A 140,294-nucleotide genomic window follows, 5' to 3' on the forward strand; every position below is an offset into this window, starting at 1 on the left:
TAATTGTGTGCATGTAAAACTGCTTTATATCGCAGTCCCACTAGGCCACAATCGCACTACGATCTATGAAAAAAATGAAAATTTTGATGAAGGTAGTACGATCGTGTAGATCGCAGCAAGGTCGTATCACGGTCGTGGTGAGGTCTTCAAGATCGTGATGAGCGGGGCCAACTTTAAACATGTTCAAAACAATCGTGGTGCGGTCGTGGCGAAATCAGGTTGTAGTAGAAGCGTGGTGAGAGCGAACTAAGATCGTATTAAGATCGCAAAGGTCACTGTACCATTGTAGCGAGAGCGTATCGAAAGCTTAATTCTATTCGAAGAGACTGGGCTACGATCTCACAGCGACGTTATTACGACCATCACGTTCTCATCGCGACCTAACTACGCTTCCACTATGACTATACCAAGTTTTCACCACGCTGTTCAAGACCATAGTACGATTCTAGCACGCCCTTGCCGTCCTCATCACGCTCTTATTACGACCTGACTACGTTAATACTAGGACCATCATTCTCATTGTCATTTTCACATAAAATATATTAAATCTCTCTAGGTTTTGTTTGTCTGTATGTAATAAGACTTCTTGTCAATTATCTCTAATGGCTCAACCATGCCTCTCGTTTTTATATAGATTAAGACTGTTACTTTTCACGTTTGAATGGTTTTACACTAGTAATTTTTGGGATCTTTTATAGCTTGCTGTTCGGTGTGAGCCAAGGCTCCATGTTGGAGGCCGTACTTTGGTCTATAATGGTTTACGTTTATAAATTGTCACTTGGATGGAGAGTTGTCTCATTGGCACTCATATCACATCTTCTATATCTGTGTCATCTCTGCTATGGTTCATTAAAATATTGTCATTTGAGCTTTATGGACCAGCAATAGGTTGTAATCTAGGTTGGATTAGTCGGTCCGACATCTCTGCTTGATCAGGATTCGTTACAATCAGAGCTCCCTCTGCCTCTACATCAATCCCTACCACCACACCCATGTGTTCTAGTAGATTTTGGTGGCATGCCTGTATTGTTTCTACGAAATCTATGTATTAATCAGAAATAGAAGGAATGGAACTGTATTGATATGGAACATGATGTTGACGTTTTTGCTGAGGACGTAGTAAGATCGCGAAATGAACGTAGTATAATCGTGGTAAGAACGTGCTATAATCGCAATAGAAGTGTGGTAAGATTGTGCTGCAATCAGATAACTCGTTGTAGGGTCGTAGTGAGAACGTGATGAGCGTAGAAAGATCTTGGTGAGCGTAGTGAGGTCGCAGAATAAGCGCATAGAGAACGTGGTATAATCATAGCGGGGTCGTTGTAGAAGCATATTGAGGACATAGTAACATCGTGAAAGCAACAGAAATTTATATTTTCATGCTGCTCATACCACGACCTCACCACGATCTGAATTAATTTCAGATCGCGATGAGCGTGGTGCGATCGTGGTCTAGTGGCACTAAGGCTTTAACCACATAACAATTTCCGATATATTCAGACTCGAAGGAGATATTTGCAATAAGACAAAACTTTTCAAGATGTTTGTTCTTTCTGAAAATATGTTAAATGTATCCAAAAGTACACAAATAATAAGAGACTGAGAGACAAGTTTGGAAAACAAAATGTTTCTAAACGCAATTTTTAAAACATGCACTAAAGTTTGAAGGCTTGATGTTGGAAATTGTAGGATGAATTGATTAAGCAAAACTAGTGTTCTCCTTTGAGAATGCTGCTATCAATCAACTGTTTCACCACCAGAAAATATTCATAATTATGCAAATGTGTATCTAAAAAAAGTGCACAATCTGAATTCATATAAAAGTTAATTTACAAAATACTTCAGGCTTTTTCTTATCATATAATAGTGTACTGTATTGTGTCATTGCATGTTTAGGTGCTCAGAAAAACTTGTTCCTGTAATTAGAAAATGATTTTTCTATTGCAAATTTTTTTATTTGATGTGCAAGCAGGTTTGCCTTAGCATATGGGAAACAAAGCATAGTAAATTGAAAACTAACCAGAAAAAAACCCCCACATGATCTATGATTAAGAACATACATCCTTCAGCATCCCACACTTTACTAAATAACTAGGTTCTTTACTGTATTGGTTCATACATGTTCAGGAGCAAAGAAAAACTTGAACTTTACAAATGTTTTTCTTATTGTCTTACAAATGCTCAGTATTTGAACTAAGAATGTGAAAAATATTATGATGATTTTTTTTGGTGGTTAACTGAAATCAAAGTTGAGTTATCTCCCTTATGCCATATATCTGCAGTGAAGTCACACACTAGGAACATTTCTAAATTTCATTTCATTTGCTCATTTATAATTCCAACTTAATTTATAAAAAAATTTAAAAAAAATTGTTTTTGTGATTCTGCCTTCAATGCCAATACTACAATTCTAATCAATAACACAATTTCCTGAATTCTATTTTTAATAAACGGTAAAAGGGGAGTTACTCAATCCATAAATTAATAAAATAATTTACAGATGGGAAATAACTCTTATCATCTTACAGCATATAGGCCTTTCTATTTAGCATTTTTTTATATCTTAAACCTTCACTTTAATAGTTATAGGATTGTGCCTTTATTTCTCACAAGTCATGCTTATTTTCGTCATTATTCATAGTTTGCCTTTTTTTGAGCCTTTCTCTAAACTTATGATGAACACTACCAAAATGAGTTTGGGTAGATTGAGTATAAATCAAAAATAATGGAATTTTCTCATACTTGGCAAAAGAGTAGTTTATATTATTATATTTAACATTATTGGTTATGAAGGTATTTTTCAAGCTTCAGGCACCCCAAAACTGCCAGATTTTGTATAGATTGTTTATGGAAATCACTTTACAGTATATAAAAAGAAACTTAAACAATAATATTTTAGAATGAAAGAAATATTTAAGAACTAAAATTAAAATTCAGGTCAAAGTGATTGTTTTCTTGCTCCATAACAAAAAAGGGTAAATTTACAGAGTATTTCAATCAAATTGAGTTATCTCCCCTTATATGCTAAGTTAAATAGTGGAAATGCTGTAATAGAATTTCCTTCATTTAGAAGAAAGAAAAAATGGAATTGCATTCCTGCTTCTAAATTCCTATATTTAATATAACATCTAGACTGATTGTTCTGGAAGATCTGTCAATCTACTTGGACACTTATTCTGTCTGGGGGGGGGGGGGGGGGGGGGGGGGAAGGCAGTTTTTGTCAGCACCTGTCACCCATGTATTATTAATATAATCTGCCTTCCAACCCCCCCATACATTTTTTTCTGGAGTAGCCCTGACTCCAAACTAACCAGTATTTATTATACTTATAAATGTGGTATGCTTATTGAAGAAGCAGCAAATAGTACATAAATGGAATTAATTTTTTTTCAATACTTAAGGTCATACACAAGCACGAATTTTATATCCCCAAAACAATTATAATTTATATTTTGTTTTCACTGTTGCTTGGTAACACATTTCCAATCAAAAGGCCAACCTCATTTTCCCAAATAACTAAAATTTTATTTGCATACCTATCCTCCTTTACAACACTTATATAAGGTTTAAACTTTTTCCTTGTCAATATATCTTCAAAATTCCATTTTATGACAATTTTATGATATTAATGGTTTTTAAAAACATTAAACATGGGAGTAAAACATGCTAATATTGGAATGTGATCTAAATACCTACATTTATTATATATCTGGAAAGTGTCTGCTACATGCCTGACCTACAAAAAACATGATGGATTAGAACAACATGTCATTACAAACTAACAAGGAAACATCATTGGTATAATGTTGAAAGACACAAAAAATAAGTCGCAATTCGGTTTGAGATGCTATATATGATTTGTTTTATTTATTTATATACCGTAAACACACAAACTACAGTAAAACCATTATCATAGAGTACATCAAATATAGTGTACAAAAACTTTGACAAGGTTCTGTACATAATAAAGGAATATTGCTTGCAAAAATAACTCTTGAGAATCTATTTTCAATATATTCATTAAGTTACAATTCACAGTTTGATCTTATATCTATAATAGACAAGGATTTCTATAAAACATATTGGTCAAGAATTTATTTAATATAAATATAAACTTTTGATGTTTGATTCTACTTAAAAATTAAATTTCAATAAAAAGGGTATTTCCATGAGGTTATATATGGTATTTGCAACAACAGACCATAAAAGTTTAAGATCTTTCTACTGACTAGGTTTTAAATATAGTATTGCAGTTTAATTTTACATTATGTAGTTAAGTTCTTAAATGCCACTCAATGCAGAGGAAAGATTACACACCCAATAAATTAACATGACCAAACTACACCTGCCAATCAAAAGTCTAAATTTGTCCAGTTAACCAAACCAAATGGGTCAGTCCAAAGTCTTAATTTTATCTGTAATTGTTGCCATCTCTATATGTTTTTTTGGTCAACTGACAATTTTGTCAAGTTGTCAAATGTTAGGTTGTCTAGTAACAATTTTTCACACTTTAATAGATTCAAAGCTATTTAGACCTTGGAGTTTGTTCATCTTTTAAGAATATATGTTCATGTCATATTTTAATACAATGTAAGTGGGTTGGCAAATTGCTGCATCATTGCTGTAGATTTCCCTCATTCAGCTTTTTTTTCAGATGAATGCAATAAATTGTATGGTCTAAAACCTGCTAATTCTCTTCTAACAATTTTATATCAAACAGAATGGCATGCTTTTATGTATTATTGAAAATCCATACAACTGATCAATTTATTTGTGTACTAAAAGTGCAGCTTGCAAAATAAATGAAGGCATTGTGTTTTATAGTACGTTATTACATCATACAATTTTGTGCATCAAAGATTTTCCATTTGGAGATTTACAAGTGGTTAGCTGTTTTATCAGAAATTAGTATTAATATTTCATGACCATAAATAGTGGATTGCATGACAGAAGCTGAACATAACCTAATTCAACCTACAATCTGTTCGTCTTTCCTCTTCAACAATTCTGGGCTTCTTCTCTCCCATCAATAACAATGTGCTTCTTTTCTCTTCAACACCTCTGTACTTCTTCTCTCCCCGTCAATAGCAATGTGCTTCATTTCTCTTCAACAACTCTGTGCTTCCTCTCTCTGGTCAATATCATGTGTGTCCTTTTTAAGTCAATATCTGTGATTATTCTTTATATTCTGAAAGTATATAAAACAAAAACTATAAGAACATTTAGAAATTAAAGCTATCTGAAATTGTATTAAAATCGTACCAACATAAGGTTGGTATATAATACCTTAAGAGATTTAACACTTATACTGTACTTTACCCCCAATCTCTTTGTTTCTTCTCTAAGTGCAAATAAAAAATGACTGTTACATTAAAGCAAATGTATCTTGCTGTAAGCATACAAAGTCAAAGGAAATTTATCAATATAACAAAAGGTTATAATACTCTTGAACATGATATATATTATCAACAAAAACCTATTGGACAAAAGAACTAAGTAGAAAAATAAATAGAACCCTGCTCTTACTACTCTGTGATGGTGAAGCAATGGATAAAATAAAAATCATTTTTCATAATACCATTTTCAATATTTATATTCAACCTGTCACATCTTTGCATTAACAGTTAATTGCAATACTTCATAAATTTATTGTTTTTGGATAAAATATCTCAAGCAATTTCATCTACTTGTCAGTGAAATCAGTAGTGCATAATTTTTGAATGTATTAATTGTTTATTTAATATTTTATGTAATAATCATTACAACTGTACTAAAACATATCTTAACAATGGCAGTAAACTTTTTTATGCCTCCCACACCGACAAATATGGAGCATTGATTTTCTTGGTGGAAACATTCAAGTAGAGCTTGTTATATGGGAAATTTAACACAAATCATTATCTTGTTGTAGGAGACTTTTAATGATTGTCATTTTAAGCAATGTGGGCAAAAAACAATTTGCTTTAATAGAGAAGTTTGTATCATATGAGCCATTGTTAAAAACATGTTACATTATGTGGGGGGAATTAACCGCTCTCAATGGCACTTACAGGATAATAAATGTGTATGTAATAATTTGCTTTATTCTTAGACTTTTTAAATTGGTCTATAAGACACTTTAAATCTTTATGTTTTGATAACAATTAAGATCATCTTTACAAAATTTCAGTGAAATCTAAATAACAACTTTTCTTTCTTTATTGCCCTCTATTAGAAAATAGCATTTTATGAATGTCCTGCATCAGTCATTCATAGAATTGACCTTCATTAGGAACATTCAAAGTAATAACTTTCAAGGCCAGAGGTGTACAAATACAGAGAAACAGAAAGGACCTAATACAAATTGTAACATTCATGTGAGGTCAACATTGCCTTCTGGAGTCAAAAACCATAGTTCAATAATATCTTGATTTATCAACTGGAAATATGACATGAATTAGCAAATAATAACTAATTATCAATAAATGCTAACATTGAGTGCACATAGGGTAAAGGTTAATGCATTTGACCTTCACTTGAATGAACTTTTAATTTTCCTGTAGGTTATACTTTAGATAAAGGTTAGACTATAATCCCCTATCTAGATTTTTTTTCCATAACATAGATTCAAAATAAAGGAAGACCTATAATTTTTACAACCTTAAGAATAAATTCACAACTATTCAAAGCAACCTATGCAAAAAATCGTTCCTTAAAGGATTCATTGTAGTTAAATTCTAAACATTAATTCAAACCCATTCTGCCGGTAAATATGGCAGATAGTAGCAAAATGTCAATTACAATTAATTATGTAAATATGTGTTCATTTTTTCATTTACATATAATAATCAAACAGTCAAGATTTTCTTCATGGACCTTTTCTGTCTTCAACAGAGGCATTCCAAGTACAACAGAAGAAGACTTACAATGATAATGCTGTCATGTCAAGTCCAATTGACTATAAGATAAAAAGAGTCAATGGTTAAGTCAAGGAACAAGATTTCAAATTTTACATGTATGTAGGAGCTTTCATTAACCCCAGAATATTTTTTAAACAAACCGCAACAATTTCATTTGATGTTTTTCATATCTTGTGACTGAAAACTAGCAAAAACACTTACACCTTAAGTTCCGAAACAATTCCAAGATTTAAGAGAACTTGGTGTAGGATATGAAATGTGTTAATAGAAACTACAAACGTTGTACAAAGTGCCCTTCAAATGTCTTTTAAAATGTCTCATCATAAATTCCTGCTAGTATAACAATCTAGTAGTATTTATTGTTTTACACCTAATCTATCTATTATTAGACAATGGCATACCAATAAAGCATGCATTGCATTCCTGTGTTTTATCCTATATATCCATGGAAATTGTTAAAATATTCATACCAGACAATTCATTATTGCATAATACCAATGTGTAGTATAACAATACAGAAAGAACAATATGGACTGGTTCCAAGTGTAACTTCATCATCGATCTGGATCCCTGCCAGAGAGGGGGTGGTAACAATTGGGTAAAACCTACCAATCTATTACAGTTTAATCTGTACGATTATAACCATATGACTACTTTTTAGATGTTTATGTGTACAACAACACCTTTATGATTTATACTGTCTGTAAGTTAAAAGGCTATACTAAAACACGGACCAAATTCCACAAACTCTTTTCTGTGGACATGACGTGAATTTTGATCAGCTTTTATATGCAACAATAGTTACGGATTCACTTTCTGGATAATGTCACAATAATTCATTCAGTTTAATATACAAATGTAAAAGTACATGTTAATGTTATAAATTCTTTACGAAACAGCTTGCATTAAGAAGTCTGGGGAAATTAGGGCAAAGAAATTTTTCATTGATATTTTTTTTTCAATATGGCTTGATTTATTTCATAGAATTTTTTTTTTTGTATATATTTTTGTGTTCATAAAAATCATGTTTTCGTCCAAAACCTTTATAAAATTTTCAAACTGAACCCCACTTGTGATTTTATGAATTAGGCCAACTGTAAGTTATATAAATTAATGCTTTCCACAAGTTGGAACTCTTGCAAAATTTCTTCAAAAGTGTTGATACCAGTGTCTATACCGGAGACCAATTGACATATACAATGTATCAACTATATGTCACCTTACACCTTTCAACCAAAAAAAAAATCATACTTCATAGTAAGCTATAAAAGGCCCTGAAATATCAAATGTGAAACAAGTAAAAATAATTACAGTTATCTCCCTTTAATGATTCTTTAAAGTTCAGTTTATTGAAGAAGAATATTTTATTTTTAAGAGCCACAAAGGGCAAAATTTCTATATAAATGTTATATCAGTCACTTTTTTTAATAGCTCAGAAACTGATTATTTTTACCAAAAATCTAATGTTATAAAATGTACAATAGCAAATATTTTCATGCATATTTAGGACCAAAGTACATGTATAATATATTGAAATGAAAGGATCCATTAACAACGTTATATTTGTATATGACAACTTCTACATATTTCATGTAGCACTACAAACCAATATATTTTTATAATATGTCATATGAAACTAACATCCTTTGAGCTGAATAAAAGACAGATGATTTATTGTAACATACACCAGGGAACACATGGTTATATATTATATAGAAATGAAAGTAATATTATAATACTGCCCTAGAAAACAAATGTTCTAATAAGCAAAAGATATCAATAATGTCTCAAAAACTGGGTTATTATTCACAGCCTAAAAATATAAGCTAAAAGAAAGGTAAATTTTTTTCTAACAACAGGGCTATTTAAAAAGTCATAGAAAAAAATATTTTGGAATTAAATTTTCAGCATTTCAGGAAAAGAAATTTGTTGAATAAAGCCTAACAACTAAATGGTTAAAGCAGGAACATATATAGATCTACTGTTCCAAGGCCAAAGGAAAAATTTAAGCTAAAAGTTTTTTATCCCCCAAAAACAGACAAATAGTGATGTTGGAGTTGAAGGGGATAACCATTAGAATTAATACAAAAATGTACTGAATCTTCATTTCCAGATAATCTGGGGTTAATAAACGAGAAAAGGGGGGGGGGGGGGGGAGGTTTGACTGATGTCTGATTTATTTAAAGCATGATGTTATCTGTGAAACAGTTTGATATTATTGGTAAACATACATATTTCTGGTAATAAACTTAAGATAGAAGTTATAAGTACACTGCTGACTCTGAAGTACGAAGGTATCAGCAGGTACATGTATTTCTCACCTGATAATTAACCTTAATTATATAATCAGAGGATGTTTTATATTAAACTTCAACATGAAATAAATCAAATCATCAAACAGTCTACAATACATTGGTTGCCAACTACTTCATCTGTGTTAAAGTCTACACTCAAAATTTATTTCAATAAGTTTTAGCGGATAGGAAATAAATTATAGAATGTTTAAATTAAGTTTTAAAATTTAATACGTACATTTCATACTAAAAGGTCTGTGAATTTTTAAATTGATATAATGCCGAATCATGAAATTTAATTTCACACCATCTAAAATTCCACTTACCTAGGAGCTTCTCAAAGTTAAAATATTTTATAAATACTTGCTCATAAAGATTTGTTTGCAACAATTAAAAGAATCAACATTATTGACACAAAAAATCGATATCAAATTTAGCTAATTTTATTCAATTAGTTATTTTATCAATGGATTTAGTAATAATATTTAGATATGAATACAATATTCATATATTTCCCTTTAGATTTAAATTCTTCCATGAGAATTAATGATTAAAATTGATCTCTAGATTCGTAAAGTAAATATAATTTAACCTGGCCATACCTGACATTTTTCTACCTTTGAGAAACCAAAAGTTAAGTCATGTCAATGACCTTATCATTATTCCCTGTAGGATAAACTTTCATCCATACAAATGTTATCATTACATACATTCTTGTTACATTCTTACATACTTTATTGTAATAGGCGTGAACTTTTTTTCAAACATGTACACATCTCCCTTTTTTTTTGCATTTTTTTTTTTGGACAGAAAAATCGATGAGAATAAGCCATCATTATTACATACATTCACCGATTATTGTTTTCAATCATTGTACATGAATAAATGTCTATTAGCAACAGATGTTTCAATCTAACGTTACCTATGAATAAATCGTGACAAGGTAGGCGTTAAAAAAGTGTCCAATAATACAGTCATATGATAAGTGAGACAAGAAGTCTATGTCCATTTCTAACCATGAGCCAAGCCAAAGAATCAATAGTTTTCAACTGTACACATTTCTGTTTAGTTTAGCTATATCTATATCTAATCATATAGCAGAACCTTATTCACAGGACCAAAAAAATGTGCCAAAATAACTATCAAGTACATCTGTTCCCAAACCAGAGACCAAAAAATTCTAAAATGCATCTATTACCAAACCAGTCCAAATAATTCTAAAGAACACCAGGTATAAAACATGTGCCCAAATAAGTCTCAAATGCATCTTTAACCAAACCATAGCCCAAATAAGTCTCAAATGCATCTTTAACCAAACCATAGCCCAAATAATTCTCAAATGCATCACTACCCAAACCAGAGCCCAAATAATTCTCAAATGCATCACTTCCCAAACCAGAGCCCAAATAATTCTCAAATGCATCAGTTACCAAACAAAAGTCCAAATAATTCTTAAAAATCATTCTAAAAATTGAAACAAAGTGACAATTTAACAGCAGAAAGAAACTTTTTTTCATTCTGTCTCAACTCTTTATTGTAAATTACTGAAATACTTTGAGCATTATTATAACCTTATCAATAACATTAAATACCCATTAGCTTTCAAAGCCCCTAATAATTGACTAAATAAATGTGACAAAACAAGAGAAAACTCTTCCAATAGCTGATATATCAGATTAAATATTACCCAACATCTATTTCATTAAAATAATATTCCGTTTATATATAACTTCCCTACAAGGTTGGAATATTCTTGTAGGTTGAGAACCGTTTTATAATGGTAATTATTCCTAGTCTTTGTCCAGTCCTTACAGTGACACCATTTGAGACTTATACAAAGAACATAAGTCATATAAACAGCATGAAATAGATTTATAAGTTTATATATATGGAAAGTATTTCTCAGTTTAGATTGTCTTAATGGGATGGTATAGATAATTTTATAACTGCTTGAGGCCACTACATATACATTCTGTGGTTTCTCTGTTAATATAAGTAGAATTAAAAATATCTTTCATGTGTCTATACAATGAACAAGCCAAAAAAACATCTAGTAAAGTTGTGAATAAAGTTTTACAGCTAATATATCGAAGATAGGCCATCAAGACCAAAACATTATGATATCAGTAAAGATAACTATTTACATGATTTTGAACAAGGATATAGGTTACCATATGTGAAATCCGGGGAAAAAGTTACAAACAAGTCATGTCAAAAGTAAACAGGTGAAACCATGAAAAAAATTATTCAAAAATGACTGTAAGGCTAGGATGAAATTAAAGGACATACTAGTCTAAGGTTTAGTCAAAATATTCATATTTAAGGTTGATACAGGGTTGGTTAAAGACTTTTTTGTGGACTTCGAAATATTTCAGTTGCAGCAGTTAAAATATTTCAATAATTTAGAGTAGTCATTGTAGGCACACAAAAAAACCAAAGTAGGTAGCCGTAGGAAACTTTTAATAGAGATATTTTGTTCGGTCAAAGAGAAAGAGCTAAGGATAGTTACTATAAAACTCTAGTACCAGTATCCTATAGAATAAGAAGGCCATAGACACAGATAACTAGATTATTGGTCTAATTAAGTGAAATTAAAAAAAGTCATTTTGCCTGAAAAAGAACTGAAAGGTTTATTCTTGATAAATCTACGCCTTCTAATGAAAATATAATGAACACCTACTGTCTAGAAATACAAATAGAATCAGCTATGTGGCTATTAAGATTCTGGTACCGTACCACAAATATTCTTGAGTGTTCTATCGTTGTTCTATAGGTTAATTATACATAAAAATACTTGCAAGTATCTATATTTATTTGTTTTGGTGTAACTATGAATAGGCAGAAGTTTTTTTTAGACATTAGATAGTACAAACATACTTTGAAGGAGTCAAAGTTGAATGAAATCTTCTCTGAAAGGTAACTTTAAGGGGTAAAGATGACCCAGGAATGAAAGCAAAAAGTATACTTTACATCAGGCAAAAAAATGTATACTCAATGCAACCCTCTCGGCAGATAAAAAGAGAATGTAGGTAAATATTCATAACTTAAATATTTTGTAGAGATTATATAGGGAAATGTTTTGGACTTTAATGACACTGAAAAATGTCTTTATTTTAATGTTGCTCAACCGAAAAACATCCATAAGTTCTGTAAGGAAAAGCATAAGAATTGAAGGTTGGTAGGGATGTAGGAAATTCAACTTTACATTTTGTCTGGTCTCCACTATTTTTATCACAAGTCACTATTTAAAATGATACTTTTGAGTACATGTACCAGGTAGAGGCTACAGAGATTTTATATCTTTTATGGTTATAAGACTGATCTTAATTTAACAAATATTTAAAGCCACAACTTAACAATTTTATTAACATTTTCTGTTAGGATGTTGTTGTCAAGTTATTTCAAGCCAATTCCCCTCGTACGATTCCCCTCCTACAATTCCCCTCGTACAATTTCCCTCCTACAATTCCCCTCGTACAATTCCCCTCGTACAATTCCCCTCGTACAATTCCCCTTGTACAATTCCCCTCATACAATTCCCCTCCTACAATTCCCCTCGTACAATTCCCCTCGTACAATTCCCCTCCTACAATTCCCCTCGTACAATTCCCCTCGTACAATTCCCCTCGTACAATTCCCCTCGTACAATTCCCCTCATACAATTCCTCTCATACAATTCCCCTCCTACAATTCCCCTCCTACAATTCCCCTCATACAATTCCCCTCATACAATATACTTGAAAAATACTATAAGTAAATTTTTGCTCAGATAAGAAGAAAGAACTGTATTTCTACAATGAAATAAACATCCATTGTGTCTATCTTAAAATATATTTGTACAAAGCTTACAAACAAGTAAAACCATTAGCCCTACAAAGTGTTTATATCCTGTTTTGTCACTAGTACAAATAAAACTTATTCATTTCATCGTTATTTCCTTTTAACTGCAAAGATAAAACTATTCACAAGAAATATTTGTGGTGAACAAATTAGAATTTTGGACAATAAACAGATGAAATTACACTTCTGTAAAATGGTATCTCTTCTTAATGTCACAAATCAAAATCAAAAAGTGCAAACTATTTGTTTATGTCACAAACAAAGCTATGGTTTAACTGTATGTCTTAATCATATGTACATACATATAGTACAGATGCACAAAAAATAAGATATCAGTACCAATTCTAACAGAATATTGCAGAAATAAGCATACCATAAAAGAATGTACTTGTACAGAACCTTGCATGATAAGCATACTTAACCAACAAACAATTTTGCTGAATGATCAAATAAGGAATTTTGATTACTATATAGATTACAGTTCCCAAGGAAGACATTTTTACGATACTCAATGGACAATTAACCTTTTACAACTGTTTTTACTGACTTAAGCAGACATAAGAGGATTTATTATAGAGCTTATTCTCCCTATTAATAAATATCAATGTATCTCCACATTAAATAAAAGATAACTGGCATTTCAAACATCAATACACAATGTGCATGGTGCACAATAGATCAATACCACACACAGATCAGATAGCAAGATATTGAATAATAGATAGTACTACCATTACTATAAACATTTACAACATATTTAATTGCATTAAATGTAATTAGTTATTTCTTTGCTTTCTCCATTGCTAAGTAGACCTAATCATCTTGTTTGTAAGAGCAATCAGTACTATATTTATCCTACTGGGTGTACTAGTTTTAAATTCATACACAATTGGGTTAATGTTAGATGTAAATGATTTCTACCAAACGTTTGTCTGCATACCGCCTTTTTTCTCAAATAAGCATATATTAATTTCTTTTACTTCTGGACTCATTACAGGACAAGTCAAAAGCACTTTAAGTTTATTAATTAAGAGGGAGTTATATTCTGTAGAAATTTTAGTGACTACAATCTATTAACTTTCTTTTATTGGAAAAGAAAAAATGATAACAAAAGTAAAAGCTCAATCAATCTGCACTTTCCAAAGGTGACCTTAAACGACTTTGATTGTTCTTTTTAGTCTATTTTTGTTTCCTAGTGCTTCCCGATTTACTCAAATTTGATTTGACTGTCTAAATTTTATTGATGATGGTTAAAATTAAATAAGCAATTCACTCAAAAAATACTGCCTTCTTTAAAAAAAAATTGTTAAATAATTTCTTACCATTTCTAAGAATTTTATATATCAATTGTGAAAACAACCAATCGTTGACTTGTTCTGAATACTTATATATTTTGACATATGTTCTCCCTATTTCCTTCTACAATTACTGTTAAGTTACCTCAAGGAGAAAAAATTAATGACAAAATAGCCCATTCCTGACCTACTTTTAACACACCTACATATTTTTTTTATTACCTAGTTTTAACTTTTATAAAACATGCTTAGTTGCAAATTTTAAAAGTAAATGAACTGTTCTTAGATAAAAATTCTTTACAAAGTCATCAATGAAATATATCTACCTATATACTTGTACAGGTGAACCTTCCTTCCATACAGAATTCCAGAACTCTAAATGTAGATATATCTAGACCTAGAAAATAAAACAAATATTGCCATACAAATATTTGACATATTTTTGGACAATTAAACATAGGTATAAAATCAACATTTTAAAAAGTAATATAAACTTTTTATCAAATATATAAAATTTGATAGGTAAAGTATATAAGATTTAAGCTTAGCTTACCTGTCATTTTTTCACCTGTCGTTAGGTGATCCCGGTACAACAGATGACCTGGAATGTATATATCTATCTTGATGTGTAGGTATTCCAAACATTCACCTGATATTAGCCGTAGGCCGTTTATAACCGTTTATAAGCCGTGGAAGACAACTCTTAACAGATCAATACATTTACATCTATTGTACACATTCTTATTTACTGATAAAAAATGTACATGCCTTAATATATAATATTCCACTGTTAATCTCATTGACATGAATGATAACAATTGTCTGTTTGATCTGTTACACAGAGGATGTGATGTAGGAATCCTATTTATATCTTAGGGTTACCAGATTCTTGTAATCGACATTCCTGTAATAACATAAAGGTTAGATTCCAAGACAATACTAACCAGGATACAGGCTAATCAACCTTTTTTCATCTTTATGAGTATTAAATGAAGAATGGAGATTTAAGTAGGGGATATTCTATTTTACTCTCTTTAATTCTAAGCAATATTATCTTCCGATTCCAATTATTTTTTTATTTCTCTCAAGAAACCATGCCAATCTCTTTAATCTAATTAGGTCAGTATGGGGGTGGGGAGAGATCAAGCTGTTTTTATTTCATATATTTATATTTGTTAAGATAAATATTCTTATAATAAATCAGATTATTGCATTATGAAAGAAGATCAATTGAGTTAATTTAATATTCTATATCTAACCTTAATAAATAGATAATAAGATTCAAAACATCATAATTTCATTTCCGCTATTTTAATCTATACACTGACCTATTTTTACTTTGACTGCAGAATTCTTTTGTTTTTAAAAGGAAATAAAATTATCTTACAATAAAATGAAAAAGTTTAGTTTAGTTTAAACATATTTATTTATAGTGGATTGGGAAACAAGTTTTGCAACTTATATTAATCCCTTTCCACTTTGCGAGTGCGAGTGCTGCCTTGTAGGGGCATTAGCCTACTCTTTTTCGAAAATCTACAAAGGTGTCTTTAACATGCAAGAGATATGGCTCTCTCTTAACACGGGTCAGCCATTTATCGTCCCCTTCTGACGGACTATGAAAAAGTATCTTTTATAAACATTTTTTTTATTATAATAATCAAAACCAGATTTAAAAACAAATTCCACTGTTAAATATTTGATGATTTGATATTACTGTAGGGTTTAATTTTTATGGATATTTAATTTCATGAATTCCAAGACCTTGTCTTTTCTGTGTTTTAATTTTCGTGTTATAGTCGTTCCTGATACTGAACTTCCTTATGAGCAAATCTATCACTATTAAATCTCAATCTCAATCATGTATTTAACGAATATAAAACTCTTGTAAAAATTGTACATTTTTTTGTTGTTGATAGCTGTATTAAGAGAGAAAAGGATCCAGTTGGTCATATTCCTATTCATCAAGCAAAATTATATCCTTTGCACATACATGAATATATACTTTTAAAATGCCACAAATTTGTAAAATTTGTCATTTATTATGATAACTGATGATTTTGCAAATGTTGATATATTTTTAGCCATTTTGGCCATGTTGATTGCCAGGCAGGGTCATTGGACACATTTGTTAAACTAGATAACAAATAATGATTGTAGCCAAGTTTGGTTAAACTTTGGCCAGTGGTTTCAGAGAAGAAGGTTTTTGTAAAAGTTAACAGACAAAGACAACAGAGACAACGGACACTAAGTTATAAGAAAAGGTCACTTGACATTACGGGCAAAGTGAGCTAAAATGATTTATTTTAAAGTTGGTAATCAAATTCTCTACACATATTATACTACAAATACAAATTAAGTACAGCGCAAGTATGATTCTGTTAAATAGTATAAGAAGGCCATGAAAAAAAAACATAAATAAAATGCATGAGGCTAACACATGTAAGAGAATGTATAAGAATGTAATTTGTAGAGGTTATGTGTACATTCATTGTTGACAATTCATTACACAATTATCTAGCCTCTATAGCATGAATGGTGATGATTAACAACCAGGTGTTCGGCACTACCAATCATAGTTCTAATCCATTCCAGATACAATATCTGTTTTACATTTTACCTAAGAATTTCAATTATTATCTTTAATATTTCAATTTAAGCATATGTAGGCCAAAAGTTACCTCCCTTTTGAGGTAAAGTCTATCATCCCAGTTATTCTATATACAAATTTATTTGAAACTCCTACTATTGAAACAAAAAATGTTAATTTTAACAAAATATTCTAATCCTTGAAAGAATCACTAGGTATTCAATAACAAGAGTGCACACACTGAAATGTCTCGCCTTCTATACTAATCATTGATATTATGTTGATAGTCCTAAGTATAAAGCTAAACTTTATTACAACTGTCACATAAACTTAACATTAACCAAGATAACTAAACAAAGACCAATGAACCTTGAAAATGAGGTCAAGGTCAGATGAACCATGCCAGGCAGACATGCACAACTAACAATGCTTCTATACAACATATATAGTTGACCTATTACTTATAGTTTAAGAAAATAGACCAAAACACAAAAACTTAACACTGTGCAATAAACCGTGAAAATGAGGTCACGGTCAAATAAAACCTGCGCGACTGACATAAAGATCATAAAATATTTCCATACACCAAATATAGTTGACCTATGGCATATAGTATTAGATAAAAAGACCAAAACTCAAAAACTTAACTTTGACCACTGAACCATGAAAATAAGGTCAAGGTCACATGACATCTGCCCGCTAGACATGTACACCTTACAATCATTCCATACAACAAATATAGTAAACCTATTGCATATAGTATGAGAAAAACAGACCAAAACACAAAAATTTAACTATAACCACTGAACCATGAAAATGAGGTCAAGGTCAGATGACACCTGCCAGTTGGACATGTACACACCTTACAGTCCTTCCATACACCGAATATACTAGCCCTATTGCTTATAGTATCTAAGATATAGACTTGACCACCAAAACTTAACCTTGTTCACTGATCCATGAAATGAAGTCGAGGTCAAGTGAAAACTGTCTGACAGACATGATGACCTTGAAAGGTACGCACATATCAAATATAGTTATCCTATTACTTATAATAAGAGAGAATTCAACATTACAAAAAATCTGAACTTTTTTTTCAAGTGGTCACTGAACCATGAAAATGAGGTCAAGGACATTGGACATGTGACTGATGGAAACTTCGTAACATGAAGCATCTATATACAAAGTATGAAGCATCCAGGTCTTCCACCTTCTAAAATATAAAGCATTTAAGAAGTTAGCTAACGCCGCCGCCGCCGCCGTAGCCGCCGCCGTTGGATCACTATCCCTATGTCGAGCTTTCTGCAACAAAAGTTGCAGGCTCGACAAAATCCGTCCTAAATGGTGTAAACTGAGCATACTTGTATAGTCCGATCTCATGGTTAATGATTGCAACAACACATGTTATTAAATCTCATACAATTTTTATACAAAAACAAAATTTAAAAATTTAAAAAAAAATAGAATGTTCTATATAGACAGTGACTTCAGAAAGTTAAGTTTTGTCAGTGCCTTAAGATAATTTTTTTCATTCTTCTTACATCGTCACTTAATTTTCAGCATTCTTCGGTGCTAATTTCTCTAATTCATTCCAGATATTTTGTTGGATAAAATTGGTGAGTTAGGCGATTATTGGTTTCTAGGTTATGCCTAGTTAACATTATAACTATAGAAGAGGCCTACCATGATTAATTGGTTTAATACTGCAAGTGTCTGATGTTTTCAGAACATCTTTTGGCTATCTTTAGATATTCTCTGCTTCTGACTGCTCATAATATAGACATAAGCTGTTTTTGATAGGTGTGTGTGCACACTGAACTTCCAAGTCTTCAACTCATCCTTCAAAAGAAATAAAGAAAGAACTGAGGATAAAACTGCTTAGATGTTAGCTTACTTGTACTAAACAAAAGATAGCGTTCATTGATTTAAACTTTTCTACTAAGATTATATCCAATACTTTGAGTTCAAAGTAAAACATATAAAACAATTTTGTATCTTTCTTAATCAAGGACTGTTCAACTGGACTTTTGTTCTAGATTTTGTCGGATTTTCATCGAACATTAAGTCAAGTACAAATTCAGCGGCTATTGAACCCTTTGGGACTTAACCAGACTATCAGTAGTCATTTACAATATTTAGTCCAGTGAACTGTCAAGTTGATATTGAACTAAACTACCTTTCACTAGACATTATCAATTTCTAGAGTTCTAAAAAAAACTGTTTTTATAAAAGCTGGTTATTCTTAAGTTTGCAGTGTTTATAATCTGACAAACACTTTTAAAACTTATAAATGGCTTACATATTTATCTAAAATTTCACCATTAACCTGTAATTAACAGGAAAACAAAAAACACTTTTATGTTCAAAGTTGATAGATTGATACAGAATAAGAATAAGAATATTTATTATTCCAATACAGGGCCCTTGATGGGCAGCATAACATGTACACATAAACAATACATCATGATTTGTAACAGAAAAACATTTTTATAAACTAAAATGAAACATTAAAAAAAAGTTCAGACAGATGTTATTATATTCATGCTATAAAAATCATATACCTTTAATTCCAGGCAGGATCAGAACCATAAAATCATTACAATTATCATTGTTATTACATACATTAATTAACATTTCGTCTAACATCTAGACATGTAATAATGTAGCTCCCTAAATATTTAAGTACAGACAAATTTTCATTAGTAAATAACGAAACAAATTTTGCCTCATTTGAAAGATGTATAAAATTAGGACAAATACAGTTTATCTCCTTTAAAAATATCTCCCTATCATTTTTGTATGCTGGACAACTAGTTATAAAATGTTGTTCATCTTCAACCAGATTTAGAGTACATTTCCTACAAAGCAAGATATGGATACAAGAAATGTTCCCAGTCTTTACAGATAATTTTTACTTGTGACATTCTCGTCTTTTACAGATAACTTTTACTTGTGACATTTTATCATTGATTCCTCTGCCTTAAGGATGAAATAAAATGTTAAGCGATCAAATTTCTTTTTAAAACATAAAAGATCAGATTCACTTTCAGTGTATAAAAACATTAACACAATCAATATTTCTTCTCGATTTTTTTTGTGGATAAAATAAGAACAAGATTATGATCATGTTTATCCTCCGATACAAATAACAGACAATATTGATGTTCCGATAAAGTTTTCAAATTCTCCTACATTTTACACTTATACATTATCAAATTAATAATCATATGTTCTCTTGGCATCCTCACAACAAATTTACATATTCTAATCTTCTCTTTTCTAGGAAAGGCAAACATCTCTTTACAAAATCAATGATTTACTGCAGAAAATTGAGTAATATGCAGACGATTGCTTCATAATTCATTTTAAATTATATCACAAAACTTTTGTGTCTGGGCAAAGATGTCCAGAAACAAAATCTTTCAAAATAATTCATCTATGTCTTAAATGTCACATAAAGATGGCCCTCTGCAGTATGTCTTTGTGAATACCACCATAATTCAACTTAAAATGTCATGTTCAACATTAGCTTGAGTAAACATTCTTTGAACATGATTTCTTGCTTTTAGACATTCTAAACTCTAAAATATCCTTAAATTTGTAAGTTTGTCCAGTTGTGGGACAACTTCAACTTTTAAATTAGCATTTATAATTTCAATTTAATTCAATGCTTTTTCAACGCTTTAAATTCACTCAAATAAGAAGATATTGTATGCAATGTAATTGTTACTTGTTATAGCTGCATAATCATTATCATTAACCTGCACTTGTCTTATCAATGCTGTGAATGTTCTCATAGATAAATTTCTGTCACAGCACTATCTAAATCTTGGTCCTCAAAAAAATGTGGAGTGTCAAAAAAGTACTTTTTGTTCAGATATTAAAAAGAACAGATAAACCAACCAGCAGTAAAAATTAACTTTTTTTTTTTAGCTATATCTAAAAAACTTAACCAGTACAATCTCACTCTTCAAGATTCTAGAGCTAAGTTTTGATGGAATGCAGGTCCAAACAAGGTAGAAAAGTTAATGTCGATTTATCAAAGATACATGGTTAGATTAGACAGAAATCAACTCTTGCTTTTGGAGCTTTCAAAATTTATTCAAAATTCAAAACAGTGACTTCTACCACATTTTCATTTAGTAAAAACTGGATAACTGCTTAGACATCTCGGCATAAGTTGGGACATGATGATAAACCACACGTCATACTAAACTAAAGAAATCCCTTCTTTTTTAATTGTTGTTTAAAAGACAAGTAATAACTGGCAATACATAACTTGTACTATGAGCTTAGTTCTCTTATAAATCAAATATTTGAACAACTGAAATATGTATAATTTTCTTTGAACATATATACTGAAATATTGCCAAAAAGCCTTCAAAATATTTTTAAATGATAATTATCAAGATTAAATTTCAAAGTATTCATTTTAAAAGTAATGAAGTAAGAGTGTGTCTACTGTTATAATCTAGTGTGATAACCAAAGAATTGTGTATGCCTTGGCCTCAGATCCAGACACTGCAGTTACCACACACATAGTCTACTGGTGTTAGAGGCTAAGGGTCAAACAATTTACAAGACAATTATCTCCCAGAATGTCCGAAAATATTTTACATAGTTATCTCATTAGAGTTATTCCCAGGTGACAAATATGAAGTATCCCTTTATTCATACAATTTAAATCCTTGTCCAGACCAATTATTGTAATTCCACGAATTGTGAAAAATTTATATAAAAAATTTAGAACAAAAATAATAAATTTTGATGTGATAAAACCATCCCTGATTCCCATATTGATGTTTTCCCACCTAGTAACTTGTAAATGGATCTAAATAGTGTCGATTCTTGATACCGAAAATAAAAAGTACGAGTTTATTGTCTCTTAATGTATAGGGAATTAATCTATTTATAGATCGACAGGGGTGGGTGTCTCTATAACAAACTTAGGTCTAATTAATTCCCAAATGGTTATGGTTTTGAATTAACTTTACCTCATTACTGAATATAATTTCCTTCACTTTTATCACTTTCATTCAAATCAAAATTCAATAACCACTTTTGTTTTGTTCTCCATACGTTCAAATTTTACTAAAATTATTCCATATTCATCTATTTAAGGTTTTGTTCACCCTGTCTGTAATCTGATGATTCTAATTGACCGATTAAATGAACAGGACAACATCAACACTCTCATTTAGGAAGTTTACTCCTGTCCTCCCAAATATAATTGACTTATCTTAGTTCCCTCTTAATAGGCCCTATCAAATCAGACATGTTGTCCCAAAAAATGTCACTGAAAGACCTTTGTCCAAGGGAGGATATAAAGAAATGATTATTTCAGTAACTTGTTACATCAATTTGAACAAGAAAAAGGTCCTCATCTTATCCTTGGTTCACATAAAGGTCAGCTAAAGGCTAATGTTGATAAAAGATGTAAAATACAGTCAATCTCATGTCGAAAATAATAAAAAAAAGAATCATGTCTGGATTTTACTTTTATATGTATATATAAAAGAAGATGTTGGGGTATATGTTAACTTTATGTACGTATTTGAGGTTTAGTGAACTTATTACTAACTGGCTAAGCATTTTAACAGTGTAGGTGTGTCTCATCTTAAGATTATTTATGTCTTAATCTCAAATGATTGAACTGTGATTTCAAAATGCCAATTAGCATAGCAAACATTTTATCTTAGTGGAGATCCTCACTTGTTAATATATACCTAGCACATTTGTTTCTCCCCATTGTACAGAAAATGTCATATGGCAGGATATTGAACTCCTGGCTTCATAACCATTTGATCCTTAAAATACATGCATAAAAAAACATTTTTGAATATATGAAATCAAAGGCTCGATTATCAAATGAACTTTTTTACAAAGATCGGCATACCAAACCCAATGTCCTTATCATTTAATTTAAAGGTTGCTTAGCATAGAAATGATTTGCACTTATGATACAGTCAGTTTCTCCTTAACTCATGGCTTCTAGGAAATTTTGGGACAAATTCAAATTTTCCTACATTTTCATAACTTTTAAATAATAATTCAAATCTTCTTGAAGGACCATTGATTGTGGAAATGTCCCTTTAAGAATGACAAACTTTTCAAGAAATTTTATGACAACATGTACTATTGTAAAGTATGCCAGATTGATAGAAATGGCATCATCAGATAAAAATAAAGCATTCAAGACAAAAAAGAATGAATTTCTCTTTAATTGTAAATTAATACTTGTTCTTTCCATTGACTTCTTGAATTCTTAAAGTTTTGATTTAGATCTGCTGAACTCAACTTAAATTTTATTGTAACAAAATATCTTAAATAAACATGTTTCTAAATTTTCTCATGTGAGCAGTCTGTAAAAATTGAAGTAGAAATGTTTCTAAATTTACACTAATCTGCTAACAATTTTGTACTTTCTATAACCTCTCTTAAATCATAAAATTCTAATAGGTTCCTAGCATCCTGTTTGGAAATCAATTTGTTATCACATGGATTTGCCATCAAAATTATTTTAAGATACTTTCATCAACTTTACTAAATCTACCAATACTGACCCTTATCTTCTGGGATTAAAATAGATAGCAGTATTTCTCTCCATCAAACATCAGCAGGGGTAAATAAATAATTTACTTACGATTTTTATGATTGTCAAGAATCTTCAACATGGCTTCTTCCCAACCAATAACATTCCACATTATCACTTGGATTATCTGTCTGTTTGTAGGTGTTGTCAAATCACCCTTACTGCCATTGTTCAGCTAGGTTTAACTTTTGTATTCCTGGAAGAAGAAAATTTTAATAATCATTTAAATTAAAATAAACTTTTCTTCAATTTATATACATCTATTTTGTGATTTTTTTGTACAGGAAAATACGAACTTGTAAAGTGTAAACCATAGTACACATAAATCATTATTTATCCCACACAAAAAGTTTTTAGACATACGTAATGCATTCACACCCAAACTATTGTACTTTCTCATGAGTAAACTGTATATGAAACATATATGATAAACAAGTTAGCAGCTTTATAAATTTCAATTTTCTCCAAATGACTGATAGTTTGCCAAATCTTAGTACTGCTTACTTTGTTTAAAATACTGGACAACATCTATATGATATTTATTGTGTTATATTACTTCCCCTCCAACATCAAGAACATGTATGATATTTACTTAAATGTTTTAAAAGGGGAGACAACACCAAGGAGCCAATCAAAACCACAAGTCAAAGAAAAAATGGCAACAGCATCGTCAGCATGGCCAAAATACAAACAACAATCACAAACTAAAGAGAAGGAGCAATATAAACTCCTCCATGCATCGTGATGACAACAGGTGCTCCAGGAGAGTGATCAGTTCCTGCTACAATAGTGGCCTCTGTCGTGTTGCTCATGGCAATTTATCATTTGATACAAGTCAAATTTGGTATGCCACAATAACATTTCAAAACATTTTGATAAATATAGTCTATAACACAAAAATTATGCATATAAGGGTTCACTATGAAAATGCTAATTATTGATTTGAAAGTTGTGCAAAATGTCTTATCTAGACAAAAGAGGATAAATAGTTTATCTTACATTTCTTACATAGCACTATATTCAAAAATTACATCTATAAAATCAATCCTGGTTAATGGTAACTAATAATTATTGCTTCTTTTTATTAAATACAAATATTTCTTGCCCAATTTATCCAATGAAATGTTCATATTGGTCAGGTGATAAACGTGTAAAATTACTTATTAAGTACATCCTGAGGAACCTTTTTGCACAGTTCTTATGATTGGATACTTATTCTTTCCGAACAAATCTGATTGGGTAAACAAGATGTATTATGAGCTACTGCTTACTCAAGTTACTCACTGCTATAAGTATTCAGAAAACAGGAAGTTGATGAGCATTTCACTTGAAAACACATCACTCTGTATCAAATTTTCCTATGAAGTTTGATTCCTCATATCAGGAAGCTCATGCATGATATGCATTTCCTGACAAAAAAGTGACTAAAATGCATGCATGACCCATGTGTAAAAATATCTACAGGTAAAAATTCTTTTCAACAGGAAGTTCATCATCAACGGATGTGAAAAAGCATCTTACACTTTAGCATGCTTAGATGAAGCGTGATACCAAATTCAGAAAGGTTGAATTGTAGTTCTTGAGAAAAGCATACTAACATGAAGATCATGCTATAAAATTTAAGGAAGAACTAGTTTGTATATCCTCAGGAAATGTAGAGAAAAATTTCATATATGGACATTTGTAAAAAGGCAAGAGTATTCATTTAACATGAAGTTGACGAGAGATAGATGTGAAAAAGCTTTATATAATATAACATGCTCACAAGAAGCATGATAACATATTTCAAGTAACTGATTTGAAGTTGACAGAGTAAATGTGCAACAAATTTTTGCAAACAGACAGACAGAAGTAGACAACTAGACCTTCGGTGAAAGGGTTAAAAAAAAAAGGCCTGTGCACCTTTTTTTTTTTAGCTAATCAGAACCAGAGTAACAACAATCAGTCAGTATCTCAAAACCAACTTTCATGTCAATCTACCTCTTGAAGTGGAATTATTTCTTTAACAACATCAAATCTACTACAAAAATTGTGATTGCTTATAGTATGAGGAGTAATTCTTATTTAAATTTGGTTTTATAGTGGACCTGTCAACAAAGTCCAAGGATTGGGATACATATCTACTTGTCCCATTCACTTCAGCATATCTGAGAATCAAGGTGCTCATAATGCATGGAACAGCAGCAGATACCAAGAAAAGATAAAGAGCTCATATGAATAGGATGCAAGGAAATCTTCAGACAATACCAAATTCATTATAGTCAAAGCATACATGTACTTTAGAAACTAAGATAACCAACATGAACAATATACAAACAAATAGGACAGCTTAGTAAATTAATTTGGTATAGGGACAAAACTGAAAGACATCTTCCATAGTTATCACCTGATTTTGAATTCTAACATTTACATGTAGAAAGACAATCATTATAAGGTACAATCTAATGGATGACATGACATAGTTTTATCTATTCTTAACATCAGATATCACTATTCAAATTTTGTTAGATGACATATTTAAGTAAAATGATATAATTTCTCCATTATAACTTGTACATATATTTGCTTAGTCATTAAAGGTAGTAGAAAATTATAGATTTATTTTCTATACCTACTATGAATGATGATTTTATTCCAGTAGGCGTCATAATATAATATTTATATGAGTTACCAAACACTTTTTACGCCTTTGTGAACATAAAAAATTTTATTTTTCAAGGGTATTAGTTATCTAATTAATTCAAGAACAAGTCTTAGATTATAAAAACGCAATGAATTACTCAACAGTTTCTTAAGACTCAATTGTAGCCTATATTCTAATTACACCACTTGGAAAACTTATAATTAAGAAATTATTATAAATATTCTTTATACTAATTTAGTCTATAGTACATTTATCAAGATGCAGAACTCTGAATATCAAAGTAGAAAATAAGTATTCTTGGAATAATCTGGTACTTGACTCAAGTAGGGCTATACATGTACTGATCATTTGGCACCTGAAAAGCAGGTCAATGCGCCCCAAAAGATGCTGCATTCATTTCTATATCAATTTTAAAAGTTCATTAGGTTACTTTAGGACAATATTCATTGAATCATAATTACACCCAGATGTGTAACTACTCATTATACAATTATCTAATGTGTAACTACTGACATTAAAGAAGTATACAATAAATGCCAGTTCCATATCTACTAGGCTGCTGACAGTAAAGGAGCAATGTAAATTCAAAAATTATTGCCAGGTATTTAATAGTCAAATAATGAAAAAGTATTGAAATAATAAAAACTTGCATTCTGATTACATCTGATACATATAACTGTATACAGATTTTACTGAAATCGCAATAACTAATCTAGCATTTTAGACCATTCGTCAAAATTCTCAATAATTTCTGCATTTATAGAACACTGTTTTTTCATGAACCTTTTTTAGGTCCTATCATTCCTATGGCTAGTATAAAGCCAAAGATATGATTCTCCTAACAGGTCAATTTTAGCTGCAACCAATTATGCCTCTGCAAAACTTAAAATTTTTATGTATTAGAATAACCATTGAAAATTAACATTTAAAATGATTTAACGCCTTTGACATTCCCATAGATAAACCTTACGACCTATCTAAATAAATGGCAGCCGTTTTCTAAAACTACATACATACTCTATATACCCTAAGGGTGAGAGAGACCAACTTTATAGAAATCTATGTTCTGGTTTCACAGATTTGCAGAATAAGTTTGTATAAAAATCACGATTGAAAGACAGACAGTTGTTATTACAAACATTGGTGGTACAAATAATAAGTGCTGATGACTAAGCTTAATCTTCTAGTCGGTTGACCTTAAATTTATTTTTTGAAAAAAACACTTAATAGTGGGATTTTTTTTTTTTTTCTTATAGAAATATCAAGTAGAATTAATCCAACAATTCCCCGTGCAACAGTTGGTACACATGAAGGCCAGACAGAGCGTATAACTGGTTCAGATTCCTGTTGACATAACCATTATTCTTATATTGTTCTAACCAATCCCTCTTTTAGATGATAAAATTTTATGAAAATTCAGTGACAAATACAGTAGCCAGAAGATACAACTAAACGTGAATGGGTTAACTTATTTTTTGGGCAATTTATTAAAGTCATTTATCAAAAATATTTTTTATATACTATGCTTAGCAATAAAGGATCAAAAATATTCAGTCAGAAATATTTTGTGGTTTTGATACTAAATAAACAGCTGCGCCATGAGCGCATGATACGCCCGACGTCTTGTGTGGAAGTTTTATGCAATAATCATAAATAGTTTCTGAGAAAGTTTTAAGCAATAACCATATATTGTTTTTGAGACACGGTGGGACATGTGAAACCCCCAACCCTGTTTTTTTTTTTACAAAAAACTAAATATTACTAAAATAAAATTTTGAATCAAAACCAAAAAGTATACACATCTTTAGATTTATATAACAAAGAAGTGTGTTAAGTTTTAAGCAATAATCATAAATTATTTTTGAGATACAGCGCGACATGTAAAAAAAACCTCCCCTGTTTAACAAAATACTCAATAACTCCAAAATAAAGTTTTGAATCATCACCAACAAGAGGCTGTCACAACGACAGCAAACCGGATTTATTAACATTTATTTGTGTCCTAGCTATATCACAAGAACCATTACTGATGAATGGTGAAAGTGAAAATCGTCAATATCAAATTTGACCACCATTTTGTCATCAGTATCAACATATTAAAATTTGAAAAGTTTAGATTGAATGGTTCATGAGTAAATGCAACAACCTGAATGGAAACGCCATTTTACGATCTTTCAAGAACCATAACTCCTGAACGGTAAAAGTCAAAATCGTCATTATTGAACATGACCTCTATTTTGTCATCAGTAACAACATATTAAAATTTCAAAAGCTTTGGTTGAATGGTTCATGAGAAAATGCACGGACACGACGGGAAAAACCATTTTTCAATCTTTCAAGAACCATAACTCCTGAACGGTAAAAGTCAAAATCGTCATTATTGAACTTGACCTCCATTTTGTCATCAGTAACAGCATATTAAAATTTCGGAAGCTTTGGTAGAACAGTTCATGCATAAATGCACAGACACGACTGGAAACTCCATTTTTCAATCTTTCAAGAACCATAACTCCTGAACGGTAAAAGTCAAATTCGTCATTATTGAACTTGACCTCCATTCTTTCATTAGTAACAACATATTAAAATTTGGGAAGCTTTGGTAGAACAGTTCATGCGTAAATGCACGGACAACTCCATTTTTCAATCTTTCAAGAACCATAACTCCTGAACGGTAAAAGTCAAAATCGCCATTATTGAACTTGACCTTTGTATAGTTGTCAGTAATAACATATTAAAATTTTAAAAGCTTTGGGTGAACGGTTCATGAGTTAATGCACGGACAACATTTGATTGCTGCCCGCCCGCCCGCCCGCCGTACATCCCCAAATCAATAACCGACATTTTTGTCACAATAATCCGGTTAAAAAGTATACAGATCTTTAGATTAATATAACAAAGAAGTGTGTAAAGTTTTTAGCAATAATCATAAATTGTTTTTGTAAAAAAACCCTCCCCCTTTTTTACAAAATACTCAATAACTCAAAAATGAAATTTTGAATCATCACCAAAAAGTATACAGATCTTTAGATTAATATAACAAAGACATGTGTAAAGTTTTAAGCAATAATCATAAATTATTTTTGAGATATGGTGCGACATGTAAAAAAAAACCTCCCCCTTTTTTACAAAATACTCAATAACTCAAAAACGTAATTTTGAATCATCACCAAAAAGTATACAGATATGAAGATTAATATAACTAAGAAGTGTTTAAAGTTTTAAGCCATAATCAAGAATCGTTTTTGAGATACGATGCGACATGTGAAAAAAACACACCCCTGTTTTAGTTACAAAGTGCCGTAACTCAAAAAGTTTTAATCTTATTTTCACCAAAAAGTATACAGATCATTTGACCATCATAAGAAACAACTATGTTAAGTTTCATGAAATTTGGATAAGTCGTTCTCAAGTTACGGTGCGACATGTTTACGCCGGACAGACAGACGGACGGACACCGGACATTTGTATACCATAATACGTCCCGTCAAAATTTTGACGGGCGTATTAAAACATTACATATCTTTTCCCAAGCAACCATAAAACTGTCCTTTTCGTGGTACCATGTTAACATCAAATTTAGTTATAGTTCAGTTTAAAAGGACAATCTATAATTTTCAGAATAAGCAAAAAAAATCTCTAAAGTGCCAAGTTTAAAATTCTTTAAAAAGAGATTAAAAAAAAAATCTTCATCAACCCTTACATTGTGTAAAAAATTAGCAAATTTAGTAAATCAAACATGACAAATGTGAGATATGCTTGGATGTACAAATTTCCTCTTTCCTTGTCTTTTTCAGCAGCAAATAATTCAAATTGAAAATATAAAATTAAATGTTAAACATTAAAAAATAAAATAACATGTTCTTCTAAAATGTAATACCAACTTGTGTTAATGAATGAAATTTGGTAGTCTCTATCCATTTTATTAAAAATTGTCTAGACTCTTCACCCAGGACGATGCTGAAGCTTAGCATATGCCATGGTAAAATACTTGTGTATTGTTGAAAACCATATGTTACCCTCTAGATGTTTATTCTGATTCTGTTGTGTTGCTGGGTTGCAACCTCCATTTTCATCTCTGTTAATTCATTTCTATTACATGAAAGTTTATGGATTATAAATGTATTAAAGTATGTTTCTTACCTTGTACTGCACATTAACCAATATTAATATATTGAATAGGTAATAGTCAAAATTCCAATATTTAAATTGAATCGCAAATATTTACTTTACAATTATGGTATGATAAAAATATTAAAAGATCAAATATTAAAAGATCGCAAGTTCTCAAATAAAATATTCAAGTTCGGTTTACACAAGATACGTTCATCTTCAGTCACAAACAAATCGATTTTCGGTCTAAAACTTGAATGATTCTTTTATCAATGAAAAAAAGATAAAGTACAAAATACAGCAATTCATTCATAAAAACAGTAGTATTATCTTACTTGTGGGTTAGATCTCCCAGGGTGAGGATTTCCTCTGTAACAGACACAACTCAAGCTGTTCTATTAATAGAAAGGAATTCTCAACATAGTAAATCAATGAACAGGCTCACTATGACAGCTATAGGATGAAATCTAGGTCAAGTACTTTGTGAGGGAGGAAAAATTTTACTTTCAGAAAACGTCTTATATTTTTTTACAGAAAATAAGACTTTTTTTTTTCTTTTTCTTAATTTTTGTAATTTCTAAAAGATCGCCCTCCATCATTTTTTGGCTGTTTGTCAAGTCCATCAACAGATAAAGGCTACTAGGTCAAATTTTATTTTAGCCTTCAGGTCATGCATAGAATTCATGTTCACATTGATTAAATGTTTATACTATCTTTTCATGGGAGAAAATCAAGTTTCTTATTTACAAATAATTCAACTGAAGACATGAGGTGATTACATGTGTATAATGCAAGTTTAATACATGCAAATGACTTTTGCTTGCACTATATAAAATCTACACTCAATGCGTTCACCTTTGGCTGCAGGAAATTACTACTTATAACTATTGTAAGACAAATTTCACTGTCAAATTACAGAGACATCCAGTCTTAATGGCCTTTCTAATGATCAAAAGACCAGTAAAAAAAAAACACACTCTTTGACACACTTTCCTTATGCAACTCTATTTTGGTTGTTTTTTTGTAGGAAATGGTGCATAAACTAAGTGGAGAAAAAAATTATTATTTTGTATAGGAAATAGTTCATACACTATAAGTAGAAAAAAAAAATCGTCACTGTACTCTTACAGACTATTTCATAAGTACAACATTTGAATGGAAATTTACAGCTAAAAATATATGACAGTTTTTATCTTTTTCTCCTTCAGGTTTCTTCTTCTTTTTTTCAAAATGATAATGTTTCATTAAATATAGGTCATTATTATGTTTGGGTTTTTTTATCAATGTAATCAGATACATACAATATGTGTTATCCTTTTGTGAGTTATCTCCCTTCCTGACGATTCCTTGCAACTTAAAATCAAATATATTTACTTGTCTTTAAAATTCTGAAATTTAATTGAGAATACAGTTAATAATTTTAATTCTCATAAACACTTGTTTTTTGAAAGGGTTTTTTTAAATCTAATGATGTTAAATTACTGCACAACTAGTTATTTTCAATTTTTCAATTTTCATTTTACAATTTAATGTTTGCAGTGTTTTATGCTCATGTAAATATGCACCCTCCAGCCATCATTAAATCTTACTTTCACATTCATTTATTTATTTTAATTAATTCCTACAAGATAATATGAATAGTGACCATGCATTTAAATAGTAAGAGAAGTAACTCTCAAGTAGATATCAGTTCTATTGTTCCTGTGATACTGTATTTTATGTTCAACAGTTTACAAGGGGATTTGAACTGTCAAATGTTTAGGAAAGTATGACAACCTAAAGGTTAAAAGACTAATATGAAAAAGTAATAAATCTATAATTAACAAGATAAAATAGACTAAGACTCGTTGACATTCACATACAATGTTAACATGTATGAATAAAGCAAATTATATGAGAAATTTATGGAAGGTCAATTACTGATCATTATAATCGTGAGTAATACATAATTGTAGGAGTTTATAGGAAGGAAATCACTTATCAATGAAATCGGCTATCATTCACAAAAACCCATCCTGTTTATCATATTATAATATACTATATTTAGATGTCCTTAAAACTGTCACTACAATTTAAATACTACTTAAACAATTGCAATTGCAATTGAGAATTGTCACAACCAGATTTTTATGATTTTACGATTTTATTTTTTTTCAAAACAAAAAATTTCATTTATGGCTGCATAATTTGCCTTTTCAGAGATTTCTCAGACAAAGTTGATTTAGGTTTGACAATTGAGTCAAGGTCAATTCAGTCATGTGATTATGAATTTATTTAACCTACAAATTGAGTTTTAGTAAGATTATGAACTTTCTTGGGTCAAACTTTACTTCCATACAAAGACTAAATATAAGAATATGTTAATACAAACACCAATTATAAGCTGCATCAGTCATCAACTACAAAATTTGATCTGTCATATTTCTGATAATTTTTTTTCAATTTATCATTTATTAAAAAAAAGAAAATAGGCAAAATACAATTTAGGCAAACAAGGTTTATGTTTGAAAATCACTCAACACAAAATCTAAATGTCAGATTAATATTGTTAACCAAGACCCAAGAAGGCAAACAAATATAACAACAAAAATTTGCCTAAAAACTCCTCTTAATTCAAAAAGATATTTGACTCAGAACAGTATACATATTTTACATATACATAACAGTGTATATTTTACCTGAGAATAAAAGTCAAGTGAGTCCTGATGATGCTAGAATTATATGTATAACTCTCCCTATTGTTTGGAGGCTTGTCTAACACCTGCCCCCTCCTATCATACATCTGTCTGAGTGAGACATTAACACACAATTGTAGATTAAAATTTTTCCATACCTTGGACAGCCATTCTGTAACACCCCTTCTCAAACACAGGAAACACTTGATTATGGTGGCTGATACCAAGTTAAGTTCATTTTCCTTCACCTTAATTCTTCCTTCAGACCAATCAAGCTTAGAGTCCATTGGTGTCAATCTCTGGTTCCAGTTCACTATAATGAAACAGGGATCAGGTTACACTAAAATATTTGCCTCACACAAAAAATTGTGTCATCAGGGAAAACTCCTCTTTTTTTGGGGTCAATTTTCCATAAAAAGCAGTAAGTCAATACTGATGATAGAATAAAAGGATCATGTATTGATTTGTGATGTAAAAATGATGTTCAATGTTTCTCTATAGTCCTATGATCACTGATAGCTTTCATGACCTATATCTTAACAATGATATGTAAACACTTGACCAATATTTTATTAGATACAGTGGCAAGGGTACTTAAAGGGGGGTTCACTTTCTTAGATACCAAACTTGTTTAATCTAGTTCTAACTCATTTTTATATTTTATAAGGACTCAGAATTCAGTTAAAGTACATCAGTACTGTTTTTATTCAATGCATGTCTTACCAAGTTATTTGGTATCTTAAATTAAGTACTTTAGTCCATACTAAATTAAATATTATTTCATTTTGCTTTTAGATGACAAGAGCGGTCAGCTAGCTAAATTCTATCATCCCCCCCTGAAAACCCTTTGGGAAGAAGCAAATGTTCTTATGTGATATGCGACTCACTACCACCATGTATTATAATTTATCATACAGTTAAGCATGTTAAGTTCTATAGTATTTGTAATTTTATTTATTGCTACATATTTAGTTATTTTTTTCCCATGTAACTATTAAATTTTACATCATGAGTTTTATGCATTCATTGAACAAACCAAGTTTGGTGGGAAACAAATTCTATAAACTAAAATCCTTTATCTACTGTGTTAAAATATTCAATTACAAACTTTTCTCAATGGAATATTAAAACCTAGAAGTACATATAAATGTCAGCATAAATTAGCCAAGATCATTTTATATATGTATGGCAAGTAATTTGTCAAGAATTTATATGACTTTTTCAAATGTATATTTTTGTTTGTATGGATGTTTCCTTTTCAAAGACACAAAGTGATTTGTATAAAATTTTCTATCACAATATCTGTGCATTCTTTAGAAAAGTCAGCTATTTAGTAAGCCAATCAATTTACAATAAAATGGCAATTTCTTAAGAACTATATGTCTTTAATAGAAAAATGTTGCTTTTTCAAAAGCCCTGATATCTTTAAAAACAAAATTTACACAGTTCGTATGAATGACTTCCAATGCTAAAAGTTAAACAGAAAATTTTATAAAGCAGTTTATATGATGAGATCTGCCATAGGAGACAAATGACTTTATATTCATACAACACAATGATGAATAAATTTATTTTTTACTGGAACAGACAGTTTTAATACATATTTATGAATCATGCTTTTAAGTAATATAATTGTCTCAGAGAAGATAATATGTACAGCTTTACATTATATATCATATTTATACAGGAAACAAAATAATTTCCCTTCTAGTCGCCTCACATTTATTTGTCCCCTGGGGACATACAGGAAAAATTAGTGCCAGGCTACAGTAGTATAAACATTCTCCCTCAAATCAATCCAGATTAATTCATTACATGTACTTGCACCTAGTTATTATCATTATACCTAGTGAATCCAGTTTATATTACATTAAGACAAATTAACTGACATGGACAAAGGTCAAAGGAATTATAGAAAAACTTGCTGAAAATTTGAGATGATCTTTTACATTTTTTTTAGTAAGACTCATAATATGTCTAATAATTCATATTGCTTTAAAATTGCACTCATAAATTAATTAACAGTCATGCCTTAACTCACACTATTTTCTGTCAATCTTATTATCCTTAATGTTCAGTCTTTTAGTTTAGGAATATACATGTACCATATAAATATGTTGGAAAAAGGGTCAAAAATTGAAAAAAGTTTATTGTCCTCATTATTTCTTAATTGAATAAGAATCTTTTTCCGCATTTTATATTTCCACTTGTATTAAGCTAGATAAAGTAGTCATTTTTTTCATAAGAAATCAAAATTTCCATGAACAGAATAAAAAGTAACTAATAAGACAAGCAGTTGATTCCATATTGATTTCAATTTTACAAATGCATAAATAACGTGTTCAGTTATCATTGGTTAAAAATATGATTTTTAATTTAATATTTTAGAATTACTGAAACCAATACATTCACTCAGAAAGAAACCACTCAATGCAATTTTTTAATTTGCCTCTATGGAAATTGTATATTTCTTGTATTTTGAAAAGGATGGTAAAACATTCCATTAACCATGAATAACAGCAAGTATTCACTTCACTTGACACTTTCAAGTGATACATGTAAAAAAAAAAAATGAAATAATTACTCTTAACTGCATCATCATTATTACTGGTCATTAATAAATTAGTAGGTGAGTCACGATACAACTATTAATATTCATCAAGTATTTCATTCACACATTATCATGAATGAAATATCACATATAAAAATCAATAGTATTTAATGTAACATAGTGCTTCATTTACAAAAAAGTATAAAACACAATTGAAGTAGTTTATTTAATACATCTAAAACATACTGTTACATAAAATGGGAAACATGCATTTTGAATTGTTGTAGTAAATAAACTTTCAAATGCACTTAATTCTGCATCGAGAGAAATTACTGTTTCTCATTGTTGAAGACTAGTGACCTAAAGTTGCTTAGGCCATTAGGTCTTTGTTGGATGGTTGTCTCTTGCAATCATTTCCCATCTCTGAATTTTTATATTAATCTACAAGAAATCAGTTCAGTAGGCTTATTATCCCCAAATACAGAAATTTACGGCCAAGTAATTCTAATAACATCATTGTACTGCTTATTGAACAGGGGCGGATTTGGTCATATTCAAAACGGGGGTTCCCAACCATTTGTCCTCATTCAAATACAATGATTGCCCAAAAAAGGGGGGAGGTCCAACCCCTGGAACCTCCCTTCTGGATCCCCTACTGAACAAAAAAAGTTTTTGATTCCACAAATTATGAATAATGTGCAACTGACAGCAACCCCCACAATATATCTGACAATGATATATATGACCAATCTGCTTCAATTAAAACAATGCTTCTCCTCACATTGTGTAAACAATTTGGATTTCCTTTGAGCTGAGAATGTATACATTTTGTATATTAATGGAGGTCAATACCCTGAGAAATTATTTATGACTTACAATGATGAAGTACATCTGTACTCTGGTGTAAAAAAAAGGTTTCATCCTGCACTACTAAAGAATGTTTTGTAACCAAATATGATAGGATTAGTTTGGAACTTACATTTTAAATTCTGATCATGATTATTTGTATGCAACATTTCCTGATTTCATTAACTGACTTTACAATTTAATTCTTTAGCAACAATTCCAATATTGAACGCACACAGCAATGTCTGAATTCACAATATATTTTCAAGGCTTTTGCACATAAAGCGTTCATTCCCTTCCCTTTTATCTTTGAAACAACTAACATGGCTATACAAGATATTACATCCACTTAATGATTTTAATACGTCTAGGTAAGGCGATTTGTCTGATCTAAGGACAACTTTTTTATTCAAGCAGCTAAAAGTATCTGTAGCTCATCTATATGGAGACTAAACAAAAGATTTTGCCTTATAGTTGTGGCAGTGGCGGATCCAGAACTTTTCCAAGGGCGCCCGCTGACTGACCTACGGGGGGCCCGCTCCAGTCATGCTTCAATGATTCCCTATATAATCAACCAAATTTTTCCCATGAAAAGAGGCCTGGGCCCCCCAGGGCCCCCTGGATCCGCCTATGTGTGGGCTCGAATTGTGCACAAGTCAAGACACAGTGTGACTGGTTTCAAAATTAATGATTAAGTGATGTTTTTACGATTGCATTAGAATTGAAATAACAGTAATGCATTTAAAGATTTGAGGGCACCATTTTTTTTTATTTGAGGATTGTAACAAAATCTGCAACCATCAGATCACCAATTGAAGCCTGCAAATTCTCCAATGAAAAATTGTCATCTCCTAATTTTCAGGTGAATGTTTCAAAAAACAGATGACACAAAATTAGCCAACTAAGCTGTAAAAAGATAATTAATGATTTAATTTATTATACCTTTTAGCAACTGTATAAATAAGTACTTGAACAACTATCAAATGTACCAACTTGAACAAAGTTATATTTTTGACCCTGATTTTGGACACATCAGTTGAGAGAAACCTATTCTGGCCATCACCCAACTATCAGTATACCATCATAGGGTATCATAAATAATATTGAGTTTATTGACCAACGAAATGGCAAAATTCCAGTATAAATAACTTTTTATCAAAACCTTGTCACACATATTTCAATAAATAGATTAAAAACATTATGATACTAAATGTGACAAATCTTAACTAAAAATTGTGTGGTTGAAATACTGTCATTCAGCGTTTTTTTTTATGTAACATCCGATGAGAACTCTAGCTCAGATGGGCAAAAAACGAAAAATAAATAAGATGACAATAAAATTACACAAAAAAAGCCATACAACTGAGTAAAAGATCTGTTTAATAGAATTAATAGATCAACAGATGTAATGCATATAAATTATAAGATTCTACATGTTGCCATTATTCTGTATCAAAAAAAACTTATTGCTGATAGATTCCAAAGTGTTTGAAATATATCCAAGTTTATAAAGAAAAACTTTACTAATGTACAAAATTCAACAATGTGTAAATATCAGGCTCTGAAAAGTTTCTAAAGACAATAGAAAAAATTATCTTTGAAGATTTTTTTCCTTATAACTAATGAATACCTTTTTGATATCTTTAGCCAACGCCTGTCTGTAAATTCATTGCACAGTGGTTTGTACCTGAAATACATATATCTGTTCTTAAACAAAAATCTGCATTAGTTATTGAACAAAAAATATCTTTTATCAGTAATAGATGTTAGGGTAATGCCTCATTACTGCACAGAAGCCGGAAGTAGGGCTGTCTACGAGCCATTCAATACATGTGGGAACAAAACTCATCAAACACTACAATTATCCTTAATAAAAACTCATGTTGGAAAAAAACATAGCATAATCTGCATTCTTAGCTAAACGCCTCAAATAAATAATAATTATTGTTAGGAACATTAAGTTTATGGGTACAAGTACAGCTTCATTGATCTGGTTAAATTAGATTTCCATCTGAAACCAAAACTATTTTAACAGGTTGTTCTGTGGTAATTTCTCTGCAAAAAAGTGACATAAAGTCTGACCTATATTACTTATATATACATTGTAATTTGTCTATAATGAACTATATCCTGTGTTGTATAAAAATCTTGAACAGAAGTTAAAAGTTCAAACATATTAAATTATAGACTAAGAATGGTTCTAAAACAAGCATTCTTAAACATAACTTTTTGCATCACAGTATTTCCACTGTTTTCTACTTCTGGTAATCATTTTGAATTTAGCTTTTCAGTAAATCAATTAATGATACACTGTTAGTCAAATGCTGCTGGAACATCAGGAGTTGAACCAGAGGCTCCTTGCTTGCTTTTGAAAAACTAAGATCTATAACTTTGAATATCTTCCGCCAGTTATTCTTAAAACCAAAATTTTTGGAAGTAAAATATATAAAATATTTGTGAACATCAATTATCAATCTTACTAAATAAAACAGCCAAAAAAAGAATGAAGGTCACATTGGAAGATGCTACTCTACTATTTCTACACCTTATATTATAGTCTAACAAAATTAAACCATACCAAAACATTGGCTATTGTGTGTATGGTAACCATGGTGACTAATAGTCCACCAGTAGTGTTATAGACTTGTGATAGTTTTATGAATGAATTAATTCAATAATCCAATTCTTGTTCATTCAATGGGGGCCATTTCTTTTGATTTCAGAATGGTAAACATCAAATATATATCTAGATTAAAAGAGACTTTGTGAGCAGTTTACTAGTAACTCTTTATCAAATCTAATACATAACTGGTAAAATTCCATATTTCAGTTCGGGCTTAAATATACAGAAATTTAAAGATTTCAGATTTTGAATAAGATTGTTGTCACATGGTATATTCAGAAAAAAATGTCTTTCTTCTTAAATCAGTCAAGGAGACCAACTAAAGAAATCCACTGGGACTTATATCAGTCAAGGAGACCAACTAAAGAAATCCACTGGGACTTATATCAGTCAAATAAATGGTAGGTATTTATATTAAAATCCTAATTTAGAATTTCCATACCACACACCCATTAATATAATTTCTGAATTTTATATTTGCCTTTCATAAAGATTATTCATATATTCCCAAGGTGTATATTTTTACCTAGAAACCTGAGAAATATGTCCTTTCACATTGAGTTGATAGATGTTGCCTTTTACTTGTCATGTAGGTAATGAATCATTAGATGTTTTATACTCCCAGAATAAACATGTTGGGAACAGGTCAGTTTACACCCACTTGTCACCTACTTTTGATCTTCACATATCAAATCAGACTTTTTCTTTTTCTCACACACACATAGATATATATAGACCTCGTTCAGACCTTAACATATACAGTACTTGGTTTCTAAACAGAATATATATACCTATTGCAATCTCATATTCACATTTTTTACAATTGAATACTGTTGATCTGCATATTATATAATAAAAACATCCAATGCATTATTATTTATAAGTAACACCTCTCTTAAATACATGTCTTTCACACATTATTAATCTTAAATTTTTTTTTCAATTTTTCCTTAATTTAGTGTTACATTAAAATAGAGATAAAAACTATTTTAATTGCAACATTATTTTTTCATAAATTGAAATTTTCAGTGCTATTCATAAATTTTATACTAAAATCAATTATAAAACATAAATATATTTGTCAAGAATGGGTGACTTTAAGATGCAAAATTCAATAACTAAATAATGCAAAAAAGAATTTAGCAACAGCTAAATGCATACAGTATAAATTTCCCATTAGGGGAAATAACTCCTCATATTACAATTCATGCAAAAAATGGGGGGAAACATTCATTTCACACCATGCAAGTACATTTTTTTCATTTTTGATATTTTCAAATTATTCAAAATAAATTCTTAGGAACAATTATTTTTTGGAAAATTTAATATATTTAGAAAAAAAGAAAATAATTTAAATACCTGCATTTGTATTACCTGTACCGTGCTCGCTTTAAGAACCAAGTAACTTTCCCTGGATATTCCCGTCTAAACTCCTACATTTACCTGTTCTCATGTCATGTTCCACTGACACAAATACTTTACATTCCTTTTATACAAAACATCAACTCAATTTTATCAACAAGAGAAGATGAATGAGTTTAGAAAATATATTTAAATTTTAAAACAGCTTAATAGCAGACGAGATTTAAATTTTATTTCATGGCTGGCAAAACTTAAAAAAATACCTTTAGGTGTACAAAAAAAAAAAATGTTATAATAGAATATGATTTAAAATAAGAAAGAAGTTTGTGATATATGTATTATTCTGAATATTAATTACTCTACTTTTTGTTGAAGACAGGAAAAATGTTTTTTGTTTGTTATATGTAAATTTATTACATCTATTTTGTATAAATTAAACCTGAACTACTTTTCTTCTAAAATACAAAGTACTACATATACTTCTTTGTTTTATCTCAAATAAAACTACATTTAAACCGCTAAAAAAAAATATATTGAAAAAAGTTTGAATTGTATTTGAATAATTATAACATATTTGACTAGATTATACAAGCTTTTTGTATTTCCTAACAAAGTTTACTTTCTTTTTTAGGAAAATAAGTCGGCAATTAACTGAATCGATGTCAATAAACTTTAAAACTTATGAATGAAAATTTATGTAAATAAGTTTCATTTCCATTCATAAAATTTGAAAATATATTATATTTTTTCATTCATGTTTCAAAAATTTAATCACATGACAGCGTTTATCTACTTAATAATCCTGAGAGATTGTAGGTAAGATTGTAAGTCAGATTTAACTCGCTTCCTTGCTCATCAATAGGATCCCTCCAAACTCTGCCGACAAAAAACACTTATTGTCAGGTTCTTCTTGTGGTTTACCAAAAAAAATCCATTAAAGGTCAAAGATTAACTTTAAGCTCTAAATATTCTATTCACTGATTTCCGTTTTTCAGTCAACAGAATATAATCAATGAATTTGAGAAAAGTTGAGACTTCAAAAATTAAGTGCAAATAGAGTAATTTTTAACTGTTATAATTTTTTTTTTACTTTGCATAGATATTTTATAAGCTAACATCAGGTAGCAAAAAAAAGGATTTACTATTCAGTTATGAATGAATTGAATAAAGTTTTTAGAAATCATATAAAATAGAACTAAAATTTTACACTGCCAAAGTAAGAACACAAGCATCTTTAATACTATGCATGTACTGTAAATTCTGAAATCTTTTTGTACATTTATGATTGCCATGGCTGAACTATTGACACAATGAACTAAAGTGAGACACTAATTATAATGATTTCTGGAAATGTTGCATACACATGATGCTATCAAAAAATGTTCAACTACACTTTCTATTGCCAGAACCTTTGAGAATTTCTTACATGAAAAGTTCTATCTTAAACTTCATTCAACTTTAAATCTCACAAATCAATATACATTTCACTTTTGCAAATTTTCACATGGAGCTTGGGTATTGAACACATTAGTTAATTCATTTTTGTATTCAATAGGAAGAGACGTCTTTTAAAATAAATGATACTGAAGCAAAAACAGTTGAACCTAAAAGATGCATAAAACTAGCTGAAGTTTTAGTATGGAATTATAAAGCTAAACATTTATTTAGCCATAATTATACCATTATAAATAAAAGCAACAAATATTAATTATATTTCAAAGATTTTGTTGAAATGTAGACAGACACACCCAAAAAGAATTCAGTGAATGAAAATAATTGTTGTTGCAGGGCTACATACTTGACATATCTTTTGCACCTTAGCATACAAAATTGTGCAGCATCATCTCACTGGGTGCATATGTGCAGTAATCAGGTCAGACAAAGTTTAAAGTGCTATTAATATCCATTTCTGATATTCATGTTTGTGTGTAGTTTTTTTTACTGACATTTACTTATTATTCTCCTCACAGAGACTGAAGAAATAAGGGGAAAAGACAGAGGAGCTACAAATGGTCACCAAGAGATCTAACATAATAAAATATGTCTCTGCAATTTTTTAATTAGATTTCAAGAAAATTTTATAAATTCATTTCAAAAGCAAGGGATGGAATGGGTAGATATAAATAAAGATATGTAAATTTGCAGTCGTATAATGTTTTTGATTGACCTCACTGCATTGTTTTTTATTTATTTTCAGGGATAATAAAATATTTAGGTTTTTAACGACTTCTGAAAATGAAATAGTACTCCCTACATATAAAATTCTTAAGAATTTGAAAAGACTTAATGGGATTAGTGTATTTTAACTGTTAGTGATGTCTGTGCTTGTACTGAGTATCACTAACATGATAGGTACATTGCAACTTATAAATTAGGCTAAATTCTATACAAGATTTAAGTTAAAAAATTCCTTAACAAAATTCCTTTAGAATTGGAGAAGTGACACTGTTTGTAATCTTAAAATTGTATGAATGGTACATGTCCTTTGTTGCAACATGTGTATGCCGACACCATTTTAAAGTTGCATTGTATTTTTGAGTAAAGATCATAAATTACAACACATAGATTATATTTCTTCTTCTTAACCTGTTGCTGTTTAGAAAGTAAACTTTTTAATATGATACAAACTAAGATTTCATTTTCAAACAACTTAAAATTTTAAATGTATTTCCAAACAGCCACCTTAATTACTAACTATAGATCGACCCCCCTATAGATATTATTTCCTAAGCATATTTTAGCAAAAGTCCATAAAAAGATTGAAATGAAAAATTGAATTGTATAACAAAAAATAACTGATAAAGAAAATACAGCATTACTAGAAAGTTAAATTATACTTTATGCAAATATAAAATGTTTTTGCTTCCATTATAAAAAGCTTTATAAATATGCAATAAGACTTTTTACTTTCTTTGAAGGAGTTGACATGACCTAAATAAATGACAACAAATCATATGAATATGTCAAGTTTATGACAATCTCACAGTAAAAAAAGTTTTACATGTACTTACACAGGTAGAGTTGGTAAACGGACAACGAACGAAATATCTTTTCCTGTGATTAGCATAGTTTTGAAGGGGTAATCACAGTGACGTCTTATTAAAAGGTTTCTAAATACCACAGAATTTTAAGTATGTTTCATCACCATGAAGACACAACAATGTAAATTAGTGCCTGAATTATAAAAGAATTTTTCAATTGTGTCCTTAAATACCGAGCCTTTACAAAGCCAACGTGTGATGAATTGTTTTAAAGAGCCATAGATAATGGGATGGGATTGATGTGCCCTTTTCCATACCACTGACCTTTTAAACTGGGTCAATTTATAGTTCTAACTATAACCAAAATGTAAATGAAGATATAATGAACTTAAATTCCGTTCTTTGTTCATTGGGCAGGTATTTCAATAAAAATTATGCGGCTATCATTTTTAAAAACCATAAAATATTTGCTTATTAAGCAATATATACAATTATGTAGCTAATACCCTTACCCATTGCTTATAACGGCAAGTCTGATTGTTTGTTACACAAATATTTCGACCAAATCATGTTTGAATAATGGTTTAAGTTCTTTGGTCCTGATCAATTCCCTTTAGGCCTTATCCCTCAAACAAATAGAATTATTTTTGCATAATTTTAAAGAATCTTTGCATTAAGCCATTATTACTGATAAACCAGGACTCTTATAATATTTGTCTACTCAGCAGACTTAATATTGCTGATAAGTAGTTTCTTAGCTATTGTAAACAAATTAAATAAATTTAAAAAACATAATTTTAATTGTCAAATTGAGAAATTCCGTAAGTAATCTCTCTTTACTTTCTTTTGCTAAATTGTCAAGTAGAAAATTCTTTGTTATTAAAAAAAGAACAGTGGAAGAGTGTTAAGGTTTGACAAATTCTTATCCCTATTTTAACTCAATATCAAGGCAAATGAATAACCAATCTTGGGCAAAGGAAACCTTAATTAATCACCATCATAAAAAAATTAAATAGAAGGGATTCTCCAAATTGAAATACTAAACTTTCTAAAAGTTGGGTTATGATTCATTTACTGAGTGACAAATAAGATTTCCAAACCCAACAACTTTGTTTTTGACAAAAACCCAAGGCTAAGTTAGTTAAGAATGTTGTCCAGGAAACTATATGCAAAAGGATCAGTAAGTTGGGGTTATAATAATTAGGACTTTGTATTATCACTTAAATTCATGTAAAAGAAACATACTAAGGCACAAACCATTAAATATATCTTTGACTCTGTATAAAAGAATTTTTAAAATTGAAAATATGAATAAAATACTTGCAGTTTATTTTGTAAATACTCAATTAATGGATTTCTTTTTCTTCTTTTTTTCCAATTATAGATATAGGTATGCATGCTCTGCTTTGAAATTGCACTCCTACCGTAACTAAAAACAAAGTTCTGTTTAAATATTTATAAAATGATTTGCACCTTAGTAACTTATAAGTCTCTAAATACATTTATTACACACCTATATCTCTGTTAAAGTCTGAGTTCTTTTTCTTCATTCATTCCACAAAATCTGTTACTGCTCTAAAAAAGAAAACCATTTTCTGAACAAATTTCTCGAAAAGTCGCATGAAATTACAAGAAACCAATGAAATATCATGTGACACAGGTTATGACCCTTCTTACATGTATGATTTAGTTTATCTTATTGCAGCATAGATCTAATAATAAATTCAAACTTTGCACCAGTTAATAATAAAAGAAAAGAATGCATCCTTTTAAGACATGCGTGTGGTCCACTTTTTAATCTGGATTATCGAAAGTCCAACCCTGCACATTAAAAAGTTGAAATGACCGTGTGCCTCTTTTTAATCCACATTCATTTGTTTACACAACACTTGGCTGAGACTTTTGTTCAAGATTGACCAAAGAATTTGTTTAATATGGTCTAAGCTGATAATCCACTTTAAAGATTTATCATATTAGGTTAAAGAATTTCATCACGAAGACCTACAGGAATTTGTCCTGCAGGCTAAGCAAAATTAGAATTTGTATTCTTTTCATTTTCTAAATTTATTGAAATTAGTTAAGTAATATAAAATTTTGAAAAAGTAAATACATTTTAAGATCTGAAACAATGATTGATAAGCTATTAAATTGCCCTTAAAATTATGCAAATTGCCAAATTATCCAATTGTCTGTGGAATTTTCAATTATATTCCATTTTTTCTCTTGGCCTAGTCTTTTTTCCCCTCTCGTAATAAAAAATCTTGAAGCTTTGCATTAGGGGAACTTATTTCTAAATTTGAGGAATGTAATCATTTTTACGTAAAATTTTTGGATCAAGCTCAAGTATGACTTGGATTTTCTTTGTTTTTACAGTTTGAATATAGAATTAGGGATTTTTCTTTTGACATTCTTCCAATGTTTACCTTAATCAGCTGTTTTTACAGTTGACTAGGTGATTCTACAGTGCAAATTTTAAAAGTAGAATTTCTTAAGAAAAAAATATACTTTAAATCAATCTAGCTTTAAGATCAATTAAAGATTTCACTTGTCAGCATAATTTAATGAAATCACTATCTTTTTAGTTGTAATTTTATGCCAAAATTAACCAGAATTTCAATTTCAATTTCAAAAGTCTGAATGCTGAAAATAAATCTGCATTTCTTAAAATGTTTCCAATTTTTCGTACAAACAATTAAATCAGTTGTAATTTAATTATAGTTCTGGTTTATATATAGTTTGACATCATTTTCCAGTTACACAGACCATATTAACCACACCTTCTATAATCAGAATGTACATTTGAATAAAAAAAGAGATACAATAAGAAAACAACCCAATGGCAAAAAAACCAAGACATTTAGAGGTGAACAAACTTCCTTAAATGATAGGACGTGGTTCTAAGTTCTAACATCCTTCTTTTCATATTTGTGTCAGACTTTTTTTCTATATTTCAAACTTCCAAAAGTTTTACTTTTAGCAGATTTATTAGCATAAAACCTTTAAATTCTATTTTTTTCTTCTAATATCAAATTTATACTGATACAAAATTACTGAGAGGTCACTAAGGTGAGATGTGGTATAATTGCCAATGAGACAACTAGTTCAAATGAAGTGGATGTAAGCAACAATATGCATTGTACGGAAATATTCGGCTATAAAAGTCCCAAAATAACACATATTTCCCTTACTATGCATGTCTTTGGTTTACTTTTGGAATAGTCTATAGAAAACATTCTTGTAGCATAGCGATACACAACCTTTTGATTCAAAGGGTAACTTTAAGTGCTGTCAGGCAAATTACATTGACCTAAAATATTTATTTGCTTATATTTGTTGGGTATGGCTATGGGCCAGTAGAACTAGTTTTTTTCAATTTGTGCAAAATGGATATTTATGGTCAATTCTGACAATTTCAACATGTTCACAGTGACACAAAACTAACAATTTATAAAATCAATATATATATATATATATATATAGAACCACCAAGATTTTTTAAAAGATTAAGGAACTTTCCCTTTTGAAAATTTAGAAGCAATAAAAAATATAGCTCTTATCACACCTCCTTCTTTAATAAATTATACATTTAAAGGAAAACTCAGGCAGGATTAAGGTAGATTGGGTGTCTTCTGCTATATTGGATTGTTATATAGCAAAATACCATTGGTCTATTTAGAAATTCTTGTAATTTTGAGGGTAGATGATTCCTTAAGACCTTTCATCTAAATAAGAAAATGATATGTGTTTTCTTATTTTAAACTGTTTTAGCAAATACAGAATATTTTTTGAATGATTCAGTTTTTTTCAACAATGTCACATAAGGGGAGATAACTCAGATCATGTAACTTTTGTGGAGGTATGTGTTAGATATTTACCTGTATTGTTTTGTAGCATGAACACGAGTTCTGTGAACCCCTTTTTTATCTTATTTTCAGAAATCACATTATAAGAGTGTTTTTTTTTTTTTTTTTTTAATTCTATCGTCTTGTTCTCTTCCTTTGACACAAAATGTTCATGTTTTTGGGTTTTTTTCATGTATGATGTATATAAAGTCGGGCAATTCTGAATAATCAATGGCTTGAAAAAAGCCCTGATACCCAAAATCTTTCTTATGCATGTATTATTAAAGAAAGTATAATTTAAACTACATTTTGGCAAAGGATGAAAAATTAAAACAATTTCAATTTAGACCCCACCATTTACCTTATCTGTAACTTTCTGTGGTTTCCTAAAATGAGAATTTTCAACAAGTTCAGAGATGACAGACACCAAGAAATGTCAATAGTTTATGAATTGTGACAGTGATATAGAAACTGAGCTTTTGGACAGACTAAATACTTAATTGCCTATACCTCAATTATGATTTAAAGATAAAATATATTATTGCAAACCTGTGTTTTCAGAGATGAAACTTTTCTTCCTGTCGAACTTCCAACCTATAAAAATAAAATCACAAAAATGTTACAGAACTAAATCCAACTTCTTGTCTACATTTATCAATTACCAAATAATACTTAATATGTTCATTGGTTATTAAAATGGTTTTAATTAGGTAAATTTTTCACTTATTTGAAGTGCTTGTCAGAGGAAGGAGATCACATGACTTGGTGTAGTGTAAATGACGTAGATTTAATATGTTACGGAAAGTTCTAGTGTTGGAATTTCTATACATGTAGTCCCTATGCATTTCTAAACACTTCTCTAATAATGGAATTTCTATACATGCAATCCCCATGCATTTCTAAATACTTCTCTATCTCATATAAACTGCAAATTATAACATAAATCTGAAATCCCTGTTTTGTTTATTTGAAATTACATAATTTCGCTCCCTTGGTTATAGATAAACAGTACTGTAAATTATAACAAAATAATAATTTATGAAATATTTTCCATCAGTACAGAAAAAGAAACAACACTTAGACCCTGTATACACTGGCAATGAAATTGAATCGATCTGTATTTGAATCGATCTTAAAAAGACCAGTTTGTCACAGTTTACATTGCACAAGCAAGATCAATCGAGATCGATCTTATTTAATCCAGTGCGTTTACATTACAACATAAAAAGAACCGGTCTGACCTTTATTTTCCTATCTAAATATCACAAACACCTGAAAAAATATCTAAGCGTTTACACCAAAAAAAAGATTGATTCAAATAAAATCAATCTTTTTAAAACCACCTCTAGAGGTAGACTTTTTAAGTCTGATTGAAGATCGATCTTACCTGTTTACACTGGACTAAAGATCGATCTTAGTAAAGATCGATCTTTTTTGTCAGTGTAAACAGGTCCATTTTTAAAAGAAGTGTAGAACAGACCTAAATAAAACCCAAAATTAGCCAGAATCAATTTTACTATTAAACTGCTCTTATTATCAAATAGTTATCTGTTTTGGTTAACTCTTTCTATGCAATAATCCAGACATTAGAACAGTAACCTAACTGGATGCAACATTTAACCATTTTGTGTAAACTGCATTTTACCCCTGTGTTCTATTTTTTAAGCTATGTCATCCATGTTGGTTGACAGACAGGGTCATTCCAAACACAATTTTTAAACTAGATTCCCTAATGATGATTTCGGCCAAATTTAGTTTAATTTGTCTCAGTAGTTTCAGAGATGATAACGTTATGTATGCAAAAAGTTAAAAAAAAAAAATACTTTAAAGGGCAATAGCTCCTTAAAGGGTTAATTGACAATTTTGGTAATGTTGACTTATTAGTAGATCTAACTTTGCTGAACATTATTGCTCTTTACACTTTATTTCTATCTATAATAATATTCAAGATAATAACCAAAAACTTAAAATTACTTATTCAGGGGCAGCAACCCCAATGTAGTAAACAACAGGTTGTCTGCTTGGTCTAATAGGCCAGGTCAGGGCAGATAGATATTAACCTGATGAACATTTTAACGCCATGTCAGATTACTCAAAATCCTTGAGTTTTAGAGATATATGCCAAAATCAGTATTATACCCATATACTCTATTTTAAGCCATTGCAGCCATGTTGATCGACAGGAGGGGTCGCCCATTTTTAAAACAAGATACCTCAATGATAATTGAGGCAAAGTTTGGTTAAATTTAGCTCATTAGTTTCAGAGGAGAAGATTATTGTAAATTAACATATGAAGATGGACGACAAGTGATGAGAAAAGCTCACTTGACTCTTTAGCTAAAAAATTAGAGAGCAAAACATGAATTCATTTCTAATTATAATTTTTCAAAAAATTTGATTTAAAAAATGTTTTGTTCTGCAGTCATTATCAATAATATATATTTCCTATGAAAAAACCCAAAGATTTCACTTGAAAAAAAAACATATAGATTTCCAACTTAAGTTAACTGATCCATTTTCTTTTTCAATCTGAATTTTTTATTATTAAAGTTTATTCAGACCTGACCATATAAGGCCTAAATAACCTGAAGAAGTTTATAGTTGTGCCTTTTCTGTCTTAGATAAAATTATCAGGTTAAAAAAAACCTTAAAAACGCAAATGGCATAATATCCTTGAAAATTGTTTCAAATGTATAACCAGGTGCTCCGCAGGGCGCAGCTTTATACGACCGCAGAGGTCGAACCCTGAACAGTTGGGGCAAGTATGGACAAAACATTCAAGCATGATACAGCTCTGAATTTGGATTGTGATCAAATTTTTGACATTACATGGTTTTTTTTTACACAAAACAAATGCCAAGATTTTACAAATCAATTAAAGATTTCTTCTTCAAACTTTTTAAATCTAAAATTAAATAGTTGACACAGCATAGGTTTCTGACACAGAATGAATGTGGTCTAATGAACTTAAAAGGTTTTTTTTGCCTTTGAGCAAATCACTATGCTGTTGAATATTAATCCTCTCAAAAAAATGTTTGAAGAAATTTTCTTTTTATTTATGAAATCTGAAATGAGAAAAATTTAACCCCCCCCCCTTTTTTTCACATCCCCCTTTCCCTTTTTCAAAACTGATATCAATTCAAATTTCTAATGGAGTTTGCAACAATAACTACTCATTTAAATACATCATAAAATATTAAGATGTAAAAAAAACTGCTTGTTATCACTGAATGGTAAAGATTATTTAAATTTATCAGTTGGTAGTAAAAAGTGTATATACATTGTATATTGTATATAATAAAGATTTAAGTTGATTCTGGACAAAGAAAGATAACTCCAATTAAAAAAAATTCTTGCTATTGCACAATATTGTGCAATAGGATATTTCTTGCTTACTATTCTGGACAAAGAAAGATAACTCTAATTAAAAAAAAATTTGCTATTTCACAATATTGTGCAATTAGATATTTCTTGCCATTGCACAATACTGTGCAATTGAAAAGACTTGCTATTGCACAATACTTAATATAATAATTTTAGATCCTGATTTGGACCAACTTGAAAACTGGGCCCATAATCAAAAATCTAAGTACATGTTTAGATTCAGCATATCAAAGAGGCCCAAGAATTCAATTTTTGTTAAAATCAAACTTAGTTTAATTTTGGACCCTTTGGACTTTAATGTAGAATTTGAAATTTGAAAACAGGACCAAAAATGAAGAATCTACATACACAGTTAGATTTGGCATATCAAAGAACCCCAAGGATTCAATTTTTGATGAAATCAAACAAAGTTTAATTTTGGACCCTTTGGACCTTAATGTAGACCAATTTGAAAACTGGACCAAAAAACTTCAATAATCAAGAATCTAAGTACATTTTTAGATTCAACATATCAAAGAACCCAACCGATTCATTTTTTGTCAAAATCAAACTAAGTTTAATTTTGGACCCTTTGGACCTTAATGTAGACCAATTAGAAAACGGGACCAAAAGTTGAGAATCTACATATACAGTTAGATTCAGCATATCAAAGAACCCCAATTATTCAATTTTGATGAAATCAAACAAAGTTTAATTTTGGACCCTTTGGGCCCCTTTTTCCTAAACTGTTGGGACCAAAACTCCCAAAATCAATACCAACCTTCCTTTTATGGTCATAAGCCTTGTGTTTAAATTTTATAGATTTGTATTTACTTATACTAACATTATAGTGCGAAAACCAAGAAAAATGCTTATTTGGGTCCCTTTTTGGCCCCTAATTTCTAAACTGTTGGGTCCTAAACTCCCAAAATCAATACCAACCTTCCTTTTGTGGTCATAAACATTGGGTTTAAATTTCATAGATTTCTATTTACTTAACCTAAGGTTATTGTGCAAAAACCAAGAAAAATGCTTATTTGGGCCCTTTATTGGCCTCTTATTCCTAAACTATTGAAACCAAAACTCCCAAAATCAATCCCAATCTTTCTTTTGTGGTCATAAACCTTGTGTCAAAATTTCATAGATTTCTATTAACTTAAACTAAAGTTATGGTGCGAAAACCAAGAAAATGCTTATTTGGGCCCTTTTTGGCCCCTTATTCCTAAAATGTTGGGACCAAAACTCCCAAAATCAATACCAACCTTCCTTTTATGGTCATAAACCTTGTGTTAAAATTTCATAGATTTCTATTCACTTTTACTAAAGTTAGAGTGCGAAAACTAAAAGTATTCGGACGCCGGACAACGACGACGACGACGACGACGACGCCGACGTGATAGCAATATACGACGAAAATTTTTTCAAAATTTGCGGTCGTATAAAAACCAATTTGAAAGATACATTAATTTTGAATTTACTATTCTAATCTTAATCTTGAACTCTTTTTAGAAACATTTTCATCCAAATTTGTGTGAAGAAAATAATGATGATTCAACTATATATAATACAGAAATAAATTGTTGACACAGATATATGTCTTGCCTCTTCAAAATTTTGACAGTAAAATTCAAATGTTAAAATTAAGGTAAATATCTCATTTAGTTCAATAATGAATGTGGGATGACATTTTTCTTGTTAGTATGTTCATGCTTAGAATATGAAACTTTTTTCAGGAGCAGATTTACTGAAGAAATACCCTATGATAGGGGATTTTAGCTAGATTCACAATAAAAATGCTACTTTTCAATCACCACAAAGATATGTGCACATGAAATACATCACAGAACAATATTTCAAACTTTTAAATCTAATTGGACAAGCAGCTTTCATCAGATACATTGAAGCCATTTCAAGGTTACTGCTAAATACTGATATTCTGGGAACCAATTTTTATATTGAAATCAGTGACTGTCATACTTTCTCAATCATGGAGATTTGTTTGTATTCACAAATGTTAAAGGGGTGGTACTAAAACCAGGAATGTCATTAATCTCTAAACAGGAAGTCACTGACTTCCATATTAACTCCAAATGTTAACTGGAATGTCTACCAACAAAATCAGGATGTGAGAATTTATATAATTGAGGAAGTTTTATTATAGAAACTAATTTACAGAAAACGGAACCTCTAGACAAAACTTTCTTGTCATTATTAGATTTCCACAAAATGAGAGTTGAAATTTATTCAATGAAATGACACTAATTGATAATATCATAGCAAAACGATTTTATTATGAAGTTGGATTATAGAAATACTAAGTCCTGAATTTCAATTGATGGAAATAGAACAATTAGCAATCATAAAAAAGTTTTTTCTTTCCCCATTAAATTTCATAATTACAGTTCATATGAATGAAATTGATGGAATATAATGTTATATCCATTACTTTTCTCTTTATACTTAAAGATATTTTTAAAATGTTGTAAATTAACCAATTTTCAATTAATAAAATCTAATTTCTCGAAATGATGGAAAATTAGACTTCTGTGTAATAGCTTGAAGTTTTTATTTCATTCATTGGAAGCAGACATTTGTAAGTAGTGTAGGAGGACTCCATGTTAACATTGGTACTATCATTGGAAGCAGACATTTGTAAGTAGTGTAGGAGGACTCCATGTTAACATTGGTACTATCGATTATTTTACAGTATTCACTAAATTTGTAAAGTATTTGATTTCTGAATGACAAGCAGATGTCACATAATAAAAGCTCGTAGAAAGTGTAATGATTTAACCAACTTTTGAGAGAGACGATAATCTCCCATTGGATTTAATGCATGCAAGTCAATATTTACTCTACGGGGGAATCTTGACATGGTAATAATACAACATATATCTTTACTCAAATGCTCTTTTTCCCACTATCCTTTTGTATTGAATGGTTTTTACAAATACACATTTAATGATCTTACAGATGAATTTCTAAAAATGTTAAAATCCCATGGTACTATACATTGTATAATACAGAGAATTGAGAGAAATCATTAAGTAAAACTATTTCTCTGAATATAAACTAATTCAGATTAAGTGAAACTCCTTCAATTGGAAAAGAGAATTGTTGAGAAAGCTATTTTCTATTGATGTATGATCTTAAATTGAAATAAAATAATTTGATATAGATTTCTACGTTAGTCCTGGACAAGTATAAGTGTCATGGGAGATTTATCCTCAATAAATACATTATGATTATATATATAATATTTAAGTACTTATATCTGTATATGGATTAACCAGCACTTTTTAATAATGTGAAAAATCTATGGTCATGCACTGTCATAAATATTGTAGCAATTTTATCATAAAATTATCAAAGCACATGATGTTAATTTAGAAATTTTCATCTAGTAAAAGAAATAGAAGTATTCAGCTTGTAAATTGTTCCTAAAAGGTGATTTTAATCTAAATGATTAATATAAAAATAATTGTATTAATGAAATACTAAATATTTAAGGGCCATATCCCTATTTTAGCATGATTTGACTATAAAGTTATCAAGCGTTTTAGTGAAATCAAATGTGGACACAGGTATGTGTTCTGACACTCTAAAATATTGTCAAACTCCAATCTGGAAACAGGGCTTTATGTCAAAAAAATATTGATCTTCATCATCCTCATCGGTGGTGGATCCAAGGATTGGGGAATGTGAGGGTCCCCTTTTTTGGAAGATCTTTGCTTTTGAATGAGAACATATGGTTGGAACCCTCCCTTTAATCCTGTGTTGGAAACCCCCTTTCCAAAAAGGCTTGTTCCTCCTGTGTTCACCAACCCTAAATCCTAATGTCACTGAAATTTTAACCAATTTTACATTATTGTATTTTTTCTTTTAAACAAGTCTGACCAAATATGATAAAAGCAACAGGAAGGAGAATGATTTGTGGGGCAAATTGTCCTAAATCAATGTACAGTCATACCTACTACATGTATAAAGGTCACTGCTACTACATGAAAATCTGTCTTGTCTCACTCTAGTAATACCTACATGTATGCTTTCAAATTCAATTTGAAGGTGGCCTTTCTAATATACATAGCCATTTTTCTCTAGTATGACCTTTGTATACTAGTGTGACTTTATTTCTTATTTCTCAATTTTATAGAAAAAGACCTTATCACCGTTACAGAATCTGTGACACTTGAACCAAGATGCTGCAACACTTAAACTATTGACGTCATACAACTATTACTTGGGATTAATTGTGTCAAGACATTTTGAGTTAGGACATCAACTTTGTATGGGAACTTCTACAATGTCCAGTTTAGGCACGGGGGGGTCTCTTCCTATATAAAGGTATATACATATGTGCCGCTGGAATGGGTCCCTTTTTTGATCCGTCAAATATATCAATGGGGTGCAATTTTACCGAGGAAATATATCAATAGGTAGTAATTGACCGATTGTGATATATCAATGGGTGATAAATATATGAATGGGTTATGATTTCGCTGTGAAATATATGTATAGGTAGGGATTTCACAATTATTCAATATATGAATGGGGGGTGTTTTTAAAATCCCAGCTGCACACCTGTACCCAAAATCCCATGTTGAGACCCCCCCGTGAGTTTAGGCAGACAAATAGCAATAAGGTGTATAGTGTTAAGTACTTGTACTTCAATGAAAATTCAAATATTTTATTAATTTTCTACAGGTTACATAGTTTATACAGCAATATAAATAATACATGTACTGAGAACAACCCTTGCTCAATAAGATCTCTACACAGGAAGTGAATGTTTTTAAATATTATAACTGTCTGACAAAAATATATATTTAGGGTCATGCATGTGCTTCATGTTAATTTTGCAATTCTTTTGTAGAAATTTGTTGATTCTTTTGCTAAATTCTAGAAAATCATTTTAAAATTTCAAATTACTAACATCATAGTCAAATGTACTCATCAAGACACAAGTCATCTTAAAATTATCTGAATCAAATAGTCAAAAAAAAAGAGAAAAAGTTGTATCAAACAATTTTTCAGTATCTAGAAAATGCAGACCCAAATATGCAAACTCAAAAGAATATTCTGCCATTATTTATATCTATATATTTCCAAATGAAATTTTGTGCAGAATATTCACATCTTTGAAAAGTATGCACTGCCACCTAATGTGGCCAAGACATGTAGGTCATTCTGGGATTCTGTCAGTATTTGTTCCACAATTTTTTTTGGTTATGTATGTAGACATTGGTTTGATTTTTGGATTATAAATAGGCATAATATATATTTGCAACATCTGTCTGAACTTTTTTCTTTTTTTAATGTTTCATTTTTTTTTATAACAATGTTTTTCTGTTACAAATCATGATGTATTGTGTTATGTGTACATGTTATGCTGCCCATCAAGGGCCCTTAATTGGAATAATAAAATATTCTTTTTCTTATATAAAGATCAATAATTTTTCTATACTGGATTACCATTTTTTTTTTTTGGCAGCATTATAACCTTTGGATTTACAAGAATTTAACAGCAGGTGTTTCTCTTCTTTTTATTAAATAATTTGTAAATTAAATTTGAATAATCATATTTTTAATAATACCAATAAACTGATTACTCTTATATCAAACAAATTTAAAAGATACAACATTAAAACAGAATTATTTACAATTATCTTATTTTTCAAATCTTAAGTTTAAAACAAAATTTGTATTCAAATTGCTGATCATAGTTATTTTATCATAGATACAAAAACAGAAATAGAATATTATTTTTACCACCACTACCTATTAATTGTTTTAACCCTGAACAACCAAAACATTATATCAATAACTCTTCAAATATATATCAATAAAAAAAATGTAAATTAATACTTACATGAATTTTGAACAATACATTGACCTTTATATCTTGTGATGCTTGGCTAGACTGATGAACTGAACACACAACAGCCTGGAGGATAAAATCAGATCAAGAATGTGTATTCAATTGTAGTCTTCTGTCTTCTAACACATTCCATTTCCCCTTGGTTAAACAACCTCAGAACATACCTATCTATATGTTTACCTAGATAAGCTCTAACCATACATCAATGGGAGGCCCTCACATATAACATTACCTATATAACTTTACTTATTATAATAGGTATGTAACAACCTTTAATGCCCAACGGACCAAAACTGTGAGAAAATTTTAACTCTTACTTTTTCATTGTTTCCACTCATGATTTAATTTATTGATTATTATAATATGAAAAAAAAAATGAAACTGTGTGAATGAAAAAATTATATTAATATATAATTAGTTTCTACAATTTAAACATTTTTTTTTTTGAAAATGACCATCTCAGTGTTATGAGTGTCATCTTATTAATTAAAATAATGATTGTGGCACATTTGTGCGACATTAGTTGCCACCACTTCCAAAAATTAAAAGAATAATAAATGCTGCTTAATTTCTTCATTGAATCACTTATAATTTCTACTACAAGAAATTTCTTCATGTTAAACTTCAGGTCTAATTTGTGTATATTGAAAGTCTTGCATTTGAAGAAAAGGCTAAAAAGCCTATCATTACATTGTAACATATGCAGATCTGAATGCACTTTTAAGGGCTTAAGGCAGAACTTTACTTTTTCTATACCCCCTTTTCTCTTTTTAGGCAAACATTGAATGTGATCAGTGTGCCACTTCTCCTCAATGCAATCCAGGATCATCCAAATTAAACCACACTGATAAGCTACTACATCAGAAAAATACGCTTGGTATAAATTGCCATTTTAAGGGGATTGAATAACTCCTACAAGATTTTAATTGATGATTTGCATTGACTAAATAGTTGCAGAATCAAATTAGATTATCAATTTTGTTGTAAATATTTTCTTTTCCAAAAAAAATTAAACCATTATCACTGCAATATACAAAATACATAAAGATCTGTTAACATGATCTAAGAAAACTTGAGTTATCAACAGCCTTGCTCAAAATTGTTCATTTTGAAGTTCATAAATTGAAAGAAAATTTGAATTATCCGAATATGTGTTCTCTTCAAAATTGAAGAGGATATTGCCATTATGGAATAGTATATTGTGCAAGGTAACATAAAGATCAATTCAATTACACTTGAATTATCATGAGTTTGACTGACAAATGGAAGGACTTGACCAAAGGATAATGATATACCTAAAAAGGGCCATCTTCAAATAGCTTGCGAAAACAATAAGACAAGTCACTAGAGGCATTAACACTTGTTAGAACGAGGTTAGAACCAATATAAATTTAACACCTCAAAATAAAATACACTTACAATGTTTCTGTATGTCATGACTTTTCAGGTGACTTGCTATTCATTTCTGAAAAAAAATTATGTATAACTACAAAAAAAGTTCTGCACCACTTATTTATAAAAGGCTTCAACCAAGACTCCAAAAACGCTCTAATCAGCTCTAAGACTATTTACAAACACATACATATAAACAAGAGTGTGTCCATAGTACACAGATGCTCCACTCGCACTATCATTTTTCATGTTCAGATTGTGGACCGTGAAATTGGGGTAAAAACTTTAATTTGGAATTAAAATTAGAAAGATCATATCAAAGGGAACATGTGTACGAAGTTTCAAGTTGATGTGACTTTAACTTTCATCAAAAACTACCTGGACCAAAAACTTTTACCAATACTTTAACCTGAACTTTGCACTATCATTTTCTATGTTAAGTTGACTGTGAAATTTGGGTCAAAATGTTAGAAAGATCATATCATGGGGAACATGTGTACTAAGTTTCAAGTTGATTGGACTTCAACTTCATCAAAATCTACTTTGACCAAAACTTTAACCTAAAGCGGGACGAACAAACGGACGGACAAACGAACGAACAGACCCAGAGACCAGAAAACATAATGCCCCTCTACTATCATAGGTGGGCATAAGGTCGGGCATAAAAATCAAAGTTGATATACTCATGCAATCACCTTCACATGAAATGTAAATTACCAGAAAGTCTAGTGATCTATACACCTAAAATGTGAATCACCAAATAGTCTAGTGATCTATACACCTAAAATGTGAATCACCAGATAGTCTTTTGATCTGTTCATCTTAAATGTTACTCACCAGATTAGCCTAGTGATCATGATCAGCTACACCTCAAATGTGAATCACCAAATAGTCTAGTGATCTATACACCTAAAATGTGAATCACCAGATAGTCTTGTGATCTGTTCATCTTAAATGTTACTCACCAGATTAGCCTAGTGATCATGATCAGCTACACCTCAAATGTGAATCACCAGAAAGTCTAGTGATCTATACACCTAAAATGTGAATCACAAGATAGTCCAGTGATCTATACACCTAAAATGTGAATCACCAGATTAGCCTAGTGATCATAATGAGCTACACTTCAAATGTGAATCACCAGACAGTCTAGTGATATATACATCTCAAATGTAAATCACCAGTAATCTAGTGATCTATACACCTAAATGTGAATCACCAGATAGTCATGTGATCTGTACACCTAAAATGTAAATCACCAGACAATTTAGCGATCTATACACCTAAAATATGAATCACCAGATAGTCACATGATCTGTACACCTAAAATGTGAATCACCAGATAATCTAGTGATCTATACACCTAAAATGTGAATCACCAGATAGTCCAGTGATCTGTACACCTAAAATGTAAATCACCAGATAGTCCAGTGATCTTAAACCTAAAAGTATATCGTCAGAATGTCTAGTAATCTGTAAACCTCAAATGTAAATCACTAGATTGTCTAGTGATTTGTACACCTAAAGTCTTACTGTAAATCACCAAATAGTTGAGTATGATTACACCTAAAATGTAAACCACAAAGGTGAAAGGTCAGAGGATCTATGAAGATCCAAATCAAAACTTTTTCCAGTTCTTTTTAGCTATATATGGATGATTCCTGGGTAACTAAAGAAAACTATTTTTACTATATGTATGAAGAAATTTAAACCATTCACATGCTTTTAAATCACATCAAATAACTGCAAATTTAAATGTTTGTAACCACAGGAAAATAGTATTGTCCGCCATACCCTGGTGATCCCTAGATATGTTTCAGATCTATTCAAACAAGAAACTATGTTTATTACATCCTTTTATTGTCCACTGGATAAGCTATGTTTTTTAATCAAGTTATTCAGAATTAAAGTATGCCCAACCTACAATGGAGAAATTGTCAATGGGTACTATAAAGCATCTAAAGTTTGTAGAGAAATAACCAACATATTCAATTATTCAAAATCAGAAATGTTACTTTAGTTTCATAAAGGCATTTGTGAAAAAATATGTTTATAATAAATTTCAATGATTAAAAATACGAAGTTAAGGAAATTCCCTCATGAAAACCTCACAACGTAATGATGTGATACTTCAGAATTACCATCTTTAGGACAGGCCTAAACTGACTTGTGGAAAATTTAAATAATTTATCAGTTCTCATAAAATATTGATAAATATCTGTGGGAACAACTCAGGATAGATATAATTATGGGTATTTTCATTCATTGCTTTTCCATAAAATTGTCTGAGAATATTACTTTACTTTTTTTCTATCAACAAGTTTAAGCCAAAATGAACATGTCAGCGATTGCTTTTATTCAGATGTTTAACATGTTTAATGTATATATAAATTTATACCGTTACATTATTTCAATGCATAAATTTTCCAATTTTGTTTACTTAAAGGGACATAATTCGTGAACTTCAAAGAAAATCTAAGGTGATTTTTTTTATTCATCAATTTGATAAATAAAGAAGAATGTGTCCATAGTACACGAATGCCCCACTCGCACTTTCATTTTCTATCTTGACTGGAATGTGAAATTGGGGTAAAAACTCTAATTTGGCATGTAAATTTGAAAGATCATATCATAGGGGACATGTATATTAAGTTTCAAGTTGATTGGACATCAACTTCATCAAAAACTATCTTGCGGTATGGGCTTTGCTCATTGTTGAAGGCCGTACGGTGACCTATAGTTGTTAATGTCTGTGTCATTTTTGTCTTTTGTGGATAGTTGTCTAATTGGCAATCATACCACATCTTCTTTTTTATATCAACCAAAAACTTAAATTTAATCTAAAACTTGCATTATCATTTTCTATGTTCAGTGGACCATGAAATTGGGGTCAAAACTCTAATTTAGCATTAAAATTAGAAATATCCTAGGGCACATGTGTACTACATGATGACCAAAAACTTTAACTTGAAGCAGGACGGATGAACGAAGGAACGAACAGACGGACGCACAGACAAGAAAACATAATGCCCCTGTACTATCGTAGGTTGGGCATAAAAATATTTTAAACTAATAAGTCTTTTTCCTTGGCTTTAATACTTTCACAGCATTTACAAGATGGATGACTCGGATTTTAGTTTAATGGTTTTAAAAGGTTTCCATAGGTGCTTTAAAGTGAATCTACTAGCATTGGCCAATTGCATATAAAACAAGATATCGTACATAAATCAAATAAATAAATATCTCAAAACAATATATTAGACAATTATGTAAATTTAGAATTTCTAACCACAATTTACACATTGAAAAAGGCAGATATTCTAATACGCCTTTGGATCAAAGAATATGTAAACATTGTATTGATAACAAAATTGAAGATGAGTTTCATTTTATATGTGAATGTAACCTCTATCAAGACGAGAGGGAAACGTTTTATGATGACATTGTTAATATTATACCATGTTTTTGTAATTTAGATAATTTTGAAAAATTTAAATATTTAATAAACTGTTCAAAGACTGATGTCCTCACCAGATTTCTTATATATATAGACAAATGTATTTTGATTAGACATTCATCAGTGGGAATAAGTGCATAATATCGAAGTGTGAGTTTTGTCTCTTGCTTGTTATTAATGTAAAAATTGTTGGTTGTTATGTTTTATTGCTGTTTCGTTTTGTATATGTTTTATATGTGTTCATGTGTTTCAGCAATGATCCTTTTGTACTGGATTTTATACTGAATAAAATTAGTTAGTTAGTTAGTTTTACATAAATCATACCTTGAATGTATCAACAAGTTATGGCTTGTAATTGCTAAGTAAAATGTTAAAAAAAAAAATATACCAGTAAGAGCATGCCATTTTAATGGTAAACATTTTCAGCATAAGGAATAATATCAAAAGTGGCAGAATATGAAATTTGCATGGTATATATATATATATATAACCAAATGAAGCTTGATGCAATATATCAAGAAGATGAAGACTATTCTAAATGTTTGCAAGACATTTTAAAGTTATGATTTTCCAGGAAACAGAAAGGAAGAAGAATATCCAACAACATCAAACATGTGAAAAGATACAGCATAACCAGATGAGGCTCATGATTTTATAACAGCATAACCAGATGAGGCTCATGTTTTTATATATCAAGAAGTTGTGACCTATTTTTGCTTTAACAAATGTTAACTGCCGGAACAACAGCATTAGTCAAAGAGATGAAAGGCCCTTACCCTACTTCTTTGAAGCAGAGATATAATTTCAAAACTATAGGGTCTAAAGAGCTTAGGTATTTGTGCATATTCAACAAAGTTACAATGGAGACTCTTTAAACACTGGAATATCAATCATGACTGAAAAATATTTTTTGGTGATCTTGTATTGCTGATAAATGTTTCTTTTTACATTTTCTTTCAATCTTCTCCATATCTTGCCCAAAACACAAAAAAATGGGTAGATAAATCTAATAGATTGAAAGAAAATTTATTTTTAGCAAATTATCTAGTTTTCAAGATATTAGACATAAAAAATAAACATAAACCTAAACTTAACATTATCAATGTTCTATGAACATGAGATCAGTCAAATGAACCATGCCAAACAGAAGATTGTAACCCCTATGTCTTTCATACTGCTACGAAAGTCGCAAGACAAGACAACAACTCTAGTGCTACCAGTGAGGTAGGTAAGGGTTTCCATTAAGTGGTCAATATTAAACCAAAGACTTAAAAATGGGTTAATGTGAGTTTGTGGTCTAGTGCATGGTTAAGACCGATGGCTACAGAGTTCGATTCTCACTTGGGATGCTTAAAATATCAGTACATCAGAAAGGTGATTTTCACCCTCTCACACACATCTCTGGTATCCAGACCCGAATTTAAATTAGAATGGGTACTTTGGGGCCTCTGTTGGTCAAAGTTGCTCTGACCTGGAGATCAGTCTGCTGATATCTCTCCGGTTTGTCTGTTTCCATCGAACAGACAGGTGTTTCTCTTCAGAGTACTTTGGCTTCCTCCACCATAATAACAGATTCTGCCTGGTGTCCTAACACGGTGAGGATTGTACTTGTAAATATTGAACATTGTAAATACATAAGGGACACATCTCCATTAATCCCGTTAGGGAGTGTACATGGATTCTACTGTACCCTCACAGCTCTCAAGGGGTTCTTTGGATATCGGAGGAATTTAACATACTTACCTACAGGTGGTATCTAGAAAATGAAATACAATGACGGTTTTTAGTGACTTGACTTATAAAGGTAGCAAGACGAGTTGACATGTCTGTTTAAGGACTATTAACTATTACAATCAAGTAAGTTAAAAATCCAAGCAGAACATGTCTTTCTTGTATATAATGCAGCTTAAATATTAATTTAAAATTTACATGTTCTTGTCCTGAATATTGTTCTGACCATCAATCAATCAAGTCCATATATATATAACAAAAACCTAACCCTGAAATAAAAGATAAGAGATCCCACAATCTTCTCTATATAACTTTACTTATGAAACTCAAATTTTCAAGATATATATATATGTATACATACCTTATAACCCAGACTGTTTTCTATCATTAAGTGCATGCCATATGGGACTGAATTTCTTCACTGTAAAGAGATGATATAGGTTGGGATATTGTTTTGCTATTCATTAAGTAGTTTTATGAATATTGATTTTAGCCTACCATCATACTACTATTTTCTTTAAATGTATAATCATTACATATCAGTAAGTACAGTAACTAAGGGTTAAAACTGACAATTAAAATTCTTCACAGTCTTGACCTAGATAAATATTGTCTGATTTGACCCAGATTACAAATGTTAAATTTGGTTTCATTCATGTAGAAAAGCTATAGTAACATTCTTTTCCCAGAGGAAAAATGCATCTTTGCAAAAACCACTTCCTGTGTAAAAGATATAGCCTGAATAGTTCTGACAGTTGGTATGTGTTACATTGAAAATATATAACACATTTCTCACTACATATTTGTGTTACATTTAACCTGTTTAACCACAAAAATTAAAATAACAAAATTAGGTGATTATCTTAAAATTTACAGAAGCTTAATGATTATTCTAGCATTATCAGTGACATGTTGAATAAAACAATTTCCAAAGGTTGTTAAAATGAGCACTCCCTTGTTTTTCTGCTGATGAACAATATATTTGTGTTATCTGCAAATGGGGACCACTAACAACCACTGTTGGATCATGAGTTTGGGAAAAACTTACTTGAGCAGAACATCCAAGGTTGTCAAAATTTGCACTCACCTATTTTTCTGAGCATAAAAGTATATGAGTATGGCTGAACCAACATGCAATAGATCCAGGGGTAGATTCAGGGGGGAGGGTACTGAGGATTGAAACCCCCCTTTTTTGGGGATGATCAATGCATTTGAATAGGGACATAATATTGGAACCCCCCTATTTTCTCATTGGTTATGAACCCCCCCCTTTAGAAATGGATGAATCTGCACCCAAGATCTTTCTGCTCAGAAAGTTAGGATAAAACATTCTATTCTTACCCTTTTACATGACCTATTGTGAACCTGATCTTCAGAATATATGTAATATCCCATAGTAATCTGTAAAATGTTGAAAAAAAGAAAGTTAAATGCATCCTAGCAAAAGTTTTTTTACTGTTAAACATGTACAAATTTACTGAAGTTTTTTTTTTAAAGTCATTAAATGGCTATACATCAAATAGCTAGTATGACATATCTGCCGTTTTGACTGATTTGTAGATCTTTTTGTGCTAATAAAACAGACTCGTTGTTTGCTGTTCCTCACTATATATTACAGTTTGATAAAAAACTTTCAAGGGAAATAACTTCTAAAAGTATTCAGATGACGATTTGGTTCATGCTAACTTATTTGAATATCTTTTTGTGCTTAACACCTTTGCTGTGTATAATTTCAATAAATTTGATGTTTTTTTAAAACTTTAAAATTTAAAAAAATCAGTACAATTAGTCTTTCAAGGGCAATATCTCCTATAAGAGGTCAATGAACATATAGTCCATGTCAACATATTCAAAGTGCTTACTTTTTTGGTCATTCTTACTGTTTAAAATGTCTGTTATAATTTTCAATATAACAACCACTAGAGGATATAAAGAGCCTGTGTCACTTTCTAGGTCTATGGATCTTCAACAATACAGATCCATCATACAGTTAAGTCTGCCTCATATCTTGTATTACATCTAGAAATATACAATGAGGGTCCATTGAAAACTAAACTTCAAAATTATTTCAGCTTCCCAATTGTGAACTTTCCATTTGTATGTAGCAAAATTCAAGTAACGCCTGCATACAGTTGATACAACATTCACATTGTGACCTACTGAATTAGACCAGGTTCTAAATAACATTACCACACAACTTAGCAGGATCTGCGTACCCTTCAGGAGCACCTGAGATCACACTACACAGTGTTTTTTGTGTGCTATTGTTTGTCTGTTTGCTTGTTGGTCTTTTTTGTTTTTTAGCCATGATGTTTTTTGTAAAGGAGCATAATTCTAGGACAGTAAAAAGGGAACCACCAAAATTCGAATCTGTGTTTTGTGGTAATGAGCATTTTGTATAAGTTTCATAACATTTGGTTGAGACAAACTAAAGTTGGAACCAGGAAACCAATTTTGGGATGTTCTGAAATACATACAGACGGATAAGGGTAAGTCTCAATGCCCTCTCCGCTATGGCGGGCATAACAACGGCAATACATGTATGTACATTGGAATAAAAAGTCAATATACACTAGATTCATAGCGGTACTTATAGCCATCTAATAAATTTAAGTTGCTGCTGTGCGAAATTCAGCATTGATGCAATAACATTTTGAGATTTTTGGTTTTCAGCCATTCATTTGATATCATCATCGCCTTGTGTTGAGTTGACACATTGCTTATTATAGGTCAATCATAAAAAATCATACTGACCAAGGAACAAAGTGAGAGATATCAATTCTGAAATTAAATTTTAAGGTCAGTATGATGTTTTTGCGTACCAAGTTTTGTCAACGAAATGTACTTTAAATTGACATTACAGGAGCAATAACTCCAAAATGGATTGTCTGATTGTTTAGAAAAGTTTTAATCCTGTTTTAAAGATATAAGCAAAATACTGCATTGTAAACCTTGTTATATATTATATTATTCATTTGAGCTCTTAAAAAAATTGCATATTTAACAACACCTGCTAAATAAATTCTTCATATATACCATGAACTGCAACTGGACAATAAATATATTTTATTTCGTTCGAAATTTGGGTTTTCCCATTTGCTATTTGTAGTAATTATTTATAGATGGGAACTAGTATAACTAGTTCTGCAACAGTATGTACTATTTATAGAGTTTGATGTAATGTACATAACGCACAAGGAAAGTTTTGGGGGTTTCTGCGTTTAAATGTAATAGTATCGGAGGTGCTTGCATTGTCGTTGCGTCGAATTGATGTTGGTCACTTTGGTATAATGACAGTTGCTTCTATGTTTATTGTACATACAGCCGTTGGAGGTATTAACCGAAGTAAAAGAAAAGATGCGAAAGAGAAACAGTGTTATATGTCATGTATTTATATGTGGATATATTGAATCGAAGTAATACAAATGTATGTACAATGAAGTAAAATAAAATATTGTATCGCAAGAGAAAATTATTTGTTACTGCGAGCAACTAATCCTATATATCTGTGTTTGTTATGTTTATAGCCTATTGAATTTAGAGATTAAATACTTTAAATTCGGACGAGCAGGGTGAGGGAGAATTTAATTATTGAAAACATCCACACTAACTTGTAACAGGGCAGTTAACATTTTTTTTGTATATCTTCTTTTCACATTATTTTTTATCTTTTTTTTTATTAGGTTATCATTATTTTGTGTACAGTTTTGTCAAGACATTCTTATTAAGGATGTACTTAGGTGAGGTTTTGGAATTTGTATCAAATGTTCGGATTCCTTGGTGTTTTTCCATACAATACAATGTAAAATATTTTGCCCCATAACCCCCATTTATTTTTTCATATAAGACTTGATAGCTCATGAAAGGTCATTAACCAAAATTTGAGAAGATTCTTGATTTTCTTTCGTTTTGAGACCCAAATAATACCAATGCAAATATAAGGTAAAAGGCTGAGTCAGCCTTTTCCCACCATATTTTAAATCTCAAATATCACGAAAAGGAGGTCCATGACCTATCAATATTTTTAGCTTATCTTTATCCTTAATTGATGCTCTACCAGCTTAAAGTATCAACTTTAATTTCTTAATTTTTACCTAACCTCACCTAAGTACATCCTTAAGATAGAAAAATCACAAAGAAAGATAACCTGAATTATACACTGTATTGAAAGAAAACGATTTTTGAGGTTCGAAAATCATCTACTGGAAGGTTAAATCATAGATCATCATAAATTAACCAAAAATTGATACTTTTGCAAAGTTATTTTGTCAGGTCAGCATGAGCCTGATCATTATTCAAATTATAAATGTGTAATGAAAATATAAAAAGCTAATTACATGTATAAGATACATGTATTCTAAAATGAGCCAAACTAGCAATGTGAATATAATTGAGTAATCATTTGATAGTGCTAAATTCAAAAACTTCTCAAAAGAGTCAGTCTTTTACTTAAAATGGAATAAATTTATAGAAAATGGTACAAATTTCTTCCAAAGAAACACTATTTTTTAGTGTTTAAAAAAAGTTGATAACAGCCTTTGAAAGTTGGCAACTTTTCATATTTTTCATATACATACAAATTACATATTTTTCTAACTTGTCAGTAAATCAGGTTTATAAGAGCTGAGACTACTATAACACACTATACAGTATATTACTGTGTTATAGTAGTCTCAGATAAGAACTATTATTTTTTTAGAAAATTTGCTGCAATTTTCATGAATATATTTGCCATAGCAAGTGTTAAATGTTTTTAAGGCCCCTCCTAACCTCTCTATTTTATAAACTTCCAGTGGCTTATCCAGAACTTTTCCTAAGGGGGGACTGCTGCCCTGGATTCGCCTATGACTTCTTAAAAATGGAAAAGTAAGCATTTAAACTTATAAATTGGTCTAAATATTTAAAGAAATAAAACAAAACATCTGCTATTCAAATTTTTAGGATGTGAATTTAAGCATGGATTTAATTTGGGCACTCCTCATTACAGAACCATGAATCATTTGGAAATTGGTTCAAACCCATTTTTCTGTCAATGTATCATTCAATTTGGACTCAAAAATTTATATTGATTTGAGGAAAGAACCTAGCTCTGAATACAACAATTTTGCAAGACTAGGTATTTATTATAATAAATAAGCTTCATTTAATGTCGGCATAGTATACAAACAAGGACATATTAAACATAAGGCTTTTTGAGCTTTAAGTTTAAAATAACTGACATACATGATACAACAGTACAACTACTACAAGTTAACTACAAGACTTCACAACTCAGATCAACATAATATTACATAATACACATGCCATAATTAAGTTACAAAACACAACATCACATTGGTGGTAATATAAAGCAGGTAAGTAGCACGATAAGCCAGGTAGTCGTTGTCTGTTTATCTCTGTTTAGTCCATGCAGCTAGTTTTCAGCATCCCCATTTCCGGTTGTTTATATCAATAAACGCGGGAAATAGAGTTAACTTCTCTTGATATACTCAAATGTTGAAAAAAGACCAGAAATGCCCTATTAAAGATGCCAAATAATTACAATGATACAAAATAAATAAACAATCAACGTGGACATCTTTTGCAGCCGAGTGATAAGTGAGGGTTTGGATGGGCTTAATGATTAAAGAATAATGCCCTTAAAAAATGAAGATTAGAGAATAACGGGCAAAAAAATGAAGATTAGAGAATAACGGGCAAAAAAATGAAGATTAGAGAAAAAGGGGTTAACTTTTTGAAGATTAGAGAAAAAAGGGGTGAACATTAAATGTTTACAGTATAACAGACCCCCATCCAGACCCTCGTAAGTCTCTGGTTGCAAACGTGATTACAATTCCCTTTTCGAAAATGTCACTAAGACTTGAAATGAAAATACATGGCCTTAATAGATTTGTACAAATTAAATTGTTTGATTACTTACATCTCGATTTTTTGTAAAATCAGCAGAAACAAATTTAGAAGTTTTTGTCCTTTTCAAAGATTTCCAAAACCTGCTTTTATACCTCTTAATACTAGTCGAACATAGCATTTATTTCAAGTTGTTTGACAACGAAGTGTAGTCTTTCATTTCCAAACGGCAATGAAAACTTTAATAATAGTTTCTTTTAGTCTGAAAAAAATCACACTGGGCCGCATCACGATGTTTGTCGGAGACTGCGGCAACCAACTAAATACCGTTTGCTAAATAAGGTATTGAGAACTTAAACTTTGCTTGATACAAACTTTGAATTTGACAAATAATGATGTTTTTAAAAACAGTTTGATATAAAGCAATCTGACTTACAACTACAAAAAAATAAATCTGGAGCTGTGGGCAGTAAACTGTTGCTTTTCAGTAATATTTTTGTTCCAAATTTTGTTCCCTGGCTACTATGATCTTCAAACCAATCTAACCAAAAATATAAAAAGTAAAATTGCACAACTACGTATCATGCAGTGCTCATTGTTTAAATATAGAACAGGATAACTTAGATATAATAAACCCAAAATTCCAAGAGAACAACGTTTTTGCACTGAAATTTTGCATTGAAGTAGAGACTAAAGAACATGAGGTTTTGGTATCTTGTGATATTCTTTTTCTCAAGTTCAGTTTAATTGGTGATTTTTCAGAAGTCTCAATTGTTTGCTAATTCTTTCCATAATTCTTTATATTTTTTTCTTTATCTTAGCGGCACGATCATCAGTATTCTCATTTTTTTACTTTTTTGCCTTCTTCATAGAGTCCATCTGTCAGATTTTAATAATTTGGGTGTAACAGCTACCAAGGTATCTGTTAGCTTAAAACCCAGTCCCCAATCATGTATATTAAATAATTGAAATTGGTTAATGTGCAGTAAAAGTAAAGAGTATATGTACAATAATGTAAAAGAGAAGGGGTCAAGATAATGTTTTGATGAGCAGTAATAAAAATACAATAAAAATTAATGCAGCAAGGTTCAGTATTTCAAAGAATTATTTCATAGGTGTCTAGGTAAAATGTTTGAACAAGAATAGGATTCATAATTATTAGGACCATTACACCTACATATACCATTCATCTATTAAAAGGGGGGGCAGGTTTGTTTTCTCTCTCAGAAATAACATAAATTTAAACTGCATTGATCAATTTGTTTTATACAACTGCTAGAAATTTGTGGCTGTGTAATGGTATGGTGATGTCATCATTGGGAGACATTTAGTTTTTAGACAATAACTAAAGTATAAGAGAAGGGATCTGTACAAGATGGTCCAACCGGTCCAAAATTAAAGTTTTTGTTTGATTTTTATAAAAAATAAATATTAAGGTTTTTTTGTTATGCTGAAGCTAACCATGAATTTAGATTTTGAGCCCCATTATTAAATTAGTCTCACATTGAAGTCCTAAGGGTCCAAAACTAAACTTAATTAGTTTTCATTAAAAGTTCAATTCTTCTGATTCTTTGATATGCTGAATCTCAACATGTAATTATATTTTGAATATTATACCATATTACATGTACATATTATAAGGGAAATATCCAGTTTTAAAATTTAAAGTTCTTAGTCCACATTCAATCTGTGCCAGAAATCAAGCTATGTCAAATATATATATATATATAATCACAATCCAAATTGAGAGCTGTATCAAGCTTGAATGTTGTGTCCATTATTGTTCAGGGTTCCACCTCTGGGTAGTATCTAGCGGCACCCAACCATGCCAACAGAGCATTATATTTTGGAAGGAACAAACTTATTTTAACAATTCACTTTTGAAAACAATTATTATAGATACAACGTACATAAATGCTGATTTCATAAATTTTCTTGTTTCATTACACCCCTGTCATGATTGATGAAAAGAAAGACTGACCATATTCATACTTGACTTGATGACGTCATAAAAAAGTTCAAGCGGTATCAAGCCTGCAATAACTCTTGGATGTGTGGTTGTTCACAAATAAAATAAAACTGAATAAACATTATAATTGCTATTGTAGGTAAGAAAATCTGGAACACATGTTAAGATATGTCACATTTTGTAAGGTTTGACATGACAAAATGACTGAGATTACTAAATAAGTTTTAGTCATTGCAGACTGTGGCACATGCAGGTTATACCTTATGACCTATAGTTGCTTAAATCAATATCATTTGAACTTTGGTGGATAGTCACATTAGCAATCATACCTGAACTCCATATTTTAATCATCATGTATATTACAGCACATAATGTGTTAAGAGTTTCTGTTCCAATCATTGTATAAATATCAAATGGCCAATATATTATGTGCTACTCAAGTTAGTGAACATATTGAAGGGAAAGTTAACATGGTCATTTGTTAATTAGTCACAAATGTGTTCACTATATGTCAATGATGCAAACTTTAAAGTTTATATATGTAGGGTTGTAGTCTAACTGACAACCTCTTTACCTCATACTGAGAATGTCTTGTCATAGTGAAAGTACAAAAGTGAAAAGAATGAAAATGGCACGTACATTTTTATGTTTATGTTATTTGCAAAAACTTTTCCCAGAGAACCTTACTTCTATCTGGTATTTTTTACTAACAATGTTAAACCTTGAACAGAAATGATATGAACCTACAGTCTTATATTACATGGGAATGGGCACTGACTGACCTAAAAAAAAGGGGGGGGGGGTTGTTGTTTCCAGTCATGCTTCAGTGATTCCCTATATACTAAACCAACATTTTCCAGGGAAAAAAGGGGGGGCTGGGCCACCCTGGATCCGACTATAAATGGATAAAAGATGTCCCTTTATGTTCATAATGAGAAAAGGAAACATGGAAAGGCTTGCATAATTTGGTAGACCAAACTTCCTCCGTTGACAACCGCATATTCATTCAAATCATCATTTGTACCTGTCCAAGTTTATGTTGCAGCATTTGGGCTTGTTTTCCCTTTGGACTTAGGAGGGACTATGCGCCTAACATACATTTCAATTATATATCTGATTCACGTTTCCCTCCATATTTACTTTCCAAAGGGTTCGGGGAGATAACTTAGATAAGAATGCACACATAATAAAGGTCCTGTGTGTGACGTAAATTTAATGCTCATTTTTTAAATCTAGGAAAAGTTGTTTAAATTTTGGGAAGAAATTATCAAATTGAAGTTTTTCAAGCCGGTAACTAATGGTTCTGAGGAAATTTATTGCGTAGATAATCGTTCCAAAATTTGGAACGAATTTCGAAAGCCGGTGGCAGTGATTGATGGAGTAAGGGAAAACAGTTCCGGAACGGAAACGATCACTGTCCGGAGTTTGGACAACACCGCCTAGCATTGCGCAGAGACCTCATCCCCTCCTCTAACTCTAGCTTATAAAAATAAGCTTTCGTTTCGGGAGGTGTTACCTTCTTGTAGGAATTAAACAATGATCTCTGATACAATACACGAAGTATTTATTTTTAGTGTACAGAAATGATCATCTACTCATCTCTTCAGTATAATTGCAGGATGCTAATCTATATATATATATATATATGTTTGATTTCAAAAGGACCAGACCCTCATTTCCCATGTAAACTTCTTGAAATGAGAAATCCCTCTATAGATACTAGTAAAATTCATCTTCACTAAATTACCCAGCCAAGATTAACAAGAGTTTGAAAATGTGCATTTCACATAAAATATTTCAAGTTTTTTTTTGTTTTTTTTTTTAGAATAGTGCAGTTCAATCTATTTTCCCATTATCAGAATTTTATTCAGTATAAAATCCAGTACAAATGATCATCAGAGGCAGATTTAGGGGGGGGGGGGGGGGGGGTAGGGAAAAAATTGGTTGCTTATATAGGGAATCACTGAAACGTTTCCAGTGGAACTTCTGTTAGGAGGAACAAATATACGTTGACAAATATACTGGAGCGGCCCCCTCTTAGGTCAGTCAGTGGGCCCCACTTATGAAAATTTCTGGATCCGCCACTGATCATCGATGAAATAAAAATGATAAGATGTAAGATCATGTAGTGTCTAGCAGGCCTTTTTGCATGCAATAAACTATGGGATAAGGGAGATAACTCATAGAATTTATTGATACTTTTTGTTCAATTCTGATTGGTCAGTCTCCAGACAGCCATTGCTTAACTTTCCGTCAAAGGATAAAGAAACGGAGAAAATTTTATGAAATGCTTAGTTTTATTTCAGAATGAAGATAATTTAAATTTTCTTTGTAAGTATGAGGGGAGAAGCTTTTGGTGGAATCGTCTTATCCGATCATTTGTTTGTGAACTGTTGAGTACTCGGTGGTCGCCAAGCGCAGAAATCGAGACTCGATGGGATCAAAAACATGGTCACAAAATATTATTGCAGGAGTTTTAATAGATATTTAAGTCTTTTTGCAGAATATTGGAAGTGGAAATGATGACGAAGATATGAAATGGCAGCAATGGTTGATTTTTCTTTTCAGTAATGGATTGCCAACGTCACGACGGCCCACGTGATGGGAAGGGACAATGTAAAAATATACAAATTAGACAAAATACATAATTGATAGGTTGATTGACTTATAAAGAGGTTGTAATTTTCAAACAACAACACATAATAACGGCCGCACGTATTAAAATGAAACATTATTGGACCAATAGTATTATATAAAAGTTTCCTTTTAAACTAAACAAAAATAAATTATAAGATTTTTCAAAGAAACTTAACTACAAAAACATGTATATTGGCTTAATATTAATAGTCCAAGCATTTTAACAACTGTCAAATTTTAATGAACAGACTCTTTCAACAATAGTCATGATAGTATTTAATTAACTACCAGTATTAATGTTGAACTTCTAGATGTCATGTTTAGAAATAAAAAAAACTGAGCTCATACATATTATATTTAGGCAGCAACCATTTGATTTTCTGGGGGGGGGGGGGCTATGGTTTTTTTCCAAAAAATAATTTGTTTTTGTTTCTGAGAAAAAAAAATTGTTCGTTTTCACCCTCAGCTGCCACTATATGTAATGCTAAAATTGAAAGAAAAAAATTGTTTTCGACTTGTCGCCAAAAAAATAGATTGTTTTTCGCCGCAGGCGAAAAAAAAATTTGTCCAGAAAAAAAAACCATAGCCCCCCCTGTTGCTGCCTTAGAACAAATACCAGAGACATAATCATCATATATTATGTCTCTGACAATACATTGTAAATTCTTTTTTTGAACTCAGGAAATGTTCAATGTTTTAGAAATAACAGATACATTTGTAGGTATACATCACACACACAGCATGCACACAAAAGAAAAAAGTAAGATGAGCAATTTCCTATAAACTTTCATCTAGAGACTTATTTGTTTTCACAACATTAAATTGAGAATAGAAACTGGGAATGTGTCAAAGAGACGAAAACCCAAAGTAGAATACAGCCAATGTACATGTATAAACACTAGCACAAGATTAGTTAAAGCCTACAGAAATTGTCATATTGTGTTCTCTGTTGACTTGTTATTTTCATTTACTAGTTTTACATGTAGTTCATTGGCTATCTGACGCCTCTTTGTTTATTTTAATTTATAGTGTGATGTTAAATAAATAACCAGATAAAACATACATTTTTCAAATTTAAAAACAACTGACAAACTTTGTATGATAAACTTTGCAAAACATTTGTGTGTATATGGTTACTTTTTTGTTTGTTTTCTTGACAGAGAATTTTAAGTTTTATTTTTGTTATTTTTTTATTACAGTCTAACTATTACAGATAACACTTAAATTGACTGCTGCTGTTGTAATTCAATACAATAAAATGTTGTTCCTTGAAGTAATTGGAATTTGTAAGGGTATATGAGTATGGTTGCCTAGACATCTTCCATCTTGCAGTAGAACTTGTGCTAAAGATGGACATCCTTTTGGGTTCACTTGTATAATTACATGCCGAAGGCTAGTTGGAATTGGGCTGTTAAATTTGATAACTTGTGTAGGGAAAGTATCAAACACTATGCATCATGTTTAAGAACCCTTGAATCTATATTGGAGGGTTGGTAATATAAGTGAAGTTTTGCAAGTCTATACATGTATTTCTCTCCCCTACATCTTTTCCAGTAGCAGTCAAAATTTCTTGCCGTTTATCCTGTTTGCAGAAGGTAGGATATTGTATTACTTGTTTATTTGCTCTCATCCTGAATATGCATGAAATACTTGCTGCTGGATGTTAAGTGAACAATATTATATCTATGAGTGAACAAATATCAATGAAATCAGTTGACAGATTCTACATTCTGCAAACTATATTTTGTTATGTAAGAGATGCGTGTTTAGTTCTAAATGAACATAAATTATGTAATTAATTTAGGTCTTGTGCCTTGATTGATTTAATTTTATTATAATTCAAAATACATGTATGACTACATGTACAGTGTTTCCATTGGTAGAAATATTTTCTGCCAGGCATATCATCTTCAATTGTTGCATATTTGAAAGAAATGGTAATGTCATGCAAAAGGTGATAAATCAAAATGATAAAACATGTGTTAAACTCTCAACTTACAGAATACAGTTTTCTAAATGACAAAATGAGTGAGTTACTTCCCTTGGTCACCATAATTGAGGGGTAAAAAATGTTGATTTTCTTATTTGACTATATAACCAACTTGAATCATGTAGTACAAACAAGTCTGATAAAAGATTCGTACTAGATCTTAGTGATGAATTACGTAAGACTAAAGAAATAAAAAAAAATATGTGTTCAGAAAACCACGTTTACTTTTTAATTGTATTTGACTAATTTATGAGTGAGTTTGTGCATGTACATGTATACCTCCAACATAGTGACCAAACAGAAGTAGCTATTCCTAAACTTATTGTGTCAATCCTTTACTATCTATAAGTGTGAAATCACTTTTAATGAATAATGTCTGGTGAAGTACCTTTTTTATACGACCGCAAAAATTTTAATTTTTTGGTCGTATATTGCTATCACGTTGGCGTCGCCGTCCTGCGTCGTCGTCCGAATACTTTTAGTTTTCTAACTTTAGTAAAAGTGAATAGAAATCAATGAAATTTTAACACAAGGTTTATGACCACAAAAGGAAGGTTGGGATTGATTTTGGGAGTTTTGGTCCCAACATTTTAGGAATTAGGGGCCAAAAAGGGCCCAAATAAGCATTTTCTTGGTTTTCGCACTATAACTTTAGTTTAAGTGAATAGAAATCTATGAAATTTTGACACAAGGTTCATGACCACAAAAGGAAGGTTGGGATTGATTTTGGGAGTTTTGGTTCCAACAGTTAAGGAATTAAGGGCCTAAAAAGGGCCCAAATAAGCATTATTCTTGGTTTTCGCACAATAACTTTAGTATAAGTAAATAGAAATCAATGAAATATTAACACAAGGTTTATGACCACAAAAGGAAGGTTGGGATTGATTTTTGGAGTTGAGGTCACAACAGTTTATGAATTAGGGGCCAAAAAGGGGCCCAAATAAGCATTATTTTTGGTTTTTGCACCATAACTTTAGTATAAGTAAATAGAAATCTATGAAATTTAAACACAAGGTTTATGACCATAAAAGGAAGCTTGGGTTTGATTTTGGGAGTTTTGGTCCTAACAGTTTAGGAATAAGGGCCCAAAGGGTCCAAAATTGAACTTTGTGTGATTTCATCAAAAATTGAATAATTGGGGTTCTTTGATATGCCGAATCTAACGATGTATGTAGATTTTTAATTTTTGGTCCCGTTTTCAAATTGGTCTACATTAAGGTCCAAAGGGTCCAAAATTAAACTTAGTTTGATTTTAACAAAAATTGAATCCTTGGGGTTCTTTGATATGCTGAATTTAAAAATGTACTTAGATTTTTAATTATTGGCCTAGTTTTCAAGTTGGTCCAAATGGGGGTCCAAAATTAAACTTTGTTTGATTTCATCAAAAATTGAATAAATGGGTTCTTTGATAGGCCAAATCTAACTGTGTATGTAGATTCTTAATTTTTGGTCCAGTTTTCAAATTGGTCTACATTAAGGTCCAAAGGGTCCAAAATTCAACTAAGTTTGATTTTAACAAAAATTAAATTCTTGGGCTTATTTGATATGCTTTATCTAAATATGTACTTTGATTTTTGATTATGGGCCCAGTTTTCAAGTTGGTCCAAATCAGGATTCCATATCAAGTATTGTGCAATAGCAAGAAATTTTCAATTGCACAGTATTGCACAATAGCAAGAAATATCTAATTGCACATTGTGCAATAGCAATTAATTTTCAATTGGAGTTATCTTTCTTTGTATAGAATAGTAGTTGATAATATATGTTGGAAATTTGCCAGACATGACTATGATGTCATTTTCTATTTTTATTTGCCAATAACTTTATGTAAATAACTTCATTGGAAATTTGCCAATATAAAATGTTGCTGATGAAGCTTTTTTTCCTTATCTTATCTAAAATGTTTTTAGATAATGTATGTTGGACATTTGCCAGACATGACTATGATGTCATTTTCTATTTTTATTTGCCAATAACTTTATGTAAATAACTTCATTGGAAATTTGCCAATATAAAATGTTGCGGATGAAGTTTTTTTTATTGTTTTATACAATAAACAATGTATATTAATATTCACTTTTACTACCAACCAATCTTTACCATTCAGTGATAACAAGCACTTTATTTTACATTTTAATATTTTATGATGTATTTAAAAGAGTAGTTATTGTTGCAAACTCCATTAGAAATTTGAATTGATATCAGTTTTGGAAAAAGGGAAACGGGGATGTGAAAAAAAAGGGGGGGTTTAAATTTTTCTCATTTCAGATTTCATAAATAAAAAGAAAATTTCTTCAAACATTTTTTTTAGAGGATTAATATTCAACAGCATAGTGAATTGCTCAAAGGCAAAAAAAAACTTTTAAGTTCATTAGACCACATTCATTCTGTGTCAGAAACCTATGCTGTGTCAACTATTTAATTTTAGATTTAAAAAGTTTGAAGAAGAAATCTTTAATTGATTTGTAAAATCTTGACATTTGTTTTGTGTAAAAAAAACCCATGTAATGTCAAAAATTTGATCACAATCCAAATTCAGAGCTGTATCACGCTTGAATGTTTTGTCCATACTTGCCCCAACTGTTCAGGGTTTGACCTCTGCGGTCGTATAAAGCTGTGCCCTGCGGAGCACCTAGTTTTAGATGCAAGTAGAAAGAAGTCATAGGCGGATTTAGGGGGGCAGGGGGTCCGGGCCCCCTTTATCAGAAAAAATTTGGTTATATAGGGAATCACTGAAGTGTGACTGAATCCCCCCCTTTAGGCAGTCAGTGGGCCCCCTCTTATGAAAATTTCTAGATCCACCTCTGGAAGTGCATGCTTGTAAAATGTAATTATGAAAGATTTTGAAACCTGGAGTTTATAAAGAAAATGTAAATCAGGAATTATTGACTAGATACTTAGGTAAAACAGGTGAGCAATTGCATGTACATTTACAATGCTACAATTTTTTTAGTATTTTACTGATGTAAAAAGGCACAGATTCTTAGTATTTAGAGAGATATATGATGATATTTTGACCAAAAAAAATTTGGCTCTAACCTAAAACTTAGTTACATTATTTCTGTTTTTAGGGTGGTACGTAGGCATGAAATGCGCCCCCTTTTGAATCTCTTCATATTAAATAAAAATGCTGTTGATCATTAACATAATGCATGCATTTATCCAAATTCTGAAAAAATAATCAAAAAATATTATTAGCAATATAAATATCATATAATGGCATCAGTAAAAGTTGCACATAATGGCATTATAAGGCTCTTTTTATCACTGCAATATAAGCATTTCATGTATCAATGGTGACCTATAAATATACATATAAAATATAAACTGTTTGAATTACATGATACATAAGAAAATCATGGACAATTAATTGTTTTCTTAACATTTGTTTTATCAGCTTAACAAATGTTGGAATATTTTAACATCATAATGAGTCCTTATAAACAAGGCTCAATGTACATAACCTGAAGTTCAAGATCAGCTTGTGACAGTATATATTGTATACATTTTGGCCATTTTATTTGAGATTAAACTAACAGACAGCAATACAACAACTTACTTTGGACAAAATAAAGGTCTAGAGATCACCATACTTCATTCAACAAAAACCAATGTTCACATCACATGAAAATTTAAAATTATCCTCAATCAAAGTTTTGAAATATAATTATATTGTGAATACATCACAGATGCAGGGAGCAGGACCATTTTTGGGACATCGGGATCAGGTGTTTTTAAGCTCAGGATTTTGGGATTGATCCTAACGGTCTCCGGGAATACTTTTTTCAAATTTGGGACCCCGGGATTTCATATTTTTAAGCCCAGGATTTCAGGGTCAGGATCCCTTGGTCCCCCCTGACTGATTAAGAGGGGGGGGGGGCGTTTGAAATGATTGATCATAGTACATGTCTGTCTGGTATGTATCATCTGACCTTGACCTTATTTTCATAGTTCATTATTCAATTTTTGTTTTCATGATTTGGCATGTCTTTTTTATACCATTAGCAAACGGTCAAGTACATTTGGTGTATGAAATCTTTGTATGGTGTACATTATAAAAATAAAGGAATTACAATTTTGTCTGGCATGGTTTATCTGACCATGACTATTTGATCATTGATAAATGTTGTTTATGAGTTACTTCTAGCAAAACCTTTATCTTCAAGACTTTCAACATTAAATTAATCACATGGTCAGTAAACAGTGGCGGATCCAGCCATTTTAAAAAGGGGGGTTCCCAACACAGAGTAAAGGGGGAGTTCTAACTATATGCTCCCATTCAAATGCATTGATCGGCCAAAAAAAAAGGGGGGGTTGCAACCCCCGGAACCCCCCCCCCCCTGGATCCGCCACTGGTAAAGCAGTTGAGATGTTTCAATGTGTGCCCTTTTCTAGGAATTTAAACTACTTTAGCTGATATTGGGCCAAAGGTCCTTTTGAGCTATTGCTAGAACCCATAGAGTGTCTGTAACATAAACTAAAAAACATCTGTTCTGCAACAATCCATCCAAAATGTACTACTGGGGATTTATTATTATTCATTGGATACCAATTTTCATGGCTACATGGATACCAGAAATGTCCAACGAATTGCCAATTGGCTGTATAATTACATATGCAGACTCTGGATATTTAAGCCTTGTGGGGAGAAGTCTGAATATGCATACTAACCCGTAAATTATTTCATAAAAGCAATTAAACCATTGCAGTTTCTTGTTGTAAATGATATTTAATGTGTATTGAAATATTTTTTTATGCACAATTGGATACATCTTTTCCTATAATGAATACTTGTAATTGAATATTCTTCTGTTGGTACATTTAAAACAGATGAGGATCCAGTATTTTGAAAAGGGGGAGCCTGAAAGTAGTCAATGTTTGGAGTGTGACATTTAAATTATTTGTCTATACAGTAATTGTACATGTAGCTCCATTAAGGATGAGGTGGACCCCTTTCCCCTCTCCCTCCTAAATCTGCCTCTTCAAAAGTGGATGCTTATGTTTATTTGAATGTATGGAGAAATTCAGATTATGCCTGTAAAAGGAGGTTATAAACAAATGTGAAAACAACCTGAACAAAATAAAAGAGTATATTTCTTTCAGTTTGTTTTGCATATTTTACTGAAGTATTATATATTAGCAATTTTTTTCAAAATTATAAATTTAGATGCTATGCCGTTCATTTGGTATTGATCTATAGATATACTTTCTTGTCCATCCAAATAGACGTAAATGCATCAGTTTCACTCTAAAGTTTGACATTTATATTTTATCTTTTCAGAGTAATAAAAAAAAATATACTGATTTTTTTTCTTATATTAGATTTTTTTCTGATATAAAAACAATTCTTCAGTAGAACAAACGCTGATCCCTGTCAATAAATAATATATAAAGAGAATGTTGGGCAGACAGCAATCCATCCACAAAAAATACACATTTATTTGAGCATGTGTTACTAGAAAGGTTTGCATGGGCAAGATCATAGCTAATCCTTCCAGAGTTATCTCCCATTGCCAGCAATTTTAAAATGAAAAATTTAGTTAGGATTGGAACATAAATGACATTAACACTTTCAATCCTAGCTTTTACTTTATGAAATATTATATTGAACTGAAAACTATCTAATTTATTGCCACAAACCTTTTTTTTTCAAAAGAATGATAAACATAACAGTTTGCCATTCACTTTATATGGAGGAGGTGATATCAGCCTGAGGCTTGAGTAAACCATGTTTTTTAAGCTTCAAATATGCATTAGTTTAAGTATAATCTCTTGTTATGATTTTAAGAAAAAATTCCTTAATGGAATAAGTTCAGCGTTAAACCACAGAAAGTACAATGGAGTGAATGGACTCCTCCCCACACAATAGAAATTAAAAATATGTCCTCCCAGGTAAAGGAAAAAATATTCTAGACTTTATTGTCATGAACAAGAACAGGTACATGACTTTGTTTTTGTTTTATTTTGGCTTGTCAAAAGTTTATATAAAAATGTTGGCAAATGAAAAAATTAAATGATGATTTGAATTATGGATATTGCTCTAATATAGTCTAGACAAAAAGATGCTCAGTATATATCCACCATAGAATATTTTAATGCACACAGATATACTATACTGCAAAAGATGATATTCACCATTATAAGTGTAATTTCCCTTTTAATGTACAAAAGAAAAAATAATTGAAGAAAACTATTTGCATACACATGAAATTGTCAAACAAAATGGATTGATCATGGTTTTTTTTTGTAATAATGTTAGTTTTTAAATTGATTAAAATCCTAGATCAACTGGATTTCAGATACCTGGTGTATAAAATGATAGAACAGCAAGCTATAAAGGGCCCAAAATATGATAAGTGTAAAATTATTCAAACAGGAAAACTAACTGCCCAACATGTCCTTCTGACAGGTTTCATCTTACATTGTCCTTATTCAGTGTTCATGGTTAGTTTTTCATCATGAGTTTTCATCATTTGGTCAGTTCCTAAGATCAGATACTTAATATCGAATAGGTGAAGATTTTGTGTTAAGAATGTAATGTGTGTATGTTTTATCTTAACTGTAACCTCATTTTCATGGTTCATTTATTACCTTTATAAATTCATGATTTGGTCAGTTTTCTGATACTTTTAGTAATTACTTGCAACTAAATTTGTATCTCTGACTTTAGAAAGGTCATAAGGTGAAAATGTTATAATTGTTTTACCTTTCTATGTTAAGATTTTTTTCTGTATATGCCAGTTTCTCAGATATTATAGATGGATCAACTTATTTTCATGGTTCATTGATTGATGTTAAGTTTTAGTGATTAAATTTTAAATTCCTGGAAAAAAATAATTGTTTCAGTAAGGATGTTAAAAAAAAGTACATGTGTATTGTTTCCAATGAAATAATAGTGAAATAAATACAACATTTAGTTCTTGTTCCTGTATGTCATTAAAAAAAACTTCAGAATAAAATCTCCTACTTACAGTTTTCCCAACTAGGCAAGAGTGTTTTTATTTAGACATTGTTTTTTGGCTTTATGATAAAAAAAACATGTTTTTTTTTCTTTTCTTATAAATACATACTTGCGCACAATTATAAAAACTTTGTCACTGGGAAAAAAAACCAGAAAAAACATCCCCAAACTGACAACGCACATAAGATGAATAAATGTTTGGTGCTTCAGTTAACCAAACAATGTTTTGAATGGACCTTTTAGTATGAGTACCTTTTTAACTTGCTTGTCTTGGGTCTTTTTTTCTTTTGGCCACGGTGCTGTCAGTTTATTTTCAACTAATGAGTTTGAATGAGGCTTTGGCTTTGGTATATTTGCCTCTCTTTTATAAGAAAATATCAAATATATTATTTACCCGTTCAATAATTTCTTAATCCAATAATTAAATTCAATAAGACATTTCTTTAAATATTGAACTGTTTCCATAGTTTGGAATTAATTAGCAAACTTTTTTTAAGAATCCTAATGATCATTTAGTTGATGTATGGGAGATAACTCATGATAATTTATTTTTCTATTTTCTATCTTGTGGGAACTAGCAAAATTTCTGTCAATTTCTAATTCAGAATTTTAGGTTCCCTGATGAAATTTAGACCAAACCAAAACCCACCCTTTATGGAGGTATATTCTTTGTTAATATAAGTCTAAATTCTGAAATTGTCTTGTTGCATGGTAGCAGCGCCACTTTTTCAAAATCTTGGATCTGCATCTGGCTTATTTGCATTGGGCTATAAATTATCTGGTTTAGTTATAGAAAGCTGCATTACCTAGCTATAAAGATGATCCAAAAAATGAAATTTTCTTATATTTCCATATGAAATTGATAACTTTAAAATAAATTACTATAAATTTGTTGATTTAACAAATTTATAAGAGCTTACATTTTTAACTGATTATGTTTCATGATTTTTGTTGTTAAATATGCATGCTCGAGACTAAGAAAAATAAATATTTGATTTGAAAAGGATCCCAGTGGAAATATTTTATTTGAAAAGGAACACATTGGAAATATTTGATTTGAAAAGGAACATATTGGAAATTTTGATTTGAAAAGGAAGTCATTGGAAATCTTATATAAACCCAATAGACTGGAAAACTAAAATTTGTTTTTTTGTGAACGATAGACTTCAATTGTAACTTACAGGTGTTCTGTCAGATTGTTTTTGCTAGTAAATGGTGATTTATAACACTCCATTAATGAATAAATCATATTACATGCATTAATCACTTTCCTGGTGTCAAGAAAGGGGAGATAATCCACCAAACATTTGTAAGTTTTAAAATATTTTTTTATTTAGGCTCTGCACAGTTAACTTATATTAAATAATCCTATTTTTTGATGTGGTGCAGGGATCACTTTGATTAAATGTTAATAACTACCATTTCTATTCCATGTTTCTCTCGGTGTTCTGTCTGTTTGGCAATTGGCTTGTCATTCGAAATATAAATAAAATTTCAAGACAAATTTGATTTATCATTATCTGGGTTAGAATATAAAGTGGTATGCCTGTATATGAGTCCATCTGCATGTGATCAATTTTACTCTTGTGGTACAGCTATGAATTGATATAATGGATAGTTTGGTAGTTTTTACATAGTCTGTTTGATACAGCAGAAATTACTCCCTTTGATTTAAAAAATGTTCTTAACTGTTTGCCAGACTTGAAAGACTTTTAAAAATTGTATAAGACAAATATGGAAGGTTGGAGCAGTCTATCTTGTATACATGTACCTCATTTTTATGTAAAGACTATTCTTAACCTTAACAAAATTAGCATCATGTACATGTATGTAAGAGAAAACAGGTAGCAGTGTATCATCTGACACAGAAGTTAATTATTCAACATTTATCTCCCAAAGAATATTTTTTTACTTTATAGGTCAGTTTAAAAGCATGGTTACCAGACTATATACCAGTTATATATATTTCTTCAATCTGTTATCATATCATATGAAGAATTTGACATATATTTAATAAATTTGTAATTTGTTACTCTTTTCAGAAAATGGTATGGGAATCTTTTGTAACATGAACCAAACATGGATTTCAACTTTAATATTCCAAAAATCAAAAGACAGGCCACAAAAGGTACGTTTGTTTAGAGACACAAGTTTTACACTACTAGAAAGGTGTGTTTGATTGTTTGATTGTGTCATTGTATTGTGAAGTATGTTTTCATTATTGAAATTCAAATACAAGTACCAAAACACTATTCACAATGTGAGATCACTGAAATTATTGCCATTTGTTTGTCATAAAAATAACTAGAGGACAAAACAATCAGCTTTATATAGCTTAAAACAAACTGGGAAAATTTTTGTTTTGCTTAACTGCAAATCACGGGCTGTTTTAAATATAGTTTTCAAAAACCAAAGTAGATGAAAATTTAAAACTGACTTGATGGATATTGAAGGTTCTGTAATATTGCCATTTTGTTAATGGGTTGTTGATTTTTTTTTATTTCAGATAATTTAAGGAGTGTAGCAGTAAAAGGTAGAGATGCACAAGATGTGTTGGATAATTTACAGAGATCATTCCTGGACAGGAATTTCAAAGCAAACTGGGAGGTTACATCCGTCTGTTTGGTGGAAAATAAAACCTTAGAAGATGCTTATAGGTATAAACGATGTACAATACTTGGCAGCAGTTCTTTTGCGCCAATTACTGTTTTTCAGGGGTATCATTTGTGCCAAATTTTGTTTTTAAAAATGTATCAATTGTGCCAATATTCGGAACTCATTTGCGCCAAATTACCTGTACACATATCTATCATAAATATAAATAATTAATATATATTTATTCTTATTTTTGGCTTAAAAAGTATCAAATGTTTGGAGATATTTCACCATGAAGATGAGCATCCAGAGAGAAATGACTTAAAATTAATTAGACAGTCAATGTACAGAGAGAGAATAAAACTTATTGCTTTGCTGAATATTTAATAAAGATATACGAATAGAGAAGAAATAAGAAGCTTTTGCTGATTATATTTTAGCCATATATATTGATGACACAGTGCTTTGTACCCACCATGCGTATGGGCTATATTATAATTAGGAATTATTATGAACTGTTTTATGCATTTCAACCTTCAATGTTTGTGTTTTGGGACAATAAAGTGAAGTTACAAGCTACTACATACATTAAATAGGGAAGTACCCATGCAGCAGCAGTAAGAAAAAGATATGTTTCAAAACGGGAAACATTTGCCGTGTAAACTGCCAGTTCAAAGTCCGAATAAAGGAGTAGGGAAGTAATTTTTCTTCTAATTGGCGCAATTGTATGTTTTATTTTTGGCGCAAATGATACCATGTAATTTTAAAACATGTGGCGCAAACATAGCATTGGAGAAAAAAAGTTGTGGCGCAAAAGGACACATTTTTGGCACAAACCGATCTCTCTCCAATACTTTTAGGGCTGATGATTGTGCAAATATTGTAAGCATAATTTCATCCTGTGGTGTAGAATTTCCAGTACAAATGAAGCAATATTTCTGTTGGAAATGAAACCTTGGGGAAAATTTGTCAGGGAGTTTTTACGCCAAAAGGAAAGAGTATATACATTGATATACTGCTGGAAAAGATTCACTATTTTTAGTTTATTTTAAAACTAAATGATACTGGTAACTTGATAATTTTATCCAATCGATAAGCTTTTTTAATTTATTTATATGAAGAGAGGTGTAAAGTGTGTAGAGAAAACCTACTTACAATAATGAGTACACATATGATACATTTGTACCAGATCAATTCAGATTTGAGCAGACATCATATATATCGTTTTAACTGCCCGAAAGTTTCAAAACTAAATTTTTGGCACTCAGTTTCATAGAACACCAATTAGCTGTGGTCACATATACTTAGAAACTCTGTTTTTTTTCAGTATTCATGTTAAATCAACTTTGTCCATAGAATAAAAATTATAATTTAGTCTTATTCCTAACAAAGCTGTAGAAAGAAGTAGGTGAGCTGTTGTACCATAATATTTAACATTTTGTAACAGTTACTTCATGCATGTATTTCTACGGATCATTTATGGCACTGTCTTCTCACAGATACATGTTTGATATGCTATACATGTAATAAGGATATATAATCGACTTATTTTACTGCAAATCATATTTTCAGTATGAGTCATTTAAGAAAAAATTGGTACCGTTAATGTTATTAAAAGACTCAATAGAACTTTTCCTTTCATGCCCCAATTCAAGACCATTTTATATTGTTATAAATCAGAAAGATATATTTCAGAACCAAGAGAAATGAAATGAAAGAAGATGGACGACATTCCAGGGAGTTGGCTGAACAATATGCATACGTTAGTATGAAAGATCCAAAGATTTCACAAAAAGTGGCACAAGATGGATTAAAAACAAGAGAATTAAATAACAACTCATTGGGTAAGATTTTGATATTTATCAACAAGAAACAATGTTTTTTTTCAGAGATAGATGGTATAGACTTATTGCAGGAGGAGTGAAAACCTCAGTTTAAAAGGCATATAGAGTTATTGCCCATTGATGAAAAATTTACCAATTATTTAAAAAACTATAATAGATATGGAGAAACTTCAAGTAGCAATGATAAGTCAGTGTGTTGATTCTTGTTAATAAGATTAATAATAATCTATTTCGTTGTTACAACATTCAACTCAACTTTGAGGTGCATAAATGCATGGACCCTTAAGTAATGACCTACATGTAATAAAAGTATACTTTCTTACAAATATAAAGATAAAGATGAGATGTTTTCACTGATCAGTTTAATTTTACACTGCAGTTTGACGAAATCCTTCAGTTACAAATATATTTTCTAGAGATGTTACACTTGCTGTAGCATTTAATCTTCCTATTGAAAGAGAATGTGCACTCAAATTTCTATCGGAACTTATTGTCATATTTTTAAAGTTGTTACGCTTCAAGTCGCTTAATGATTTTGACATTGGCATTGATTTTGTTCTTGCATGTCTTGATATTTGTGTTTCTGGAGTTGAAGTTGAAAAGTCTTCTACTGTCCATATAATATTTGGATCACTTTTGGCTGTTTGATTGTCCTCTTTACTTTTAATTGATTCTACATCAGAATTTTCATCTCCACTTTCAGTTTTTGTACCTTCTTCAATTTCAATTTCATGTTTTGAGTCCTTTTTAGAAGTACAGCAGTTTTTACAGTTGTACTTATAGCACATGTTGAATATGCAATCACTGCATGGTAAACAAAACACACAACTACACACATATCTGCCCAACTGTTGGCAGTAGTCTGGACAACGTCCTAATCTATGCCATAGTCTGTGGAAGCATCCATTGTTTGAATCATGTACCTCATTATTATCAGACCTAGAAAAAAAAATGTAAATAAAAGCACTAAGGAAATACAGATAATTTGAAATACTTAGTTAATTTACAATCACTTGGTGAATTTTGTTTCACTTAAGAAAATACCATCTTCTACTTTGAAAAAATGTATTTTCACTCTGGTAATGTACTATTATAATTTTCAATTTTTAATAATAAGTGTTTATGGCAACCATTATTTACACAGTAGTTGGTTAAAGTTTAATATTAGACGTTCCCTTCCTGTTCAGAAATTATAGTGAATTGTTGAGAGGTGAAGTCAGTTACTTTGAATCAACTGTATAGGAAAACCACAAAGTTAAATTTTCAACAAAATATGAATTTTCTATAGGCTTGTGTGCAGACTATGCGGTATGGGCTTTACTCATTGTTGAAGGCCGTACAGTGACCTATAGTTGTTAATGTCTGTGTCATTTTGGTCTTTTGTGGATAGTTGTCTCATTGGCAATCATACCACATCTTCTTTTTTTTATATTTAGCATAAGCACAAAAATAAATATCTTAGAAAATCTAAGTTTTCCTCAATCCATGAAAATTGATATCCACTAAAATAAATAAAATCCACACTACATGGAAAATATATTCATTTTCACCCTATGAACAGTACTTGAAAAGAACAAAAATGGACAAAATTATATCAAACTTACAAAATGTAGTTGAAGAGGTCTATATTTATTAAAAAAATAAGTCTTTTTACCCATTGAACATGATAAGAAAAAGTAAAACTTACATTGTTTTTAGAAAATTAAGTCATGTATAAATCTATAGAGAAAACACCTAGATTGTACATGTATAATTGAGTGTAGATCTGATTCACAGGATTTCAACACTTGTAATGTTGTGTTGTTTACTCAACTTTTGAAGTACATCAAAAGGAAGTGTTCATATATAGATTATAACTTGGCTTTGTTAAATGAATTAAAAAAATACTTTTTTATCAGTCTGAGGTTACATTTAGTTCAGGAAGTTGTAGCCTACGTAATTATTATTTTAATTAGGAAACTTGTGATGTATTAGTTAGCAATTATTTTTGGGTTGCATCCAAATCTTATTATAGATTTGTAAAATAAAATATTTCTAGTTATTAATTTTCATTTGATCTTAACAAGAGCCATACTAACAAAAATGAAAATAAAGAATTATTAGAACTCACAGACTACAAATGGAATTCAAACAGTTATAAGAGTTTTTAAATGTACCCAATGTTAATTTAAAAATAAGAATATGTGGTATGATTGCTAGTGAGACAACTCTCCACAAGAGACCAGATGACACAGAAATTAACAACTGTTGGTCACCGAACTGCCTTCAAAATTGAGCAATGTGCATCTGCATCAGTCAGCTACAAAAGGCTTTTTGACTATTTTATTTATATTAAAATTTTCTAATGCTACATATCATAAATAATAAAAATGTCAATAGAATGCTTTATCAACTCACCAAGTCACAAATCAAATATGTATCTTGTGCATTTATTTACTTTGAGTTTTGTACTAGTAAATTGACTTTTCTGTATAAGGTTTAATGTGTAATATTTGATCAACAATGTATTTTTCAGGTAACAGTAAGTTTGGTGTGTATCTGTGTAAGCATGCTGATGTCCAGCTTGGTCTGTTTGACACTTCTGGTCAAGAAACTTGTCAGCTGATGATTTTTAAGGTAAGATTCTTTATATATAGATATGAATAGAATGTTTGAGTTATCTCCCATTATATATGTTATTCTATTCATATAAATACGTATACATGTATTACAAAATATTAGAATTTAATATTCCAAAATTTAAGAACAGTTAAAAAAAAATATAATTCATACACACAGAATATAGGAGCCTATACAGTGTTCTCCCCAGAAATTTTGGATAGCATCACATTTTGCGTAAATAAAAATAACTGTATTTTTTTTAATTTCGTTTGTTGCGTCGCGTTGATGCTCTATTTCTTTAATATGTTTTAGTTTATATTGTTCAATTCATAACTGAGAATACAATTAAACTATAACCACAAAAACAGTTGTTTCAGTTTATGTTTTCTTTATTCATTTATAGTTACAGAATTAATTTTTTCCTCTTGTGCCAAATAAAAATAAATATGTGGTTTCAGTTACCCAACAATAAGTCAAATGAAAGTTTTCTCTCTTGGTATATTTTTTCTGTCTACTGTCCATCTGTTGTCATTATCGTGAAAATGCGGAATTTTGTCATATCTGGTCCGGTTCCGATCCGTAGTTTACACAAAAATGTGCAATGGCGGCCGTAGAAAAATTTACGAAAATGAGTCCGAGAATAAACATTGTTTGACAAGAGATTGTGAATGAATAAGACGCTTTTAATGCATTAAATGGATTAAACATAAACTTAAGCCAATTATGATAACTTTTTAAAGAAGTATTAAACTTATTTTAGCTCTAAACCAAAATTCTCGCTCTCGTATTACCGGAAGAGAAAGAAAGTAATTTTTGGAGAGATGCACAAATAAACGACCTTTTTTAAAAAAAAAAAATCGTTTCAATCTTTGAAGTTTAGTGATACAAAACGTAGATTTCGAATTGTTTTGTGATTGCATTTTTCAATGTCGAAATTGGTTATTGCAGACATGTGGTATTAGTCGTGTCTCAAGTGTCAGCTTGGGATATTCGCATCCAAACAGTTATCACCCTGAGGGCAATTAACACCTAGCTATTTAATCTCTTAATTGCCTTTAGTGTCCGACTTAAAGGGATTACAATTAAAGGTGATATAATTTTTATGATCATAATCGATAATAGATGAAAGTTCAAAATTGAGGACAAGTAAAATAGCATCTTTAAAATAATTATAGCGTCGCGGGAATTATTATAGCATCACGGTGAAAAAATATAGCGTCGCGGTACCGCGACACTAAAACGGCCTGGGGAGAACACTGCTATAATAAACTGATAGTTCAACTGTTTTACCTGTCCAGATATATAAAAAGATGTGGTATGAGTGCCAATGAGACAACTCTTAATCCAAGTCACAAATTTGTAAAAGCAAACCATTGAAAACTGATGAACTATATGACACTGGACCTTAAACAACACCAATTAATCAAAATTTCACCTTTTGTATATCCAGTTGGGTTAATAATGACATCATTAGAGTGGAAAGCAAACTTGTGTATATATGCGACTTGTACCTAATTTTAATTTCACTTATAGTGAATAAATGATAGTAGATAACAAATGGTTGATTTTCCAATAGTAATGTCTTTCTTTAAGTTACTAAAACAAAACAATATTTAAATCAATGATTTTCAGTGCAAGCAGTACTGATGTTAAAGTGGATTTTTTGGAACTAGTATCAGTTTGAATTTATTAAAACCTAACAAATATGTGTAAAGTATTGAAATCAAATTTTGGCTTTCATAAAATTAGTTATGGTTAATTTGAAATGAATTTACCACATCTTCTGTATTGGGAACAATATATAAAATATCATTTTAATTGTTTATTATACCCCCGCTTTAAAAAAGGGGGGGTATACTGTTTTACCTCTGTCTGTCAGTCCGTCCGTCCGTCAGTCAGTCCGTCCCATGAAACTTTCGTCACATTTTTCTCAGGAACTACACATCCACCCTTTCTGTAATTTGGTATCAACATTTATATATGTCAGCCATACCGTGTGATGCGTTTTCAGATTCATCACTTGACAACTTCCTGTTTACCGAACACTTGTCTGATTTTACACATGATAGCCAAGTTGAAAATTTTCGTCACATTTTTCTCAGGAACTACAATACAAGGATTTCTGAAATTTGGTTTCAGGATTTATATAAGTCAGCTATACCGTGTGATGCGTTTTCAGATTCATCACTCGACAACTTCCTGTTTACCGAACACTTGCTAATTTTTACACTATTAATATTATCCACTTGCGGCGGGGTATCATCAGTGAGCAGTAAGTAGCTCGCAGTTTCACTTGTTTTATATAAAATCAGTATTTACATTGTAATACATTAGGTCACCCTTGGGAAGAGTAAAGTGATGAACTTACAACCTACAATGAGTGTAGAACCAACTCCAAACTATGACTCACATATCAACCAACTTAAACCATCTCCTATGGATGTACTTAGTATACAGAATCACAGGTCACAGGTATGATACTTTTATACTGTGGAGTCATTATTATTCACAGGATACACATTTTCATGGATTTGATGAATAAAGGCTGACTAGGTGAACCACTAATTTAATTGTAAAACAATGTAACAATTTTGTACAGGTTTGTAAAACAGACTTTTGAAAAACCATAACATTAATAATCTACATTTTTTTTTTAAATTTTGTCAATCCACGAAAAATTGATAGCCATTAAAATAAGTTAATGCATGATATAATATATTTATGACATTAGCTACCATTACCAAGGCATGAGTAAGTGACGACATCAGAAGTTCAATGTAGGATAAAAAAATTAATTCACATAGTTTTTTCACTGACCCCCCCTACACCCCTCTTATTAACTTAATTTGTGAAAAATTGATTTACCAATAGGGATATATGTAAAAATCAATTTTAGATATACAAAACTTACAGAATTTTAACCCCCACCCCCAGACTATTTTATTTAAGTTTTTTATCATACATCGATCTTTTGATGTCGTCCCTAAGTTAATTTTATGATTTCAATGAAATTTTTCAGTTACCCTTTTAAATCACAAAATTTCAGCTTCCCATAGCAATGACAAAACAAGAAGATGTGGTATGATTGCCAATGAGACAACTCTCCACAACATAACTTAGAAGTAAGCAGCTTTAGGTCATCTTATGGCCTTCAACAATGAGCACCCACTTTATTACAGGCTCCTGACTTGGAACAGGCACATACATAATTTGGAGGGATAAAAATGGTAGCATGTGACCTGACCTTCTGCAACTTCATTTTCTGTTTTTTGTTTAAAAAGTTATTTTTTTAATGTTTATGAGAATTTATCTTCATAAATCCATCTTTCAGGAATGTGTGGCATAATATTTGTGGTGACCATAAATGTCAGTTTCAAAGTACTTTTAATGTAAACAAAAACTTCATTCATTTTATGATTATATGTTTTACATATATTTTTACACCTGTTCTTTTTAGATATACCTATATGAGTATGATGATGACTGTGAACCAGTACAAAGACCAAGACAATGTCTTCCATATGCTCTGATCACATATACAAAGATAAAAGATGTCCCTCAGACTCCAATCAGTGGAGCAAGTGCTAGCAAATACAACAGACCCTACAAACCTACAGAAGTCAAGGTCACAGAAACAAGTGAGCTGATCTCAATCCCTGTTCTCCTTAATCGTAATATGAGTGAAGCACCTCCTTTAAAAATAACGTCTGCTCCTTCAATTATTAAAAATCCAAAACACCAATTAAGTAAACAAGAAAGGAGGGAATTATTTGAAAGACAACATGCTGATTCACTAAGACGACAATCTCAGGAACCAAGGCCTTCGACTGAATCTTATGAAACAAATAAAATCTATTATACAAATACTGATTATTCAAAAACTCAAACACGTCAAGATCCAAGAATGAAGAATTTACCATTTGTTCCTCCCCAGCCTGCAAACATTGTAAAACAACAACAATCAACAAATACCATGGACCCAAGAAGGTTATCAAATGAGAGACCTATTAGAAGTATGGGATACCAGAAACAATTATCTGTCAATATTCCACGACAACGCCACATGTCTGGTGGCAGCCCATCTCCTGAGGGGGATATAAGTGATGCTTTAACAGATCTTATTGTCAAAAATCAAGTAAAAGTAGATGCATTTGGTAGACCTGTTTTGGCTATACCTAGCCCTGTTAAATCTGAAGAGGAAAAAATGCAAGCTATAAATCAAAAGTTTGCAGAAGAAATTCAAAAGCATTTACAAATGACTGGTCCTATTGATGTACCTAAAACAGCAATGGAGGAGGACTACACACCCCAGCCAATGGAAATTGAGAGTTCTGAATCTCTGGAGGACAGTAAACAGGATAAAAATGATATGTTAGAATTTGACAGTAAAATTTCAGAACTTTTAAATGAAGCTAGTTTGAAACCCATTGAAAATGTTGAAATAAAGACCCAACAGGAAGTCAAAGAAAGTGGAAATGAAAAGCCTTTGGATGATTCAGATGATGAATTGCCAACATTGAAAAGGCCAAAAGCTAAGACTATAGATACTTCAACTGTAGAGGAAGATGATGATGATGAAAAGTTAATTATTGCTGATATGGATGTTGAAAGTAAAAAACAGGAAGTGCTTGAAAAAAGAAAAAGCCATGAAGGATCTCTTGAGAAAGATCTACTTACTTTTGTCAGTCGAGAAGACATTAAGAAAAAAGATTCAGGCTCAGATAATTTAAAATTACAAGAAGAGCAAAGTAAATTAAAGAAAAAAGAAGAAAAAGATAAAAATATAAATATAGTTGTTGTAAAAGAAGAAACTATGAGTAAAGAGGAGCAGATGAAGATGCAAAGAGCAAAAGTACTTAAAGAAGTTCAGAGTATGTTGGAAAAGACCAAAGAAAAATCTGTTGATAAAACAGATGATGATATAAAAAAGGATAATGAAACATTGCAAAAAGATTCAAGTAAAGAGGTAGAAAAGGGGACTGAAGCAGAGCTACAGACTGAAGACAAAAAAGATAGTACTTCAAAAAATGAAGTAGGAAATTTATCAAGTGAATATATAGACTATGATTTAAGTACCTTTAGTTCTGATTCTGATAATGAAAGTGTTAGATCTGATGATAGTAGATCAAGTCACTCTATACCTCAAACCTATTCAAGATCACCAATTTATGATGACAGTCCAATGAAAGTAGACCAAAGAGGTCCATACAATGTGCAAACAAGTCCATATAAAATGCAATCCAAATCGGACTCATGGGTTAGCAGAGATTTATATAATGCTTATCCTGACCGAGTCCAACAACCAGGATTAGATAATAGACCAGAAGATAAAAATCAGAATTGGTCACAACCAATGCATAGAGAACAGATGAATCAGCCACCCCTACCTGAACATCAGAGTCAACCACCAATAAACAGACCCCAAAATCAGCAACCACATCCAAGCCATCATCATTATCAAACACCGGTTTCAAGTCATCATCAGCCACCCATAACAGGCCAGCATCAAACACCAATTTACAGTCAACAAAATCAGCCATTTATACCAGGTCAACAAAATCAACCACATTTTACTGGTCATCAAAATTTGCCACCCGGGCAACTAATGAATAGGCCACCAATGCATGGCCAGCAAAACCAACAACCTTTTCCAGGTCAACAAATGATAAGGCCCCCAATGCCCAACCTGTCTCCTGTAGCTAACCAACAGATGATAAGGCCCCCTATGCCAAACCAGTCACCTTCTGCACCTCACCAACAGATGATAAGGCCCCCTATGCCCAACCAGTCGCCTTCTGGACATAACCAACAGATGATAAGGCCTCCAATGCCCAACCAGTCGCCTTCTGGACCTAACGAACAGATGATAAGGCCTCCAATGCTCAACCAGTCGCCTTCTGGACCTAACCAACAGATGATAAGGCCACTAATGGATTTTCAGCACTTTGAAGGACAGTCCTATCAACCCAGGAGACATGATGATCCTAGAAATTATTCATCACAGTTTCCCATCAAATCTAGATCAGATACTGACATGGTATATCCACCACGCCATCCACAACATTCTCAAGGTCACCTTCCAAGTCCTTTTATGCAGGATACAGACTACAGACAACAACCAAATATGAACTTTTTAAATGTTCCAGACATGGATCATAGGCAACAGTCACTCATTGATGTGAATCCTGAAACTGGTGATGTTGACTATCGTAGACTGAATCCAGTAAAACAACCACAGAGCCAACCACCAAATACTCCAGACATGAGGAACAAGTTTCCACCTAATCCTAATATGCCATTTAATTCACCTCCTTTACATGTAAATATGCCTCCTCATCCTTCACCACAGCATTATAGTCCAGATGGAGCCACTCAACAGTTTAATCCTAATAATCAAGGGATGCTGAGTCCTCCTCGTACATCTAGCTGGGGTAAAACAGAAACTATTGGTTTAACATCACCTTCCAAAGAGAAAAAAATCTCATTAACAGCCTATAAAGCAAGGAGGAAAAGTCCAATCAGAGATGGTAGTTTTGAAGGTCAATTTCCAACCTTTGATTTGGATGTGAATAACCTGAAAAACATCTTAAAAACAGTAAATGTTGTTTCTGGTCTCAAGAAAGACTTTGGTGAATCTGAGAGTGGAGATTCCATTGACGGAAGAGCACAAAGATATATTGATGATGTTACAAAAGTTAGTCCGTCAAACATTAAACATACAGGAAAACTGGCTTTTTTAAATGACGTTCAAGATGATGATGGACTATTTAATTGTTACGGTGGAGAGAAGATACCAGGAATATCTCCTCAAAATATAACTTCAGGACCGATAAGTATTTCTTCTATACTTGGTACCAATGTTGACATGAAGAAATTTGATGTTGATATGAGACAGGACCAAAGACCTGACCAAAGACCTGATATCCTGGATGCTCAAGGAACTCCTTTAAAGGTATGATTAATGTACAGGTAGTCTATTTTATATTCAGTGTTGTACAAATTATATATGCTTTTTGTGTGTTTATTGTATTAGTTTTAAATTATATTGTGGTCCATCAAAAAACACAGCCATGTTGTGTTCCATCAAAAACACTACCACAGTGGATTAAGAATATTCTGGTAAAAGGCAGGAAATCGTCTCATATCTTGAAAACCAAAAATTAAAAATAATCTGACCGAGTAAAAATATTTGGTATGTGTAGATCTTTCTCAATTACTATCAATATTATCATATGACCCTTTATATGAGTTATATCCCAGAAATGACAGACTCAACCAATTTAAAAAAGAAATAATAATAGATACACAAAATATGTTTGAGACAAAACTGATCTTCAATACTAGAGTTTTGAAGCTTGACATTTTGACATGACAATAAATAGAACATTTGGATATAAGACACAAAAAACCAACAAAACTTAATAATTTTCTTTGCAGTAACACAGTCCAGCACCAAATTGTTGGGAAATAATCATCTGATGCCCTCTGGCGTCTTAAATATAACAAATGAATAAACTGAACTAAAACAGCTTTTTCTGTGAAATCTAAAGGTCAATTTAAACAAAAAATAGAATTGATCATTGCAATATTATTAGAGATCATAGATTTACATTTGTTCTTCTCACATTTCATCAGTATTCTGTATATAGATGCAAGGTTAATAAATAGGACCTCTGGAAACCTCAAACTTTAATGTGTTAGTTAACATTCACAGAGAACTTCATTAACAAGAAAATAGCAATTAATTCACTTGAATTTTGACAAACCACAAACTTGCATTCAAATCAAATCAAATTATATGCATGCGCTATATATGTATTAAGGTTAAATATACTGTAAATAAGAAATTATTGTGATTTTGTAAAATAAACAAAACATTAATTTCTGAATTTACAGTGTGTTTAATGAAAAATCCAAAGAGATATTGTCATAAATGTCAGTGTTTTTTTTTTGTATTACATGTATTGATATTATTGCATTTCAGAAATATTACGGCAAATATCCATGGGAAGAATTGCATGTATGTACATGGGAACCACTACACCATTCACTACTAATACATATCCGGGCTGAGGACACTCACTCTATATATATCTAATGTTTCTCTTACTCATTTTATAGTATAATCTAGAGCTATAATTTTAACACCATTGCTAAAGAAGACGAGGAAATCATTTAAATCGCATAATGTTTTTCATAAATTTAAAATTATTGGTAAAATTTTTTTTTTTTAAATTTTTTTCTTAATTTGAAACTGTGCCTAAAATTTTTATATATGAATATGTGGATTTAGGTTACCTCATCTGTTAGTAAGTAATTAAACTGTGTGATATTTCCTTTCATTGATGACGCTTCTAAAATTCAAATAGAAACTAAGTAAGATAGAAGTTTCAGCATTCTGTTTAGATAAGGCAATTTTGCTTTAAAACTCCAAAGGCAAAGTGGAAAATTGTTAAAATTGCATCTATATAGAAATTGAATTCCGATGAAATTCTTGAACTAAATTGATTTAACACATTTCATGAATTGATAGTTTTGTGAGTGGTAAAATTTAAAATGGAAATTTATAGCCTGTATATTTTTATTAATTTTTTAGGGAAAGTGGAAATATTAATTTTGGATTGCATAGTTAAGGGAAAGCATATTTGTTGAATTTTATTATAAAGATTACCTTATTAAATCTTGAACCATACAAATGAATGACATGCTAGTGAAACATGGAAGAGTAAGATAAGTAAGAGAGGTTAGGTTAAGAGGTCAAACTAATTAATACTGTATGATTTTGATTTTTGTTTTTGAGCCAGCCAATTTGATGCTATGTCACCACTCTAGATATAAAGATGGGACAGGATACTGAATAAAAGCATGTAATTAAATCATAGTTGTGTAAATGATCAGAAGAAGGTATAAACACCACCAACTATTCACTTGTAATTTGCCCTTGAAGTGAAGCTGACTGGCTCAATTTCAATTCTATTCAACTACATAAAGTTCCATCTGTTATAACATTTTGGTTAGAAATATGATTGTAATACTTGTGGAAGCAGTTGAATATAATTTATTAAAAAATTAAAAAATAGAATAGTTTACATTTAGTATTTTACAAGAACATTATGCTTTTTTTTAAATAACAAAATTCTGGCAGAATAAGATTTTCAAAAGTAAGAAACTTTTGAAACAATTTTGAAACTTAGCAAGAGGGCTTCCAACAATTTTTTCAATTATACAATTGTTCTTTAATTTAATATTGTCTATCTATTCTGATTTTTATGATTAAGTAAGATTGGCTGGCTCACAGCATCAACAGTGCTTTGATTAATACCATATTATTTTCAGCAAATATGGCTAAAGGGTCATAGTGATTACTTAGTCTGAGGTTTTTGTCGAGCCTGCAACTTTTGTTGCAGAAAGCTCGACATAGGGATAGTGATCCGGCGGCGGCGTTGTTAGCTCACTTCTTAAAAGCTATATATTTTAGAAGGTGGAAGACCTGGATGCTTCATATTTTGTATATAGATACCTCATGTTACGAAGTTTCCGTCAGTCACATGTCCATTGTCCTTGACCTCATTTTCATGGTTCAGTGACCACTTGAAAAAAAAAGTTCAGATTTTTTGCAATGTTAATTTCTCTCTTACTGTAAGTAATAGGATAACTATATTTAGTATGTGCGTACCTTGCAAGGTCCTCATGCCCGTCAGACAGTTTTCACTTGACCTCAACCTCATTTCATGGATCAGTGAACAAGGTTAAGTTTTGGTGGTCAAGTCCATATCTCAGATACTATAAGCAATAGGTCTAGTATATTCGGTGTATGGAAGGACTGTAAGGTGTACATGTCCAACTGGCAGGTGTCATCTGACCTTGAACTCATTTTCATGGTTCAGTGGTTATAGTTAAGTTTTTGTGTTTTGGTCTGTTTTTCTCATACTTTATGCAATTGGTCTACTATATTTGTTGTATGGAATGATTGTAAGGTGTACATGTCTAGCGGGCAGATGTCATCTGACCTTGACCTCATTTTCATGGTTCAGTGGTTATAGTTAAGTTTTTGTGTTTTGGTCTGTTTTTCTCATACTTTATGCAATAGGTTTACTATATTTGTTGTATGGAATGATTGTAAGGTGTACATGTCTAGCGGGCAGATGTCATCTGACCTTGACCTCATTTTCATGGTTCAGTGGTCAAAGTTAAGTTTTTGAGTTTTGGTCTTTTTATCTAATACTATATGTCATAGGTCAACTATATATTGATATTTTGTGTATGGAAATATTTTATGACCTATATGTCAGTTGTGCAGGTTTTATTTGACCTTGACCTAGTTTTCACAGTTCATTGCTCAGTGTTAAGTTTTTGTGTTTTGGTCTATTTTCTTAAACTATAAGCAATAGGTCAACTATATTTGTTGTATGGAAGCATTGTTAGATGTACATGTCTGCCTGGCATATGGTTCAACTGACCTTGACCTCATTTTCATGGTTCATGTTAAGTCTATGTGACAGTCGTAATAAAGCTTTAGATTAAGGAGTATCAACATAATATCAATGATTAGTAAAGAAGGCGAGACATTTCTGTGTGTGCACTCTTGTGTTGATTTTTTGTTTGTGTTTATAAATGTGTGACTTGAAAGTTGGGTTTTAAATCAAGGGTGGAAGTTTTTTAAATACATTGTTAGTCTGTTTAGTCTTCAAATACTGGTCTTTTACCATTAACACAATGTACTTACTCATTAAATCAGCATATGTCTGTCTTTTCTTTTTAGTTCAATTCTTTAATTCATGTTTATATCAAAAGGTAGAATGACATATAGCATTGCATGGTACAAACGATTCAGTACCATTTCAGTCTCTATAAATCTCATTCAAGAATGACATTTTGTTATATTTCTTTTGCATTCTTCTTCTCCCTGATTATATATGAATGATGTTTGTTGTTTTTTTTTCAATTCTTAATTAATATTTCTATCCTAAATTCAGTCAATTTGGTTTAAAAAAAAAAGTCAAGGGTCTATTTGTACTAATGTCTTTTAATATCATAATATAGAAAATATCATATCTCTATAAAAGCCTTGTTTTCTCTATCAAATTTTATTTGGTCATGGTAAACTTTGGCCATGGCCAGATAAACTTTGTCCAAGTCATTGGTTGTCATTTTCAAAGATTTTCATCAAAGCTTGATCAAAGAAAAAATTGCACTGTAATTGGATAAATCCCATCCAAGAACATCCATTTTCAAGAAAAGTAGGATTAGATTCTATTCCATCCAAGTTCATCAAAGGGTTGTCATTACATGCATTATAAAATAATCAATTTAAAACTTTGACCAAGAAAATTGTGAAAGGGACAAAGGGCATTGAGTTCAATTAAAAATTGAGCATCCTAATGAATAAAGTCAAGATTTTTTATTTAAATCTTTACTTAGAATATTATTCAGGGGCGTAGCTAGAAAGTGGAAGCAACTACCAAGAAAAATTTTTGGGACCCTATGCAGAAATTTTTTTTTTTTCGGTTTTCGGTTATAGGACGGTTAAAAGAGGAGCTATATGTAGATAAAAATTTATGAATGTAAAACTATTAATAAATCTTCTGAATATAGTAATACATAAACAACACATATTTGTGATACAGAATTTACTCAAAATTGTCCAAAATCTGCTCTTCGGGTCTGGGCAGAAACAAACTTCTCTATTACTTTGTCAACATTCACACTGAAATCCCGATGAATATGCAGTAATGCTATGTAACTTTCGTTGTTCATTGTTGATCGTACATTTGTTTTCAATTACATACGTAGTACCTTGACTGATAGTTCTCAGGGCCATCATGGCATGTTAGCACTCGCGAGATGTTATAAACCAGCGTACGTGTTCGGCATCGAGCGACCTCCCAATTGAATTCGTCAAAATTACATGCTAGGTCAGTTTCGTATGTTTCAGACAATATTGAGATTTGTTCGTTTGTGATATTTCCTACAACACGATGAAGCATATACAGCACAAAGAAGCGATTTTCTGATAACTTGACGCGACTCCACTCTCCAGTTGCCTTATCATATGGTCTATGAACGCAAAAAATAATGAGACTTTCCAATACTGTTTTGGCGTGGTTGCAGGGTGATTGGCTCCGGTAGTCTGTCAACCACATCGCCTCGGCATATTTTCAACGATATCGAAGGGATCTGATAATTCTAATGCCGATTGGTACATCTCATTCCAAACTGATGAACTGTACACTGTAAAATGTGCTCCAAAACTACATATCTAAGACTGAGTATTACAAATTCAAAAGTAAAAATCTTGTAAAAGATACAAGTAACCTTCCGATTTTGTCATAATCTCCAAAAAAAAAAATATTTTGAAACCAAATGTCGTTATTTAATGATATTTCATCAATTAAAAAAAGTGACAACATAGGTGTTTCCTTTAACATTCAATTTATAAATTTTTAATTTGCCATTTCTTTTTTTGCATGCCGAATCAATGTGCACGCATTTTCGGAGCTACGATCTTTTTCTGAATGAACAGCTTCATCAACACTTGTAACTAGGTTGTCAAACTAATATCCGGGATAGACGGAAAAGACACCAACAGTCTCCGATTCCGATTTACCAACTAATCTCTCTCTCTTCTGCTTTTTTTTTTTTTTTTTTTTTTTTTTTTTTTTTTTTTTTTTTGTGAAAATGACGTGGATGCAGGTGCTGTCGTGCCTCCGGGTAGCTACGCCCCTGTTATTAATATAAAACTTAATGAACAAATATAAATTTCAATAGTTTTAGTCCTAAAATATATCCTAAAATGCAAGTATTTCTATACAAATAAAATTATTACACATGATTTAAATAACTAAAATGACTGGCATCCTTCTTTATATACTAGCTAGATACTTCTCCTTGTTTTTCTAATGCTTTGTCATATTTATATTATGCAGTATAGTTAAGCTAGTCACAGAAAACATTTATCTTTTAACTTAGAAATAATATAGTTGAATAAAATATTAAAATGACTTTAGAATAGATTTTTTTTTATGAGAAATAGTTTTCTAAGCATTAGTATTTGCTTTCAATATCGTTAATGTAACATAAGATAATTAGGTACCAGTAGATTCATACAGGATCATTTAGTTCAAGCTTCATAGTATTTATTTTTTTCTTTTTAGTCAATATAGCATAGATTTCATTCGTTCTCATTTGTTTTAATTTGGTTTTAGTTTTAATTTTCATTATGCATGAATGCACTGCAATTCTTACATAACCACCCCTTTAAAACACACCAACCACTCTGCAAAAGATACTCCTGTATGATGAACACTAAACCCTTATGTCTCTTTTACAGGTACCTTCACCAGCTCATGATACAGAGAATGATCCTTCACCAGTAAGCACAACTTCTGGTAAAATGACACCTCCATCCAGCTGTTCATCACCGAGGGGAGGAAAGAAGAGAAAAGTGAAGTCAGAAATGATGGGATATGTGAAGAGAAAAAAGAGAAAGAAGAAGAAAAATTTGTTTGATAATGTATCTGATATAACAGGTGAAACTGGGAGTGTTGCCTCATCTGACTTGCGAAGTAGTATAGAAGATTTAGGACGAGTTCGAGTCATGTCCCTAGAAGAAGTTGGTCTAAACCATTGGACTGATGCCATTAACCACCCAACTTTTCAACCTAGAGTAGTTTTAAAAAGGGTAAAAACTTATTTAAGTTTAGTTATACTGTTAAATTAATCTTAGAAAATGACTGGTTACTAGAAAATTTTAACACAATACAAGAACTAGTTAAGGAAAAAGAAATTGCATTACAACAGTTTAAAGTGTCAACATTTTCTGTATCTTATTGAAATTGACACCACAAAACAAGCTGTTCCAAAGGAATCTATTTTTTAGAAATATGTCCAATTTAAAATCTTCTCCCTGTATACTGTAAACCAACTTATTTTTGCAAAGGTCTTATTTTCACAACTTTTGTAAGAAGAAAAATATCGCGAATTTAATTCGTCACAAATATGTAAAGCTTGGATCATTTTATTACATCAGGTAAATTAGAAAATCGTGAAATCAAATTGGTGCATAAGGGGGTAGAAAGGGCTAATTGGGAAATAAAGCATCCACAAAAATAAATTGGTTTGCAGTATTTTCAGGAGTAGAAGTTTATTTATTATATTACAATGTAGTACCAAATGGAAAAAATATTCTGGAATATTATTTTCTTTTGAATAGATACAATGAAATAAAAAGTATAGATTTTTGTTCCAAAAGGAACAGATATTATAGCATTATTCCTAGAGGATAACAAACAATTTTAGAGGAACTTCTGTGAGGAGCCTCATTTTCAATGCTATAGTTGCTCCTCAATCTTTGATTTCTATCATATTTAAGGAACTTCAAGACACAATTATAAACATCATAGATTGTATAAGCATTAAATTTAATAGAAATAAGAAGATGTGTTATAATTGCCAATGAAAAACTTTCCATCCAAGACACAATGTGTAAAAAGTGAACAATTATAAGTCAAATTACAGAGTCTTGGCTCACACTGAAAAACGAAGCTATAAAGGGCCCCAAAATGACAAACTTGTGTAAAATAAATTAAACAGGAAAACCAAGGGTTTAATCTATATAAAAAATGAGAAACAAGAAACACTTTATTAATCACACCAACAAACAATTACCACTGAACAACAGACTCATATCTTAGGACAGGTGCAAACAAATGCAGAGGGTTCAAACAATTTAACAGGTGCCAACCTTCACCCTAACCTGAAACAGTAGTATAACATTATAGAAAGACTCACTACAAATATCAGTTGAAATGGCTAAACTCTATCAATAAGACATATTCACAAAAAAAAAACTGATTTGGAAAAGAATTATATTGACCTCCTTTGAATCACAGACTTATTGTTGCTTAAGAGTCTATGGCTGTCTATAAAAACAGAAAAAATGACCTTAAAGAAAATGAATATGTGTGCATGAAATTTTTTTAACATCTATTTCAGGAAAAAGAAGCAGAAATTGGTGCAGCAAAGATTGCAGAAAGCAATGAACTGAAATCTGAAAAAGAAGCTTTAGATTCTCAACCAGAACAAAAGAATACTATGGTTAGACAATGGGTAGAAACGTCTCACAAGAAAATTAAACTTATTACATTGAAACGAACTAAAGAGGAAGAAACAGCAAAGAGTGAAAAGCCTACTATTCTGGAGGATGTTATAGATATAGATGGTTTAGTGGAGAAACAGATAGCTCAAGACATGGCTAAAAGTGATGATGCCATGTCAATCTCTTCATCTAGTGATATCATTTATCACAAACCTGGACCAAAGTGTAGCAAAAAACCATCACCGGCTGGGACACATCAGTCAATACCAGTTCTCAGTAAGAGAAAGGTTTTACCCACACAACCAGTTAGTGATTCATTGTCAGGTACAATACCAAGAAGTCAGGATCAAGTTTATCTGCAGTCATCTCAAGGTCAAGTTCAAAGAGCAGTACCACCATATCCAATAGCAACTGATATTTCTGTTCCGCCACCAGTTGTTTATAGTACATCATATCCTCCACTATCTTCTTATCCAGTGCCATCATATTCAAATCAAAGTCACAGACTGCAAGGTCAAGGACAATTGAATTCCCCTATGCCTGTGGCACCACCATTTCAGTATCCAAAGTCATCCATGGGTAATCTTCAGCATCTACATTCAGCCTTTGGACAAACAGATTTTAGTCAGCCACCCCCTCGATTGCCTTCTACACCATATCGTCCAAAACCTATCATAGGGACACATGTGAGTAGTACAACTCCACAATCCACACTTCATTCATCAGCACCTCCAAGTCATACATCATTGACAACAAATCAACAAATACAACATCCTGCTAGTCAGCATCAACCAATTCATCCACAAGCAACTCCTAGTCATTTGAGCATTACTCATCCTGCAGAAATTCGAAATCCATTGCAAAATCATCCAGGACAACCTCGTATACTTTCTCCCGGCATCCGTCCAATTGTTGCACAGGCAAATTTTCTTAATCGTCCAAGATTGTCACTGTACACACCACAATCTGTGCCAGAATCAAGTGAACCACAGACAACAACAGTAGTTACTACCTCAGTATCGTCAAATGTTGTAGAGTTGTCAACACCAACAGGTTCAAAGAGACCATCAGATTTAGCAGATTGGTTTGCAGATAAATTGAATCCTAAATCATCTCAAGATACTGTTAATGATCCAATTACAAAACTAGAAGGTAGTACTATTATAAAGCCAAAAGAAGGAACCTTGAGGGAAGAACTTGAAAAATTGAGGAAGAACAAGCTTGAAGAAAAAGAAGACCCCAAAAAAAGAAAATCTAGATCTAAATCTAAAGAAAAATCACCTCAGCTAAAAACTAAAAAGAAAAAAAGAAATCAAAGCAGTGATAATAATAGTGACATATTTGAAGATTCAGAAAATGATTCAAAACGAAGCTTGTCTAGTTACTCCCCAAGTAGTAGAGGAAGTAGTAGAAAAAGATCTCCAGAATATAGACGTAGGTGGCCGTATGATTCTCCAGATATTAGAAGAAAATACAATTATTCACCAAGAAGGAGAAGGTCCCGCACAAAGTCCAATTCAAGGTCACGTTCTAGGTCAAGATCACGATCTAGGTCAAGGTCATATTATAGAAGATCAAGATCTAGATCAGGCTCAATAAACAAAACTGGAAGTAAGGGACGAAAATCTCCTAGAAGAAGTAATTCAATAGATGGAAAATCTAAGGATCTTGAAAAGAATGTTTCAAATAATAATTCTACTGCAGGAGAAATGAAAAGAACTGATTCTATTAAAGCAAAAAGGAGATCTAGTACATCACCTGATCACTCTAGGAGAAGGAGAACTCCAGAATCATACAGATCAAGAAGATCAAGTAATTCTCCAGAAAGGTGGAAGAGAGGAAGGTCACCACTGAAGAGGTCGAGTAGTTCTCCTGATAGCAGACAAGGGAAACGATCTCCAGGATATAATAGATTTAGAAACAGAATAAGATACACTAATTCACCAAGAAGAAGTGTCTCGCCTAGACGCAAAAGTATATCGCCAAAAAGGAGAACATTTGAATCTAATCGTATTTCACCTCAAGTCAAAAGTAAATCACCTAGGCGTAGAAGTATTTCACCTCAAGTCAGAAGTAAATCACCTAGGCGTAGAAGTATTTCACCTCAAGTCAGAAGTAAATTGCCTAAGAGTAAGAATATATCACCAAAACGTAAAAGCATTTCTCCAAAAAGATATTCTTTGCCAAAACAAAATAATACTACAGAATCAAAATCATCAGGAAATACTGATAAAGTACCTAATGAAAAAGAGGTTGAGAGTCCTGCAGATACAAATAATGAGGTTATCATACCAAATGAAGCACTTTTAATACCATTTTTGAAAGCTCCGTTAACACTGGCCAGTCAACGTGTACAGTTATCAGCAGAAGATAATAAATGGACCAAATCAAATTTTACAGAATACACTATTGATCAAATTACAGAAGAAGACCAGAAATTGCAAGAAGAACTTGAAAGCCTTGAGGAACAGAAGAAAGTTCTAGAACAAGAAGATAAAAAAATGAAAGAGGAAATGATGAAAAAGGAAGATGCAAGAATTAGGAAAGAATTGATTGAATTAGAAAAACAGAAAAAAATAGCAGAAGAATTGCTTGAATTACAAAGGCAGAGAGAATTTGCAGAAGAATTAGTTGAATTAGAAAGGCAGAAAAAACTTGCAGAAGAATTAATAGAGTTAGAAAAACAAAGAAAAGTTGCTGAGGAACTTGTAGAATTAGAGAAGAAGAAAAAAACAGCTGAAGAAATCGAAGAACTAAATAAAAGAAAACAACAATTAGAAAAAGAAGTAGAGAAATCAACAATGGTAGATATATTGGCAGAAGAAAAGATGGATGTGTCAATTGACGATGATAAGATGATATCAGATGAATTAGACGAGCTGGCTCAACAGAAAGAGAAGCTTCAAAAGGCATTAGCTGCCCTGGAAAATATAGACAAAGATTCTGATGTCTGTGAAATTGATTCATCAGGTTTGGAGGACGGAGAAATCGAGGATGATTCTGAAGATGAGGAAAAGAAAGATGAGTCTAAACCTGGAGAGGATAAACACAATCCTATAAGAATAAATTCAGTAATAGATTTAACCGACAGACCACCTTCAAGAGATAAAAGATCATTGTCAAAGGATTTTAAAAGGTCTCCTTCAAGGGAGAGACGAGAATCTTCAAGTGAAAGAAGAGATTACAGAAGGTCTCCACCCTATAAAAGAAGGTCACCTTCAACTGATAGAAGAAGATCACGGTCCAGGGAAAGGAGAAGAACAAACTCAATTGGATCAGATTATTACGATGAGTACAATGGACATCCTTCAGATGATAAACATAGACAATCCTTGGAACACTCTGACAAAATTAAAAGGCAACACGCCAAGGAGATTGGAAATGTATGGGGTGCTATGATTTCTCACAACGATACTAGGGTGGAACGTGTCAAAGGTGATCCAATACCATTTTCAAAAAAGACACCCGAGTCTAAGGAAATAGAAGATGAAATGCCTAAGCCTAAATCCCTTGCTCAGAAGATCAGATGTAATGAACTTATTACAGCCTATGATTTGAATCCAGACACACAACGACCTGTCCTGAAAACTAGGCAAGAATTAATAACCTTTGCTGATTGGTTAAAGATGGAATATGAAATAAGTGATGAAGAAATCGGTAAATATCAGACATATATTAGTTGTGTCCAATTAGATTCCAGAATTGATGAAAATAGTAAAAACAAAAGAAAAACACTGAAAAAAAGATTACGTGCAGAAATGGCAACTGCACAAGAATCTTTAAAAATTGAGGAACAGGAGAAAGTAAACCCACAAAGAATGGATAAACCGTCCCGTAATATTGTTGTTAGTGGTGTTAAAGAAAGACTTGAAAATGTAAAAGAGGGTGATAAACGTATCGTTTGTGACAGTGGAGTTCATCAGTTATCTGAAATTGAACATCTTCATCAGCCATTTGATATAACTCGTCAGCAGCTTGTGTCAGAACTTGAAATGGTTCGATCAGCATTAAAAATGTCATGGAAAACACCTAAAGGCAAAGTACCTGATGTTGTCAAAAATGAATCTCTTGGTTTCGGAGAAGGAGATTATGACCATGAGTTTTTAATGAGACATGATCTTCAGCAGTTAGAAGCAGAAATTTTAATGAGAATCAATCATTTTGAGTTCCATGGTGTACCAAACAGAAGAGTACCGGAAATTCTTCTCACCAAAAAAGAAAAGAGCATACATTTTTCAGAGGAGGGCCTATTTTTAGTTATGACAGCATCAATCTCTCATAAGGCATTTCAGAATTTACTGTCTCTAAAGAAAAAGTTGGAACAAACAGAAGAAGCTGTAGCACAACTGAATCCTGCTACCCATCATGAACGAATTCTTAAACATTTACAAGAAATAGAAGTTTTACATCAGTCACGGAAGGCTGTCATGCTGACTATAGCAGGATACCTTACAAAGAAGCGTTTTTCCAAACTATCAACCAGACTTAAGTACTACAAGAGATGTATTCACTACTTCAGTGACTTGAGGAAACCAGAACTGGTGTATTTGAAGACTACTGTTGCTGATGTTGAAGTTCATTTGAAACTTGGTGAAAGACTTCTGGTAAGATTAAGTACTATATATTGAAATAAATAGGTTACATGTATGAAAAAAGAAAACATCTAAAATATGAAAATCATCATCAAATAAAGAATTTTTTTATGTAATAATCATTGTATTATATATAAAATTACAGTGTCATGAAAGTAATATCTTAATCTAGTTAGCAAGTGGTTGTAATACTTGATTCATCTGTTCCATTAGCTAAAATTAAGCTGAATACCTAAGCAATATCATGCTGTAAAGAGTGACCTTTGAAAATTCTTTTTCTTGGTAAGGCATGTTACAAAGAACCAAACTTTAACGATTATTGTACTTAAGACTCAGAAATCATACAATCAAAATACTGAATTTGATGTTTTAAATACAAATTGTGTACCCAGAGTACTGAGTCAAGTTAAATAACTGAGAGCCAAGATTTAAGTAGAATGGGAAAGGAGATAAGCTGTGGTTTATTTATGGCACTATTAATGAATAAAAAGGGATGTAGGTAATACGTCAATTTCAGCAACAAAGCAACACAAAATTCAAAAGACATCAAATTTTAAAAAGTATTTAAACATATAGTCTTTATTATACTGTAATCAGCTATTTTGCTATACAGATAAAGCTATACGTATAAACGTAAGCTTTATACGTCAATGACCTCAACTAACCTATAAACCCTGCCTACTTACCGGAACTACTGTATTTCATCAACAACGTCACGTCACAACCATGACAACGTGTAGTAACAATGGTCAAACTTTTAGGAATTTAAACTTATGTCTTCAGATTGGTAATTTATATACCATGTTTATTAAATATTATTAATTAAGTTCATTTTCTCTTTTTAATTCCTTAAGTTATCAATGTCTTAACACCTAGACTACGCTCATAGGGAAATACCCCAAAATGGTACCCCAAAAGGGAAATTCCAAACTCTTTTCAACAATATTTGTTACATATTTTTTATTTTTTATTTTTCATCGATTTCAGTATTGAATATGAAATTTATTTGTATTTGGCACGAAACAGGGGAAATGCTTGGTATAACCTCGCATTTCCCCCATTTCTAAGCCTCATACAAATAAATTTCATATTTCAAGACACTATCATATATTGTCTAAGTAACAGACAAGTGTCTACATATACACAGTATATCAAGCTCAAAATTGCAAGACTCTAAAAAAGTTGTAATTTCAACATATATATGTTGTCATAACCAAACAACAAACATGAAAATGTATTCAGTATCAATGAATTGATAAAAATATAACACTTCATTAGCATATTTTTACCCCCAAAAAACCCACATTTTTGATAATAAGTAAATGTTTTGTGCTAGCTAGCAAAATGTGGAAGCAGGAGGGAAATTATTTTGCTCTGAAGAAATTTCTAGAAGTTTTAATCCAATTGTAATTATGAAATCTATGTTTTTCAGCAAGAACAAGAAGGTGGGAAACCTAAATCAATGGCATCTCGTTTTTCATCATTACTGACACAATCACCTGTTTCTAGCCAAGCTTCAGGTCTATTGTCTGCTGGGCAGACCAATGTAACACAAAGAACATCAACCAATATACCAGCCACCATATCTCATGTTAATAGGAATGTGGAGGTAAAAGGATCAGAACCACCCAGAAATATACCATCACATACTTCTAGCCAGAATACACCAAGGTAATTATATTTATAGAAAAACTAAGAAAGTATAATACAAATTTCTTGTCGATCTTTTATTGCGCAGTAATATTTTTCAAATATACTGAATAATTGATCGTTGCTTGCACAAATACATAGGCAAATTATTCATGCATATTTAGGACAAGTTTACTGGAAAATACATAGATAATTATGTGATTTAATACTTTATTGCTGAATTCTATTAACTGCCAAGCTTTCTTTTAAAAACCATTCAAACCAGATATGTCAGAATGAAGATTTTTATGATTGCTACTATAAAGGTTTTTAGTCAAATGCACTTCTATTTCTTTCCACACTGTAGAGAGTAGGGGACATTTCATTTTATGATTAAATTCATACAATCCTAATTTATGGTAGTAACGTTTTGCTAACAAAAATAGGATGTTTAATTGATTATTTTGTTATTCTTGTCACATAAAAGTGAACTTGCATACATGTATAATACATGTTGTACATACAAAACTGAGACTCTAGCTTGAAAACAAGCACTTCATTTATAGTAGTTTTGAAAAAGCATCATAATCACTACTGTTTTTGCTTGAACTGCCATACTATAATAACATATAATTTATAAAGTTTGATATTTTCCATGTTGTAATCATGTTAATAAAATATGTTTTGAAATATTTGTTTTTTAAATAGGATTCCAGTCACTTCTACTCAGACTTTACCAACGCCAGTTCATTCTGGATTATCTTCTGGAAATTTACGACAGGTTCCTCTAGCTACGGCAAAACAAAACCAAACAAATAAAGAATCGTCCATAAATTTACAACAGATTCCTATTCCAACTATCAAACAAACATATCAAGAGTCCAAACTTGTGGATCCTAGATTTAAAAGACAAAATTCAAACGAAAAAGTCAGTGATCAGCCAAATCCTAGGTTTCAGAGACAGAACTCTAATGAATATGTAAATAGTCCAAGAACTGTTGATCAGTCGGCTAAACTTACTGGAGAGCAACCACAGCTGTCACGAGGACAGAACACTCAAGACAATACTGAACAGGGGAGGAATGTGCAATATAATCCTAGATATGGATCAGTTGAAAAAGGGGATCCCAAAGGAGAATCCGCTGCCGTATCATCACCTTATACATTACCTCCTGCCAGATACTTACAACAACCAGTACAGAAACCCCCTACATGGGGCCCCAGAGACACAAATCAATCAAGATCACAAAATGATCAAAAATTAGAATCAGACTTATTGACTGTCAAAAATAAACTTCTACGTCTGTCACAACAATTAAACCATGATCAGAGTGTTAGAATGAGTGTACAGTCGGTCTTACTGTCTGTGACAGAAGCTTTAGATCTTCTGAGAGAGGAGTCGAGCAATCTACCTAAAGTTAAAGACATTATTCTGGAATGTTTAGCAAGATATAATGCTGTCAAAGAATTAATGGGTAAGAAAGATCAACAGATATTTGTCACAATACTTGTAAATTAATTTAGTCATCTGATTTGTCATTCTCTTGTTGAAAACCATTTTTTTGGGAGTCTGCAAACATTTCTATTTTATAAGGTTAATGCAAAGAGTTATTTCAATTATTGATCTAACCTTTAGTTTGTATTTACCAGTACATATTGATACTTATCAAAAGTATATATGTTAATCATATATGTAGCTCTTTAAGAGGATATTGGTTTAACATAAAAATCAGATTTAATCTCTGACATAAATTAAAAAATGCAGAACTAGTTTCATCGTATTCTATCAACAGTCTTATTTTATATACTGCAGGATGAAATCATTTTACTAAGTGATATTTTACATTAACGGGATAATCATTTTCATTTTCAAAAAAAGAATCGCATATTGCTTTTAAATGAAATTTAATTAAGAACAAATAGAGGGACTCCTGTACTACAAATTCAACCGTTTTCAATTAGGACTGTCTGATTGTAATTTATTGAAAAACAAAACCTATCCAAGTAAACTTAATTAAATTTACTGGTAGCAAAGAGTTTCAATAGAGTTTCATCTTTTAATTAGAGAATTTCAAGAGTCTGATTTCTATTCACAGAATGAATGTTTATACAAAGTATTTTTGTCACATTTATGCTTTAACTATCCCTTCAAAAATACAAAATTGGATTTTCAAAATATACACTGAGTATATCTAAAAAAATAAATGACAGTGTCTCATGGATTAAACAAATATAAATCTGAAATTCTAAAACCACTGAAAACTTGAAAAATGAAACATAAAATTTCTTACATTCAAAATCTAATAAAGTGGATGTTTGAAGAGAGAATTTTTTATCTGTAAGTGTTCAACTGATTCTTTATGCAAACTATATTGTCTTACTTTCTAAAACAAGTATAGAAGCCTCACTTTTGATTCAGATTAAATATGCAATGTATTGCTGTACTATTTACTACTACTAGAGTAGATTGAATTTAAGATCTCATTTTATTGATAATTATGATACTAATCAGTATTGATAGGCATTAACAAAAAACTTTTTTTTTTGTTCTTACAGAAGGCTGAAGACTTTTCAAAGAATGATACAGAGAAAGAGAAAACATGCTGGCATTATTTTGTTACATTGTGTTATTTGTATAGATTTTCTAGATGTGCATTTGTTTTGAAAAGTGTAATGTGATTGTTATTGTCTGTATGGGGTGTTATATTAGGAAATATGAAATCCTAAAGGTGTAAAGAGTTTACTCGAGTCAAAATTGTGATATGCTTGTGTTCATTTTAAAATTTTTCAGTCAAGTGTTTATGTGAGAAAAATATGTATGTGAGATGGGTTTTTTAATAGTTTAAGTAAGAGTTGATGCAAGTGGTATTTTTTTTCCTTCGACGCATCATTTATTGCTGGATGATACTTCTATATCAAACATGACAAAACTTGCATCTTACTTAGTGAAACTACATGACAATGGGTTGTAAATTTTTGTAATGGTGCTTTTTCCTTTGTTTATTTTACTTTAAACATTAGTGCTAATAGTTGTTTCTGGTGTACATATTGCATACAAATGATGATATATTGTATAACATTGGAATTATCAGTCCCTTCTTTACATCATATTTGAACATTAATTGATATTTTTCAAGAATTTCTCTTCTGTGTCATATGAATATATCTATTGTGATAAACAGGAATAATCATAAAATGACTAGATTTGTGGTAAATGTCAACGAGATATCTACAACTATATTTACCAAAAAAATACATTTAAAGGCTACCATAGATTTACCTCAATAGACAATCATCCATATCATATTTAAAGCTGGAAGTTATATTTTTATATTTTCTTCAAAATACACATCAACACATGTACAGTGTTTGGATTTCAAAGAAATTTGATGTAAAACATCCAATCTTGAATAAGTTCTTGTTGTCAAAGTTTATTCATTGACAATCATTTTTAAAATATCTGTCAGCTTCCATTTCCAAAAATGACAGGCTTTACAGATTTATGTAATACATTAGGATTCAATGGTAAAATGCATTTCATGCGGCACTAAATTTATTATGTTTCGCTGGTAACACAGACAATTGATAACCTAGGAACTTTGAGTTGCTTTGTTATTAATTCTCTGTAACTGTGCCGAACACAAAACTGTGCAAGCAGGGTCCTTTTAACTACAAGTTTTCTTATTTCAGTTTTGACTGTTAAACTGATTCAATAGATAAATGAATAAAAATTAAAATAGAAAATGAAATCCATTTTATTTTTGTAAAATTAGTTTTGTGATTTGGATTTGTAATTGACTGCTGCAATTCAGCTGAAGATTACTAAAGATTAGTACCATAAAACAGTTATCCAAAGTATAAAAACAAGTCATAGGAGTCCAATTTGTTTACATTTAGTTTGTTGTAAATAATTATTTGATTTTTAAATGAATTAAAGGTTAAAGCAACAGTGATGAGCATTTTGCTTTAAGTATTTTGTGTTATGTCAGAATTTCTGTTGTTAATGAGTTTCTGCAAAGATGAAATATTACTGCTGAAATTGAATGGGAAAAGATGACTGTAAGTTTAGTTTTTCCTCTTTAATATAAACTGACTTTTACTTGAAAAGTGTTACTTTGGAGATAGCAGACATTTTAATGATTAATTTTTAAAATTGTATCTCTTGCTGGTATAAGAAGAGTTATCTCCCATATTATCATATTTGAATCATTTCATTGAATTACAATATTATTTGTTATTTTTAAGCATATATTGTTATTTTAAGCTGTTTGTTGTAAATTTCTTATAAAGATTACAGCCAGTATAACACATTTTTGAATTTCTTACTACACCCATTATAATGAACAAAGAAACAGTCTATAAAACACTATCTGTAAATTCTGGTGATATAACAATATGAGCTCATGATTATTTTACCTGGGACAAATGTCAAAGAATACCAGACAAAGGAATTAAAACATTGTAGCAAGACTACATTAGATGTCTCAGTTAGTGTGAAGGTTGGCACCAGATAAAATATTCAAACCTGCTGTATTTGTTTGCACCTGTCCTAAGTTAGGAACCTGATGTTCAGCGGATGTTGGTTATTGATGTGGTTAAATGTTTCTGATTTCTCGTTTTCATATAAATTAGACTGTTGGTTTTCCTGTTTGTATGGTTTTACACTAGTCATTTTTGGGGCCCGTTATAGCTTGTTGTTTGATGTGAGCCAAGGCTCTGTGTTGAAGGCCGTACATTGGGCTAATGAAATGGTGATTTCTGGACAAAATCTTAACACTTCAAGAAATATCTTTACTATACTTAGTTTGATAAAAGCCAATTTGAGGAAGACTCATTTGATTTAGGGATGTTCACATAAACTATTTATAGACTTAAATTTTGTTTCTGACTTTGAGCATCATGTTCTTATACCAAACATGATTCCATATAGCTCCAAAGGGTTGGAAAGAACACTTGATGTTTTGGTTCAAAAGACTAGGCTAGCAGATAAGAATAGCCTGAAATTAGAGAAACGTTTTGGTTTCTGATTGATATCTTTTAATATTTATCCAACTTTTACATACTTACACTTGTAGATGCATGGGCTGGAGATGGGCTGGGCTGGAGAAAGCCTAATTTTTGTGTTAATAGATCTAGGTCACAATAGCTATTGGTAGCATGAAATTTAGTCAGAATATCAATTACACTTTTTATCTTGTGAACATAATAAAATATATCCTTTGTTAACCAAATTTTGTTTGGTAATTCCCCAAAAAATAAAAAAAAGATTGCATTCATGTCAAATTTCAAGGATCTTCAAGACTTGTATGACTACTTTTAAGTTAAAATAAAATATAGTACATTATGCACAATTAATATTATATACAACCTATCCAATGAAATATATACACACATATTCAAATTACAAGATGATGTGAATATGTATAATCATACTTGTCTAGAAAATTCCAGAAATTGTGCATGGTACATGAATCTCATCTAAAGAATGGAGTTATCTTTCTTTGCCCATAATTATTGTTGAACAAGTACATAGTGTTCCCTTTCAATACTTTACACAATTTTGGTCCAGTGCATAATGAATACAATCTTTCACTTTCAGTATTAAAAAAAAATAAGTTCTTCTATCATGTGAATTTCCCCTGACCTCAAACTCATTTCATGCATCAGTGATCAAGGTTACATTTACGTGATTAGGTCCATTTGAACTTTCTCAGATACGTGTAAGCAGGAGGTCAACTATATGTGGTGTATGGAATGATTGTAAGGTGTTTAAATCAGGCTGACAAGTTTCTTTTGACCATGATCTCATTTTCATGGATCATTGGTGAATGTGATATTTTTTTGTGTTTAAGTATGTTTTTTAACTACTATAACCAATGTGTCAACTTAAGTTAGTGTACGGAATGATAGTTTAGTGTAAATGACTTTTTGGCAGTTATCATTTGTCATTGACCTCATTTTCATGCTCCATTGGTCATTGTTGAATTCTGTAGTTTGGATCTTTTCTCAAGATACTTTAAGCAAAGATCAACTATATTTGGTGTATGGAATGATTATCAAGTGAACATGTCCCGACCTTGACCTCATTGGCATAGTTCATTGATAGTTAAGCTTGTGTAATACTTTACCTTTAAGAGTTTCAACAAAAAAAAATCAATCATGGTAAGTAAAGCAGGCCAAATATTTCAGCCTGTACACTCTTGTTTTAATTTATAGTAGGATTGAAGATTTATAGTGAAAGGTTTCATTGGTGTTTTTTTTTTAATTGTTTTTTTGTAGCTCAACTGGGCCAAAGGACCAAGTGAGCTTTTTCTCATTACTTGGTGTCTGTCATCGTCTGTCGTTAACTGTTACAAAAACTTCTTCTCTGAAACAACTGACTCAAATTTAACCAGACTTGGCCACAGTCATCATTAGGGTATCTACTTTAAAAATGTGTCTGATGCCTGCAAACCAACATAGCTTGAAATAGAACATAGGTGTAAAATACAGTGTTTATCGTTTATCTCTGTAACTAAAGCACTCACAGCAAATCTGACATGTGGTAAAAATGTTCAGGTTAAGATCTATCTGCAACAGGAAACCCATTGTTGGGTTGTTACCCCTGCATTGGTAATTTTAAGGAAATTTTGCAGTTTTTGGTTATCTTGAATATTATTACAGATAGAGATAAACTGTAAACAACAATAATGTTCAGCAAAGTGAGATATGAAAATAAGTCAACATCACTAAAATTGTCAGTGACATCTTATTGGAGATATAATTGTTCTTTAATGTCATTTTGTGCATTTTTTTTTGTAAATAACCTTCTGCTTTTGATTTAACTACTGGGCGAAATTAAACTAAAAACAATTGGTCTTAATCATTATTAGGGTATATAATACTATATATATTTATTGAAATTTTAACCTTATTAAACATGATTTCAAATTAAAACCACAGTAGATACAGATGAGCGACACAGGCTTTTGATAGCCTCTAGTTCAGTTATAGACCAGCAGTCAAATCCGTCACCACTATGTTTTAACACTTATGCTTCAGGGTTTATAAAATTTCCAATTTTTAGAGAATCAAATTTGACTCAATTTTTATGAAAAACAAATACACATGGCATTTTGAAGTTCATTAAAAAAAAAAAAAACAACTTCAAATTAGTATTTATGCTGTGTTTAATGTAATATTTTATTAAGATTTTCATAATCTGGACGATTACATAAAATTGGTAATACAAATCCTTGATATATTATATGTCTCTGAGGGTGTGACCGTTGTAAATAAAAAAAAAAATGTAAATCTTATAGTCAGAGACATATATACACGTGTATATATGTCTCTGTTATAGTTTAATAAAGATATGGTACATAGTTTATGGGGAGGATTTAGTCAAAGCAACCCATATCCTTATATAGCCCTACATGATATAATAGCTATGTTATTTTATAAAGGACCAATTATGATAAAACTGTCTTAAATCTGAAGAATTGATTTCTACTAATAAGATAATTAAATGTATTTTGTTCTAAAAACGAAGCTATTTACGTAAGGAGAACACCATAAAACTAATCAGTCATCGCTAATTACATTTCTAAAGATCGTTAGTCACGATATAAGATAATACAAATAAGACTAAGAGCAAAGTTTCATTCTGCACAATGTTTATAGAAGGTCACTATAAATAAATTTGGTGACGCAAGAACTATTGTAAATATTTTATAGCTTCTCTCTTGACAGTATGCGGTTATGTAGATTCTAGCAGAATATCACAATCACATATTTTCCATTTTATATTGCTCCTTTCTACTCTAGAATAAATGTATAGTTTAAAAAATGTAACAATATAACTGGCGATCACTACGGCGGATGCAATGTCAAAATCTGCTGTACACGATTGCAAAATCCATTGTGTTGCAATAGAGACAACAATCTGGGCTGTACACGATAGTACAATTGTTTTCAATAGCAGTCGAGAACATAGATCCTCATAGAGGCTATTGTGTCCAGTGTATAGGTAGCCGGTAATACATAGGCGTGTTATCGTTCTTCTTAAAATATTATATTTCCAGTAACTGATTACGATGACATTCGTCAAACTAGACAAAATGTAATCGTTTTAGCTTGTTATATTGCTGAAGAATAATCACCAGGGACATCATTTTTTGTAATTTTAAGACAAACTATATTAGTTCCTCTGAGAATATACAAGTTGAAAAAATATTTTCACGATGTCAATTATCGAGTCTGGCTGAAATGTCAGCAATAGTTTGTGTCATATTGTGATGAGGTGTCAAATAAACTAAGAGCAAATTCAGATAACAAAGTCCTGCAGGAACGAAGACTTTTTTCATTAATGATATTGATACTTTTGACACACACCACGTGACAAGACACACTCTACGTGACAAAACAATTATTCTGATATTATCGACAGTTCGTCCTTTTAGAAAAACCTTAATGGAGTATTTGTGGAACTATCTTTTGATTATATGGCAATTGGATGAACGAACTTTATAGAAACAGATAATAAACATTGTTTTAAATTGGAAAGTTCTATAAAGATAGTTTCACTACATTACTTCAATCGGCAATCTAAAAGTTTACTTAAGAAGTTGTCTGTGTCCAACGACAAACACATTTTTCAACTGACAACATACATGTCATGCAATATATTTGATTTCTGGTATACTTCTCAAAAAGGGCTATTTTTTAATCATTGCATGACTGCATGACTTTGTACACAATGGATAAAGATTGAACAGAAAAACAATCAAACCTTAAAGAAATAAGATAATAAATACAAAAGATGATAAACGAAAATGCCGACATATAAGTGTTGCATATATAAATCGATCTATAATCCAACTAAGCTGATCTGAGTTCCAGATCCTCATCGTCTTAAGCGGCATTCCTTGGAATATATTTGGAGATTTTAAATAATTTGAAAAGAATAGAATGTTAACAAAGCGTGGCTCATGATGCATCAGATCGGATATATGACTGCTTATTTATGCACACCACGTAGGTGCTCGCAATTGCAGACGAGTTCCTGCATATGTCGGTTCGAGTGATTCCGTATATACATGGGTCAGAGAACGAATAGAGCAAAGTAAACCAAGAAGACAATGAAAAACTCAGAGTTTAACTATAATTGGTTGTTTCTACTAAATATCACTGCTTTTGTTTCGATACTATGATTTTATACATGTAGAAATGTGTTGTCCCGAAAGAATATGTGGTTTCATATGGGACAAAGTAAATTGCCTCGTTTAAAAAGCAACCCGAGTTCTAGTTATTGCTGCGTTAAAACGTAATCCCTATTGCCAATATACTAAGTAATTTGACATAAACTTAGCACAAAATTGTTCAGTAGGGAATTCTTGTGTGATATTAATTACTAGATCATGATGACATTTCACTGACATTTGAAGTCATAGTTTCTAATTAGTCGTAATTCACTGTAAACACATTTATAGCGTACGAAAAATGTTTTTGCTTATCCTTGGTAACTTAAAGATTTCGGGGTTATTGTCCGAAGAACGTTGAAAGTGACAAATGTTAGTTCCGGCGATAATACTAATAAACCGCTTTTAGCAATTATTTACAATACTCTATAAATGTCAATCTTTCGCGCAATTCAGTCTGAAGCGCTTCCGCTTAGTGCATTGTGTGTTACAGGGTGATTCATAAATTAAATATAGAATACAAAAAAAAACCCTGCTTATTACAAATATCTTTGTTTTCCTCTGACATGATTTCATTATAGATCTGAATTCCACTGCAACAGTGTCACGTTCTTTCAAGTCTAAACGATACTTAAATGTTGTCCTTTTCAACAATGCTTTCAACTTCAAACACTTTTTTATTCAAAATATTCACTGTTCTTTGCATAATTTCAAGTCTGTTCTTTAACCTTATTTGTAGGTTCTAGAAATTGTTATGTTTCCTCAAATTTAAAAACAAAACTGCGCATCCAAATTACCAAGTATAATACAGCACCACTTTAAAGAAATTATAAATGTACAAGTAATGTTTTGAACCTGATGGGGTCGAGAAAGATTAAAGATAACTGAATGTTAGATTCTTGAATTAGTGTACGTATGGGGTCGTGCTTGTGTCTATTTCATGCATATTTTTTTTTATCAATATATGAAATTCTTGCATACTATGAGTACATTTATTTGTATATTCATCACCAATTTTCACATCGCCAGGGACAAATATACATTACATGTCTCTGTCATCAACAAATTAACCCGTTGCTCCAAGACAGCTTTAAATCAACATGTTAAATTAATGATAGCTTGCACATGGCAGTCTTATGTGATGTGATGATATTCCTTTTCTTTTAAATATATTAATACCACCATCTCTCTCGTGGGCACCCAATAAATGCTATTCTATTGGAAAACTATACAGATAACAGAGAACTTGTCGTTATTGATTATAGAATATTGTATCATACACAAGCAATGTTATACAGCTGATGGATTCCATAACACAATTTATAGAGAGTAATTTCTGCTATTACTTTGACCTGTCCTCGTACCATAAACAGACCTCTGGACGTGCTAGTTCAATAACTGACCTTAACAATTCTCAATACGATTTGGTTTCGTCTAACATATACAGCAGTCATGCCTAATTAAAGGTCATCTTTCTGACACGGCGTCAAATCAGAAATCAAACTTGATATAGGACATTCGAACATGTCATCTCTATGTTATTAAATCCATTTAAAGGTAAAGATTACATGAAATGCAATCAAAACCACATGTTTCTGACTTCATTTCCAAATCTTCATATGCTTATAACCACCTTTTTTATTTACTACATATAGTGTATTGATTATATCATTCTATACAACATATCCATGAACATTTCCATTTATCAATGTAATATTTTCACAGATATTCAAGTCATAAAACGATGTGACACCTGTCATGAAAATAACAATACGTTTGCAAAGTGCAGGAATATAATATCTGTTCTAAAAATATAAATGATGTCATTGTTAAAGTCATCTTTAAAAATAGGAGTTATCTCCTATTGTCCAGAATTGTAGTTGAATCAACTATAACACATGCTTTATTGACAATGCAATATTGAATTTTACTTTCCACTTATACATTAACGCAATCTTTACCCTTCTGTGCTTACAATCAAATTGATTCTATTTTTTTTTCATGAAATTGTTCAAAAGATGTCGACAGTAACTCGAAACAAGCTTTGTTTTTGTTTGTTTCTTTTCTTCTATGAAAAAAACCTTATTCGGTTGATATATGACGGCAATGTTTAAATATTGTATACTTTCATCTATCGTACTTTCAACATATTACCAGGGTTAAATGGAAATGAAAAGCAAACATTCAAAAGCACAGAATTCCCCAAACCATCATTCTAAATTAATTATAGACCTTTTAGGCAAACATCTTCAACAAAGCAAATGTTTTGTTTTGTGTTTATTCAAGAAATATGTTTCTGCATTCTTGCAGAAGCACAATTCACACGAACTGTCGATAAAATATAAATGAGCATTATTTGTTTTATTAATAAAAAAAAAGATATCATGTAAAAGTCAACTTAGGATTTTAATAGTTTTTTTAACAACTTAAAAATAATAGGCAAACGTAGGCAAACGTTAAATTCCAGAGTTTTAAGGACAAGTTTATCGTCATATCTTAACGAAGAGGAATCGGGAAAATCAATAACGTTTACTTTGTATAAAATAAGCAAAATTTCCTTTGTATGAAATAAGCGTTGAATTGAAAAATACTTTTTACGCTAATCAATCGATTCTTTACTTTAATGTTGCTGCTCAAATGCTGCAAATTTTACTCTATTAATACTTGATTAAGATTTTGTCTCTATGAATTAATTTCTATATGACATTTATACTCGTCAGTTGCACTAAAAGGATAGGTTGTACATGAGTAGAATATTATGTAAACATGAAAGGACATGATGGACATGTAGATTACAATTGGAAGATGACACTACAAAAATCAACAGAAAATCTTATGATATGTATACTTCAACATTAAGTTCTTTTGACATTCAGTACTCGAACAAGAGAGGCGTAAGATACAGAAAGCATATTCAAAATCATAAGTAGAAAACATGGGTCAGAGAAAGGATAGACAGAGTCAGAGAAAGGATAGACAGAGTCAGAGAAAGGATAGACAAAGTCAGAGAAAGGATAGACAAAGTCAGAGAAAGGATAGACAAAGTCAGGGAAAGGATAGACAGAGTCAGAGAAAGGATAGACAAAGTCAGAGAAAGGATAGACAGAGTCAGAGAAAGGATAGACAAAGTCAGAGAAAGGATAGACAAAGTCAGAGAAAGGATAGACAAAGTCAGAGAAAGGATAGACAGAGTCAGAGAAAGGATAGACAAAGTCAGAGAAAGGATAGACAAAGTCAGAGAAAGGATAGACAAAGTCAGAGAAAGGATAGACAGAGTCAGAGAAAGGATAGACAGAGTCAGAGAAAGGATAGACAAAGTCAGAGAAAGGATAGACAAAGTCAGAGAAAGGATAGACAAAGTCAGAGAAAGGATAGACAAAGTCAGAGAAAGGATATACAAAGTCAGAGAAAGGATAGACAGAGTCATGGCAAAAGAAAAACGACGAATTGACGATCAGTAAACATACAAAAAAGAAAAAGAAAAGACGAACAGTTAACATACAAAAAAGAAAAGAAAAGACGAACAGTTAACATACAAAAAAGAAAAGAAAAGACGAACAGTAAACATACAAAAAAGAAGAGAAAAGACAAACAGTTAACATACAAAAAAGAAAAGAAAAGACGAACAGTAAACATACAAAAAAGAAGAGAAAAGACAAACAGTAAACATACAAAAAAGAAAAAAAAAGACGAACAGTTAACATACAAAAAAGAAAAGAAAAGACGAACAGTAAACATACAAAAAAGAAGAGAAAAGACGAACAGTAAACATACAAAAAGGAAAAGAAAAGACGAACAGTAAACATACAAAAAAGAAAAGACGAACAGTAAACATACAAAAAAGAAGAGAAAAGACGAACAGTAAACATACAAAAAGGAAAAAAAAAGACGAACAGTAAACATACAAAAAAGAAAAGACGAACAGTTAACATACAAAAAAGAAAAGAAAAGACGAACAGTAAACATACAAAAAAGAAAAGAAAAGACGAACAGTCAACATACAAAAAAGAAGAGAAAAGACGAACAGTAAACATACAAAAAAGAAAAGAAAAAGAGAAAAGACGAACAGTAAACATACAAAAAAGAAAAGAAAAGACGAACGGTAAACATACAAAAAAGAAAAGAAAAGACGAACAGTAAACATACAAATAGGAAAATAAAAGACAAACAGTAAACATACAAAAAGGAAAAGAAAAGACGAACAGTAAACATACAAATAGGAAAAGAAAAGACGAACAGTAAACATACAAAAAAGAAAAGAAAAGACGAACAGTAAACATACAAAAAAGAAGAGAAAAGACGAACAGTTAACATACAAAAAAGAAAAGAAAAGACGAACAGTTAACATACAAAAAAGAAAAGAAAAGACGAACAGTTAACATACAAAAAAGAAAAGAAAAGACGAACAGTAAACATACAAATAGGAAAAGAAAAGACGAACAGTAAACATACAAAAAAGAAAAGAAAAGACGAACAGTAAAAATACAAAAAAGAAGAGAAAAGACGAACAGTTAACATACAAAAAAGAAAAGAAAAGACGAACAGTTAACATACAAAAAAGAAAAGAAAAGACGAACAGTTAACATACATAAAAGAAAAGAAAAGACGAACAGTAAACATACAAATAGGAAAAGAAAAGACGAACAGTAAACATACAAAAAAGAAAAGAAAAGACGAACAGTAAACATACAAAAAAGAAGAGAAAAGACGAACAGTTAACATACAAAAAAGAAAAGAAAAGACGAACAGTTAACATACAAAAAAGAAAAGAAAAGACGAACAGTAAACATACAAAAAAGAAAAGAAAAGACGAACAGTAAACATACAAAAAAGAAAACTAAAGACTGAGCAACACGAACCCTACAAAAAAGGTTGATGATAAAAGACGAAGGTCATTTATAGTGTTGATTCAGAAGTAATTGCCTTTCAACACGATATAATTTCAACGTATTCGTATAAATCATTTACCAGTATCGTTGCAGAAATCTTTTTTTATACTTGTACACATCTACAATTTCAATGCAATTTTCAAGAATATCAACGAGCTTCGTGGATGATGAGTCAAAGCTAACAAAAAAGCCCGCAATGCTAGGATATTTATTTAGATACGATGAAAAGGGTACGTTTAGAACACTATAGAGGAGAATATTTATCTGTATCTGTACTGACGAAAACGTTGTTGATAATACTTGAGGCAAAGACAGAGAGTGCCATCGGTTTATTGACGGTGCGTATAAGAAGTTTAAAAGATCGCAATCCTCGGAGTTTGCACTAGTGTCGTCTAGATGGCCCCAGTCGACCACTTTTACCAAGGATTTGTATAGTTATACTATTCAAATCTGTGCTTTCAGAAACCAAATGTCAAAAAACTTTGTATTGTTCTTCACTTGTTACTTTCACAATATCATGGGTATTAATTTTATAACATAGTCACTAATATTATTGTTTATTTTTGACGGGCTTTCTTGAGAAAATTTTCTGATTCAAAAGTAGAAACCAGCTTCTCAGCCACTGTGCCAGTATAAATTATAGACTTTTGGGTTGAGTGTCTTGTCTGGACTTCTTGGATTACCAGTTTGGTTACCACATAAGAGTCACATCAATCTATTGACGATTTTTCCTGATATAAATGTTACGGTCTTTCCAGCTTGTTGGTAGATATGTACGGGTCTCCCACTATCGCTCCATATACTCTGTGGTAGACATGACAACGGAATTTAGTGAAAGATGCCTTAAATCTGTATACGATCAAAACTCTCTTACAAGCAACATAACTTAGAAAGGTCCCTTAAACAGCAAAAAACATTAAAGACAACTTAAAATCATCTTTTTTGTACAAATTATAAAACTTTAAAAGTAATCTATACTATTAAAAAGAAGACCTCATTTTGTGTGTCGCTTCTCTTCCTTCCACGATAAATTAATCATCATGCCTCTATGTTCTTTAGGTATAACATGCATAGTCGCATTTGTCATCCATTCTTATGATTATTCAGATTGAGTTATTTTTGGAGAAAAACGACAAAAAGGAGTCCGGATATTGATTCCGTCATCAGACTGACTTTTGGTCATAGATAAGATTTCCGGTTTGAAACATGCACAAGTACAACCAATCGTAAACTATGATAAGATAACAAAAATTAATAAGCCAATCACAGCGTTCTCCATATCATGGTGTTTAGATCGCAAGAACGACGTCGGGATTGGGTGTTTTTAAGATCGGGATTTAGGGATTGATCCTTACGGGATACGGTATATATTTTTCGATTTCGGGATTTCGGGATATGAATTTCTTTAAATTCGGCAACTCGGGATGTCCTGTTTTTAAGCCCGGGGTTTCGGGATCAGGACCCTTCCGACCACCCCTTAAAGTCAGTCTAAGTCATAAATACAAGATTGTTATCCTACCAATGGCATGTTAATAAGGCTCTCAACAAAAAAAAAACACTGATGGATTGTTCTAGAAGCATATTTTATTAGACTAATAATGGTCTATGTATATATAAGCGGTTACATTTATTTCATGTTTGAAGAGGTGCAAATTTTAAATTTAATTTGACTTTTACCAAAAGCTGCATTGTAGCAAATAAGAGGAATAATTGTGGTCTGAAGCTAGAAACACGAAAATGATTCAATTTAACAGAAAGGAAACAACTATCGGACTTCGGAAAAAGGGAGAGGGCTTTTGATATCTTTTATGAAATTCTCCATAAATAATATCTTTTACAAAAAAACATCCTACAACAGTTCACAATTAAACTGTATATGCCCGCGATTTCGCGGGTGTGTTCTAGTAAGATTTAAAAGCTAAACAATATGATAAGTTTTTCAACTTAAGAAACAAGACTGATGGTTAAATGGAAGCAGTCGACACGGTCTTTAATTTTTGTTCGAAAGAGAAGAAATGTTCGCTTCACTCGGGTGTATGGACGTATTTGTAAAAAAAAAATATCATATTAAGCAATTTCAATGGGTTGTATTTTAAATGGCAAACAAATTAACGACGATTTAAACATATTTACTCGGTTGTAACATTGTAATTATCACAATAACATATGTAATGTGCTTTTTGAACATCGATTGATTTCTAAATGTTCTACTACTTAAAGTTTGCGACGTAAAAATGTAACAAAAGTGATTTCCCCAGCTGCTTTATTTAAAACAATAATCGAATATGGTGAATGTTTATTATATTAGGAATGATGTCCTTGATTTGTTACAAGAAGAGAAATAGCTTACAACATAATATAATGCAAGTACTAAATGACTTTCAAAACGTATACACATTGTAAACTGATACTCAAAACTTTACTTATAACCTTGGGTAACAAACTATATGATTCTTGTATACAAAAAATAAAATCACAAAAATACTGAGCTCCGAGGAAAGTTTATAAGAAAAGGCCCTAACCAAATGGCAAAATCAAAAGCTCAAACACATCAAACGATTGGATAACAAATGGCATATACCTGACTTGGTACAGGCATTTTATTATGTAGAAAATGGTGGATTAAAGCTAAGCCTTTCAATTGTATGACAGTCGTATCAAATTCCATTATATAGACAAAGATTTAATTACTCTTTAGCGGTATACAATTTTGACAATGCACGATACATCAATGCCAAAAGTTTGATTGGTAGATTGACTTGTGGCACATTAAGGGTTGAACGTCTCATACAGGAATATACAAATCTAAAGAAAGGTTTAATGTTTGAGACTGAATATTTATAAATCGGTAGCGCATAATACAATGTACCTTTTCTTGCACACAATTATTATGAAGTTATCTTATGGTAAAACCACTACAAAAGGTTCTACTTTTTTTTAATATTACAGTTCAAAATCTAATTAAAAAAGTGCTCTTTTTATTCACCGGAGTAACACATTTTAGTTTAAAACTCCTCCCTCAATTAGACCCTCTAGCATATACTGTTAAAAAATAAAATCTATGCCTTTATGATTGTCCAGTATGGTGTTTCAATCTAATTCTACTCCAGACATAACTAAAGAGAGATGAGACAAAACTTCCCACTTGAGCGTCTGGAAGTGCGCAATTCAGAATAAAATGATTATGGTAATGTTACATTCAATTTTCTTATAGTACATTACAGGTAGTTGTACCTTTGTTGCATTCAACTTGTTCGTACAATTTGCAGCACAATAAGTTAAATATGAATGAGCAAACAGCTGTACTTCTAGACTATGATGCCGTTCAATATATGATTCTGAAGTATCCATAATCAGTAAAATATGAAAACTTTACCTAAAAGAGGGACGAAAGATACCAAAGGGACAGTCAAACTCATAAATCTAAAACAAACTGACAACGCCATGGCTAAAAATAAAAAAGAAAAACAGAAAAACAATAGTACACACGACACAACATAGAAAACTAAAGAATAAACAACACGAACCCCACCAAAAACTAGGGGTGATCTCAGGTGCTCCGGAAGGGTAAGCAGATCCTGTTCCACATGTGGCACCCGTCGTGTTGCTTAAGTGATTACAAATCCGGTAAATAGTCTAATTCGGTAGGTCATATTCATGAAAGGGAAGGGGATTGTAGTTACGACGTAAGGAACATATCCGATATCATTTGTGAAACGGTTATTCCATAACGGTCAACCAACTCGTGATGGCGTCCGTAAAATTTACGAAGGGATGATTTCAACTTCACCATTTGGAACTCTTGGTTTAATAGCTTCCTTGTGAGCAGCAAACCTCTATCAAGAAAATCATGATAGGAAATGCAAGCACGGGAATATCGTATCAATTAGGAGATATATACCCCGTATGCAGGTGCTGCTGGAATGTTGCTACTTAGAAATGGAAAGTTCACAATTGGAAAGCTGAAATCATCTCTTTTGTCGTAAAGTTTTGTTTTCAACCGACCCTCATTGTCAATTTCTAGATGTAAGTCAAGATATGAAGCCGACTTAACTGTATCTGTAGTATCCTTTATCTCTAGTTCGATTGGATAGATGCGTTCCACATAGTCACCAAATTTTGAATTGTTTAGTGAAAGAACATCATCTATATAGCGGATAGTAGAGTTAAAGGATATTGCTAACTTCATATCTTTCTTCCTAAGAAGTTCCTGCATGAAGTCAGCCTCATAATAATAAAGAAACAAGTCGGCGAGTAGAGGGGCACAGTTTGTTCCCATTGGAATGCCGACAGTCTGTTGAAAAACACGTCCTCCGAACGTAACAAATATGTTGTCAATCAAGAAATCAAGCATCTTGATAATATCAGTTTCAGAGAATTTTTTGTTTGAATCAGAGTGATTCTTTACAAAGTAGGATTTATCCCTCCCTAAGACAAGATACTTGTATCTACGTTGGCCATTCTTTTTTATGAAGCAAAGTAATATCAACTCTTTCAATTTGTCTTTTAGTTTGGAATGTGGAATACTTGTGTACAGGGTAGAAAAGTCAAATGTTTTAATACTGTTACAAGATGAAAGAGAGTTAGATTGTATGTACTCTAAAAGATCTTTTGAATTTTTAAGTATCCACATCTGATTCACGCCACCTCTAGAATAGGCAGTTTCACAATAACTTTGAAGCCCGTCTTTGATTGCTGATAAAATAGATGTTAATAATTTAGAAAGAGGTTTCGTGGAGCACTTGGAAGACCCAGCAATATACCGTTGTTTGTAAGGACACTTATGTAGTTTAGGTATCCAATACAGTGATGGAAGATCCAGTTCTTCATCTTTGGTTGAAATTCCAAAGGAACATAGAACAGACCTATGATTATCCAGGATTTCCTCTTTGGTAAGTGTCGTGAGGGTATATGTTGAGTTACCAAGTGAATTGTCAATACCTAATTCGTTTATCAAGAAGTTGATGTAGTGACTTTTACACACAAAAACGATGTTATTTGGGGCTTTATCTGCAGGGACAACAACATATTTGTCATGGAGGTCGGATAGGTGTTTTGCAACATTTGGGTCTTTAAAGATTGACGTAGCATGGGCATTGATGGACCCATTCAGTTTCTTAATTCTGATTTGTATCAACGACCTCACTGCCTTAATCCATTCGGAAAGAGTGTCTACGTCTTCCTTCTCGCGCTTAGCCCATTGCCTGGCATAATCCTCGACTGTTCAAATCCATCAAAATTTTAAAGTTGTATTTCCAATTGATGGATTTAGGCTCACGATATTTGGGACCTTTCGATAACACATTTCGTAGAGAAGTGTTATTAACAATGTTAAGGTCACCGGTAATAACGTGGCCAGCAGGATTATATGTGAATTTGGAACTAGCACAAGTGCAATCAGGAGGTTTAGACGAAGTCGTCAATATCGAGATCCTGCAAAACGCGTTTGTAATTGAAAATTTTAGTTGCAATAGGTTTGGTATAGGTATAAGAAATTATTAAACGAGACAGTATTAAAATGTTGCAAATCTAAAAATCAACAATTCTGATGATGCCACTTTCAAAGAGCATATCTTATATTGTTGACTTTTTCATTCTTATGAAATTATTATGTAACACAATATTTGTTCTTACGTTGACCATAGTTCCTAAGATATATGCAGAACTGAAATAATGTCGCACACGTACGTGTGTGTGTGTGTGTGGCTTGGTAATGTTTATAAATTGGTTCGAAAGAGAAGTAGTGTGCATGTGTAAAGTCGTCCAAAGAGCTCACAAAGCTTGTGATTAGATCTGTTATCATTTACATATATTGCTGACTCATAACATTTACCCCTTACTCGCCTAATTACTAGAGATAGTTTAAAAGAGGGTTTTTTCATAAGTCTATAGCTATTATGTGTAGAGAATTTATGTAGAATTTGCATTGAAATGTAGTATGTTGGTTATTCCATTTTCTTATCAGAACGCTTCTTTGGTTTTATACCATTTTATAAAAAAATATATAGGTAAAATAATGAGCGGCGAATGATTGTGTCCACCAATGTTATCTTTTATCACTATTTCCGGACTTTTAGGAAAACAGTATGATAACGTCGATCCAGTCACTAATTTCAAGAATTTGCTTACAATGCACGAATGAATTGCTGTTTTCTTTGCAAAAAAGACAGGAAGTACTTTCCTTTGTTGTGTCACATATATTTTAATGTTCTGCTTAGATTGTATCAGAATTAGAATCCATAATTAACTATGTAATCTTCACACGTAAAATGCAAAATATAATCCAAGTAATAAACGCAAATAGCATCAGTGTAATGTACTGCAATTGAAAAAGTAAGGACAATTTAAATGTAGTTCTATCGATCAGTACTTAATTTAACCGAGAAAATACAAGTTTTTCATATACCTAATGGTTGCATCAGCGAAAGAAGCGAAAAAAGTATATTGCATAATTACCAAACTAAATGCTTTAGAGCAAACTATCAAATAAACCTTCAAGGGAGTTTCAATCTATGAAATGAAATTTTTGATGTCATATCTCAACTTTTCCAAATCATAAAACAATTAATAATGGTGCCGATTTGAATTTAGTTATTATCAACCGATAACACATATTGACAGTGGTGGATCCTGAACTGTTTTGTAAAAGGGGAGGGGAGGGGGGACTGACTGCCTCAGAGGGGGGCATACTCCAGTCATGCTTCAGTTATATGGCCGGATAGAAAATTTTATGAATCTCTGATTTTGAGTTCCTACGGAAAATTCTCATGGATCGGACGGATGGACAGGCAAGGGAAAGACAGTATACCTCTTCTACTGAGCAGGAGTATATAGAAAAATACATTAATCGATATTGGTTTTTATAGTTTTAATTGACAAAATAATCTTTTTAACATTTACTAGTTTTTGGTGGGGTTCGTGTTGCTAAGTTTTTAAGGGGGCAATATAATGGTCAGATTCATGTTAACCGATTTGACTTTAATTCTCATATTTGATTTATAACCACAAAAAACATTTATCAAAAATATAAAATGTCTAAAATAAACAATTTACATGGCATGGTCATTAGACTTGAAAATATGTAGCATCGTTTCGCGTGTATCTAAGTCTACTTACTTTAGCTTTCCTCTTCATCCACAATGGGACATAAGGCCACAACAAACTGCCTCCACCTCTCTCTGTCCTTAGCCATGTACTGGGCTTGGTCCAAGGTATAACCCATAGCTTCCAATTCAACTGTAGCAGTTCTTCGCCAGGTGATGCTAGGTCTTCCTGCTTTCCTTATTCCTGGTGGTGTCCAATATAAAGCTGTTTTAGGTGTGCGATGTTGTGGCATTCTCAGTACATAACCTATCCATCTAAATCTTCTATTTCTACTGTTATGCTCTGAGCATAACATTTCTCCAAAAGGCTTTTGTTGCTGATCTTATTTGGCCAGAATATTCTGTTAATCTTTCTTAGGCCGCTAGTATGGAATGCATCTACCTTTTGAAGTTCACTAACTTAGATACGCCAAGTTTCTGAACCATACAGTAGAACAGATTTAATATTGCTGTGGTATATTCGTAGTTTGGTTCTTAAACTGTACTGGTTGGACTTCCAGATTGTATGAAGTCTTACAAATGTAGCATTTGCACGTGAATAATTGATCATCAATTTTTCTTAGCTTATTTTGACAAAATTGAACCATATTTGCTGATAAAAGCGAATTAGTTCTTCACGATCTCACTTTCATTAATGATTGAATAAAAAAAATCCCATTTTCAATTTTATATATTTTGTTGCTAGTGCCCCTTTACGTTTTCTATGTTGTGATTTGTATTAATATGTTGTTTGTCTGTTGGTGTTTTGTAGACATGGCGTTTACAGTTTATTTTCGACTGACATGACTTTGCAAGTCCCTGTGGTAGATTTGGCCTTTCATTTAAAGCCATGTATACCGTATATATCAAAGCGATAAGCTGTTTACAAACAACCCTTTCAAATATAATTATGTATTTTACCTCCTTTAAAAACGTGTCAGCACAATATTTTTAGCTAGTATAAAAAGTTTAACTTTAAAAAGGAGAGGCTTACGATACCACAGGGATTTTCAAACTCATAAGTCGAGAACAAATTGACAATGTCGTGACACAAAACAAACAAACAAAAAAAAAACAAGTACAAGATAAATAACTATTACAAATGCATCGCATCAAATTTTAAATAGTACTTTTTTGTCAAAGAAAACAATCAATTTAGTGTTTTCCTTCAAATATTTTCTACAAAGACATCTGATTTCTTGTGATGTAATTTTCAAATGATTGAAATACTAGATTTATAGCACTCTCTTATGGGATGGAACGTATAAATATGTCGATTAACTGACTTCAGCGTCATTAAAGTGCTAATTCTTACTTTAAAGTAATTGTTTTGGATATTGAATTATCCGAAATTGTTTAATTTTATGGTTGTTTCGTGCGAATAAATTAGGTTTAAAATCTGGTTAAAGTATAGTGTAGTTTTGGTCACTGATGAGTCTATTGTAGATTGTGGATGAAGTATATCTGGCGTACAACAAAATTTAATACGTAGTAGAGTTTATTGTTAACATTTAGTACGCCAGAAGAGCTGGTTTAAAATTAAGATCGCCTTAAGAGCTGGTTTAGAATTAAGATCGCCTTAAGAGCTGGTTTAGAATTAAGATCGCCAGAAGAGCTGGTTTAGAATTAAGATCGCCAGAAGAGCTGGTTTAGAATTAAGATCGCCAGAAGAGCTGGTTTAGAATTAAGAACGCCAGAAGAGTTGGTTTAAAATTAAGAACGCCAGAAGAGTTGGTTTAAAATTAAGAACGCCAGAAGAGTTGGTTTAAAATTAAGAACGCCAGAAGAGCTGGTTTAAAATTAAGAACGCCAGAAGAGTTGGTTTAAAATTTAAAACGCCAGAAGAGTTGGTTTAAAATTAAGAACGCCAGAAGAGTTGGTTTAAAATTAAGAACGCCAGAAGAGCTGGTTTAAAATTAAGAACGCCAGAAGAGTTGGTTTAAAATTTAAAACGCCAGAAGAGTCTACAAAAAACTCGTCAGCTCTAATAATGTTTGTTAAGACCAAAAAATTAACGAAGCTGAAGAGCATTACAAAATTACAAGCCTGTTATGTTTGATACGTTTCCTTTTATAAAATAATAATGGCAGTGTCGTCAATAGTTTACCTATTATTTCAATATTTTTAGTACTGTATCTTTTGCAGTTAATATGGTGGGTTGTTGAAGGGATTGCATGATAAAAGTGATTTTATATTTGATAAAGGCAACAGTAGTATCATAAAACGATTGAGAGAAAATGAATCCGGTATACAAACTAAAACTGAAGGAAACACATGAACTATAAGAGGAAACTAAAGGAACATCAGAAACACTGTTCAAAATGCAACAAAACCAAAACCAACAACCATAGAAACAAACTATTTGATAACAACTGCCATATTCCTGACTTGGTGCAGCCGATTTTAAGAAAAAAATGGTAGGTTGAACATTGGTAATTTGCATGTTTCTGGTTTAATGGCTAGCCAAACCGCCCGCTTATATGGCAATGTTTAAAAAATATCGCTAAAATGACAACACTACGTGACAGAAACACTGAATTTAAGAATTCAAACTAAAACTTAAAAATTGAGGAGGTGGTTAGGTTGTCTTTGTAAAATAGTACATGTCATTGTATACGATTAATTGTTAAAGACTACACAATATAATTCTGATTTTTTTTTCATGAATAATTTGAATTGCATGGTATAATTTTTACTTCGTTATGCCCGACAAAAGTTTTTTTATTTGGTCGTTAAACCAGAGACATACTTATTTTGACTTAATCATCGGTATTTTTAAATATTTTATGGAATGAGAATCGATACACAATATCCGCCCAGGATTGAAAAGGGATGTACCGACTTGTATGCTTGATCTCACCCATTCTGTGAATTAGATGGATTTAGAATTACTTCAAAAGTAATGTATTGTCAATTTCTCTTGTTCCAGTGAAGAATCATATCTCGAAGGAGTTTTCTAAAGTTGTGTAGATTAAGAATCTATATGTTGCCATATTTATGGGATTGCATTTATATACATTAAAAATCCATTTGAAATAAAGATAATAAGTTTGTAATGCTTTTAAATGCTGGTATTTCCGCCTCTACAATGATTTTAAATGACTAGTTAAAACATATGTACCACTTTTTGTCTTTTCTTTTGTTTTATTTTCTATTTGACGTTTACTTGCTTAAAAATTATAATTCCTCTTAAATGTTGTTACCGATGATTCAGATGTTATAATCTTTTAGTACTGGCAACAAGACATTATGTCATTAAAATAGTCAATGCAACACACACACGTTAACATTTCCAAACAATGTTTTATGTGATACGAAGGTTTGATTTGATCAAAGATGGGAGAAGGTTGTTTTATTAAATTTTCTATAGGCCTAAATTACTCTAGCACTGGAATTTACAACGCACCACACCATGCAGAATGTTGTCTTTTCTTCTAAAATGTGAACACGTGATTGGTTGATAACAATTCATAATGTGCGTTATTCAAATTTTTTTTTTTTGTCATTTAGCTGAAAAAAAATCGTACATTATTGAAATTGTGATTAACGAATAGCTGACACTTTGACGTTTGCAATAATCATTATTCTTATTCCAGTAATAGCCCAGTCGTTAAAACATCAGGAATAGCGCAAAAGTTCGTTTGAGTAACATATAATGGTTAAATGAAAGATGTTCAACTATAATAAGTCCAACGTTAAACATTTAGACATGCACTGTTTCTTAATCAAATATTTATCATCCCAACCAAAAGTGGTAATTTGATTGAACTCCAAATAATCTTTATTGCTGTATAGACGAACGTTCATAATAAATGAGTGAGGTTTACATCGTACTGTCACGGAACATCCTTGCGTTTTCTGAAGATAGAATATGTAAATTTAATCAAGAAGAAGTTTTATTCCAACTTTTTTTTTTATTTTGGTAAGCACTAACATTACAGAAATGAATAACAATTAACCAAATTCTATAATAAGGTACAAAAGTATCACAAAGATAGTCATTAAAAACCCAGCGGATAAATGAATCTAAGCAGCTGTAGTGTTCATTATATAGAAAACATTCCCCTCATTAAAGTCTTTTTATGGGCTCGTTATTGTTATTGTATCACCAGTAATAAGAAATCTAGAGCGTGCTAAGGCTTCCATAAACACATCCGAGTCCAAAAATGACTTGTCAGAAGCCAGAAATCATCATTATTGTAGTTCTGTAATCCAGACATATAAACACCTTAAGGTGGTATGGGAGTCTAAAATAAAAATGATAGAATTTGTTCATACTTTGCCAAAACGTTGTATCTATTGATACATGTTGAAAAATATAATAAAAATGATAGGTCACCGCGCATTTTCTCAAGCTACAGGACGGGACAAAATGACACATTTTGTATGGATTATACAGGAAAAAACACCATTTTGTGATTAGAAACTAAACAAAATGATAGAATTGTTAAATACTTCAGGAAAAGATAGCTTTCAGACACTGCTTTGAGAATATCAAAAGAAAAGATAGGGTCACCGTACGTTTTTTCCAGCTAAAATACAAAATACGAAAATTCCATACAGAATCCTTCAGAAAATGCACTTTTTTAGAGTTACCTCCCCTTAAAATGCCAATTTTTAAAAAAAATTAACGCAACCAAAAATAATTAACATTTGCAAAAATATCAATATTTAGAAGTTATATTCTTATAAATTGGTACTTTTAATTGAAAATGTACATTAAACATCTGCATTCCTGCATCAAATTTTGCTAACTTGATGGAAAATCTGGACCTTTGATTTTCTGTTTTTTACAATCCAAGATGGAGGAAGACACCCATACCACCTTAATTAAGCAACTTCACAATAAAATGGAACCAACTGTGTCAAAAGGAACAATAAAAATGCCGACAAGTATACCATGCACTGAGGGAAATCAAAGACAAAGTTCACCAGTCGACAACCACATAGACGTTTATGATGAGTTTCGTACGGTTGTTTTCACTGATAAAAAGTCATTTAACAACAGCAACAAGGTTATTAGTCTTGCCTTTAATTTAGTGCGAAAAGACACACAAAAGTATATACATTGTAGCTTGTGACCTAAAGTGCCCTGTAGTTTCTTTCTGAATTCAGACCATTTATATATTGTAATTACCTTTGGTGCGATTCAGACGTAGATTCCCTCAAGAGTTAACAGAACATTTACAATGTTTGATGTCCCAAGTCAGGAACCTGATCAACGGTTGGGTTTTATGGTTGATCTTTGATTGTTTCATTTTTAAAATGTTTTAGACTTAAAACCATTTCATGCTTGATATTTTAGATAGACTGCATGCAACCGTAATTAAAATATAGACCTCTGATTTCGTTATCCTCATACGAACACTTCAGTTAATATAGATTTGAATTTTAATCAGATTGACTTTATGCTGCCCTTGAGATGTCTTCGATATAAAGATAAAGAGATGGGGTGGCCTATATGATACAACTGTTCACTTGAGACCAAAGTGCGAGGATGTAAAAAAACTAAAAGTCAACATATAGTAGCAATACACAGTTAGAAGTTTAGTTTCGCATTATGGCCATGGTGATTTTTTTAAACATGAAAGTTTTTGTACAATGAAATTGATTTTTAGATAATTGAAGAATAATATAGCCTTCTTAGTGGGTTTATATGAACATTTATATTGTTTTAGCATGTTTTATAGGCCATTTAAATGTTTGACAGTACGCATTTTCCTATCCGTACCGCTCATAGGTCCATGAATTATTTTAGTGTTTATCAACAAAGATTTGAGGCTCGATCTTTTCAATTCAATTTTATGGAAAAACGAGCAGAAATGCATACGATTTTTTTTAAACTCTTGATAGATATATACCTATGGTTACAGGAAAGTATCACTGTAATTGATTGAAATTTTCCGTTGGACCAAATTTTGAGGCTTGTAACATGTTGACACCCCTTTTTTTGCAATATTTTGTATCAAAGAAATGCAGATTGTTGCCATGGTTACACCAAAAAGAGATAGTATTTCATTATTATAACCATTAGAAATGTGTGTGTGTGTGTGGGGGGGGGGGGGGGGGAACAAAAGTGCTTTAGACGCACCACATTTATTTTTAAAAGTGTTATTTTCACTGTATTGCTGTGTGACGGGATTGCTTCCCTTCGAAAAACTTAGTAGATACTTAGTCAGCCGTAAGCGGTTGAGCTAAGGAAGTACTTCTTTAGCTCAGTCGGTTAGCGCTCTGCCTCGTAACACAGAGGTCTCGGGTTCGAGTCCCGGTGGAGACAAGCAATTTTGTAATGAAATTCGTGTCTCCGGTTACAGCTGTTTATATTTGAAGTCAGCTCCCTCTGATCCGTGAAAAGTTATAGTGAAGTTTAACAAATTTTAGGCAAATCATATCATCAATGTAAGTGTTATTAATTGTTTTTGAGGTTCATTTATGTATACTTGTACACAAAAACATTTAACAATAATCTTCCTGATAATATGTGCGGTCGTCTCAAACCTTAATATATTTGGTTCTAGGAAGAAAATGAAATTTAACCTTATTCAAACTAAATATACTAAGCAAGAGAAAGTATATTTTATAGAATTGTCGAAATTTTAATTAATGAAATCTTTTTAAAACTGGTACAGATTTCATGGAAAGGAATAATGGCACACCAACGAGAAACTAATTGGACATCCTGTATTGTTCATTTATTCCTTTTGTCGTAGAAGACAGTTCTTTTCCAAAGTACATTTATGAAGTTTATTTTAGAATAAAATATGAAAAAAATGTTAGAATAGTACTTTTGTATTACATGATTCTATGAAGATGACGTATTTTTATTTAAAGGTTATAAGTTGGAACACGGCATGACACAGGTGCTTTCGACTTTGATCTTTATCACAAGGATTGATAGTTTTCCACCCAAAGCTCGTAGGTTATCTCAGTGCACTCTGGCTTCCTCTACCAACGATGTAGCCAAGAGTGCTCAGAGAGATTGTTCCAGAGCAGCACACAGATTTATCTGTTGAGACGCAGGAGAATCCTAGCCAGGACACAAACCATAGCGCAAGGAATCTCTCAGCATCATCCCATGACATCAGTCAAAGCTTGAAGTTAGCAATATCCTTTAACTCTACTTCCCGCTATATAGATGATGTTCTTTCACTAAATAATTCTAAATTTGGTGACTATGTGGAACGCATCTATCCCATCGAGCTAGAGATAAAGGATACTACAGATACAGTTAAGTCGGCCTCATATCTTGACTTACATCTAGAAATTGACAATGAGGGTCGGTTGAAAACAAAACTTAACGACAAAAGAGATGATTTCAGCTTTCCAATTGTGAACTTTCCATTTTAAGTAGCAACATTCCAGCAGCACCTGCATACGGGGTATATATCTCCCAATTGATACGATATTCCCGTGCTTGCATTTTCTATCATGATTTTCTTGATAGAGGGTTGCTGCTCACGAGGAAGCTATTAAACCAAGAGTTCCAAATGGTGAAGTTGAAATCACCCCTTCGTAAATTTTACGGACGCCATCACGAGTTGGTTGACCGTTATGGAATAACCGTTTCACAAATGATATCGGATATGTTCCTTACGTCGTAACTACAATCCCCTTTCCTTTCATGAATGTGACCTACCGAATTAGACTATTTACCGGATTTGTTATCACATAAGAAACACGACGAGTGCCACATGTGGAGCAGGATCTGCTTACACTTCCGGAGCACCTGAGATCACCCCTAGTTTTTCGGTGTGGTTCGTGTTGTTTATTCTTTAGTTTTCTATGTTGTGTCATGTGTGCTGTAGTCTGTTTGTCTTTTTCATTTTAAGCCATGGCGTTGTCAGTTTGTTTTAGATTTATGAGTTTGACTGTCCCTTTGGTATCTTTCGTCCCTCTTTGAATTGTGAGGAGCGCATGGCCAAAGATGAACAGTGAAACCCAATGGAGAGATCTGAACGATAATTTAGGTGTAGGGTAACTTTAGAAACATCACTTCAAGCAGACGCCAAATAGGAGAGAACAGAAAATTAAATACCTAAAGAAGGTGCTGAAAGACCTAAGCAAGCGGTACAAGAAAAACAATGAGATTGAGAATTTAGAAATAGCCTGCCTGCCTTACAGACAGTATTAAAAAGGAGTTGAGGAGAACTAGAAGGGCAGAAAACTCCAAAATGATAATAAGAAGAAAGCGAAAAAAAAAGAATCCATACAACTACCCAAAAACATTTTGGGTTGGAGAAAGAACAGGGAATCTTCATTGTAGTAAGGAAGAAGTAGGTATATGCATGAAGCACACTCAAACAAAGAAAGAGAGACACCTTTGTGATATTGCCCAAGTGTTGAAATAGAAGAACAACCAACAATAGTATTTGAAACGAAGGAACTAACATGGAAGGAAGTTGCGAGGTGAAAAAAGGCAA

The 140,294-nt window shown here is 31.4% G+C and overlaps 2 protein-coding genes and 1 long non-coding RNA gene across 4 annotated transcripts; 1 reads left to right on the forward strand and 2 right to left on the reverse strand.

Moving 5' to 3' along the window:
• Positions 1 to 5,044: 5,044 nt before the first annotated feature.
• On the reverse strand, positions 5,045 to 38,103 carry LOC143045730 (uncharacterized). Its single transcript, XR_012969014.1, has 6 exons — positions 37,964 to 38,103; positions 33,095 to 33,249; positions 23,559 to 23,703; positions 18,599 to 18,754; positions 14,655 to 14,725; positions 5,045 to 5,188 (listed from the first exon to the last, which is right to left on the reverse strand). It is a non-coding gene; the product is annotated as an uncharacterized LOC143045730 (long non-coding RNA).
• Positions 38,104 to 72,999: 34,896 nt separating this feature from the next.
• Positions 73,000 to 113,739, forward strand: LOC143045732 (uncharacterized). 2 transcript variants are annotated; one of them, XM_076218445.1, is made up of 13 exons: positions 73,000 to 73,109; positions 84,409 to 84,494; positions 84,873 to 85,023; positions 86,657 to 86,805; positions 89,321 to 89,421; positions 91,741 to 91,878; positions 92,864 to 96,358; positions 97,391 to 97,426; positions 102,737 to 103,087; positions 104,401 to 109,107; positions 110,528 to 110,766; positions 111,433 to 112,199; positions 113,281 to 113,739. In XM_076218445.1, exons 2-13 carry the CDS (start codon positions 84,446 to 84,448, stop codon positions 113,286 to 113,288), a joined length of 10,191 nt encoding a protein of 3,396 aa, XP_076074560.1. In that variant the 5' UTR covers positions 73,000 to 73,109; positions 84,409 to 84,445; the 3' UTR covers positions 113,289 to 113,739. The 2 variants fall into 2 exon arrangements, with proteins under 2 accessions (XP_076074560.1, XP_076074561.1); XM_076218446.1 differs by lacking the exon at positions 97,391 to 97,426.
• Positions 86,799 to 88,670, reverse strand: LOC143045734 (uncharacterized). Its single transcript, XM_076218447.1, has 2 exons — positions 88,493 to 88,670; positions 86,799 to 87,744 (listed from the first exon to the last, which is right to left on the reverse strand). Coding segments are annotated over exons 1-2 (573 nt in total). The 5' UTR covers positions 88,495 to 88,670; the 3' UTR covers positions 86,799 to 87,173.
• Positions 113,740 to 140,294: the final 26,555 nt, after the last annotated feature.

Source organism: Mytilus galloprovincialis, chromosome 9, assembly GCF_965363235.1.
Source record: "Mytilus galloprovincialis chromosome 9, xbMytGall1.hap1.1, whole genome shotgun sequence".
Taxonomy (NCBI): domain Eukaryota; kingdom Metazoa; phylum Mollusca; class Bivalvia; order Mytilida; family Mytilidae; genus Mytilus; species Mytilus galloprovincialis.

What these genes read in the sequence shown, in the direction of transcription:
- LOC143045732 (XM_076218445.1), top strand. Translation starts at nt 84,446, where the DNA reads ATGGATTTCAACTTTAATATTCCAAAAATCAAAAGACAGGCCACAAAA. An exon ending in CTCAAGGAACTCCTTTAAAG is followed by an intron (nt 96,359 to 97,390) that starts GTATGATTAATG and finishes ATTGCATTTCAG; the next exon opens with AAATATTACGGCAAATATCC. An exon ending in AACTTGGTGAAAGACTTCTG is followed by an intron (nt 109,108 to 110,527) that starts GTAAGATTAAGT and finishes TATGTTTTTCAG; the next exon opens with CAAGAACAAGAAGGTGGGAA.